Genomic DNA, 144,179 nt, shown 5'->3' with positions numbered 1-144,179 from the left:
CACGATGTCGTCCTTCATGCCGTCGCCGCAGGTGGACCAGGCGTCAGTAGCACGCTTAGCGAAAACCACGAACGCGCGGAACGAGCATCCGCTGCCGTTGAGAAATCCCGGGCACACCCACGATGTCGTCCCTCATGCCGTCGCCGCAGGTGGACCAAGCGTCAGTAGCACGTTTAGCGAAAACCACGAACGCGCGGAACGAACATCCGCCGCCATTGAGAAATCCCGGGCACACCCACGATGTCGTCCCTGATGCCGTCGCCGCGGGTGCAGCAGGCGTCAGTAGCACGCTTAGCGAAAACCACGAACGCGCGGAACGAGCATCCGCCGCCGTTGAGAAATCCCGGGCACACCCACGATGTCGTCCCTGATGCCGTCGCCGCAGGTGGACCAGGCGTCAGTAGCACGCTTAGCGAAAACCACGAACGCGCGGAACGAACATCCGCTGCCGTTGAGAAATCCCGGGCACACCCACGATGTCATCCCTGATGCCGTCGCCACGGGTGCACCAAGCGTCAGTAGCACGCTTAGCGAAAACCACGAACGCGCGGAACGAACATCCGCCGCCGTTGAGAAATCCCGGGCACACCCACGATGTCGTCCTTCATGCCGTCGCCGCAGGTGGACCAAGCGTCAGTAGCACGCTTAGCGAAAACCACGAACGCGCGGAACGAACATCCGCCGCCATTGAGAAATCCCGGGCACACCCACGATGTCGTCCTTCATGCCGTCGCCGCAGGTGGACCAAGCGTCAGTAGCACGCTTAGCGAAAACTACAAACGCGCGGAACGAACATCCGCCGCCGTTGAGAAATCCCGGGCACACCCACGATGTCGTCCTTCATGCCGTCGCCGCAGGTGGACCAAGCGTCAGTAGCACGCTTAGCGAAAACCACGAACGTAGGAACGAACATCCGCTGCCGTTGAGAAATCCCGGGCACACCCACGATGTCGTCCCTGATGCCGTCGCCACGGGTGCACCAAGCGTCAGTAGCACGCTTAGCGAAAACCACGAACGCGCGGAACGAACATCCGCTGCCGTTGAGAAATCCCGGGCACACCCACGATGTCATCCCTGATGCCGTCGCCACGGGTGCACCAAGCGTCAGTAGCACGCTTAGCGAAAACCACGAACGTGCGGAACGAACATCCGCTGCCGTTGAGAAATCCCGGGCACAGCCACGATGTCGTCCCTGATGCCGTCGCCACGGGTGCACCAAGCGTCAGTAGCACGCTTAGCGAAAACCACGAACGTGCGGAACGAACATCCGCTGCCGTTGAGAAATCCCGGGCACAGCCACGATGTCGTCCCTGATGCCGTCGCCACGGGTGCACCAAGCGTCAGTAGCACGCTTAGCGAAAACCACGAACGTGCGGAACGAACATCCGCTGCCGTTGAGAAATCCCGGGCACAGCCACGATGTCGTCCCTGATGCCGTCGCCACGGGTGCACCAAGCGTCAGTAGCACGCTTAGCGAAAACCACGAACGTGCGGAACGAACATCCGCTGCCGTTGAGAAATCCCGGGCACAGCCACGATGTCGTCCCTGATGCCGTCGCCACGGGTGCACCAAGCGTCAGTAGCACGCTTAGCGAAAACCACGAACGTGCGGAACGAACATCCGCTGCCGTTGAGAAATCCCGGGCACACCCACGATGTCGTCCCTGATGCCGTCGCCACGGGTGCACCAAGCGTCAGTAGCACGCTTAGCGAAAACCACGAACGTGCGGAACGAACATCCGCTGCCGTTGAGAAATCCCGGGCACACCCACGATGTCATCCCTGATGTCGTCGCCACGGGTGCACCAAGCGTCAGTAGCACGCTTAGCGAAAACCACGAACGCGCGGAACGAACATCCGCTGCCGTTGAGAAATCCCGGGCACACCCACGATGTCGTCCTTCATGCCGTCGCCGCAGGTGGACCAAGCGTCAGTAGCACGCTTAGCGAAAACCACGAACGTGCGGAACGAACATCCGCTGCCGTTGAGAAATCCCGGGCACACCCACGATGTCGTCCCTGATGCCGTCGCCACGGGTGCACCAAGCGTCAGTAGCACGCTTAGCGAAAACCACGAACGCGCGGAACGAACATCCGCTGCCGTTGAGAAATCCCGGGCACACCCACGATGTCATCCCTGATGCCGTCGCCACGGGTGCACCAAGCGTCAGTAGCACGCTTAGCGAAAACCACGAACGTGCGGAACGAACATCTGCTGCCGTTGAGAAATCCCGGGCACACCCACGATGTCGTCCTTCATGCCGTCGCCGCAGGTGGACCAAGCGTCAGTAGCACGCTTAGCGAAAACCACGAACGCGCGGAACGAACATCCGCCGCCATTGAGAAATCCCGGGCACACCCACGATGTCGTCCTTCATGCCGTCGCCGCAGGTGGACCAAGCGTCAGTAGCACGCTTAGCGAAAACTACAAACGCGCGGAACGAACATCCGCCGCCATTGAGAAATCCCGGGCACACCCACGATGTCGTCCTTCATGCCGTCGCCGCAGGTGGACCAAGCGTCAGTAGCACGCTTAGCGAAAACCACGAACGTGCGGAACGAACATCCGCTGCCGTTGAGAAATCCCGGGCACACCCACGATGTCGTCCCTGATGCCGTCGCCACGGGTGCACCAAGCGTCAGTAGCACGCTTAGCGAAAACCACGAACGCGCGGAACGAACATCCGCCGCCGTTGAGAAATCCCGGGCACACCCACGATGTCGTCCTTCATGCCGTCCCCGCAGGTGGACCAAGCGTCAGTAGCACGCTTAGCGAAAACCACGAACGTGCGGAACGAACATCCGCTGCCGTTGAGAAATCCCGGGCACACCCACGATGTCGTCCCTGATGCCGTCGCCACGGGTGCACCAAGCGTCAGTAGCACGCTTAGCGAAAACCACGAACGCGCGGAACGAACATCCGCCGCCGTTGAGAAATCCCGGGCACACCCACGATGTCGTCCTTCATGCCGTCCCCGCAGGTGGACCAAGCGTCAGTAGCACGCTTAGCGAAAACCACGAACGTGCGGAACGAACATCCGCTGCCATTGAGAAATCCCGGGCACACCCACGATGTCGTCCTTCATGCCGTCGCCACGGGTGCACCAAGCGTCAGTAGCACGCTTAGCGAAAACCACGAACGCGCGGAACGAACATCCGCTGCCGTTGAGAAATCCCGGGCACACCCACGATGTCGTCCTTCATGCCGTCGCCACGGGTGCACCAAGCGTCAGTAGCACGCTTAGCGAAAACCACGAACGCGCGGAACGAACATCCGCTGCCGTTGAGAAATCCCGGGCACACCCACGATGTCGTCCTTCATGCCGTCGCCACGGGTGCACCAAGCGTCAGTAGCACGCTTAGCGAAAACCACGAACGTGCGGAACGAACATCCGCTGCCGTTGAGAAATCCCGGGCACACCCACGATGTCGTCCTTCATGCCGTCGCCGCAGGTGGACCAAGCGTCAGTAGCACGCTTAGCGAAAACTACAAACGCGCGGAACGAACATCCGCCGCCGTTGAGAAATCCCGGGCACAGCCACGATGTCGTCCCTGATGCCGTCGCCACGGGTGCACCAAGCGTCAGTAGCACGCTTAGCGAAAACCACGAACGCGCGGAACGAACATCCGCTGCCGTTGAGAAATCCCGGGCACACCCACGATGTCGTCCCTGATGCCGTCGCCACGGGTGCACCAAGCGTCAGTAGCACGCTTAGCGAAAACTACAAACGCGCGGAACGAACATCCGCGGCCGTTGAGAAATCCCGGGCACAGCCACGATGTCGTCCCTGATGCCGTCGCCACGGGTGCACCAAGCGTCAGTAGCACGCTTAGCGAAAACCACGAACGCGCGGAACGAACATCCGCTGCCGTTGAGAAATCCCGGGCACACCCACGATGTCATCCCTGATGCCGTCGCCACGGGTGCACCAAGCGTCAGTAGCACGCTTAGCGAAAACCACGAACGCGCGGAACGAACATCCGCCGCCATTGAGAAATCCCGGGCACACCCACGATGTCGTCCTTCATGCCGTCGCCGCAGGTGGACCAGGCGTCAGTAGCACGCTTAGCGAAAACCACGAACGCGCGGAACGAGCATCCGCTGCCGTTGAGAAATCCCGGGCACACCCACGATGTCGTCCCTCATGCCGTCGCCGCAGGTGGACCAAGCGTCAGTTGCACGCTTAGCGAAAACCACGAACGTGCGGAACGAACATCCGCTGCCGTTGAGAAATCCCGGGCACACCCACGATGTCGTCCCTCATGCCGTCGCCGCAGGTGGACCAGGCGTCAGTAGCACGCTTAGCGAAAACCACGAACGCGCGGAACGAACATCCGCTGCCGTTGAGAAATCCCGGGCACACCCACGATGTCGTCCCTGATGCCGTCGCCACGGGTGCACCAAGCGTCAGTTGCACGCTTAGCGAAAACCACGAACGCGCGGAACGAACATCCGCCGCCATTGAGAAATCCCGGGCACACCCACGATGTCGTCCTTCATGCCGTCGCCGCAGGTGGACCAGGCGTCAGTAGCACGCTTAGCGAAAACCGCGAACGCGCGGAACGAACATCCGCTGCCGTTGAGAAATCCCGGGCACACCCACGATGTCGTCCCTGATGCCGTCGCCACGGGTGCACCAAGCGTCAGTTGCACGCTTAGCGAAAACCACGAACGTGCGGAACGAACATCCGCTGCCGTTGAGAAATCCCGGGCACACCCACGATGTCGTCCCTCATGCCGTCGCCGCAGGTGGACCAAGCGTCAGTAGCACGCTTAGCGAAAACCACGAACGCGCGGAACGAACATCCGCCGCCATTGAGAAATCCCGGGCACACCCACGATGTCGTCCCTCATGCCGTCGCCGCAGGTGGACCAGGCGTCAGTAGCACGCTTAGCGAAAACCACGAACGCGCGGAACGAGCATCCGCTGCCGTTGAGGAATCCCGGGCACACCCACGATGTCGTCCCTGATGCCGTCGCCGCGGGTGCAGCAGGCGTCAGTAGCACGCTTAGCGAAAACCACGAACGCGCGGAACGAGCATCCGCTGCCGTTGAGAAATCCCGGGCACACCCACGATGTCGTCCTTCATGCCGTCGCCACGGGTGCACCAAGCGTCAGTAGCACGCTTAGCGAAAACCACGAACGCGCGGAACGAACATCCGCTGCCGTTGAGAAATCCCGGGCACACCCACGATGTCGTCCTTCATGCCGTCGCCGCAGGTGGACCAAGCGTCAGTAGCACGCTTAGCGAAAACTACAAACGCGCGGAACGAACATCCGCCGCCGTTGAGAAATCCCGGGCACAGCCACGATGTCGTCCCTGATGCCGTCGCCACGGGTGCACCAAGCGTCAGTAGCACGCTTAGCGAAAACCACGAACGCGCGGAACGAACATCCGCTGCCGTTGAGAAATCCCGGGCACACCCACGATGTCGTCCTTCATGCCGTCGCCGCAGGTGGACCAAGCGTCAGTAGCACGCTTAGCGAAAACCACGAACGTAGGAACGAACATCCGCTGCCGTTGAGAAATCCCGGGCACACCCACGATGTCGTCCCTGATGCCGTCGCCACGGGTGCACCAAGCGTCAGTAGCACGCTTAGCGAAAACCACGAACGCGCGGAACGAACATCCGCTGCCGTTGAGAAATCCCGGGCACACCCACGATGTCATCCCTGATGCCGTCGCCACGGGTGCACCAAGCGTCAGTAGCACGCTTAGCGAAAACCACGAACGTGCGGAACGAACATCCGCTGCCGTTGAGAAATCCCGGGCACAGCCACGATGTCGTCCCTGATGCCGTCGCCACGGGTGCACCAAGCGTCAGTAGCACGCTTAGCGAAAACCACGAACGTGCGGAACGAACATCCGCTGCCGTTGAGAAATCCCGGGCACAGCCACGATGTCGTCCCTGATGCCGTCGCCACGGGTGCACCAAGCGTCAGTAGCACGCTTAGCGAAAACCACGAACGTGCGGAACGAACATCCGCTGCCGTTGAGAAATCCCGGGCACAGCCACGATGTCGTCCCTGATGCCGTCGCCACGGGTGCACCAAGCGTCAGTAGCACGCTTAGCGAAAACCACGAACGTGCGGAACGAACATCCGCTGCCGTTGAGAAATCCCGGGCACAGCCACGATGTCGTCCCTGATGCCGTCGCCACGGGTGCACCAAGCGTCAGTAGCACGCTTAGCGAAAACCACGAACGTGCGGAACGAACATCCGCTGCCGTTGAGAAATCCCGGGCACACCCACGATGTCGTCCCTGATGCCGTCGCCACGGGTGCACCAAGCGTCAGTAGCACGCTTAGCGAAAACCACGAACGTGCGGAACGAACATCCGCTGCCGTTGAGAAATCCCGGGCACACCCACGATGTCATCCCTGATGTCGTCGCCACGGGTGCACCAAGCGTCAGTAGCACGCTTAGCGAAAACCACGAACGCGCGGAACGAACATCCGCTGCCGTTGAGAAATCCCGGGCACACCCACGATGTCGTCCTTCATGCCGTCGCCGCAGGTGGACCAAGCGTCAGTAGCACGCTTAGCGAAAACCACGAACGTGCGGAACGAACATCCGCTGCCGTTGAGAAATCCCGGGCACACCCACGATGTCGTCCCTGATGCCGTCGCCACGGGTGCACCAAGCGTCAGTAGCACGCTTAGCGAAAACCACGAACGCGCGGAACGAACATCCGCTGCCGTTGAGAAATCCCGGGCACACCCACGATGTCATCCCTGATGCCGTCGCCACGGGTGCACCAAGCGTCAGTAGCACGCTTAGCGAAAACCACGAACGTGCGGAACGAACATCTGCTGCCGTTGAGAAATCCCGGGCACACCCACGATGTCGTCCTTCATGCCGTCGCCGCAGGTGGACCAAGCGTCAGTAGCACGCTTAGCGAAAACCACGAACGCGCGGAACGAACATCCGCCGCCATTGAGAAATCCCGGGCACACCCACGATGTCGTCCTTCATGCCGTCGCCGCAGGTGGACCAAGCGTCAGTAGCACGCTTAGCGAAAACTACAAACGCGCGGAACGAACATCCGCCGCCGTTGAGAAATCCCGGGCACACCCACGATGTCGTCCTTCATGCCGTCGCCGCAGGTGGACCAAGCGTCAGTAGCACGCTTAGCGAAAACCACGAACGTGCGGAACGAACATCCGCTGCCGTTGAGAAATCCCGGGCACACCCACGATGTCGTCCCTGATGCCGTCGCCACGGGTGCACCAAGCGTCAGTAGCACGCTTAGCGAAAACCACGAACGCGCGGAACGAACATCCGCCGCCGTTGAGAAATCCCGGGCACACCCACGATGTCGTCCTTCATGCCGTCCCCGCAGGTGGACCAAGCGTCAGTAGCACGCTTAGCGAAAACCACGAACGTGCGGAACGAACATCCGCTGCCGTTGAGAAATCCCGGGCACACCCACGATGTCGTCCTTCATGCCGTCGCCGCAGGTGGACCAAGCGTCAGTAGCACGCTTAGCGAAAACTACAAACGCGCGGAACGAACATCCGCCGCCGTTGAGAAATCCCGGGCACAGCCACGATGTCGTCCCTGATGCCGTCGCCACGGGTGCACCAAGCGTCAGTAGCACGCTTAGCGAAAACCACGAACGCGCGGAACGAACATCCGCTGCCGTTGAGAAATCCCGGGCACACCCACGATGTCGTCCTTCATGCCGTCGCCGCAGGTGGACCAAGCGTCAGTAGCACGCTTAGCGAAAACCACGAACGTAGGAACGAACATCCGCTGCCGTTGAGAAATCCCGGGCACACCCACGATGTCGTCCCTGATGCCGTCGCCACGGGTGCACCAAGCGTCAGTAGCACGCTTAGCGAAAACCACGAACGCGCGGAACGAACATCCGCTGCCGTTGAGAAATCCCGGGCACACCCACGATGTCATCCCTGATGCCGTCGCCACGGGTGCACCAAGCGTCAGTAGCACGCTTAGCGAAAACCACGAACGTGCGGAACGAACATCCGCTGCCGTTGAGAAATCCCGGGCACAGCCACGATGTCGTCCCTGATGCCGTCGCCACGGGTGCACCAAGCGTCAGTAGCACGCTTAGCGAAAACCACGAACGTGCGGAACGAACATCCGCTGCCGTTGAGAAATCCCGGGCACAGCCACGATGTCGTCCCTGATGCCGTCGCCACGGGTGCACCAAGCGTCAGTAGCACGCTTAGCGAAAACCACGAACGTGCGGAACGAACATCCGCTGCCGTTGAGAAATCCCGGGCACAGCCACGATGTCGTCCCTGATGCCGTCGCCACGGGTGCACCAAGCGTCAGTAGCACGCTTAGCGAAAACCACGAACGTGCGGAACGAACATCCGCTGCCGTTGAGAAATCCCGGGCACAGCCACGATGTCGTCCCTGATGCCGTCGCCACGGGTGCACCAAGCGTCAGTAGCACGCTTAGCGAAAACCACGAACGTGCGGAACGAACATCCGCTGCCGTTGAGAAATCCCGGGCACACCCACGATGTCGTCCCTGATGCCGTCGCCACGGGTGCACCAAGCGTCAGTAGCACGCTTAGCGAAAACCACGAACGTGCGGAACGAACATCCGCTGCCGTTGAGAAATCCCGGGCACACCCACGATGTCATCCCTGATGTCGTCGCCACGGGTGCACCAAGCGTCAGTAGCACGCTTAGCGAAAACCACGAACGCGCGGAACGAACATCCGCTGCCGTTGAGAAATCCCGGGCACACCCACGATGTCGTCCTTCATGCCGTCGCCGCAGGTGGACCAAGCGTCAGTAGCACGCTTAGCGAAAACCACGAACGTGCGGAACGAACATCCGCTGCCGTTGAGAAATCCCGGGCACACCCACGATGTCGTCCCTGATGCCGTCGCCACGGGTGCACCAAGCGTCAGTAGCACGCTTAGCGAAAACCACGAACGCGCGGAACGAACATCCGCTGCCGTTGAGAAATCCCGGGCACACCCACGATGTCATCCCTGATGCCGTCGCCACGGGTGCACCAAGCGTCAGTAGCACGCTTAGCGAAAACCACGAACGTGCGGAACGAACATCTGCTGCCGTTGAGAAATCCCGGGCACACCCACGATGTCGTCCTTCATGCCGTCGCCGCAGGTGGACCAAGCGTCAGTAGCACGCTTAGCGAAAACCACGAACGCGCGGAACGAACATCCGCCGCCATTGAGAAATCCCGGGCACACCCACGATGTCGTCCTTCATGCCGTCGCCGCAGGTGGACCAAGCGTCAGTAGCACGCTTAGCGAAAACTACAAACGCGCGGAACGAACATCCGCCGCCGTTGAGAAATCCCGGGCACACCCACGATGTCGTCCTTCATGCCGTCGCCGCAGGTGGACCAAGCGTCAGTAGCACGCTTAGCGAAAACCACGAACGTGCGGAACGAACATCCGCTGCCGTTGAGAAATCCCGGGCACACCCACGATGTCGTCCCTGATGCCGTCGCCACGGGTGCACCAAGCGTCAGTAGCACGCTTAGCGAAAACCACGAACGCGCGGAACGAACATCCGCCGCCGTTGAGAAATCCCGGGCACACCCACGATGTCGTCCTTCATGCCGTCCCCGCAGGTGGACCAAGCGTCAGTAGCACGCTTAGCGAAAACCACGAACGTGCGGAACGAACATCCGCTGCCGTTGAGAAATCCCGGGCACACCCACGATGTCGTCCCTGATGCCGTCGCCACGGGTGCACCAAGCGTCAGTAGCACGCTTAGCGAAAACCACGAACGCGCGGAACGAACATCCGCCGCCGTTGAGAAATCCCGGGCACACCCACGATGTCGTCCTTCATGCCGTCCCCGCAGGTGGACCAAGCGTCAGTAGCACGCTTAGCGAAAACCACGAACGTGCGGAACGAACATCCGCTGCCATTGAGAAATCCCGGGCACACCCACGATGTCGTCCTTCATGCCGTCGCCACGGGTGCACCAAGCGTCAGTAGCACGCTTAGCGAAAACCACGAACGCGCGGAACGAACATCCGCTGCCGTTGAGAAATCCCGGGCACACCCACGATGTCGTCCTTCATGCCGTCGCCACGGGTGCACCAAGCGTCAGTAGCACGCTTAGCGAAAACCACGAACGCGCGGAACGAACATCCGCTGCCGTTGAGAAATCCCGGGCACACCCACGATGTCGTCCTTCATGCCGTCGCCACGGGTGCACCAAGCGTCAGTAGCACGCTTAGCGAAAACCACGAACGTGCGGAACGAACATCCGCTGCCGTTGAGAAATCCCGGGCACACCCACGATGTCGTCCTTCATGCCGTCGCCGCAGGTGGACCAAGCGTCAGTAGCACGCTTAGCGAAAACTACAAACGCGCGGAACGAACATCCGCCGCCGTTGAGAAATCCCGGGCACAGCCACGATGTCGTCCCTGATGCCGTCGCCACGGGTGCACCAAGCGTCAGTAGCACGCTTAGCGAAAACCACGAACGCGCGGAACGAACATCCGCTGCCGTTGAGAAATCCCGGGCACACCCACGATGTCGTCCCTGATGCCGTCGCCACGGGTGCACCAAGCGTCAGTAGCACGCTTAGCGAAAACTACAAACGCGCGGAACGAACATCCGCGGCCGTTGAGAAATCCCGGGCACAGCCACGATGTCGTCCCTGATGCCGTCGCCACGGGTGCACCAAGCGTCAGTAGCACGCTTAGCGAAAACCACGAACGCGCGGAACGAACATCCGCTGCCGTTGAGAAATCCCGGGCACACCCACGATGTCATCCCTGATGCCGTCGCCACGGGTGCACCAAGCGTCAGTAGCACGCTTAGCGAAAACCACGAACGCGCGGAACGAACATCCGCCGCCATTGAGAAATCCCGGGCACACCCACGATGTCGTCCTTCATGCCGTCGCCGCAGGTGGACCAGGCGTCAGTAGCACGCTTAGCGAAAACCACGAACGCGCGGAACGAGCATCCGCTGCCGTTGAGAAATCCCGGGCACACCCACGATGTCGTCCCTCATGCCGTCGCCGCAGGTGGACCAAGCGTCAGTTGCACGCTTAGCGAAAACCACGAACGTGCGGAACGAACATCCGCTGCCGTTGAGAAATCCCGGGCACACCCACGATGTCGTCCCTCATGCCGTCGCCGCAGGTGGACCAGGCGTCAGTAGCACGCTTAGCGAAAACCACGAACGCGCGGAACGAACATCCGCTGCCGTTGAGAAATCCCGGGCACACCCACGATGTCGTCCCTGATGCCGTCGCCACGGGTGCACCAAGCGTCAGTTGCACGCTTAGCGAAAACCACGAACGCGCGGAACGAACATCCGCCGCCATTGAGAAATCCCGGGCACACCCACGATGTCGTCCTTCATGCCGTCGCCGCAGGTGGACCAGGCGTCAGTAGCACGCTTAGCGAAAACCGCGAACGCGCGGAACGAACATCCGCTGCCGTTGAGAAATCCCGGGCACACCCACGATGTCATCCCTGATGCCGTCGCCACGGGTGCACCAAGCGTCAGTTGCACGCTTAGCGAAAACCACGAACGTGCGGAACGAACATCCGCTGCCGTTGAGAAATCCCGGGCACACCCACGATGTCGTCCCTCATGCCGTCGCCGCAGGTGGACCAAGCGTCAGTAGCACGCTTAGCGAAAACCACGAACGCGCGGAACGAACATCCGCCGCCATTGAGAAATCCCGGGCACACCCACGATGTCGTCCCTCATGCCGTCGCCGCAGGTGGACCAGGCGTCAGTAGCACGCTTAGCGAAAACCACGAACGCGCGGAACGAGCATCCGCTGCCGTTGAGGAATCCCGGGCACACCCACGATGTCGTCCCTGATGCCGTCGCCGCGGGTGCAGCAGGCGTCAGTAGCACGCTTAGCGAAAACCACGAACGCGCGGAACGAGCATCCGCTGCCGTTGAGAAATCCCGGGCACACCCACGATGTCGTCCTTCATGCCGTCGCCACGGGTGCACCAAGCGTCAGTAGCACGCTTAGCGAAAACCACGAACGCGCGGAACGAACATCCGCTGCCGTTGAGAAATCCCGGGCACACCCACGATGTCGTCCTTCATGCCGTCGCCGCAGGTGGACCAAGCGTCAGTAGCACGCTTAGCGAAAACTACAAACGCGCGGAACGAACATCCGCCGCCGTTGAGAAATCCCGGGCACAGCCACGATGTCGTCCCTGATGCCGTCGCCACGGGTGCACCAAGCGTCAGTAGCACGCTTAGCGAAAACCACGAACGCGCGGAACGAACATCCGCTGCCGTTGAGAAATCCCGGGCACACCCACGATGTCGTCCCTGATGCCGTCGCCATGGGTGCACCAAGCGTCAGTAGCACGCTGAGCGAAAACTACAAACGCGCGGAACGAACATCCGCGGCCGTTGAGAAATCCCGGGCACAGCCACGATGTCGTCCCTGATGCCGTCGCCACGGGTGCACCAAGCGTCAGTAGCACGCTTAGCGAAAACCACGAACGCGCGGAACGAACATCCGCTGCCGTTGAGAAATCCCGGGCACACCCACGATGTCATCCCTGATGCCGTCGCCACGGGTGCACCAAGCGTCAGTAGCACGCTTAGCGAAAACCACGAACGCGCGGAACGAACATCCGCCGCCATTGAGAAATCCCGGGCACACCCACGATGTCGTCCTTCATGCCGTCGCCGCAGGTGGACCAGGCGTCAGTAGCACGCTTAGCGAAAACCACGAACGCGCGGAACGAGCATCCGCTGCCGTTGAGAAATCCCGGGCACACCCACGATGTCGTCCCTCATGCCGTCGCCGCAGGTGGACCAAGCGTCAGTTGCACGCTTAGCGAAAACCACGAACGTGCGGAACGAACATCCGCTGCCGTTGAGAAATCCCGGGCACACCCACGATGTCGTCCCTCATGCCGTCGCCGCAGGTGGACCAGGCGTCAGTAGCACGCTTAGCGAAAACCACGAACGCGCGGAACGAACATCCGCTGCCGTTGAGAAATCCCGGGCACACCCACGATGTCGTCCCTGATGCCGTCGCCACGGGTGCACCAAGCGTCAGTTGCACGCTTAGCGAAAACCACGAACGCGCGGAACGAACATCCGCCGCCATTGAGAAATCCCGGGCACACCCACGATGTCGTCCTTCATGCCGTCGCCGCAGGTGGACCAGGCGTCAGTAGCACGCTTAGCGAAAACCACGAACGCGCGGAACGAACATCCGCTGCCGTTGAGAAATCCCGGGCACACCCACGATGTCGTCCCTGATGCCGTCGCCACGGGTGCACCAAGCGTCAGTTGCACGCTTAGCGAAAACCACGAACGTGCGGAACGAACATCCGCTGCCGTTGAGAAATCCCGGGCACACCCACGATGTCGTCCCTCATGCCGTCGCCGCAGGTGGACCAAGCGTCAGTAGCACGCTTAGCGAAAACCACGAACGCGCGGAACGAACATCCGCCGCCATTGAGAAATCCCGGGCACACCCACGATGTCGTCCCTCATGCCGTCGCCGCAGGTGGACCAGGCGTCAGTAGCACGCTTAGCGAAAACCACGAACGCGCGGAACGAGCATCCGCTGCCGTTGAGAAATCCCGGGCACACCCACGATGTCGTCCCTGATGCCGTCGCCGCGGGTGCAGCAGGCGTCAGTAGCACGCTTAGCGAAAACCACGAACGCGCGGAACGAGCATCCGCCGCCGTTGAGAAATCCCGGGCACACCCACGATGTCGTCCCTGATGCCGTCGCCGCAGGTGGACCAGGCGTCAGTAGCACGCTTAGCGAAAACCACGAACGCGCGGAACGAACATCCGCCGCCATTGAGAAATCCCGGGCACACCCACGATGTCGTCCCTCATGCCGTCGCCGCGGGTGCAGCAGGCGTCAGTAGCACGCTTAGCGAAAACCACGAACGCGCGGAACGAGCATCCGCCGCCGTTGAGAAATCCCGGGCACACCCACGATGTCGTCCCTGATGCCGTCGCCGCAGGTGGACCAGGCGTCAGTAGCACGCTTAGCGAAAACCACGAACGCGCGGAACGAACATCCGCCGCCATTGAGAAATCCCGGGCACACCCACGATGTCGTCCCTGATGCCGTCGCCGCGGGTGCAGCAGGCGTCAGTAGCACGCTTAGCGAAAACCACGAACGCGCGGAACGAGCATCCGCCGCCGTTGAGAAATCCCGGGCACACCCACGATGTCGTCCCTGATGCCGTCGCCGCAGGTGGACCAGGCGTCAGTAGCACGCTTAGCGAAAACCACGAACGCGCGGAACGAACATCCGCCGCCATTGAGAAATCCCGGGCACACCCACGATGTCGTCCCTGATGCCGTCGCCGCGGGTGCAGCAGGCGTCAGTAGCACGCTTAGCGAAAACCACGAACGCGCGGAACGAGCATCCGCCGCCGTTGAGAAATCCCAGGCACACCCACGATGTCGTCCCTGATGCCGTCGCCGCAGGTGGACCAGGCGTCAGTAGCACGCTTAGCGAAAACCACGAACGCGCGGAACGAACATCCGCCGCCGTTGAGAAATCACGGGCACACCCACGATGTCGTCCCTGATGCCGTCGCCGCGGGTGCAGCAAGCGTCAGTAGCACGCTTAGCGAAAACCACGAACGCGCGGAACGAGCATCCGCTGCCGTTGAGAAATCCCGGGCACACCCACGATGTCGTCCCTGATGCCGTCGCCGCGGGTGCAGCAGGCGTCAGTAGCACGCTTAGCGAAAACCACGAACGCGCGGAACGAACATCCGCCGCCATTGAGAAATCCCGGGCACACCCACGATGTCGTCCCTCATGCCGTCGCTGCAGGTGGACCAGGCGTCAGTAGCACGCTTAGCGAAAACCACGAACGCGCGGAACGAACATCCGCCGCCGTTGAGAAATCCCGGGCACACCCACGATGTCGTCCCTCATGCCGTCGCCGCAGGTGGACCAGGCGTCAGTAGCACGCTTAGCGAAAACCACGAACGCGCGGAACGAGCATCCGCTGCCGTTGAGAAATCCCGGGCACACCACGATGTCGTCCCTGATGCCGTCGCCGCGGGTGCAGCAGGCGTCAGTAGCACGCTTAGCGAAAACCACGAACGCGCGGAACGAACATCCGCCGCCGTTGAGAAATCCCGGGCACACCCACGATGTCGTCCTTCATGCCGTCGCCGCAGGTGGACCAGGCGTCAGTAGCACGCTTAGCGAAAACCACGAACGCGCGGAACGAACATCCGCTGCCGTTGAGAAATCCCGGGCACACCCACGATGTCGTCCCTCATGCCGTCGCCGCAGGTGGACCAGGCGTCAGTAGCACGCTTAGCGAAAACCACGAACGCGCGGAACGAACATCCGCCGCCGTTGAGAAATCCCGGGCACACCCACGATGTCGTCCCTCATGCCGTCGCCGCAGGTGGACCAGGCGTCAGTAGCACGCTTAGCGAAAACCACGAACGCGCGGAACGAACATCCGCTGCCGTTGAGAAATCCCGGGCACACCCACGATGTCGTCCCTGATGCCGTCGCCGCGGGTGCACCAGGCGTCAGTAGCACGCTTAGCGAAAACCACGAACGCGCGGAACGAACATCCGCCGCCGTTGAGAAATCCCGGGCACACCCACGATGTCGTCCCTCATGCCGTCGCCGCAGGTGGACCAGGCGTCAGTAGCACGCTTAGCGAAAACCACGAACGCGCGGAACGAACATCCGCTGCCGTTGAGAAATCCCGGGCACACCCACGATGTCGTCCCTCATGCCGACGCCACAGGTGGACCAGGCGTCAGTAGCACGCTTAGCGAAAACCACGAACGCGCGGAATGAACATCCGCCGCCGTTGAGAAATCCCGGGCACACCCACGATGTCGTCCCTCATGCCGTCGCCGCAGGTGGACCAGGCGTCAGTAGCACGCTTAGCGAAAACCACGAACGCGCGGAACGAGCATCCGCTGCCGTTGAGAAATCCCGGGCACACCCACGATGTCGTCCCTGATGCCGTCGCCGCGGGTGCAGCAGGCGTCAGTAGCACGCTTAGCGAAAACCACGAACGCGCGGAACGAACATCCGCCGCCGTTGAGAAATCCCGGGCACACCCACGATGTCGTCCTTCATACCGTCGCCGCAGGTGGACCAGGCGTCAGTAGCACGCTTAGCGAAAACCACGAACGCGCGGAACGAACATCCGCTGCCGTTGAGAAATCCCGGGCACACCCACGATGTCGTCCTTCATGCCGTCGCCGCAGGTGGACCAGGCGTCAGTAGCACGCTTAGCGAAAACCACGAACGCGCGGAACGAGCATCCGCTGCCGTTGAGAAATCCCGGGCACACCCACGATGTCGTCCCTCATGCCGTCGCCGCAGGTGGACCAGGCGTCAGTAGCACGCTTAGCGAAAACCACGAACGCGCGGAACGAACATCCGCTGCCGTTGAGAAATCCCGGGCACACCCACGATGTCGTCCCTGATGCCGTCGCCGCGGGTGCACCAGGCGTCAGTAGCACGCTTAGCGAAAACCACGAACGCGCGGAACGAACATCCGCCGCCGTTGAGAAATCCCGGGCACACTCACGATGTCGTCCCTGATGCCGTCGCCGCGGGTGCACCAGGCGTCAGTACCATGCTTAGCGAAAACCACGAACGCGCGGAACGAACATTCGCCGCCGTTGAGAAATCTTGGGCACAGTCTTTTAGAGCGCAGCTCTTAGGTGCCTGTTTCCGGCTTGAGCGGCGCCGCCGTCGCCGTCGGCGTAACCAAGGTCACCCAAGGTCACGTGACCCGTCCTAAAGTCACCCAAGGTCACGTGACCCCCCAGGTCACGTGACCCCGAGGTCATGTGACCCCGAGGTCACGTGACCCCTCCCAATGTCACGTGACCCACCAGGTCACGTGACCCCCGAGGTCACGTGGCCCCCTCCCCGAGGTCACGTGACCCCATCCCCGAGGTCAGGTGGCCCCCCGGAGCATATTAAAGAATGAGTGGAGGAGGAGGAGAAGGAGGAGGAGGAGGAATGGTCTACCCTCCCTTCGGTACCGTTCCCTCTTCCTCCTCATGAGCTGCGCTTCAATTCGTCGTTACAGGGAGCTGTAAAAGGCTTTCACTTTTTTTTCGCTCGCTGGATGCTTCTGAAGACGGACGGACAAAGAGGCGTATGAAACAGGTCACTGGAAAATATTTTATTTTTATCTGCACACCCAGCTGCTTTGTAAGATACAGGTCGAACACATGGAACGAGAACCTAAAACTGAGTGTTCGTTCCTGGCCGGCTGTTGCTCGCTGACGGACAAAGAAACCGGTTTTCTTTAAAAAAAATAAGTCAGCAAAACAACAAAACAACGCATTTTCCCCACGAACCGAATGCGAGGGAAAGAGGGTGCGTGTGGACTCGTCCTTGGTGCGAGGCACCATAATTACACACCCAGTCCCCGGCTCGTCTTGGCTTCCCCCTCCCCTCGCGTCGGCTTCGAGTGAAGGTCTGTAAACAGGGAAGCGAGTCACCCGTTTCGGGTAAGATTTCTAGGAAAACCGGGTCGTCTGGTATACGAAAGGGGCTTCCGGTGACATTCCAGTGAAATCTGTTGGGCGGCAAATAATCTACCAAAGACATGGTAAGCTGGCTTCGGATGAAAACGGGTGAAAGTGCCCTCCTTTTTGGATCGTCAAAGCAGTTCACTGCACGCAGTTCTTGAGGATTGCAACGTTGTCCCGAGCTAAAACTCGCACCCACGAGAATGCCGCTTGAGTAGTCTCGTACCTGCTCTGGACCAGACTTTTGCCTGTCGCAAATATCAAGTTGCCGGTGATCGCTGCCCACCTTTTTGGATCGTCCAAACAGTTCGCTGCGCGCTTTTCTTGCAGAATTGCAACGTCATTTCGAGCTAAAACACGCACTCTCGAGAATGCCGCTGCATTGGCGGCCGCCATTACAAACACAGTCCCCCTGCTCGTCTTGGCTTCCTTGACTTTAGCCGTTCGCCTTCCGTCGGCTTCCAGTGATGTTCGGTGTCCGGCAAACGAGATTGGCTTCCGGTAGGATTCCAGCTGCGGGTAATCGAAAGTGGCTCTGGTATAAATTCCAGCGAAAGTGGCTACGCTGGTTTCTGGTGAAAATGAGTGGAAATTAACCCGTTTCCACCGAATCTAACTGGAAGTTTTTGCCGGATTTTAACCGTAAGTCCATGGCTCCGGTAAAAGGTCCAGCGAAATCTGGTTACTGGAAGTGGCGGCCGGTAACATTTCCACCAGAAACTTGTAAACTACGCTGGTTTCTGGTGTAAATAAGTGGAAATTAACCCGTTTCCACCAAATGTCACTGGAAGTTTTTGCCGGAGTTTTCAATAGGGGGATCGCCCGAACTTTTTGTAATTATGCCACATAGATCATGCCCATATGTCCCAACTGGCCCGCCTTGTTCTGTGGTGTATCACCACCACAGAGTCTGACTGTGTATCAAACTACGACCCCTGGTCCGACCTTGTCGCCGCTATTCAGCAAGAGTGCGTTCCAAGCACCTCAAGTTCAGCGCGACGAAAGCGGTGCCTATGGATGACCACTTATTTACTGAAGATGGCCCGTAGGAAGCGGACTCTGTTTAAAAAAGCTGCCCGCATGCACTGTCCTGTCTTATTCCAAGAAGCTAAGCAGCTCCAAAGGCATCTGAAAACCGTAATTCACGTTGCATTTAACAACTATTCACGCATCATCGCCGGAAAGATCAAGGACAATCCTCAGCTGTTTTGGGCATTGATCAGTCGACAGCGGTCCACCCCTCACAAACTGTGCCTCCTATCCGGTGATCGCCGTGTAACGGCTTCCCGAGATATTGCCCAACTCTTCGCCACACGGTTCTCGTCGGTCTACGGTAGCCACTCAGGTGACCTCGATGTAGACACCGCTTGTTGATGAAGTGGAAGCATGCACTATCTGCCCCACCACTGTACTCTCCACCATTCAGTTTTCTCCTGACGATCTACAAAGTGCCATCGAACGCCTCAAGTCATCACGCTCCATCGGACCTGACCACCTTGCTCCCACTTTCCTCAAGCTGCTTTACCCTTTCATCTCGCATCCCCTGCTGAACATGCTGCAATCATTTGCAGACAATGCTTTTGTTCCGGACACATGGAAGCGGGCTTTCATCTCCCCATTCACAAGGGCAGAGGAAAATCAACATACTCTGCATGCAACTACCGCCCAGTGTCCATCACGTCTATACTGTGTCGGACGTTTGAGCGCATGATCAACAGTAAGCTGCTTGAATTCTACGAGGAAAACAACGTCCTTTCTCCCACACAGCATGGCTTCAGGAAGAACAGGAGCTATGACACAGCACTGGCTACGATCATGCACTACATCAGTGACAACCTTGACCGTGGTATTTCGACTGATATGGTGCAACTAGATTTTAGCAATGCGTTTGACACGCTGAACCATGCTATACTCCTTCGGAAACTAGAAAGGGGAGGTGTCCGCGGTCCTCTGCTTCGTTGGTTAGCTCGGTTCCTTACTAGCCGCACACACCAGGTCCTCTTCCAAGGATCCCGTTCCAAAAGAGCTTCGCCGTCTCAGCAGGGGTACCTCAGGGATCCGTCCTTTGGCCTTACTCTGTTCTCCACGTACACCAACGATCTTTCCCAATCTATCGACACGCAGATAGTCCAATATGCTGACGACATCACTCTGCTTGCACGAACTACACCTCACGCAAGCTCTCCCAACCTTTAGCGGAACCTGTCTATAGTGCAGCAGTGGTCCGACTCAAACTGCCTTCTTCTTAACCCATCCAAGTGTGCAGTCAAGCGGGTCAGTCACAGCCGCAGCTCAGGAGCCCCTTTGTACACCGTGTCTGCAATACCTCTTACATCGGTCACATCATTACCAATTCTGGGTGTGACGTTCACCCCTAACTTAACATTCTCTCTGCACGTTGCCAATGCTGTTGCCAAAGCCCGACGTCTTTTGGGATTCGTGACACGAGTTCCCAAAGCGTGCGGTCCTACCACCTTCCGTGTTCTATACACCGCGCTCGTTCTTCCGCATCTCGAGTACTGTAGTGCGGTGTGGTGCCCACATCAAACTAATTTGGTTGACAGCCTGGAAACGTGCAGCGGCGTGCTACTCGGAGATACTTTACTTGCCAACACAATCCTGCGTTGCCCTACGACAGTCGGCTGAAGAATCTCCAATGGCATTCCCTGGCTCATCGGAGAAGAGTCGCCAGGGTGGGCCTTACCTGCCGACTCCTCGACGGCTCGCTCAAAGGGACGTACCTTGCGACCATCCCAAGGATTAACAAGGGATCGGGACAGCCTGAACTTATTCGAGCGCGTACCAAACACCACAGTTCCTCGCCGATATTAGCCGGCATCGAGGACTTCATCTTGGCCCCGCTCAGGATACGTTCGCCGCTTCCCCAGGACCGTACTGAATCTGTGTTGATGTGTCGCTTGTTTTCAAAGCACCTACAGCAGCAGGCGTCATTACAGTGGTGTAGTGTAGGGTAGTGTGTGTGCTCTTATAGGTATACGAGGGAGTCAACTTACACTCTACATTTCACCCTCATTTTTTTCTTTTAAAACATTTTGGGTTGCGGCCCTGTGTACAAATTTGGTATATGTGTGCGTGTACGTGTTTTAACCTTTCTGCACAGCCGTGCACGCCACCCAGGATCAGATTTTTGTATGCAAATAAATATTATTATTATTATTATTATTATTATTATTATTATTATTATTATTATTGTTGTTGTTATTGCTTCCCTGCAGACCCAATGAAGATCTTTCGGTTGAGCTTGATGATATAGCACAAAAACTCGGCATTTCCGACTTCCATCCTTCAGAGGTTGAGGCCGTTCATCGCCTGCCCTCTTCGCGTGATACCATTCCCATTACCTTGGTCAGGTTTCGCCCTGCGCGTGCTAGGGACCGCTGGTTGAGGTTGCGTAGCTCACTGGGTACTCTCGCCCGCGAACGAAAACTCCCGAAACTCTTTTTTAACGAGAACTTGACACAGACGAACAAGGAGCTCTTTTGGAAAGCCCGGGCGAAAGGCAAAGTAAAACAATATCGATATGTCTGGGTTAAAAACGCAAAGATCTACGCAAAAAAAGCAGAGGGAGCCCCACTCATTCACATTACTTGTGTCAATGACATAGAACTCATTGCCTAGCAACCATGACCTTCACATTTTTTGACTGCGATGATTTTAATTTAATCTTGTGTAATTTTGACTCCTCAACTAGCGGGTTCACCATTTTTCACACTAATATTCGTAGTGCTAGGAAGTATTGGGAGCAATTTGGTCTTATAGCCAGTTCCCTGTACGATCTTGTCGACGTGTGGGTCTTAACGGAGATAAATGTACCAGCTGCTTCTGTTGATCAATTCTCAATACCTGGTTATCAGCAATTCTTCCATACTCGCTCTGACAGGACAGGTGGAGGAATTGGTATTTTTGTCAAAGATTCATGGGGTACAGAACAGTTAAAAAATACTTTCGTTCATGCAGAGTCTGTCACTTTCAAAATTTTCAACTCAGTATACTCCATCGCATTAGTCGCCTGCTATCGCCGTCCATCAGAAAGCGCTTCGTCTTTTTTAGTTGAATTGAGAGCTTGCTTGACTGACCTTCAGGCCGAGGAACAACTTTGCGTAGTCGGCGACATGAACCTTGACACTTTGAAACCCACAAAGTCAACCGTATGTGACTACTTGAATCTTCTCTCAGAATTTGGTCTCAACTGTACAATTCAAGCACCTACCAGAGAGGAAAACATAACATGTGAAGCAATGAAGGGCACGCATCAGACACTGATTCTTTGTTTCGCTTCGTGTAACTGAATGAATGTTTTCTTTTTTTAAGGGAAGGCAATGTTTTGTTCTGATTTGTATAACTGCGTTGTGTTAGCAACATATGTACAAACCATCATCATCACCATATGATCTGTACTTCATTTTCTTCTTCGTCGATAAAAGTCAGTCTGATTTGGAACGTTGACTGGGCTGTCCTGTTCTTTTTCTCTGTGTCCCCTGGGGACACCACAAGAACCCAAACTCCGTTTGGGGCTTTGGGTTGGCGCTTGGGCCCCCAATTGCTTGGGGCCGGGTTGCGTCGGCAAACATGACGGCGCCCTTTCCGCTCGCTTCGGAGCAAATTCGTCATGGTCGCTGCAGTATTCGCCCATTTCAATGCCAATGAATAGTGCAACCGGCTTTCGCTTTGCTTTATCTCGCTCAAATCACAAAGAATGAGCGGTGTGCTCGTTCTACTGGGTGAAACAAGGAGATGCCAGGCTCTTTAAATCGACCGGAAAATTCGGTTTCTTAACCTATCGCGCTACGACTTTGTGCAGCGTTGCCCACAGATGGTGCATTTTTTTTTTTTTTGTAAAATTTGCGAAGAGCGAACTTACCTGAGGAAAAAGTAAAGAGAGAAAAAGGCTTAGCTCCTATGGAAACGCAGCGACGCCGCCGGTCTTTAAACAACACGGCGCCGTTTCGCACGGGAGACAAGAGATGGCGCAACGAACGCCGCCAACGAACGAGCTTACGGCGCCGAGAGCCAGCGTCTTTAGCAGACAATCTTTTCGACTCAAAAGCGGCGCGCGTTCCGCAGTCGCCGACAGTCGCAGAAACAAAAACAGGCGCGGTAACAACAAGGAACTGCAGTTCCTTGTCTGCTAATTACGCCGGCTCTCGGCGTCGTCTGCTCGTTCGTTGACGGCAGTTGGCGTCGCAACCGCTTGCGCCATCTCTTGTCTCCCGTGCAAAACAGCAGCCGTGTTGTTTGCAGACCGGTGGCGTCGCTGCGTTTCCATAGGAGCTAAAGCCCCTCGATATGTTTGCGTTTGTCGTGCAAGTAGCGTCAAATGCGCGAGTGCACGAGACCCGCATCTCGAGCGGCCCTTGGAAGCGAATGGCGGCGCAGCACTGAATTGAGCGGCTCTAGGAAGCGAATGGCGGCGGAGCACCCGCTCGTGGCACGTGTCTCGCGCGGTTCCACAACAATGGTTGGCGGTACTTGTAAAAAACGCCTTTATCAAGGGGCTTTAATAGGAGCTAAGCCTTTTTCTTTCTTTACTTTTTCCTCAGGTAAATTCGCTCTTTGCAAATTTTACAAAAAAAAAATGCACCATCTGGGGGCAACGCTGCACAAAGTCGTAACGCGATAGGTTAAGAAACCGAATTTTCCGGCTGGTTCGAAGAGCTTGGCGTCTCCTTGTTTCACCCTGTATTTCAAAGATCGTCCCCGATTCTGGCCGTTTCTAAGCCTAAACATACGCGGTAACCGTTGACATGGCAACGTATTGCTACTCCGTGGCTCCGAGTAGATTTCGTTCGTGGCACGATACCTGCATCTTGAAAACAAGTATTTCAAGGCTTCAAAGTCGCTCCAGCTCAGATCTCAATAGTGCAGCTGCTCGCAGAGTATGCGCGCTCGCGTTCGTCTCAGTCTCGGCATACTTCAAGGCCTAAATCCTCGGCTGCAGATGGTCAAAGCGCACACGAACGCCCAAAAATTCGAGAACGAGCCATACCTAAAACAGTGCGCAAGCACAGGAGGAAGAAAATAGAACACAGGAAAGAGCGCTGACTCCCAACTTATGTATTGTGAAAGAAAGAAAAAGAGGAAGCTTCAGACATGGAGCCCCACGCGCATCCACAAGGTAAAAAGAAGAAAGAATAAAAACAGATACATTACTAAGTTGCAGTAGAAAAGGAGAAAACTGACATTATAAGGTCACGACGAAAAAAAGATGAGAAAAAGGAAGAAAGAAAAAAGTGAAAGCCGTTTACAACTTCCTGTAACGCCGAATTGGAGCGCAGCTCTTGAGGAGGAGGAGTGGAGGGTATATTCCTCCTCCTCCCTCGTGATCATGCCTGCTAGTCCTCCTCGCCTCCCGCTCCCACTCCCTCTCCTTTACCACCTCCTCGTCCTTCAAGCTCCTCCCCCCCCTCGCCTCCGGCTCCTCGTCTCTCCTCCCCCCTCCTCCACCTTCGCACTGCTTTCCTCCTTGACACTCAAGCCGGACAATGAGGGGAGGAGGAGGAGAAGGAGGGGGAGGAGGGGGAGGAGGAAGAGGGGGAGGAGGAGGAGGGGAGGGGAGAAGGGGGAGGAGGAGGAGGGGAGGAGGAGGGGGAGAAGGAGAGGGAGGAGGAGGAGAGGGAGGGGCTTGGTTACGCCGACGCCGACGCCGACGCCGACGCCGACGCCGACGCCGACGGCGACGGCGACGGCGACGCCGACGGCGACGCCAACGGCGACGCCGCTCAGGCTGGAAACGGGCCCCTAAGAGCTGCGCTCTAAAACAACAACGTGGGCTTCACATCTGAAGCTTTCTCTTTGTTTCTTTCACAATACATAACTTGGGAGTCAGCTCCCCTTCCTGTGTTTTGTTATCTTCCTCCTGTGCTTGTGCGCTGTTTTAGGTATGTCTTCCAAGTATACAGCTAGCTCAATTCTCTATGTTACTACGAGGACAAGCGCTAAATTAGAGCGCTACGGATTGGATTGTTTCGGCTACACCTGAAGCGGGATGGCCGAACGAGTCGAGGCCGATCCAAGGTCAAAAAAAAATGGCGGAAGAGAAGGCTCCCGCGCGCGTTTGCTTCTCGATCGACGATGACATTTATGTGCTACGCAAAGTGTACGCCACTAACCCATTCCAGGATTCCAGGGTCTCCGAAGCAATCGGAAGAAATTTCTCCACGCGGGCCATCCTCGACCGGGTCGACCTGCGGCTGGCACAGTTTAATACTAAGCACAGATTTCCCGGTGACTTTTCGTAACGTAACGTAAAAAAAACGGGTCTGTGTGAACGAGCCTTTAGCCACGGAGTAGCAACACGTCACCATGTCAACAGTTACGACGTATGTTTAGGCTTAAGAACGACCAGAATTGTTATGTTCGTGTGTTTACATCCGCATGGCGGTGCCAGAGGCGAGCAGTCTGGCAACCGGGGATGCATGCGCCATCACGTTCTGCGCTGCTGCGCGTGTGGAACATCAAGTCGGACACAGACCGTTGTTGGAGCTAGTCTGGATCGCAATAAATGTTGACGCCACGGAGTGTTTCTTTCCGTGAACCCGACATAACAGTGGCGACGAAGACGGGATTCCTGCAGGACTGCGGCACTGCGGCCGCCAAGGAAAGCTAACTCCGTTGCCCGGCCGCTCAGCATGGCCACCGCTCCCACCGAGGCCTACATCGAGGCTTTCGACTTCTCCCGACCTGAGGACTGGGAGGATTATGCACAGCGGTTCGAATTCTTCCTGGATGCGCAAGGTATCACAGATGCCGGTAAGAAGCGGGCGACGTTCCTCAGCCGTTGCGGCTCCGCTACGTTCCAGTTGGCCAAAGCGCTCGTGGCGCCGGCCCCGCTCGGGGATACGCCCCTCGAAACAATCCTCACCGCGCTGAGGGAGCACCTGGCCCCGAAGCCTCCAGAGCTTGCGAGGCGACACGAGTTCCATCGCCGTGACCAGGCACAGGGACAGTCTGCGGCGGCCAACCTCGCTGCCCTTCGTACCACAGCGCAGCATTGCCAGTTCACCGCCCTCGACACTGCGCTCCGGGATCGTTTTGTGTTCGGGTTGCGGAGCGACAAAGTGAAGCAACGACTCTTGGCTAAAAAAGAAGTGACCCTCGCCAGTGCTGTCGAGGAAGCAATCGCTGCCGAGGTCATCGACCGGGAAGCCTGCCGCGACTCCCGCCCAAGCGTAAGCGCACCACGCATCGAGCCCGTGCACCAGGGACAAGCGCGGGTATCGACAACGAGCAAGACGCCGCCGAGGACGTCTTGCGCCTAAGGATAGACCAGCGGAGGGACCCGGAAGGAACGGGAGGCGCCTTCTGTGCTGGCTGCGGAGGCTCCCACGAACGGCGGCTGTGCCGTTTCCGGGATGCCCAGTGCAGGGGCTGCGGAAAAACGGGTCATATACTTCGAGTCTGCCGGTCCCGAAGGCCACGGGACTACCGCCAGAATTCTGAGACGGACTGCAAGACGCCCCGCGTCAGGGCCACGACTCGCACAAACATTGCCTACTGCGACGATCAAACCGTGACTGCTATCCACGATGTGACCGCACCGGCCCTGAGGAAGATACATGTGGAGGTCATGCTCGAGGGCAAGCCATGCCAAATGGAGGTGGATTCTGGGTCAACTTTTTCGCTCATTTCTGAGGCCACAGCCAGGCGGATCTTCCCAAATGGCTGCTTGCCAGCCCTGAAACCACTGGATATCACGATGAAGGACTATCAGGCCAACCGCATCGCAGTGCATGGCTATGGCATGTTCAGGGTGAAATTCAAGGACTTTGATGGCCTATTGCGTCTCGTCATCGTCAAGGGTGAGCGTCAGAGCCTCCTGGGGCTGGACTGGTTCCCAGCCCTGGGCATCAACATCATAGGAGTGCAGCACATCACCCAGCCATCTCATGCGATCAGTAACATCCTTAAGGAATTTGGGTCCGTGTTTGATGGAGCGTTGGGATGCTACAAAGGACCACCTGTGCAGTTTTCACTCAATCCTGAGGTCATGCCCGTGCGGTTGAAGGCAAGAAGAGTACCCTTTGCTCTTCGGCCGAAAATCGATACCGAGCTAGACAAGCTAATACAACAAGGGGTGCTGGAGCCTGTGGATCAAGCTAAATGGGAAACACCTATTGTCACGCCCTTGAAGGCAAATGGGGATGTGCGCATCTGTGCAGACTACAAGTGCACGATTAATAGGGCATTGCAGCAACATGCATACCCAGTGCCAGTCGTGAGCCATCTCCTGACAGCCCTTGAAGGTGCCACAATCTTTGCAAAGCTTGATTTGGCACAGGCATATCAGCAGCTGCCAGTGACCGAAGAAGCAGCAGAGGCCCAGACCATCGTAACTCATCGGGGAGCTTTCCGCGTCCGCAGGCTTCAGTTTGGGGTCTGTGTCGCACCCGGCATCTTCCAGAGTCTCATGGAAAACCTCCTGAGGGGACTACCGGGTGTCATCGCTTTTTTTGATGACGTGATTATTGCTGGAGCCTCACAGGAAGAACTGCTCGTTCGCCTGCGTGACGTTCTACGGCGGTTTCAAGCCGTAGGGCTCAAGGTCAAGAAAGAAAAATGCCAACTCGGTGTGACACAAGTAGACTTTTTAGGGTTTCGAGTTGACGCTGAGAGAATACATCCGACACCGGGAAAGACCGAGGCCATCATGAATGCCCCATGCCCTGTTAACAAGACTGAACTACAGGCATTCCTGGGACTCCTCAACTTCTACCATGCTTTCCTACCCCACAAAGCAACCATTGCAGAACCAGTGCACCGTCTATTGAACAAGAATGCTAAGTGGGCCTGGGGCCGAACACAACAGAGAGCCTTTGATACGATGAAAGAGCTCTTGGCATTCAACCAAGTCTTAACACACTTTGATGAAAAGAAACCCTTCATCCTGGCTTGTGATGCCTCCCCATACGGAATAGGAGCTGTGCTGAGTCACCACATGCCTGATGGGAAAGAAGCACCTATCGCATTCTATTCCAGGACACTGTCTACCACCGAGCGCAATTATGCTCAGATTGATAAGGAGGCGCTTGCAGTGGTCGCAGGTGTAAGAAAGTTTCATGACTACTTATGGGGCCGCCAATTTCAGATCCACACGGACCACAAGCCACTTCTGGGCTGTTCACCCCAGACCGTCAGACACCGCAGATGTTGTCACCACGGATGCTGCGCTGGTCGATATTTCTAAATGGGTACCAGTACTCTCTCCTCCATCGGCCTGGGAAGCGGCTGGGCCACGCAGACAGCCTCAGCAGAATTCCCTTAATGCAACAGCACCAGGACGACCCGGCCCCAGCAGAGACCATTATGCTCCTGGACATGCTCCCAGAACCTCCACTCCAAGCCGCTGACATCGCCACACAGTCTGCAAGGGACCGTACCATGTCTCGTGTACTCAACTGGGTGTGGAAGGGGTGGCCACCAAGGCACAGCATCACTTCTGAGTTCACACCATTCGTGTCAAGGCAACATGAGCTGTCTGCCCACAAAGGTTGTTTACTGTGGGGTGACCGTGTGGTGATACCGCTGAAGCTACGGTCCCGGATTCTCGAAGCCTTGCACGCCGGACATCCAGGAATTGTTCGGATGAAGGCACTTGCCCGCAGCTATGTATGGTGGCCAGGAATGGATGCGGCTATCGAGGAATGGGTGCGACGATGTTCTCCCTGCCAGGAAACACGGCCAGAGATTCCCCGAGCACAAGTCCATCTATGGGAGACGACCCGGGCGCCGTGGTGTCGCCTGCACATTGATTTCGCTGGGCCGTTCCAAGGAAAGACATTCCTGATCATAGTGGACTCCTATTCAAAGTGGCTGGAGGTCATCGCAGTGTCATCCATGACATCGCTCACCGTGATCAATGCCTTACGGAGGCTGTTCGCAACACACGGTCTTCCAGACACAGTAGTGTCGGACAATGGGCCTCAATTTACGTCCGCCGAGTTCCGGCAGTTTCTTGAGGCCAACCTGATCCGCCATGTGACATCTGCACCTTTTCATCCATCTACAAATGGCCAGGCTGAAAGGATGGTGCGAATCACCAAGGAGGCTCTGTCGCGCATTGTGCAGGGAGATTGGTCACGGCGACTGGCAAATTTCTTGCTACAGCAGCATGTAACTCCAGACTCAAGCACGGGGCGATCACCGGCCGAACTGTTAATGGGCCGCCGGGTATCGACCATGCTGGACCGGCTTCATCCCGACAGGGCTCCGGACAAGTCATCCCAGCAAACAGGACTGCTGCCAGTGCCACGCTCATTCCTGCCTGAGGACCCTGTATTTGCACGCAACTATGGCCGTGGCCCCCTATGGGTCCCCGCTGTGATTGGCCGAGCGACCGGGCCAATCTCCTACGAAGTCACCCTCCCAGATGGCAGGGTGTTGCGGCGGCACGTTGACCAGCTCCGGCGCGGGCAATGGCGCCTTGCACAAGCGAGGGACCGGCACCAACAGAACGACAGCCAGAGGTCTACCCCACACAAGGGCCATCACCAAGGGAAGTTTATCCTCGGCGAGGGATACCTCCAGGGCAAATGAGCAATGAGCCAGCCGAGAGTTCGTTGGAAGAGCAGCCAACGGCTGAACCCTCTGCAGGCGACACAACCATGTCCCAACCTGTGCCAACGACCGCACCACGGCCAGTGTCGCCAGAAGGACTAGAGGGGGATCCTGAACCAGCGACCCTGCGCCGTTCGCAGCGAGCTCGGAAAGCCCCATCCCGCCTGCGAGACTGTGCTGGCACTGGCCGAGTGTTGAGCCTGAACTTAGGGGGAAGGGGTGTTATGTTCGTGTGTTTAGTACATCCGCATGGCGGTGCCAGCGGCGAGCAGTCTGGCAACCGGGGATGCATGCGCCATCACGTTCTGCGCTGCTGCGCGTGTGGAACATCAAGTCGGACACAGACCGTTGTTGGAGCTAGTCTGGCCCGCAATAAATGTTGACGCCACGGAATGTTTGTTTCCGCGAACCCGACATAACAAGAATCATGTACGATCTTTAAAATGGGGCGAGCCCACCGCTCATTCTTTGCGACTTGAGCGAGATAAAGCAAAGCGAAAGCCGGTTGCACTATTCATTGGCAATGAAATTTGCTAATACTGCGGCGACCATGACGAATTTGTACCGAAGCGAGCGGAAAGGGCGCCGTCATGTTAGCCGACACAACCCGGCCCCAAGCAATTGGGGGCCCCACGTTATTTCTCGAATTTCACGTTGGGGGCGCGCGCCAACCCAAAACCCCAAACGGAGTTTGGGTTCTACGCATGCGCAGTGCTGAGCCCCTATTTTTTGGGGGCCCCAAAGCTTTGGGATAATTCGCAGTTAATTCCATTGGTTCGCAGATAATTCCATTGGCGCAGACGATAGCCTGGTATTTGAGGGCGTGCACTCTCTTGTGACCAGAGAAGTAAAATTTCTGATTCAGAGACGGTCGGCAGATGGGTCTTGCTGTGCCGTTCCAACTGGTGTTACCCTCCCTATTATTTGAACCGCAAGCCACAATCAAGTGTCGTTTCAGCGTAAATGTTTTTCGTTTTAATAATTTTTCATTGTTAAGAAGTTAGTTCGTTGTCCACAATGGCGCTGCATGCGAAAAAGGCGAGCGTGCCGCGTTGCGTCGTCACAAACCCTATTCTATTAGCACGCTGCGTGAGGTGTCGTTGCGTTCGGTACCCCGAAGCTTTGGGTTCCCCAAAGCGTTGGGGCCCCCTATTCTAAAACTCTCTAATAGCTCCACGCGAGCGGGCGTTTTTTTCCTAGGGGCGCTTGACATGTGGCTTGTGATAGAACTAGAGATGACGTTAGGGCGATGTCCATGCGGAGTGCACGGGGGAAGCCGTCTCAATTCAAGGGAACCGTTGTTATCATCGCCTGCCTGCGGATGAGCGTAGTTGGAATGAAAAGGAGAGATGATTCTGCAGAAGTCAAGATCGCCGACCAGGAATGAGATGGCTGCTTGGAAAGAGAGAAGGAAACATGTCGCCTTTTTCATTTCTGCAGAATCATCTACCCTTTTCATTCAAACTACGCTCACCCACCGCAGGCAGATGATAACAAGGGTTCCCTTGAATTGAGCGGCTTCCCCCGTCCACTCCGCACGCACTCGTCCTAACGTCATCTCTAGTTTTATCGCAAGCCACCAGTCAAGCGCCCCCCAGAAATAAACGTGCGCTCGCGTGGAGCTATTAACTCCCGCGGCAACTGTACATTCTACACCATCAAGATCGTCGTTCTCTGCAGACGTTACGCAGGAGCTTGATATGAGAATGCACAGACCTTTGCCAAGACAACCCCGCCCGCCCCTTTCCTCTCCCCCTTTTCATGCGCTGTGAACAACGCGCTCAAATATGGCACCCAGTGAATACCTTACATATATAGCTTGCAGGTGTTGTCATTGCTGGGCGTTGGCGGTTCTCTCTAGTTACTGGTTTCCTCGAGCTTCGGGGTGAAATTAAGGCGGTGAACCGAACGCTCGTCGCACATAAAACAGGACCGCGTATGACGCTACGGGCAAGCTATATATATAGGCCATAGAACGTACAGTCCTCAAATATTACTTCTAGGCAAGATTGTCACGCGTTGACGCCACCAAGCGGCAACACTTGCCACTACAGTATTGACGTCACGAGTGCTACACGCATTGCGCTTTTCGCTAGCCGATTTTGAAGCGAGTGGTAGACAGTCACTTTGTTCCCGTACCCTTTTAAAGGGATTATCCGGTGATATCCGGAAGTTTTTAAGTGTTTGCTCTGGGCACGTAGAGCGGGCCAAGTATAGTCATATGTGATATTTATTTCATTAGAAGACGCTCCAATAGTCGTTAAATTAATTATGAACATCAATAGAAAACTTCACGTAAAATTTCAAAGGTATGCATGGCTGGTTGTATCGTGACGTCACATCAGGCATGGTAACATCAGAGTCGCGGGCGTTGGCTTATTCCCGTATTTGGTCAACATGGTTGATGGCTCGTGCAAAGATCATCGTCGAAGAATCGAGCTTCCCTCAATACCCTAAATCTCGTCTTCGTTAGAACGATGATATTTTACTGGGACAGCAGTCAAAAACTGAGATGGTTCTCTTTGCTTGATGTGAGAAGCACGTCCGCCGGCTCCTCAAGCCCGCCACCTCCTGCCAAAAGAAAGCCACAACTCCCACCTCTACCGGTGAGCAATTAAGGAGTAGTTATTCGCCCGAGAGGGCTCAACTTTGCTGAAATTAGCCCCGACAGCTCTCTCTTGCCGTTCAATTCACCATTAAGGCTCCGATCGCGATATCCAAGGCGTGGAAAGTTCGCATCGACTCGGATCAAAACATCGCAATAATAACCACACCCAGCCAAGCAGCAGCCCGCAATTTAGCCACATTGACCGTGCTTCACCTTGGTGGCAGGGTGTACGAGCTCGGAGCTCATCAAACTACCCCCGCGACTCGGTGTGTAAAGTTACTCATGGCATCCCCCCCCCCCCCCCCCCAAGCCGATTCCGACTACCTAATGGAAATGACTTGCGCCCACGACGCCACACTCATGCAAGCCCGAAGAATGGGGAAATCATAATTTTCTCGCCGGAGAAAAGCTCCGCTGCTACCCTTTCATGAAATCTACACTTTAGTGCAGCAGATGCCGAAGCACCCAGCATAGGAGGATGTATGCCCCAATGTGCGGTCGATGTGGCCAACTTCACTCATCAGATCAATCTTGTGAACCGAGATGTGCTGTATGCGGGGAAGCGCATCTTACGCGAAGCAAGGAATGTCAGAACAGACATCGATCCTGGCCAACCAAACCCCAAGACCCGCTCCCTGGTGGGAGGGGCTAAAATCGACAAAGTGAAACCAGAGGAAGACAGAAACCTGCACCCAGGAACCATAGCAGGAGCCGCAGCCGCTCCACGCACAGACCGCAGGTCACCTGGGCCAGGATCGCCTCTGGATCCAACTCAAGACCAACTCCCTCAGCCATGGTGAAGCAACTTCTCAAAAAATAGTGAGCTCAAGTCTCAAATACAGACTCTCCAAGATACACTCCAGGAAGCCGCAGACACAATTACCAAACATGTGCACACAATGGGTCTCACATGTGCACCCCAGAAGGCAACACTACTCCTTATAAAGAGAGGAAACTCTCAAGACAGTTAAACAAGGCTAGCTCGCCATAGAAGGCCATAAGATATACCCGACAGACAAGCCAGTTTTACTCCTGGGCCTCCACATACAAACCAACAACAAATGAACTCATCAAATCCACCTGCTCAAGCAACAATTGGACCAACTAGGCCATATGATTCGGAGTTTACCACTAGACATAGGGGAATGAGGGAAGCAGATACCTTTCGCCTGGTGCAAGCCTTCACCATATCCCGCATAATCCACGTGGCTTCCTACATAAATCTCCTCGAAGTGGAGCAAGCCCGAGTGAAAACTACCATCTGAAAAGTTACCAAAACGGCCCTACATCTTCCAGCCCCGTTATTCACGCAGAGACTCATAAAGATGGGCGCCCACAACACGCTCACGGAATTGGTTGAGGCCCACTGCGTCAACCAACTATTCAGGCTCGGCAAAACACCTCCAGAAAGGGTCATCCTATCCCAACTCAATCTCACCCCCATCCTTGTCAAAAAAGAGTCCAGGAAAACACCACCCGCTTGGAGGTCCCTTATCGACGTCCGCCCACTTCCCAAGAACATGCACCCCACGAAGCACAAGGAAAGTCGAGAAGCACGTGCCAAAGCGCTTGACAATATGCTTCAGAACAAGACCGCTAACAGCGTAGCATACACAGACGCAGCCCTAGTTAGTGCCGGTGAAGTGGTAGTCGTGGCATGCAATGATCAAGATAGTACCTCACAAGTTGCAGCTCTACGCACTATATAGGCCTGTTCACACATACAGCGGAGCGCTAAGTTAGCGCTACGTGACCGCTCCAAGGAGCGCTCATGTGGCGCTTCCAGCGCGTGACTTCGTTCTAATATAGCGCGTGGTTAGCGCTCCAGTAGCGCCTTGTTAGCGCTCCAGTAGCGCCTTGTTAGCGCTCCAGTACCGCTTTGTTAGCGCTTCAGTAGCGCCGTGTTAGCGCGTCATTAGCGCTTGTTGTACCGCGGTGCTGCGGATTAGCAGGTGCACAGCGGTTTCGGTTTCTGTGGTTGGGTGTGCATCAGCAGCACCATGGCGGACATGTGGGATGCTGAAATAGAAATGCGACAAATGCTCTTACATGCGCGATCAGTGCATATCTGTGTGGACGGCTTAACTCCCAGAAGAGCCTTCTGGGTGCGCGAAATCCTTCGCTACCGAGATACCGACGGGTACCCAGCAAACCTTGTTCCTAGGCTGAGGGACGGAGACACAGAGCTCTTTCGAAGGCGATTATTTTTACCTGCGTGTCCTTGAAACCAGCGTCACACATATCGAATTGAAAGCTATGAGGTCGTACCCAATCAATTAGTCGCTCAGAGTCCATGACTCTGGATTGCCTGCCCGACCCTCTGCTTAGAGAGCAGCTCTTTTACTTCCTCCTCTTTCAATGCAAAAGGAAAAACAACAGCCAAGGAATCGCCGTGCACCTGCTATTCTGCAGCAGCAAGCACGGCACAAGGGACGTGAGAGCGCTAACAGAGCGCGTCTGTAGCGCTAACAGAGCGCAAACAAAGCGCTTCTGAAGCGCTAACAGAGCGCTACATCACGCGCCAGGAAGCGCCACATGAGCGCTCCTTGGAGCGCTCACGTAGCGCTCCGCTGTATGTGTGAACCGGCCTCATAGGAGACGAAATCACGATAGGGGAGCAGGTTGCTATTGCTCTGGTCATTACCCCGAGCTGTATGGTGAACGCTTGATTTCAAATGAGATATGCTGTTTTTCTTAAATTGTTCGCAAAGAGTTTTTTTCTTTTTTTTTCTTTTTTTTGCTTACAACGATGACACAAAAATTTCCTATGCTGTTAGAGGAATACAGCTTCGTTGTAAAATGTCGCGGACGATTTCAAGCTACTGTCGAGACAAAATACTATAGACATGAGTTGCGTAAATTATCTTTAATCAACTAAATAATTATAGTATAAAACACTCATCTTAAAGGCTCCAATGTTTTTCAGAAGTTTGAATACCGCATTCTCTCTTTCTTCATGAACTGTATATTAAACTTATCTTAAACAAAGCTCGTATTTTTTTATTGTCGAGTCCCCGTAGACCCAACCGCTTTACACAGCGAGCTGTGTTGTAGGCGGTCTTAATTATGCTCATTACTCTATATCCGGATTGACTCCCAATTACGAACGCCTCTGGGATGTTCCAATCTGGGCACCATCCCTCACACCGACCTCACTAAGGCTACCGCCACAAACTCGAACCCCACCAGCTCCTGGGTACCTAATAAGGAATCTGGTTCTGGTAGTACTGGATCATGTCGTATGTCTTGGTCCGGATGCTAAGGTACGAGTCGTTGATGATCTTCATCATAAAGGCCGCGGCCTCCTTCTCCGTGGCCGCTGGGGCGAACCTTTGCCTGAGCAACTTGATGGTCTGCCCCCTGAAGCAGGGCAGTCCCGTGTCAAGCATCAAGGACACCAGAGTGACCACGTCCTCCTGGTACGGTCGCACGGCCAGGAAGCATCGCACGCAGAGCTCGGTGAACCACTTGAACGGCTCAGCCTCCTGCTTGCCGCCCATGATCATGACCATCTCTTCGGTGATCTTGATGTCCGGCTCGAAGCCGATGTTCCCGCCCGGCGAGCTCTCAAAGAGGAAGCCGAAGTCGATGTGGATGATGTGGCCGTCTTCGTCGAGCAGGAGGTTACCGTTGTGGCGATCTTTCACCTACAAGCACAACGCCGTTGCACGGTCAAATGATATTCCAGCAATTAATTGCACTGTTTTTAGTAAAAGGGTTCGTAGTATAACATGTACAAAATGTTCAAAAATAAATTCTTGTTTTCTGTTTCTTTTTCTTTTTTAGACATAAAAATTAAATATGCATCGTCAAACGCTCATTTTCCGCCCATGTTTAGCACTAGAGGTCTGAACGAGATGCCGAAGTTTCAGCACGAACCGATATCTTATTTAACTGTTTAGTGATTTTCTAAAACTTTCAATGGGAAAATGGGGCCCATTTTCGCCCGTTTGCAGTTTCTGGCGCCATAGAGCTTCCTGTAATCGAGAGCTTCATCGCCGCCATTTTCCCATTGAAATTTTTAGAAAATCACTTATACTTTTTTTAAGTAAGATAACGGTTAGTGCTGAAACTTTGGCACCTGGTTCGGACCTCTAGCGCTACATTTGGGCGGATAGAGAGAGCTCGGCGATGCGTAGTTAATTTTTGCGTTAAAAAATCTCATTTTTCTTTTTTTTCTTTTTCTTTTTTTTTGTACGGGGAAAATTTTGTGTACTGTGCTTAGTAGTCATCCACTCTTTGAAAAGTAATCATCGGCGACCAGTTTTTTATTGACTATTTCGTGCAGACGAATGTGAGAATTCCCCGATAATTTTGTTTCAGTTCGCTTCTACACTCTGTAAAACCCTCTTTTGAAGTAACAACGGTTTACTAGCTTCGCTCAGTAAAGAGTTTAAAAATATTTTCCAAGGGCTAAACCTAGAAATAAAAAATAATTGTTTTCATGCTACATTTATTAATTTATTTCTTACAATACCCTCGGGGCCCATATAGGGCGTACAGTCGCCGGCCATATGAGCTCCCCCGGCAGAACCCCGACCGGATCAGCGAAAATCCCACACGCGGCGCGTCGAGCGTTGCCGCGTTTTGGGAGCCGGGCTATTGGGACCAAACCATTTCGTTATCAAAGGGGTGGACGCATAGCTTTTATCGGGATTCCAGTCTTTCGAAATGTGAATCACAAAAACATGGCCGATTAGAATTGCCGTCTTCGGGTGTTGTCCCCAAGTGTTCGGAGATGATGTTATAACTGCTTATAAACTGGAGCTTGTTTTAGGCGTAGGTAAAGCAGCAGTGTTCGATCGATGCTTACAAATGTAAAAACCCTATGTTTGATATGACATTAGGCATGACAACAATGATCCCTCGGCAAGCGTGAAGTGGCCGACCAGGAAGCGATTTGCAAAGTCATCGTGTAGAAAGTCACCCTTGGCGAAGCAACACGCTACTGAGCGCAGAGCAATACAGTCTCCTCGATAAAACGCGTTCATGAAAGGTGCCTGAATCTTTATTCTGCTTCGACACAAATCATTTTTTTTTGTTATCTCTAGCATATCCTTATAGATTAAATAAATTATTTCAAAATCGCTTGTCATTGTCTAGTCTAGGTTTAAGAAAGATTGTAAGAAAGGGGGGGGGGGGGGGGGCGGGGGGCTTGCGCGTAGGATTACTCTTCGGGTAGGAACTATTTAAAATTACAAACAGGTTTCTCAAATAAAAAAGTATCATATAACACGTCAGAGATATTATGCAGTGAAGAATTTTGATAAACCGCCTGTGTTTACCTATACAACCGGAAGCGGGATTGAAATCGGCCGTGCTTCGGATTCACATTCCAAAACGCGTAATGCTATTAAACTTCTTGCGTCCACCCCTTTGATAGCGGAATGGTTTGGTCCCAATAGCCCGGCTCCCAGAACGCGGCGACGCTCGACGCGCCGCATGCGGGATTTTCGCTGCTCCGGCCGGCGTTCGGCCGGGGGAGCTCATATGGCCGGCGACTGTACATAAACAATATTTTCACAACAAATACGCACAAAGAATGAACTTTAATAAATACTAATCCGAGGCAATATAACAAAGGTGATTAGCTAACACAGATCGTAACAAATATGTCTCATAAGAGCCATAGAATCCTTTTAAAACTTCATAGTGATCTTAAAATTTCTTCCATATTCTTAAAACTCGAAATGAAACCTCTTTACGTTTCAATGTGCTTTCTTTTGTCACTCCTTTTTGAGCAGTCAAGCGTGACCAGGAGGGAGTTTATAGGTCAGACTTGGGAAAGGGGAGGGGGGAAGGTCTGTTGCAGAAAAATGACCCCACGGGCAAAGCATCACCGAGGTGTTTTTGTTGACCTAATACTCGCTATGTCACAAAAACAAAGTAATAATTGCTTCCTAGCGAAGTCGAATGCATGTTGCTGTTTTCATTAAAAGAAAAACTTGACCCTTGGGCGGTTTAAGGTTTTCATTGTTGTGCCGTATTGGATACCTAAAATTCGTCCAGTACCAAGTATGTCTTCTGGCTCGTGGCCTCAACGACCGAACGTCGAAGACACAGATCGGGCTCGAGCTCAATGTCACCCGACGGATTGCGTATATGTCGCCAATTATTCGGAACTCTAACACAGTGGTTCTTAACCATCGATATTTCGCAGACCCCTTGCGGATCGGCGGAGATGATGGAGGACCCCGTCTGTGGTGAAGGGAGGTGAAAGGTATAGGTTAAATATAATAACGATTTAATAAATAGATATAAGTAAGGGTTAGTGGGAAGTAGACCTCTTTTTTGACTTAGCACTAGAAAACTCACCCGAAAACTGAAACATTTCTTCTCGATCCGGAAAACAGTCAACTTTTATTGCCGGGCTTGACTGATGAGGCAGTGGTTCGCGGACCCTTAGGAATGCCTTCGTGAACCCCGAAGGGTCCGCGGACCTCCATTTGAGAACCAATGCTCTAACATGTATGGTTTGAAAGTAACTGGATTGTGGGAATTCAGTAACGCCAAGCTTCCCGTATGGTCCAAATTTCGGCTCTTGAAATGAAAAATTTCTCCTTAATTTCTCCATTCTTGTGAGTTAATCCAAATTCGCTGGTGGCGAGTAGCTTTATAGCGACGTTTCTTCTTTACCGAGATTTCGCTATGCCCACACCGACGAAACAAGCGCACATCTTCGTACCACTACCCCATGCGGTGACGGAGCTTGGAGGCATTGAAGAATAATTTTCCTGTTTCGAAATACGCAAGAAGTACTATATAATTGTAAGAGGCGCGTGGAGATTAGCATGATTGATAAGTTGATTTCATACGCAGTGCCAGAGACACTTATTTTACTTCATCTATTAGTCCCCCTTAAGACCCACGAGGGAGTATTACAAAGGGGAAGGGGGGAGGGGGCACTGGCAGGAAACCCAATACAATAATGCCACAAGAGAAAAAGAAGAATCAATTCAATGATCGTATCACAGATGTAGGTAACCAATAACAGCATCGGCGAATTTTTGAGGGTCTGTTATCGTGACAACGGCTTCTGGTAACATGTTCAAGTTTTTAATGGCGAGCTACTTAAGGGTGAAAACTTGTAAATATTAATCCTGGGAGTGTCTAGCTGAAGTTTGCAGGAGTGGTCAAGTCGGCGAGAAATGAAAAAGGCAGGTATGCAATAAATAGACTTACGAGATGGAGAGTGATAGAAAAGTTTATGAAGTAGTTTTAGTTGGCATACAGCTCTACGTTCTCTTAGAGGAAGGAGGAGAATTGACTTCAAAAAGGTAACGCTTACAGAGTGGTTATATTGCCCTTAAAGCTGCACGTTCCATTCTTAGGTTGAAACGTGCAGCTTTGTTTTGGACGGATTCTAACTCTTTTTCAAAAAATACTTGGTGGGGGTTCCAAATGGCAGAAGCATACTCTAATATGGGGCGTATTAAGGCGTTATAAGCTACAAGTTTAGTTTCTTCAGATGCGAGATATGAAGTACAACGCTGAAAGCCAAAAGAATTGTTAGCTTTAGCGGCTATATGATTGATGTGACGTGGCCAAGAGAGGCTATTGGTTAGAAAAACTCCTAGGTATTTATAATTCATAGCTTTTTCTATGCAGGCGTTAAATAAACTGTGATTGAATGCAGAGGAAACTTGTTTAGTGCTGAATACCACGAACCCGCATCAGTCATATCTTATTGACAAGTTAGAAGTCATTCAAAACCGTTCCATCCGCTTCGTTCTCCGCGATTATACCCGTACAAGTATAACAACACTAAACAACAAACTAATATACCCCTTCTTGCTGACCGACGTAAAATAACACGACTTACTGCCCTTCATCACATGTACTATCATTCACCCTCAAAGCAAGAAAAATATTGCCCAGCTGCCCACCATGTATCGGCACGCACAGACAACTCACAGAAACTTCAGCTTGCCACTCCTAGAACTAACACTTTCAAATTTTCTCCCTTGCAGTTATCTATATCAGACTGGAATTATCTCCCCGACGACATCGTGACAGTAAAAGAGCCCATTAGATTTCGTTCCGCAATTGCCACTCTTCACAATATGTAAAAAAAAAAAGCGGAAGGAGGAAAAAAATTCCTAACTCTTGTTGACTTGTATCTCTATTGTTGTTTTTGCCCCCGCCCCCTTTATGTAAAGCTCCTACCCGGCGCTATAAGGGTATAATAAATTAAATGAAATGAAATTAAATGAAACTTATTTCTGTCAACGTTAATCTCTATCTGCCATTTCCGACACCAAGACTCAATGCTGAAAGGAAATATAACAGATTGCAAGGAAATGCAATCTGTTATATTAGTTATTCTAGCATACACAACACAGTCATCAGCAAACAATCTTAAAGTTGAGTTAATACAATCAGGCAAATAATTAATATAAAGCAGAAATAACAATGGTCCCAGCACGGTTTCCTGTGGTAGACCTGAGCGTACTTCCATTGATGAAGAGGCCTGATTTTGAAGAGAAACATACTGCGCTCTAGATGACTTTACTTACCGTAAAATCTCGAGAGATGCCCCACCCCTATTTTCGGCTTCGTTTTTTTTTTACATTGTTTTAAACACCGAGAGACAGCCCACTCCTAGTAGTAGTAGTGTTGAGTTCAACGATGAGCCTAGGCGTAAATGCGGCTAGTTAGCTATGGTGGGATACAAACAAGCGTTGGCGACAGGGAACTACAGTCATCTTTGCTTCGTTGCCCCTCGCCACGATACTAAGCTTGGAAGGGATACCAGACCTAAAACTAAAATGTTTTTACATCTTCTTAATTGTACACTGAACGTTAGTCCGCTCTGTATTTGCACTCTCAATTTGCTCTTGATTTTAGGTGGGCTATCTCTCGGGATATTACATCTACCAGTTGGCAAGGTCCACGAAAGAGCGACATTCGAAAATTTTTTTGCTCTTTCCATCACGCGTCCAGCTTCAGGCGAATATGAAGCCCCTTTACGTCTTTGCATTTGTCTTGCATGTAGCGTCAAATGCGCCAGTGCACGAGGCCCGTGTCTCGAGCGGTCCTTGGAAGCAAATGCCGGCGCAGCAATGAAATGAGTGGCCCTTGGAAGCGAATGGCAGCCGAGCACCCGATCACGTGTCTTGCGCGTTTCCACAACAATCGTTTGGCGGTACTTGTTAAAAAAAAAAAATGAAAGCCGCTTACAACTCCCTGTAACGCCGAATTAGAGCGCAGCTCTTGAGGAGGAGGAGGGAAGGGCACGGGGGGGGGGGTAAACTAACCAGGGGGGGGGGGGGTCACGTGACCCTGGGGGTCACGTGACCCCCAATGCCGATGATGTCATCACTGACGTCACTGATGACGTCATCCGTGACGATGACGATGCGGGTACCGATGACGTCATTAGTGACGTCACTGATGGCTTCACCAGTGATGATGACGATGACGATGCGAATGTAGGTGACGTCATCAGTGACGTCGCTGATGACGTCATCAGTGATGATGACGATGACGATGCGGATGCCGGTGACGACATCAGCGACATCACTGATGACGTCATCAGTGATGATGACGATGACGATGCGGATGCCGGTGACGTCGTCAGTGATGATGACGATGACGATGTGGATGCCGGTGACGTCATCAGTGATGATGACGATGACAATGTGGATGCCGGTGACGTCATCAGTGATGGTGACGATGACGATGTGGATGCCGGTGACATCAGTGATGATGACGATGACGATGGGGATGCCGGTGACATCAGTGATGATGACGATGACGATGCGGATGCCGGTGACGTCATCAGTGATGATGACGATGACGATGTGGATGCCGGTGACGTCATCAGTGATGATGACGATGACGATGTGGATGCCGGTGACGTCATCAGTGATGATGACGATGACGATGGGGATGCCGGTGACGTCATCAGTGATGATGACGATGACGATGTGGATGCCGGTGGCGTCATCAGTAATGATGACGATGACGATGCGGATGCCGGTGACGTCATCAGTGATGATGACGATGACGATGTGGATGCCGGTGACGTCATCAGTGATGATGACGATGACGATGTGGATGCTGGTGACGTCATCAGTGATGATGACGATGACGATGTGGATGCCGGTGACGTCATCAGTGACGATGACGTCATCGGGGGGTCACGCGACATCGGCGGGGGTCACGTGACCTCGGGGGGTCACGTGACCTCGAGGAGGGGGTCACGTGACCTTGAGGAGGGGGTCACGTGACCTCAGGGGAGTCACGTGACCTCGGGGGGGTCACGTGACCCCCCACGAGGTCACGTGACCCCGGGGGGGGGGCTCGCGCGGTGCATTATGGGACATTTCCCATGATGCACCGCGCGGTTACGCCGACGGCGACGGCGACGGCGACGGCGACGGCGACGCCGCTCAAGCCGGAAACGGGCCCCTAAGAGCTGCGCTCTAAAACACCTTCATCAAGGGATCTTTAGGCGGATAGCGTTCCTAGCGTTCAACCAGCGTCAAGGCCTTCACGGGCATCGAATAAATACCCTTTTTGGAAGGACGCCCTTTTTGCGTCGACATTTGCGCAAACATTATATTAGCCAGGAAACCCTCTCCAACGCAGGTAAAGTGCACCAAACGTTCCACCGGTTCCGCCACTACGGTTCATAGGGCGAGCTGATGATCGTGAGCGCCACCGAGCGCACGCGCCACGAAAAAGACTCAGCAGACTTCGATCTAATAACGTAGTGGCCACGTTACTAGATTACCTCAGCTGTGGAACTCCCGCCGAAGGGGGTACCCCCCTCACTCACTTCAGTCCGCCTCCCGTCGTTCGAAGCGCCATCTAGGTTTTCGTTTACGAATTGAGCTTTCCAGAGTACGGTACAACGCCATCTAGACGTTGCGTTTTATCGAGATTGCTGTCCCCACACCCCGGTGTTTACTAATACAGCATAAGAAAGAAATCGAACCTCGCCAAGCACGGTCTGGGCAGAAGCGCTTTAAGTCGCACAAGGAGCGGGCTTTCAATCGTCATCTTCGATCAAAAACAAATAAGAAAATTCGGTTTCTTGTCCCGACAGCTGAAGCGTACCGTTAGGAGCGTGTCTGTTTGATTTCCTCCACAATCCTCCGTTTACCCATAAGCTGAGACTGCAGCCAATGGCACAAGCACGAAAGCTCGAGGTCGCTGATTTGAAGCGTTTTTCCGCAGTACGAGCGCTCGCGCTAAAAATGTATGTCTCAAAGCCAGAAGCACGGGCTAGCTCGCGCTTGTAACTCTGGCTGCAGTCTAGCTTAAAGGGTGAACGGAGTATACATGTGTGACTGTGATGAATGTAGGTACCACGAGCCGGAGCAGAACACCGGAAAGCTCAGAAAGCGTTCCAATGTATACACCATAAATTTATTAACAATAAACGCTAGAGGTTCAGGTGGCGGTATGGTGTGCTGCGCTAAAATAGCCCAAAACTCATGTATAATACGTTTTGACGTTGCAAACTGCTATTATAGGGCACGTATTTACGCATTTAGTCAATGGAATAAAGCACACAATGTGATTCAGCTTGACAAAACACCAAAAGGATACCAATATATGCCAAATCAAACAGTCCCAACAGACGACAAGAACGAAGAATGGAGTTATGAAACGAAGGACACGCACTGGATTAGTAAGAAACTGCGCATGAGTAATCAAAATAAAGCTGTAACTGAGTGTTGTTGCTCTGAAATAAATACGATTGCTGTTCTTTTTGCTTCAACTTTTAGCTTGCATTGACATATTATGCAGTACAAGTTAGACCTGGGAAAAAAAGGCATTAAATAATTAAGTTTCACTTTTATAATGTGAAAAAGCTACATAGAACCCGTTACGAATAAAGAAACTACAGGGTGATTTCAGATAAGATCGACCAAAGGATGGCTAGTCGACATTTTCAAATGAACTGATGTTTTTATATGTTATTGTCTAGTGTCTGGTATGAACGAATCCAAACTTAGTTTTGACTAGAAAAAATACTTGGGGACAGGAAAAATCGTAAGGCATGAGGTGGTGGACAGTTGCATTAACGCGCACTGATGGAGGGGGCCCGTTTGAGAGTGAATAACTAAAGCGATAACATTAGGAGAACTCTAATACGTTTTAGGCGCAAACTATGGGTATAGCTTGCTTGTAATATATGTAATCATATTTATTTAAAATTTATTTATTTTTTCTAAAAATTGACAAACATGCCTGCTCGAACGACAAATGGCAAACTTTGGAGGTCTGCATCTCATGAAATAATTTAATCATTATGATATAATTTGCAGATATTATTCTACTAATATATAGCTAATATTTAAAAAAATAACTAAGGTATCTGTGTGATACAATAGTTAGGATATATTTAGTCAAACATGTAAAAAAAATCAAACAAAGAAAAATTCCGATGCGAATAAAAAAAAAACACCACCCTCGATTTTTTTTAAATTTAGGTAACCTGTTATACTCTATTTCGGCATTCATTTCCATTAAAAACATGTTGCATCATTTTATTGAGAAAGAAGATACAACTCCCCAAAGTAGGGTCTTTTTTCAAAGCCTACACTTAGCAGTGTTTTATACAAGAACTGACTCTGAGTTCCAGTTTCATGAAACCAACACACATCTTTTATATATTTTTATTCAGATGAGGCCATTGATAACTAAAGAAATCGTTCACACACTTAAATTAAGGAGAAACTACTATGTACAAAGAGGTATCATATTATGGACTAGTGAATCAAAGTGGCAATGCAGGCGAGTTGGTTCATCGTTACAAAATGGAATCAGCGCGCAAACAACGAAGACACAAGGAAGAGAAATTGACAGGACAAGCGCTGGACTTCAACTGAACGTTTATTGAAAAGGAACTAGCGAGGAAAACAAACAAACCACCAAATCATCGCCCCATCAAAACGTGCTCAAAAAAGCTACCTCTCTCTTAAGTAAAAAAAACCGATGTTTGGCTGACGCATTGGTCACCTTCCTTTCCTATCTCAAATGCTTCGAGCAGCTCGCGTGCTGTCTTATCGGCCCCTCTTCCCAAAATCGAGATGCGATCAAATATCGGCTCGCACGAGCAAGTGCTGCAGTGTAAAGGCAAGTGACCGCCCGAGGTTGATCGCAGCGAAAGCGCGTGTTCACGTGCTCGGTCATTAACACATCGGCCAGTCTGGCCGATGTATACTCGACCACAGCTTAACGGGATCCTGTAAACTACCCCCATCGCGCACTCGACGTACTTGTTTCTGTGCTTTACGGAACATCTATTCCTTCCCGTTCCCCTGTCCGCCACTCTGGGGCATAGCTGCAGCATCTTGCAGGGCGCCGAAAAGACAACCGGTACATCATAGCGCCCCGCAATCTTTTTTAGATTGTGGGATACCTTGTGTAAATATGGGATTACTTGCGGTCTCCTATTTGGCCGGTCTCTTGGTTGTTGGGGTCCCGTCTTTACCTTTCTTAGTAGCTTTTCTGCTACCGCCAACAGAACTGTCGCTGGGAAGCCCGCGGAGCTAAGCCGATCAATCTGCTTTTCAAAACTCTCCTGCAACGTGTGGGGGCAAGATTTTGCTAAGGCCGCCTGCAAACAAGATGACGCGATGCTCCTCTTAACCAACTTGGAGTGTGCGGAATCAAAGGGCAGGAGCCCTTTCTTTGTGCGTGGATGATAAAGCCAACACACGTGCCGCTCGGTGAACTTCATTTTCAAATCAAGATACTGCAGAAACAAGCCGTTTTGGCGCTCATGCGTAAACTTCAATCCCCCAGAATGACGCGTGAAAACGTCCAACACTGAATTGACAACGATGTCACCCGAGTTCCCTTCAGGCCTGTTGATCATCACCAGGTAGTCGTCTACGTATCTAAATACCTTGGTGACCAAGCTCGAATCTAAATTCTCGCTAATGGTTTTGTCTATCTTCGCCAAAAAAATATCACACAACACTGGAGCTACGCATGCGCCTATGCAAATGCCCCGTCTCTGCAAGTAGTACACGCCGTCAAAGAGAATGAAGGTCGACTGTAGATAAAATCTGAGAAGTTCCAAGAAGCTATCAACTCCCACACCGCTAGCATTCTGGAAACCAACCACCCCCCTATTTTCAATACAATCGCGTACCGACGTGAAAAGGCCCCCATGGGGAATAGAGTAAAACAAATCCACTACGTCTATAGAAAACGCAGTCGTATTCGTAAGGGTACCGGTTCTTAGGTAATCCACCACCTCCTGGGAGTTTCGCACCAGAAACGGGTCACTTAACCGCAACGAAGCCAACTGCCCCAGTAGGTACTGGCTCACTGACCGTTGCCAAGTCCCCCTCTCAGTGACAATGGTCCTAAAAGGTGAACCCTCCTTATGAGTCTTGACCGTGAAAAAGGCCTCCAAGTGCCCACCTTGCTTTTCTTAATTTCCCTTTCTAGGCTGTGCAGCTCCAGGCCAGCGCACAACCTCAAAGCAGCACTCTTAACCTTCTTCGGGTCGGGCGACATCGCAAGGAAGTTCTTAGAAATGGCAGCGCGAGACTTAGTCCCAAACATGCCCTCCGGCAAAACCACAAACCCCCCCTCCTTATCTGCCTGAAGTAGATTAAGCCTATTTTCCTGAAGAAACGACACAACTCTGCCTAGGCTTCTCCCCCCACACGTTCCAGGGGTTCTTATTCGCGTGGGGGGAGAAGCCTAGGCAGAGTTGTGTCGTTTCTTCAGGAAAATAGGCTTAATCTACTTCAGGCAGATAAGGAGGGGGGGTTTGTGGTTTTGCCGGAGGGCATGTTTGGGACTAAGTCTCGCGCTGCCATTTCTAAGAACTTCCTTGCGATGTCGCCCGACCCGAAGAAGGTTAAGAGTGCTGCTTTGAGGTTGTGCGCTGGCCTGGAGCTGCACAGCCTAGAAAGGGAAATTAAGAAAAGCAAGGTGGGGCACTTGGAGGCCTTTTTCACGGTCAAGACTCATAAGGAGGGTTCACCTTTTAGGACCATTGTCACTGAGAGGGGGACTTGGCAACGGTCAGTGAGCCAGTACCTACTGGGGCAGTTGGCTTCGTTGCGGTTAAGTGACCCGTTTCTGGTGCGAAACTCCCAGGAGGTGGTGGATTACCTAAGAACCGGTACCCTTACGAATACGACTGCGTTTTCTTTAGACGTAGTGGATTTGTTTTACTCTATTCCCCATGGGGGCCTTTTCACGTCGGTACGCGATTGTATTGAAAATAGGGGGGTGGTTGGTTTCCAGAATGCTAGCGGTGTGGGAGTTGATAGCTTCTTGGAACTTCTCAGATTTTATCTACAGTCGACCTTCATTCTCTTTGACGGCGTGTACTACTTGCAGAGACGGGGCATTTGCATAGGCGCATGCGTAGCTCCAGTGTTGTGTGATATTTTTTTGGCGAAGATAGACAAAACCATTAGCGAGAATTTAGATTCGAGCTTGGTCACCAAGGTATTTAGATACGTAGACGACTACCTGGTGATGATCAACAGGCCTGAAGGGAACTCGGGTGACATCGTTGTCAATTCAGTGTTGGACGTTTTCACGCGTCATTCTGGGGGATTGAAGTTTACGCATGAGCGCCAAAACGGCTTGTTTCTGCAGTATCTTGATTTGAAAATGAAGTTCACCGAGCGGCACGTGTGTTGGCTTTATCATCCACGCACAAAGAAAGGGCTCCTGCCCTTTGATTCCGCACACTCCAAGTTGGTTAAGAGGAGCATCGCGTCATCTTGTTTGCAGGCGGCCTTAGCAAAATCTTGCCCCCACACGTTGCAGGAGAGTTTTGAAAAGCAGATTGATCGGCTTAGCTCCGCGGGCTTCCCAGCGACAGTTCTGTTGGCGGTAGCAGAAAAGCTACTAAGAAAGGTAAAGACGGGACCCCAACAACCAAGAGACCGGCCAAATAGGAGACCGCAAGTAATCCCATATTTACACAAGGTATCCCACAATCTAAAAAAGATTGCGGGGCGCTATGATGTACCGGTTGTCTTTTCGGCGCCCTGCAAGATGCTGCAGCTATGCCCCAGAGTGGCGGACAGGGGAACGGGAAGGAATAGATGTTCCGTAAAGCACAGAAACAAGTACGTCGAGTGCGCGATGGGGGTAGTTTACAGGATCCCGTTAAGCTGTGGTCGAGTATACATCGGCCAGACTGGCCGATGTGTTAATGACCGAGCACGTGAACACGCGCTTTCGCTGCGATCAACCTCGGGCGGTCACTTGCCTTTACACTGCAGCACTTGCTCGTGCGAGCCGATATTTGATCGCATCTCGATTTTGGGAAGAGGGGCCGATAAGACAGCACGCGAGCTGCTCGAAGCATTTGAGATAGGAAAGGAAGGTGACCAATGCGTCAGCCAAACATCGGTTTTTTTTACTTAAGAGAGAGGTAGCTTTTTTGAGCACGTTTTGATGGGGCGATGATTTGGTGGTTTGTTTGTTTTCCTCGCTAGTTCCTTTTCAATAAACGTTCAGTTGAAGTCCAGCGCTTGTCCTGTCAATTTCTCTTCCTTGTGTCTTCGTTGTTTGCGCGCTGATTCCATTTTGTATGGACTAGTGATCCGAGAAAAGATCATGCAGCCATCGGCCACTAGGAACTTTGTTTACTTTATTCTCCTGCGACACTATATGCTATTTCCTCTTCCGCTCTACCTTCATTTCTCTCTCTCTCTCTCTCTCTCTCTCTCTCATATATATCCCTGATATATATCCTGAACAAAAACATGTTCAAGCATTCCCTTTCTGCGTGGTAGTGTTCTGTGGCTAGCAAAAATAATTTCCTCGCTAAGCTCACAATTATGGCAAAATAGTTGCCGGAAACCGCAGACGACACTCGTCGCTAGTTCTGGCAAAACGGCCGATACAATCTTTTTTTCGCATTTCCCCGCTCGCTGTCAAAGACAGGGGGGTTCGCTTCAACCAGCAAAACATGGCCGCCGACGCCTGTTTACTGAGATGCCTGTCGCCATCTCACTCGCTGGCGTCACGGGCGATAATATCAGGCACAAAGGGGCACACCAACCGGCAGCATTATCCCCAAATACTCGAGCCTCGCGTAAATACATAGAGTGTAAACGCTGTCGCCATGTTATCGTAGTAAGACCGCCCCCCCCCCCCTCCCCCAACGGGGGACTGCAGTACGCGACGGCGTACTAACACAACGGCGACGATATCGACATCGCGGGCTCCGAATTTTCCCATAGTTCTACTCCACGGGCATTTCTCGAAACGCTTGATATTGTGTACGCCCGCCTGGAAGGATTTCAGGCGCGTAGTTAAGATAAGGCGGTTCTCCGCGGCAAAAGAAAGCAATTTCACAAAAGCTTAAAAGCGGCGGCGACGCGTGTGCGGTGAACGCTTGTAATTTTGGTGTAGACAGGGTGTGTGTGTTCTCGTTGTTGACACCAGCCGGCGATAAGGCACTGCAGGCGGTAGCTCAGTACAGCAAGGGCTAATCCGAGTGACCATCAACGTAACCCCACCGCCAACCCCTCGCGAACCGGTCGCCGACATGGCTCAGGCTGTGTCATGAACCACGTGGTAGAAGCTCGGGTGCTTTCATATCAGCGCGTGGAGGGACGACAGTGCGATTCCGGAAAGTCTTTTTCGAAGGCCGCTGACCACAATTTTTTGTCTGGAGACTTTCCCTCTTTCTTCCTTTGACGTGGATCAAGCTTTGCCGACAACCTGAGTTGTGACCTCTCTTTTCAAATGTACGTTTGCAGTGAGTGAGCTCCTCAGCCTCGGACTTGTCACTTGTGCACCCAGTAGTTCTTTCACTTGGCAATTATATGCCATCAGTTGGGGTTTAATTTCTATTATTTATGTATACATTATGAAGACGTCCTGGAGCTCCGAACGAGTGTTTTGTGCAGATTACTTTTGCAAACACAAAAAGACTATACCAAAGCAGCGGAATTTTCGAAGTGTTGGCGAGTTGGACCTAAACTCGTTGAAGCAAATTCTTCCGCCTGACTGTTCCACCAAAGTGAGTGCGACGGACTACCTGTGCTACCATTGCTTCATGCACATCACTAAGGAGATCTCGATGCGAAGCTCAGAGCAGTGCCCTGACATATTTGTGCCAGCTGAAGAAGCAATTGAAGATCTAAATCGCAGCATACTACCTACAGATGTGTCGCCGCTGAGACAACCAAGCGTGGTAAGAAGTCGGGACAGGACTGCCTATGTCAAGAGAAAGCAGACAGAACTGGAGCAGGTTGCTGTCAAGAATATACGCTCAAGGCTACGTATTGCGTACGACAGGGACGCACCATCGGGGTCGTCCGAACCAACATGCTCCACATGCACTGAGTGGGTGGACAACTTTCGGAAGGCCTTTGAAACCGCCACCTCTCTCCGGGAACGTTGTCAACTGCTTACACTCCTGCCGTCAACACTGACGAAGAATGAGGTTCAAAAGGTGATTCCACAGGCCTCAATGTACCTCATCAGTAAATCCCGAAAACTCAAGGAAAAGCATGGCGTGTGGTATGAGCCGGATCCTTACACGAGGTGCAAGGTGAGCCCTGAGAACCTGTCTGCTGCCCTAGAGTACTTCACGAAAGACGAGCTACAATGTTCGCGCCAAAGTCCCAACCAGAAGGACGTTATCTCTGTCATGCTCAACGGAGAGAAAACGTTCATGCCAAAGCGCTTCATGACACGCTCAATACGAGAGGCCTTCCGTATATACAAAGACAAGCATCCCGATTCCGGCGTTGGGCTAACGAAATTTTATTCGTTGCGCCCTAGATGGGTCCAATGTATTCCACACCAGGAAGTGTGCGTTTGTGTGCGCTGCGCCAATTATTATCTTTGTATTGCCGCTCTAGAGAACGTTACAGGCTCAACATTCAACACTGGTGAAATGAACTCGGCATTTCTGTGCGACCCAGCAACAGAACTGTGCCTTCAAGGAGACTGTGATCACTGCCCAAAAGGCCAGTTTCATACACTCCAGGAACTTGATATCCCGGAGGATGAAGAGATTGTGCTTGCAACATGGGAGTCCGGCGACCTTGTGAAAAAAACTTTGGAACCTGAGACTTTCCTAAAAGTCATCCAAGTGACGGTTGGAAGTTGGGTACTTCACAACCATATCCGGCAAACGCAAGGTAAAGCGATCTACGATGAAAAACAGTGCATGCAACGCGGGAGCATTGTCTTTCATTTTGACTTTGCTGAAAACTGGACCATCGTGCTTCCTGACGAAGTGCAAGCATATCACTGGAAAAAAAAAAAAACAAGTTTCGGTATTTACATGTGTAGTGACGACAAGAAAATCTACAAACAGCTTTGCCATCATCAGTGAGGACCTGTGTCACGACGCCGCTCACGCTTGCTTGGCTCTAGAAAAAGTGAAGGAGTGGGTTGAAGACAACGTTGCGGTATACTCGTACGTGACGTACGTAAGTGACGGCGCCGCCAGTCATTTCAAGAATCGCTACCAGCTTCACCAATTTGCAAAGGACGATTGCCCACAAGCCCAGTGGTTATTTTCTGCATCTGGACATGGGAAAAATGCATGTGACGGAGTTGGCGGACTCGTGAAGCACCAGGCCACGCTGAACAACCTGAGAGAACGTTCAGTAAGCGCAATTCAGACGGCCAGGACAATGGTGAGCGTTCTATCAAAGAAACTGAAAGGCGTGCATCTTGTATATCTGGACGAAAATGAGGTTGTTCGGTATCGTGAACAAAAAAAAAAGAAGAGTGGCTGACGGTGCGCGCCTTCCCTGGCATTCAGTCTTGGCACGCGTGGCGGCTCAGCGAGTCATCAACAGAAGGGACCTGTGACGTATATGTAGCACGGACAGTCGGATCTTCTTGGAAGCAACTTTATTAAATGGGTACAGCGAGGAAAACCTTAGCGTAAAGTGCCGAATTTGATTTCCCAAGGACTGCTCATTTTGAATGCAGGGACATCTTATTTATCACATTTTTCTTCACGGGGTATTTAACCTACTGTTTTTGTTGGTGGTTACTAATAATTTTTATCTGATCACTATAAAAAAATCTCAAAATGTTATCCTCGAGCAGGATAAAATATATCGGCTTGCCACGATTCATTCATACACCGAGAGCATCGAAGCTGCTCCAGTTAGGCACTATGGCATCCGTCACCTGAAATTGTTTGTAATCGTAAATACACAGCCAACCTAAATATCTTACTATTATATCTTTGTTTTTGTGTGTGGAAGTAAAGTTATTTATTTTACTCTAGATGTAAAATATACCGGAAGGTACAACTTCACACTGCATCATCTTTTCTCAAATCATTAGTCTCTAATATGATACCACTTTGTACGCTTATGTAAAATGCTGTATATAGTTTCTCCTCCCTTTTACTGTGTGACCGATCGCTCTTTTTATCAATGACCTCATCTGAATAAATGTATATAAAAGATTTGTGCAAGTTTCATGAAACTGGAACTTGTATAGGACACTGCTAAGTGTAGGCTTTGAAAAAGGACCCTACTTTGGGGAGTTGTTTCTTCTTTCACAGTGCAATGATGCAACATGTTTTTAATAGAAATGAATGCCGAAATAGAGTATAACAGGGTACCCAAATTTTAAAAAAATCGAAGGTGGTGTTTTTTTTTTATTCGCATTGGAATTTTTCTTTGTTTGATTTTTTTCCCATGTTTGCCTAAATATATCGTAACTATTGTGTCACTCAGATACCTTATTTATTTTTTCAATAATAGCCATATATTAGTAAAATAATGTCTGCAAGTTATGTAATAATGATTAAATTATTTCATGAGATACAGATTTCCAAAGTTTGCCATTTGTCGTTCGAGCAGGCATGTTTGGCAATTTTTAGAAAACTAAATAAATTTTTAATAAATATTATTACTTTATATTACAAGCAAGTTGTACCCATAGCTTGTTTGTAAAAAGTTTTAAAATTCTCCTAATTTTATTGTTTTAATTATTCACTTTCAAACTTGCCCCCTCCATCAGTGCGCGTTATTGCAACTGTCCACCTCTCCCTGCCTTACGATTTTTCTTGTCTCCAAATTTTTTTTCTGGTCAAAATTAAGTGTGGATTCGTTTATACCAGACACTAGACAATGTCATATAAAAACATCAGTTGATTTAAAAATGTCGACCAGCCACCCTTTGGTCGATCTTATCTGAAATCACCCTACACTGATTTCTATTATTCTCTGGCGAAGAGAAAAATATCGCGTACGTTTCCCATAGTAATACAGTCAAACCCTTTTATAACGAACAGCAGGAAACGCTACGATCAGTTCGATATAGGAAATAGTTCGACATAGCAAAAACCATTTACAGCGAACTTCCACGATGCGTTCGTTGTAGGCGAGAGTTTCTCTCTCTTTTTCATCTCTTCGCTTCGGCCTTGTAACAACGCGCTGGAATTTTTTTTTTTCTTTTATTGCATGCGTGCAGTTATTTCTTTTTGCTTATCTCCCCTTCTGGGCCCGTTTGCTCTAAGCACTAACTGCGGCTAAAGTTAGCTGCAGTACCTAGGAGGAGGATTTTGAGATCACGTGACTGGCTCGGTAGGGATGCGGGGAAACATGGCGGTGCCCCAGTGAGTGAGCGCCGCTCGCTTTCGAACTAATATGTCGTTGTGGTTGCAATATCGGGCCCGTTAGTCAGCAACGAATGGTGCTAGAGGCTTTCGCTTTGCTTTACCTCACTTAAGCCGCAAAGCATGGGCAATGAAATCGTGGCATTTTTTAGATAGTGTTTCGATTCTGGGCACTCCTAAGCCTAAGTGAACGCGATTATTGTCGGCATAGCAACGTCTTTGGAAAGCGGATTGTTGATAGCACACAAAAGCAGACGGCGTCCCAACAGACCGTTTCTCTAAATTATCCTAGCACCGAGGTGCATGCGACGACTTTAGTTGCACGCGTCGCACGTGCTGGCGTCTGTAGTAGTAACCATTCTAACAAAAAGTATAAAACAAATTTCGCCTTGCACGCGCGTTCGTTAAAGCCTTATTATGATTTTTTTACTTCAAATCTTTTATAAGAGGAATGCCAGCGCGCGTGAACCGTAGAATTACACTTCCAGCGTTCTCCTCGCGATGCTTGGATAATTTAGAAAAAAGTCTGTCGGGACGCTGTCTGCTTTTGTGCGCTATCAACAATCCGCTTTCCAAAGACGTTGCCATGCCGACAATTATCGCGTTCATTTAGGCTTAGGAATGCCCAGAATCGAAACATTATCTAAAAAATGCGGCGATGTCATTGCCCATGCTTTGCGGTTTTAATGAGGTAAGGCAAAGCGAAAGCCTCCTGCACCATTCGTTGCTTACTAACCCGCCCGATATTGCAACCACAACGACATATTAGTTCCAAAGCGAGCGGCGCTCACTCACTTTGGCACCGCCATGTCTCCCCGCATCCCTACCGAGCCAGTCACGTGATCTCGAAATCCCCCTCCTAGGTAGTGCGGCTAACTTTAGCCGCGGTTAGTGCTTCGAGCAAACGGGCCCTGGATTGCTTCTCTTCGTGGGCGACGGCTTTGGAATGAAAAGTTTTTTTTGTTGTTGTTTTTTTTTTTGCGTGCGTGCACGGCGGTTTTTTTTTTTTTTTTTTTTTTTTTTAGCTTTCTTTCTTTTTGAATCGCTTCTCTTCGCTCAACTTTGTTTGCGGGATGAGCTTTTGTTTTGTAATTTTCTTTCTTTCCTACCTTTTTTTGGAGGGAAGGGACAGGCTAGAAGACGAATGTTTGCACGTTTTTGAAAGCCTTCCCGGGGTAAAACGTTCGATGTAGCCAATGTGTTGTTCGTTATAAAAAGTACCTTTTGCATGCATTTTTATTTAAAGTTTCCGTGAGTTCAATATCGACAAAAATTCGCTGTAAGTGGGTTCGTTCTAAACTGGTTTCCCTGCAGAGGAACACTGGAAAAGTAGACTAATTGCTGTCTGCTTCAATTGGCAACCAGAAGTTCCGAGGACACAAGCGCCAGCTGAGCCTCTAGCATTTGTTGTAATAACTCTATAGTATACACCATTCCCGTGCCACGGCCTGCGAATGAACTTAGGCTTGACGAGAAGGCTGAAGGCTGAACTCCATGGAGCGAATTATGTGACGAATAACTGACGAACGTCGCCCGACGGTGCGCTCGCTTTGCGCGCGACGTCGCAGACGCTGCGCTGATGCCACGCCTAGAGCAAAAGCCGCAGTGCCAAATTCGTCCCTTTTTCGCAGCGAATTCGTCTCATGAAGTCCAGCGTTAAAAGCGGCAGACTCGCTCGTCGTGGCGCCGCCGAGCGCTACCTTCTCACAAGCGCTACGGTTGTAAGCGGCCCAGCCACGACTGACGCGCTTGCGCTTGCCGACTACTCCCGTCAAGCTTCAGCCTGTTTGCCACCAGGGGCGGGTCGGGGATCCGATGACGGTATGCAAAAGTCTTATCCTCTAGGTAGTATTGCCTGCACACTCTGCTGCACACGGGTTACTTTCGTACATTCGTATATATCCCGCTAAATCTAGAGGGAAAACGAACGAAGCATTTTGCCGCGAAATGTATCGGGAAAAATTTTTCCCGCTAAATTTGGTGAAAAATCTCTCCCGATAAACTTGGCAGGAAAATATCCGCTAAATTTCAGGGCGAAATTTTGCTCGCTAAGTTTAGCAGAGAGCCACAACCCTACACAAGTGACAGGTGGGGATTCACTGGCAAACTTCGCCACATTCGGCTGTCGCCAAAAAACAATTACTCCGCCCTTGATTTTCTAGATTCCAAGCGATATCCACCTTTTGTTGCTCCCTATACCTTTATGCGCCAAACAAAATAATCTGCAAATAGTAAAATTTAAGCCCACTATCGATTCATGGTCCCTTTAGGCAGAACGCAAGCTCACCTGTAGCAGAAACATGGCCACGCTGTACGCAGCCATGCTCTTGACGAAGTTGTTGCGCGCCTCCTGAAAGTTCCGCATGGACTCGTCGCCGTACTTCTGGATGAAGTACTCATACAGACCGATGTCCGTCTGGCGTCCCATCTGGTCTCTGGACGTGGTGTCCGGGACACACTCAATGACCCCGCACCCGGGAGATGTAGCTACCACCCGATACGGGAACAAGTAGACATCGATGCCGGCGATGCAGAAAATGTGCTTGAAGAGCGCAATCACCTGCAAGGCCAGCATGTCCTGGCGCACATCGTCGCCAACTTTAAAGATGGCCGCTTGCCAGTGCTCCTTCCTCATGTCGGCCACGCTGAACATTCCCGCGTCTCGCAGGTCCTTGTATCCGGACGTGGCAATCTCCTGGACTTTCTCGATGCCCACTTTCCTCACCTTGAACTTGGCTCGGAACGGAGCTTTGGCGGCGCTTTGCATCGGTGCTCCCGAGGCGTAGTCGATGTCCACGATGATGGCCTCCGGACTCGACGGTAGGTAGCTGCCTTGCTCTACCTTTATCTTGGACAGCTCAGAGAGACAGGCCCTCTTGCGCTCCGGTCCCTTGGGGAAATGCCGAAGCACGCCCGAAATGGCCGTAATCTTGGTGAAGAAGTCGAACTCGGACTCGTAAAAGAGCTTCTCCTTGCCAGACAGATTGCTAACCATGGCACTGATCATGGTGTTGAAGGTCTCAAAGAGGTCGGGGTCCTTTTCCTGGCCGTCCTCGTCCCTGAACATGTTTGTTCTCATGTTCCAGATGAACTGGTGGGTGAGTAGCTGGCTGATGTTGGCGGACGAGATGATGAAGTCCCGAATGTAGCCCATGGTATCGTAGCGGACCGCCTGGGACAGCTGAGGAATGTAGAACATCAGCACGTCCGGAGAACAGGAGGAAAGGACTCGGACGGCGTACTGCGCCGTGATCGGGTGCGGTGAGTAAAGTCTCGAGAAGTAGGCGAGGACCTTGATGGGAGACACCGAAGCCCACGCCTGCATATAGGACAGGCTAGGGGAGTCCTCCATCACGCTATCCGCAGTAACCATGTACTGCAGAGCTTCGCCGATGTGGCACACCATGTCCGGATTTGTTTGGACCAGTCGAATTACCTCCGAGCGCAAAGTATCCGAGGACCTAGAAAACACGTTTAAGTAAACAGTTGCGCGGTAAATAATTGAACGGGAGTGACAACTTCTCTCAGCCTGCAATGCATCTGGCATGTGCCTTTGGTATTCGCATTTATTTGGATAAGCTTGCTCGCAAAAGTGGCAAGATAAAAAAAGTGGCAATCAACTTTCAACTCTTTTTAAGGGAAAGACTGACAATGTGACCAGGAGAATGTCAAGACAGTCTAACGACTATAAACCATCTTTTAAAGGGGCGATGCAATGATGTTCGTACTTTGCGCAGATACCGCTTAGAACGGATCCCTGACGTTAATGACCTGTGAAACAGCCGTTCGCTTTTCACCCCACGGAATCAAAGTCGCAGAAAACAATAAAGAAAAACGAAAAGCGTTCACTCCCTAAAATCACAGCCAGAACAAGTGGCCACGTGGTCTGGAGCCGATTATATAACGCCAATGTTGATCATAGCCACGCGCTGGGGTTTGCAAAGCACAGGACACTCGCTGAGTTCAAGACATTGCTATGGTTCAGCTATTGTCGTCATTGAAGCGATTGAACACGGGCCACTACCCGAATGCTTCCCGACCTAACGATTATCACGAGCCCCACTCGAGCGTCCACGCAATGCTCGGGTCCACTCTAAGAATCGCATTCAAATATCTTCACTGGGGGATACTGCGATCCCCCCGTTATGTCAAGTTTCGGGAAGGAGAGATTAAATGAAAACGCTGGCTTGTTTCCTTGAAATTATATCGCAACAAAGGAGTTTCTTGGTCAGAGGCACTGGGTGCGAATATACTTGGGTCCAACTAGTGCCTGTAAGCTCGTATAAAGTGAAAAACATACCAATTGAATATCGATGCGCAGTTAATTGAAACACAAAAATATCGTACGGACCGCTAGCTGACGACGCCGCTGGCGGTACCGAAACATATACATTTATGTTTATATTTTGTCAATTCTTCCTTGCGGTGATCGAAACCAATTTGTTAGTGCCATTCATTTTAAGATATTCTTAGAGGAGATACCGCGATACTTCATGAAAGCCTATAAGGAAGTCCATTGAATATTTATTACGGGGTCTAACGCCTAATTGGGACATGTTTGGCTGATTTGCGCAGTAACCTGCTCAGGGTAAGGTTATATATTTTAGTTTAACCAGATAGGGGGCGTTAAGGAGCTCGTGTCGCTGAAAATCCGGCGTCGGCGGGACCGGAAAATCCTGATTGGTCAAAAGAGTCATGACGTCAAAGCCACGTGGGACGTCATGCGTGACGTCACACGTGGCTGTGACGACATGACACTATCGACCCGCTAACTTTGGCGGAAAACTTTTCACGCCAAACTTAGCTAGAAACTTTGGCGAAAACAATTTTAGATATATTTATCGGAAATTGTTCTCACCATTCTTAGCGAGTCGATAGGGTCATGACGTCAAACCTGACGTCACGCCACATAACCTCGCGCGGTAATTTCAAACAACCCACATCGCTCAAGAGTGACGCCACGTGAAAAGTGACGTCACACGTGAGCGATGTGGGTTGTGAGATGTGGCGTCGCATGCCTGTGGGACGTCACGTGACACGTGACGCTACCGACTATACTCCGTTCTCCCTTAATCTGAGACGAGAAGCTCCGCCTGAAGGCCGAGCTTCTAGCCACGGTTTAAGGGTGAACGAAGTATAGTCCACGCACTCACGCTTGCACGGCCTGGGAATGGGCGCAGGTTTATATGAGAAGGCTTTGCGGACGATGCCCGGTAACGCTATCGTGTTCCACTCTTAAAGGCTAAGCTTAAGCATCCTTCGAGTTTTTTGTTGTTTTTTTAGACATGCGAACAAAGAGGCTGCATCCTTTTATTGTCAATAAAATTTTATGAAACGAAAGATTCGGTACCGCTATCTACTCCACGCCAGAGAAACTATACCTCCACAATCTGAGTAAACGTAGTCTAAGACGGCATATCTATCACCCCCCCCCCCCCTTCTCCATTCCCCTCCCCGCATCCCCTCGCTATCTTGATAGCAAGGGAACGAAGGGAACGGGGCGCATATATAACGGTCGTAAGGGATCTCGCTTGAGCCCCGAAGCTCACTAGAGGATCTAATAAGATAGGTAAAATAGACTATTCGTTCGTAAAATACCTGCATCACCATGCACGTGACTAAAATAAGTGCTGCTAAAAGCTCAGAAATATAGTGCACTGCATACTGCTTGGTTTAAAAAAAAAATAATAAGGTACACAAGCAAAAATAGTTTTCTCCTGTGAATTTCATGAGGGACAGACAACAATTCAGAGCATTATTACACCTAAGTCGGAAACTATATCTCCACGTTCCTAACAATGTAGAATATGAAAGGTCACGGACCCGCCCATCCAAACTTACCTAAATCGGCTGGGCAGGTACACAGCAAGTGAAGGTGACAAGCTCCAGGCAACCCTGGCCATCTCCATCCAGCCACGCTCGGTGATATGCTGGCACCTCCAGGCGCTTATGATCTCCTCGCCGGGAATCGCTTTGTCCAACGTGGCCATTGGATTGTACCACGTGATCAGAAACTCGACTTCTACGGATAACAAGGCCAGTATGAGGGATCGCTTGCGAAGGTACTCTTTCGTGTACGCCGTGTCTGGAATCACCGGGCTGTCTCTGAAGTCTTTCGACGCTGTAGTCGAAGTCAACTTGGACACTGAAGATGTCTCGCTGGAACCCTTGTTGAACGCCAATTGCTGCCACCCCAATGGGGTATACGGCATCGAGGCGTTTTCGGTTGTGGTCGGGGTGGCCTCGTTTTCGGGTCCGGACCCCGAGGCTTTCGCGGAACTGATGATCTGATTGCCAACCATATCCTTCAAGAAATTGCAGTGCCGCAGATACTTCTTGTCGTTGTGCATCGCCATCCAGAACTTGACCATCATTAGGATGTTCTCCCGAAGCTTGCCGCCTCGCTCGGTGGGGTACAGCTGTGGCCCACAGAAGTAGTCCAGGGCAGCAGCGTACACGCGTTCTCTAAGAATGCTCCGTATCATGTTGCTGTTCAAGGCGTCGCTCTGCAACAGCGAGATGGCGCTGCTGAGCAGATTGAACCTCGTGCCAACCACAGAGATGTGCCGGCAGCAGAACTGGTTCTCTCCTATGATCGGCGAGAAGGTCCTATATATGAGGTTGGTGAAGATTTCAATCTCGGCCTGGCTGCTAAACTTGGCAGACTCAATCTTCTCGACGAGGAAGTTTACCCATACCTCATGCGGTATGATGTAAGGAGGCTTGGGGTTCAAGTCACTCTTCTCGCCGACGGCGCAAGGGTCAGTTTGGACAGGGTCTTTCGAGAAGAGCCCCAGTTTCCGCTCCAACGTGGCGAGCCAAGCCGCGCCCATTTCATGGAGAAATCTGAGCTCTTCTTCAGGTTTAGCCGCCAGAAACCATTGCCAACAGTAGATTGCGTTCCGAGTAGGCTCCTCGGAGAAGAACTCAACCGGAGACCAGCAGAGCGACTTGAGGAGCTTACGGTCAAGTCCCTTTGTGCTCACAAGCAGGGCGCAGATGCGGAAGATGCACCGCTTGTGCAACTTTTTCTGCTTGGTCTTCCAGCTGGAGTGCAATTGATTCAGTAACTTCGCCGCAAGCTCCTTGCGCGTGTATTCCGTGTTTCTCGAGGTCATCAACAAACCAGCTACTTCACCGGAATATCTGCAGCGGATTTCCATGGAGCATACAAATTCTGAGTAGTCCTTTTTCACGCAAGCAGGCCACCTTTCAAGAAGAGTCAAGGACTGAGGAGATGACACAGTGTTTAGACCTGCAAACAGCATGATACTCTCGATTGCCAAGCCCACGCCTGTATGCTGCGTAAGGGCCTCAACCATTTCTGAGTGTGTCACCATGTACTCCTGGAGGTGCGATCTTGTGGCTATTGGAGCCCACTTTACTGCCTCCTGCACGATTCCCTGGCAATGAGCCGCGAGGTCTCTCACAACCGTTTCTCGCCCTTCCATCGTGTCTGTGAGTGTGATGCTGTAAGGTGTGTCGGGAACGACCACTTCTTGTCCCGTCTCGTTTGGGTCAAGCTCAAGGGAGTGTGCTAGGGCCTGTAGGATATCGAGCATAGACCAGAGCACTTTTCGACTCCACAACAAGTGGGGAAACCTGTCTATAAAGCCCGAAATGAACCTGTCAGAAACCCGACGTATAGACTTTTCGGGGTCGACAAATTTCACGAGGAGATAGACAAAATACTCTTCAAGCTCAGCTTCCCGCTCTTCTTCCTTCGGTTTGCCCATCATGACATCTAAAAAAATCTCGAACACTTTGTCGGCCACAGCACACATGCAGGTAAACATCCCCCCCTTGTCTTTCTGGATAAGTGGGAACTCGAGGTACTGAAGAATAATATGGTACGGAGATTTCGTTGTCACCGAATTTTGAATTCGTAACGTCTCAAGGTCGATCACCGAGAGAAGGTAGGTGGCCTGCTGGAAGTTCATCTTGTAAAGGATGGTACTGATTGCAGTACCTCCCTTCAGTTCCTTCAGCAGCTGAAACTTGACATCCCCAAGATCCACGATGGCAGCCGTCTCACTGTGGGTATTGCTGTTGAACTGCAGAACGGGTCTCAAGTGTTCTTTGCAGACTAGCATGGGCGACTTCAGCGCTATGTCGCCCGTGGCGTAATACCATTCGTCCGGCCACACACCAGACATAACGGTAAATCCCATTAGGGAGGCGTACAACCAAAAGTCCCAGAACAACTTGTGTAGTCTCGACTTGGCGCCTACAATAGGATCCATCCTTCGAATCAGAGCGGATATGACCGGTATAAGAATGCCCATGTTGCTCGCAACGCCGGACTCCTTGAAGGCCAACTGGTTCTCGCAGCTGCGGCAGCCGTCGATGCCGATTTGAACAAAGAGCTCCAGAAGCGTGCTCAGCAGTTCTACCTGTTCGTCAGCGCCATCCATTCCAGACGCAACCTTGATTAAAACCTTGACAACAGGTAGGGCGACGTGCTTGTAACCGTGGTACCTGCAGATAAAAACAACCACCAGACAAATGCAGAGTTCGGAAACCATCAAAAAGACCCTTCGCTCTGCTCGCGAAGCCACGCTACGGTACGTAATTTTGACGTGACAGTCATTGCCATATTGACGATGTCAGACGAACTTATATAGGTCATTAAAGGGCCTTAGTCCCTCAAGTTCAAGTATTTTTCACGCACATCTGGCATTCATATTCAAAAATGCTTAGAACCCGACGTGCACATTTCTGAATTACCAAATCACAGGTGGCGAATATTTTTTGGTGGGGGATCAGCACTCTCAAATGACACCTATTTAGTCTGACTCTCACGCTGTAGTACCTTGCTTGTTTTAAGCGCAGAGCTTTTACGTGCATGTTATACTGTTTTATAGGAGCTTTTGTGTACCTAACCGTGACCGACACCTACTTTCACAATTCCGAAAAAAGATAATGTAAAGCAAAGCTATACATCATTTCATTCCAGAGGCAGCCAACGCTACCAGGCAATGGGGCCAATCAAGTAGCGTCAGAAGTTCGAGTCACTGGGCCTTTTCTGTCAATCAATGGTTCAGAGAATGGTAGAACAGCTACAAAAACGTGAACGATGGTGCGATTTCAACGCAGTTTGATTGTCCCCATCAGCTCGTAGCGTCGGCTGCGAAGTGTCTCAAATAGTGGCCAAGCTCTTTCAATCGACCGCTAAAATCGGTTTCTTAACCTATCGCTCTACGATTTTTTGCAGCGTTGCCCACAAGTGGTGGCTTTTTGCTACATAATTTGCCAAGAGCGAACTTACCTGAGGAAAAAGTAAAAAAAGAAAAGGCTTAACTCGTATGGTAACGCAGCGAAGCCACCGGTCTTCAAACAATAGGGCGCCCTATGGTTTGGAGACCGGTGACTTTGCTGCATAGTCATACAGTCCGAACACAGCCGGATTGTTGTTTGTTTTTTTTTTGGAGGGGGGGGGGGAGGGGGGAATGAGAAGCGTTTAATTTTTGTTTTGTAAAAACAAAAAAAAAAATTGGGTTTCTTTTATTTAGGTTTTTTTTTTTTTTTCAAATGAGTTGCTGGGCTTTTCGAGATAGGAAAACGCGGGATTGTAGTAGATAGCGGGCAGATCCCTGACTTACCAATATGTTTAGGCGGATCTCGGCGAACTAAGGCGGAGAGCATCCCTCAAACCTCGGAAACCAAGCCCCATTAGAAAGCGAGGAAAAACCTTACTCATGCACGCCAAGTTAACTGACGCTTAAAAACTTTTCGTGACCAAAATAACATTGTGTACTTGAAAGCCGCCTTTCCGCCCATCCACGCCAAACAACCACTTAAAAAGATACAATTTCTTCGACGAAAAAAGAAAACAATGATCAGGACATACAAACATGAAGAAAAACTGAGTTTGAGCTCAGACGCTAAGGACGAGTTTTTACTAGCTCGATGTCACGACGCCGGTGGCTTTTCATTTTTTTTTAACGACGTGTTTGTATTTTATCATTTGAGCAACATGTTCCTGAAATTTTATGCATTTCACACTTTTTTTTTCTTTTATTCTAAAGGATATGTGGGCCTATAAATAAATGCTTTGGTGGGAAAATCTGCAATAAATGCTGAGATAACGTTTTGTCATGCTCAGTGATCTACCGCAAATATAATTTGAGCGGTAGACATGACCTTCGTCCTTCTCTGGATTGTAACTACTTCATCTCAACATAAGTCAAAACTTGCCGCCTTAGGAAAACACAGATCAGCCCATTTTTCAGCACGGCATGCCCGTACCAAGCAAGGATACCCAGTCATTTTCCTTTGCAGAGTGTAGCCAGTAAATGATAATCCACCAATACTGTTGGGACTTAATTCACACTGCATCATTCCTATTTATCACGGAGAGGCAGTGACGCAAATACCGGGGAAAGGGGAGGGGGCGGGTTCAGGCACCCTCCAACCCTTGTTGGGGGTGAGGGGGGAGGTGCACCCATCGTGTTGCAGGGAGTGTATAGTGTTATCGACAGTTGACTGAGAATTTCCTACAGTTGCAGAACTTTCTGACTGGCTACATCAGAACTCTTTTTGCTTAATATTTTTCTGTGCTTATCCCCACAGTTTCCCCCATCAGTCAGACGATTATTTCATTCCTGCACATGTTTACACAAAATTCGGAGATATGTTCTTGACCGTCCTCATGTGCTAAAGAAGTCTGTCATATCGGCACCTTTTCGTCTGTCCCACGTACGAAAACCGACAGGTCATTTGGGATATCATACACTACTCCAACCTAGCAATCAGCGGTAGCTCCCCTGTGCCGTATCTGAAAACCCTGCGCTCCACCCACAAGCGGTGTAAGCCTGTTCAATTTAAAGTTGGAAGAGAAAACCACCCCAACACGGAACCTCCCGGCCACCGCCAACAGGTTGTGCGAGAAATGATAGAAAAAAGGGAATGCTCACAACCCTATCCCGTTTCTTTCTTTCTTCCTCACCACGCCTCCTATTCTTTCCAAGCACTTTGCGACGCGAGAGAGAGAGAGAGAGAGAAGTCTTGCAAAAGAGGAAAAAACATCGTTGGAGTTACAGCCATAGGCCGAACGGTCATCGTTGGATTGGGGGGAGGGGAAGGGGATAACAGCTGATAGAAGAAAAAATTGTGAAAAGAGAGAGGGAGGTTGTTTCGCCAAAGCCGACAAGCGGGGCGCGAGGAGCCACAGAACGTGGCTGGCAGAAAAGAGGGCGGAGCCGAGGAAGGAAGGAGATCCTCCCCAATTTTACTCTTATACCCCACTTCCTATACACGTGCCAACTTTCTCCTAACAGCTTTCTGTACTCTGTGCCGGCAATAATTTTTTAGGGCATTGTCCAGCAAAGACCTTGTTTGGCCAATTTCGAATGACAACGTCTCTACGGCAACAAGGGTCTTGCCGCGAGCATGATATATTCCCAGCACAACAAGTCTAGCGTATTCAACCTCAAATCCGAATACGGCAGCACACTTTCATCAGGCTCCTCACTGCAAAAGGTCAACTCCGCCGTCACCTGTAGTATGACCTCTTTGATCTTCTGTGTAGCCTCTGACACAATTGAACACATCGAAATGTCTTCAACGTATCTTCACAATAAACGGGTTGTGCTGGGAATGTGGCAAGTTCGCGGCAAACTTCTTTTGCCATACAAACGTTCTCATTCGAAATTGGCCAAACGAGGTGTAGTGGTGTGCATGCTGGACAAGGCTCTAAAAAATGTCTTACCGGGACAAAGTACAGAAGGTTGTTAGGGGGCAATGGGTGTGCGTATAGGAGGCGAGGTATAAGTGCTTTGAAAGAATCGGAGGCGTGTTGAGGAAAAAAAGAAAAAACCGTACAGGATCGTGTGCATCCCATTTTTTTAATCTTTTTTCGCACAACCTGTTGGCAGCGGCCGGGAGGTTCCGCTTTGGAGAGGTTTTCTCTTCCGACTTCTAAGTTGAACAGGCTTACCCCGTTTGCGGACGGAGCAAAGGGTTGTCAAAAACGACATAGGGAAGCCACCGTTGATTGCCAGGTTGGAGCAGTATATGATATCCAAATGGCGTTTTCGTACGTGGGGCAGACGAAAAGGTGCCTATATGGCAGTCTTCTCGAGCACGTAAGGGCGGTCAAGAACAAATCTCCGAACTCTGAAATAGCTAAACATGCGCAGGAATTCAATAATTGATTGCCTGATTATTGAAAAAATCTGGTGTTAAGAAAAACGAAAAAGATTATGCAACAAGTCTTGAAGCAAACAGTCAGAACTGCTTTCACAGGAAATTGTATCAGTCAACCGTCAATAACACTAGATAGAACAACTCAAAGTTTTTGTTCTTGTATTTTTTTTTTAGGTGTTGAAGATGGGTTTGTGGTTTGCGTTATCAGGTGGCCAGTGTTGCACACGTTCCTCAAAAAAAGGAACGAAAGCTCGTTCCTCGTTTCTTCTGCTTTTTGGAACGCGTTCCCGTTACAAGTTCCATACGTGAAAAAGGAACCCGTTTCCGTTACAGTAAAAAAATGGAACGTATCGTTACATATACGTTACTTTTGTATTGTGCTAATTACCATATTTAGTTAAATCAAGCGAAGTTTTTTTTTTGTTTTTTTAATCTATCACATTAAATGGCAACATACGAATTTGAACGCCCTGACGGAAGGGCACCAGGAGAAAAAAACTAGCTGAAGCAGTTTCATTTGTTGGTATGTTTCACGTTTGTGGTGGGCGATTCAGACAAGCCAAATCTAGTGCTACCCCAAATTGCACGAGCGTTATACAACATCCTCACACATCTCAATCTAACAAAGTCCATTGTTCGAACCTAACAATAGTTGCTTCTTGATGTTCCTGTCCGCAAGGCGAGCAAGTGAAGGAGAGGTTAGGGCTTTTGGAAACTCAGTCTTGAAAACTACTAGTCCTTCTTCATGAAGGTCGGATTCATTGTCCAGTTTGAAGGCGGGGGGGGGGGGGGGGGGGGGGGGATAATAAAGGTTAATTTTTGCGTATCTCTTGAGTGACCGATGTTCGGGATACAAGCGGGCTGGATTAACGAAAAGTAAAACAGCACCAAGCCAACGGAGGACAAGAATACGAAGTGTACAAACCGAGCGCTGACTCTCAACTGATTAATTGTACGAAAACACAAATAGACAAGGATCACGGATCGTAAAACCACATCAAATCAGCGCCCCCCCCCCCCCCCCCCCCCCCCCCCCTCACCCGCACGTGTCAAATTTGCTCAATAATGCCAGCTCTTTGTCAAATAATACGATGGAAGGCGAACTAACGCACCTATCTTTTTGCTTCGAAATATAAAATGCCTCTAAAATTTCTCTAGTCATCTGTTGACTGTGTCGTCCTAAGATACTCATTTTAACAAGAACGGGTTTGCAACCGCACCTATCACAGTGTACTGCCAAGTTGCCTGCTGGCGATGATCTAACCGATAAAGCATACAAGGACCTGTTCTTTTGTCTTGGCTGTAGGTCTCTTCGTGAAAATTCAGTGATGGCTGTAGTCGGCCTTAAATTTTTGAGTGTATGAGGTTTCGTGGAAGCAAAGGAAGTAGCTGAGGGGGGACGAACTATTGGGGGACCGGTTGGCCGCGTGACGAGTCATCCTATGACGAATGTTCCTGTGTGACGAATCGTCCTGTGACCAATCGTCCTGTGACGAGTGTGCATGTGACGAATGGACCGTATCCCCTGTCACAGCACGAGGTTATGAACATTGCCTGTGTCTCGTTAAGAAAAAGCAACTAGACTCCCCACCGTCCTTGTGAATGTCGGAGCCGAGAAGCCAGGGCCTTCCTCGTGTTAATACCCCTTCTATGCAAAATATTGCGTTTAGTATACAGGCAAAATTAACATTGTGCTAATTTCCAAATATGCGCACTGACGAACTGATATTATTTATTTTAATACGTACAGATATTTTCTATGAAGGAAAAATAATTGTCAAATCCCATTGCAAACTTTCTGTTTAAGTTATCTCACTATGGTATTTATAAAATTATAACTACATCCCCGACTGAGGTACGTGAAACCCCATCTAAACTTCATTACTGTTGAATATAAACCGGTGGCATGTGTTTTTTTTTTAATATTTATACATTACGTTTATTTTTTTTTATTTACTTCCAGGGCGAAAACACACATTTCATATAAAATTTTAAAACTTAAAAAAGCTACCATAACAGTCTGCGTGCCCCTCCCCCATCTTTTCCCAGAATTCGAATGGATTTACGCCACTGCACACAAGGAACAACTCACTTTGATTCTGCCACGGAGCTCCTGGAGTAAAGTGAGTTGGCCACCAGAGTGATCATGGTAAGCATCTTCATTATCTCGTCCCGGACCTGCCTATCCACTTTGGCAACAATCATCCTCCCCATTTGGTCCACGATGACCGTGTCCAAGGTAGAAGGTGGCTTACAAAACCGTTGCTGGAAGAACTGGAGCACCGACTTTTCGGTCTTGGGAGTTCTCTTCAGGTACACCGCAATCTTTCCAAGAGCCAGCACTGTGTTGACCGCAATGAGACCCCCTTCACCTCCACTGATTTCGGCCTGGTACAGCTTATTGGACGCGGAAGCCAAGTAGGCCTGAACGCACTCGGGGTCTTGTTCAATGCCCACCCTGAGGACGCCACAGAGGCTCTCGATAGCCGTGTCCCGGACCTGCCTCAAGGCGGTTTGGCAGATTATCCTGACGCCTGCATGGTCACCACTGGTAATCTCTTCCATAGACTGGTGGAGCTTCAGCAGCACGGGAGCAGGATTTCCTAGAAACTCCCGCAAGGGCAGTAAGCAGGTGTCGACGATCAAGGGGAACGTCTCAGCAAGGGTCCTTAGCCCTTCCAAGCAGACGATGATGATCGGCAAGTGTCCCAGCGCAAGCTTTAGGCCGTGAGGACTGGAAATCTTCTCAGTCAGTTTGCCGCAGAGAAGGTCTCCGCCGTTCTCGTCCACTTCGGCCCAGACGAGAATTTCGACGCAGACTGCGATAGTCTGCACGTTCAACTTGAAGCGGTTGATGCAAATGAATTTGTTCTCCCTCTGTTCTTGATCGCTCAAGTCGTACGACTTGACCTGTATTTCCTTCTGACCGGCGATGAACAGATGCTTCGCGAATTTTTGTATGTCCCTGGTGAGACTGTAGAACAGGGGTGCCGAGGTTTTCCAGTTTTCCCTATCGGCCATAGTGTAGCTGCAGAGGAGCTCTTGGAGCAGCGTGATCCAGACAAGCTTCAAGATTTCGCCGAACGAGATGTATGGGTTAATCATCGACAGATTTCCGTCATGTACCAAGGTCGCGCAACGGTCCAGGTACTCGATCATCTCGTCGGACAACATTCGGTCAGCGAGGGTGAGGAACACCTGTACCTTCATGGCGCTGAACTTCATGTGCGATTTGCGAATTAGGTCCTCCCGTTCGGCGATCACGCGCATCTGGCTAAAACTGGATCCGAAATGACGAAATAAAAAAGTCGACGGCTTGAAGGGAATGGGAGTCGTGATGTTCTCGTAGGGGAGAAGGGCTTCCCTGCGCTCCCTGGACGCTCCTTTGTGGCACGAGGACATCCAGTAGTTCACCATGGCTCTTCGGGGTACCAAGATCGGATTGTAGGCATCGACCTGCTTCTTTTTCTTGCTATAGCTTTCGCTTCTTTCGTTCTGTATAATAGACACTTTTTCAGGAACTGGAAAAATTTGGCAGATGAGGTAAGGCAGCTCAAAGCTCGCTCGAGCCATGGCTCGGCACGTACCGATGATGAGAGGAACCACGGTCTGGGACACCTGGAGTTGCAGAAAGCAAGTGCTGATGAGCATGGGATAACGTTCCTGAAAAGCGTATGCGACAATAGGGACTTTTAGCATACCGTTAACATGTTCCGTGTACCGCACTACTGGAGCCTTTGAAGCATCCTTCTATAGCCTACGCCAGAGTAACCATGACCGCGGGACACGCGCTTAAAAGCATGCTTCAAAAGCTTCAGCATTGAGGTACGCGGAACACGGTAACTGTTTTCTGGAACTCCCCAATATAAGCTAGAAGACAAGGTCTGCGTTTTACGTCATCGTTAGCGAATTCCTGCCAGCCTACCCCAGTTGGCGGAAACACTAAAAAGGGTTATGCCTATTGAATCTCCCCCGAGTTCTCCCTAATAGCTATAGAGTACATCGATACAAACGCGCTTGTGTAGAGTGATGACTAGAGCCCGGATCTTCGGCAAAATGCTTGTTTTATTCCATTCCTTCGTATTTCGCTTCTTTATTATTTAAGGCCCCGAATTAGCAGTCCAGTGTTTCATTACTGTTTTTTTTTTATAGTGCGTATAACTGCCTATTCTTTGGTATGTGCCTAAATATGCTTTCCTTGCCAAGAATGCCTATTTCGTTGATAGTTTCTTTTTTTAATAAAATTAGTTTCTGCTTTTTTTTCTTTTTTTTTTTTTTTTTGCTATGGTACTTGGCAACATTTGTCGCTGACCGATATTCAGATCCAAGACCATTTCTTGACGCTACTAACCTGTGGTTACCGTTGTTTCATCTATGGCTGCGAATTGCTTTGATGCTCAAAAAATTCTCCGAACGAGCGGTCCTGCCGCCGGTAAGAAGTGCGGCGGTGGGGGCCTTGTCGCACAGCTCGCTCGGGCGACCTCCGGAGAGGCTGTACGGCCGAGCTCAGTGCGGCGATTCCACTTCACGAGAGCGCGCGCTCGGCCGTCCACGCCACTACGCCGCAGACGAACTAAGGGAACGGAAGAACGACGTTCATGCTTTCGCATTCACATCTCATAGGAAGTGCTTAGATGTCTTTATTAATAATGAGCGATAAACTATCAATGCAGATAATAAAATACAGTCGGTGATAGATTAAGTCGATCTCTTCCATTGTATTGAAGTCCTACGCAATATGGCCCTGTGTTTAGTTTGGCGTCTCCTCGGTCACGAGGTCGCTGAGCGCGGGATTTTCTAAACCGAGAATCACGGACAAAAGCTCACCGATTTTCATACTGACCCGGATAAATGCTCACCGATTTTCTCATGGACCCGGACAAAAGCTCGCCGTTTTATTAATGTACCGTGACTAAATTTTACCAAGCTAAAAGTTGTTCCTTTTCGTCAGTCTTGACTGAACTCCGTTTTTATATTTGTTGGAACTCAAAAAGTGAACGAGAAGAGTCCGTAAAGTTACACTTTCCGTCTGATAGCCCTATGGAACGTAATTGTGGCACGGCAACAGTCACTGATACAAGAGTGCTTCGCTGGTGGCCACATTGACAGCTCCATGGGGACGTCGTATACAGTAAACATCTTATCAGCGAATGTCGCTCCTACACATATAAGACATCTAGAACGGCATGGCAGTGCATGGTACACCAAAACCCCAAGACTGAGGAAAACAAAGGGCGTTTCATATTTTATGCGAGCGAAGCCCAAACTAGACGCACGAGACCACCGCTTTTTGCGTTCCGGCCCCGCTAGCGCGCTCGAGCAAAGCAGGAACGTACAGAGCTTTTGAGCTATAGCGTTGTTAGCTTTTGAGCTTTGCCGTTATTTGCCCGTAAGATGAAAAGGAGTATAGTCATTCTACGGTGCCCGATAGTTCCAAGTTGGGGGGTTGACGGCAACAGTTGTGGCTTGGTATGCTATGGGGAATAACTTGGACATTATTCATTGGTAAAAGAAAATCACGGTCGAGTGCTATCGACCACTCAATCGTCAAGTTGTTAGTCACTGCCGTCCTGTGGCTTCGGACTGAATGGATTCAGTCTTTTATTAGCACTGTGCGTCATGTTATTACGCAAATCCCGGATATCTGCGGAATGACACATCGATGAAGTCAAAGCTCACGTAGAGAGTCAAGTTTGACTACGTTCAAGGACACAAGTTGAAGCAAGACCGGTCAGAATTTGACTTTATATATCCGTTAGCAATTGCCGGTACCACACTGTTTCAGCGCGGGCTAACTGATCGAAAAAATCGCCGACAAATGAAAAGTGCGTACAATATTTATAAAGCGGGAATGCCTATAAGCCTGCCACAATAATTCGTCCGGTGAGCTTCTGTCCGGGTCTGTGCAAAAACCAGTGAGCTTTTGTCCGGGTCCGTCAAAAAAACGGGTGAGATTTTGTCCGGTGAGTTTTCGTTTGGTTACCTTTCAAAACGAGGGCTAATGACACGGACCTTTCGCGATAGGATTCTTCCCGCGGGGCCGATCGTGCTACACCTGAAATAATCCTCAATAAAGATAAAACCGGAAAACAAAGCATCCTACGGTATACGTAATAAAAACATTAATTTTACATTCAGAGTGGGTATATGTGTCCGGTACTTGCATTTGTTTCGTGCGAGCTAAAATAAAATCTAGCCGGCCTCTGTTGTGAGATGTAATCGCCAAAATGTACACCACAGCACCTTCGAAAAAATTTTCACTTAACTCAACTTTTGTGCGTTTTACCCACTAAGGCCATTCGTCGAATACCAGCAAAAAGCACACCGCAGATGAGCTCTCCAGAAAACCCCTCATTCATGTTTTAGCGGACTCGGAGCAAAGGAACGCTCACTACACTTTAGACAGACCCGGAGAAAAGGTCAGCATAAATTTAGCTTCCTTTTATATATCCGTGCGGAGAAGACGAACGTTTCGAAACCCTGGTTTAGAAAGTTTGGTCGGTATCATCTTAGAGCGGGAGTGAAACCAGGGCAACAGGCATCTCCCACGCGTGCGGGAAATAAGCAATGCGCTCTGCTGTTATCCTCGTTCCGCTAATGTGACTACCCTGGCAGGGCAGCGGCCTTGTTTAGTTATGGCGAGGCCGAAATGGGGAAAACTTTATTTGTACGCCGATCGCAAAGCGCTGGCGTTCAAGGCGTTATTTCCTGAATAAATGGTAAGCTATGAAGATTTCGGCATAGCCTAGACAGCTTCCACTACAGCACAACAACGTACATGTTTTTTTTTTTTGTGTGTGTGTACTTTTGCCACAAGTCTAAAATAGCTTATCTTAAAGCGGCCATGTGTTTTTAGAAATGGTCTACTTTTTACTGTTGATTGCTTTTAGCATCTTTGCAGTTATGCTTTCCAAAGAATAAGTCAGCGAATATTTGGTAATATACGTCCCTGGTTAAAATACTAGGCAATAACAATGTATAGTATAACATCAATTTTATTTTGCTTTCTTCAGACTAATATTTTTTTATGCGCACTGGCAGCATCAAATTATTTGTTATTCAAATTGGCCTTGTGCACATTGCCAAATGCAACTAATTGTTCTTTCACTGTTATTGCACATCGACGAATAGACTTTTGGCAAATTCTCATGTCTAATTCATAAATTTGCAGGGTATGCTTCTCCCATACCGATCAAAAGGCTCGTAAGCTTTCCTCCGCATCCGATGCAATCGCGCTTGGGCCTTTACCTGGAGTCGCCGGTATTTTCGCGACTTTACAAACCATCCATTGACCCTGGTAGCTCAACCGGTCAAGCGCTCTCGTGACGTGCGCTCAATTGGTCATGCGCTCTCGTGACGTGCGCTTAATTGGTCATGCGCTTTCGTGACGTGCGCTGTAATCGAAAGCGCGATCCTGTCGCAGCGCTCTCATGTCGCGCGCTCCAACATCGGCGCTCTAGTGTCGTGCGCTCAGAAGGGCCTCTCTTGTTCCAACTACGCAAAGCCTGTACCAATAAGGGACATCGGATATTTTTTTCAGAGCGAGACGTATTCCCCTGTAGTCTGTTGCAAGCTAAAAATAGCAGGAAAGGGTCCTCCCATGTAGTCACCATTGCAACTTTAGCAAAGCGAACGCTTGGGAGGAGGCGAGTGGAGAGAAGGAACTCACCAATCATGGCGCGCACAAAAATGTGTGGGAGGTGCTTCCCGCTGCTCTAAACCTGCAGCAGACTATGGTAAATTATTTGGTTACGTGACCTCCTTCGGCGAAGGTAACGGCTGTGTCTTCCCACTCACCCTTATGTTGAGTGTGGAAGCGCTGACGGCGGAGTCCGTGGCTTTGCAGGCCGCCGCCTGGGCGCTGGCGCAGATGCGCACCAGCGCCGATAAGAATTCCAGCTGGCAGTTGGCGATCTCCTCGCTCAGGTGCTCGCAGTGGTACGCTGTGTCCGACAGGACCGTCTGCAGCAGGAAGCAGAAGCGCTCCCGCACGGGGATGCGCTCGTCCGGTTCGTACCGGATCTCCTCCTACAAGGGCAATCGTGTGACGTAGACGTATGAACGGATGCATGCATAACTCTTGTAACCGAGGGTCACCAGTACAAATTGTCTTTTATGTCTAATGCCGTCAATGAAAGCAGAAATAATCCTACCAAAAACAACATAGCTAGCTTAGTTACTTCCGGAAGGCCGACCACAGAGACGCTTTGGTGGCGCACGTCAACGGTTAGTTATAAGTTTGGAGTGCACCAGTAGCTCTGCGGATCACAAGTTCCTCTGCTTGTTTGCTGAGGTTGTGGTGACGTCAGAACACCGAGCTCTGGTTGTTTCTGATTGAAGGAGAGTGGGTAGACCTCAAGGCAGCTTGCTTTGAGGTCTACTCACTATCCTTCAATCAGAGCCAACCAGAGCTCGGCGTTCTGACGTCACCACAGCCCCAGCAAAAGATGCAGACGAACTTGCTTTCCGCATTCCCTACTCCCTCAGCGTCGTCAGGCACTGCTCCTCCACAAGGTGCAAAGGAGCCGCTACAGAGGCCCTCGTCGCGCTGATGTCTGCCGGTCATCCGGCCGAAAGCCACGGAAGAAAAAAAGCTCACGCCCAGCACCTGGCGCGAAAGGGATGCGCGCAAGCCACGCTCGGGCTCGGGAGCCGGCGTTTGCTGGCCGGCTTCTGAAGAGTAGGGAGTATTCACTGGCGGCCATAGCTGTGTGTGCGACTGCTGAGAGCGTGCTGACGGCGAGCTCCCACAGTTCTTTTGCAACGTTCATTTCACACCGCTAAGGTTGCCGGTCTTAGCAGTTTATTAATGTGAGCTAGTTCTGAACATGCGCTCTAAACAGCGCCCTCAAATATGGAGTCAGTGAATACCCCCTATACAGGTGTATGTTTTTAGAGCGCAGCTCTTAGGGGCCCGTTTCCGGCTTGAGCGGCGTCGCCGTAACCGCGGGGTCACGTGACCCCCCCCAAGGTCACGTGACCTCCCGAGGTCATGTGACCCTTCTGAGGTCACGTGACCGCCTGAGGTCACGTGACCCCCCCCCCCCCCCCCCGAGGTCATGTGAGCCCCTGAGGTCACGTGACCACCTGAGGTCACGCGACCCCCCCCCCCCCCCCCGAGGTCATGTGAGCCCCCTGAGGTCACGTGACCTCAAGGAGTCACCTATCCCTCAGTACACTTCCATCCTCCACCTCAAAAACTGCGCTCTAACCGGCGTTACAGGGAATTGTAAACGGCTTTCATTTTTTGTATCTGCCTCGTTGGTTCTTCTTGCGGGTGAGCCATACGCAAAGAGCCCTACAGAATTTAGCTCCCTACGTTGGTCCGTTTTATGCATCTAACTCTTTTTTGGCGTTGTTTTTTCTGCCTTTGCTAATACCCGATAGGCCTACGTGGCCATTCGACTCGGCTTCAGTCACCGACCGCCATCTTTATCATTTTCCTTCACTGCTTGGCTCTTGTGCATATCCATCTCGTGACCGGCCCCTGAGGCCACAGCTACAGGTACAGGTCCAGTCATACAAGGGCTACGACGACCAGAAGTGTGTGGCCAATTTCCTGGCCAAACTCTGGAGAGGCTGCACGGCCGAGCTCAGGACGGCGTGGTCACTTCAGCGCGCGCTCGGTTGTCGGCCGCTACGTGGAAGCAGCGAAACGTGGCCGTCCACGCCAGTACGCCGCAGACGAAGAAAGGGAGCGAAAGAACAGCATTCATACTTTCGCATTCACAACTCACAGGAAGTGCTCGGGTGTCCTCGAAATTTTTTATCATGTTTTTCTTGTGTGCCGATAACTCTGAATTTCCCATTTTTCCCTGGCAAAGAGGTGAAACGGTCCGTATTGAGTTCTAGAGAAAGCACCACACCTCACGTACATGCTCGTCCATTGTGAGTTTGGACGACTCGCTGAACCCGGCCATGTCACCAGCCTCAAACAGTGTTACGACTTGGATGACTAATTTCTCTCCCAGGTAAAGAGCGATGTCGATTCGAGTGATGCTTAAAAACAACATAATTCTGCAAAAACTCAGGCTGACGTTGGTGGGGAAGACGAAGACTTAGAAGAAGATTGGTTGGTTGGTTGGGGTTTTATGGCGCAAAAGCATCTTAGGCTATGATGCGCCATGTACATACACTATTGCAGATAGGGTTTCGAAGACTTTAGTAGTTGATGATAGGTTAAAATTATGTGTATGACTTGTAAGTAGTTATGGACATGAAGTTGGGTGTAAAATCATAGTCGGTGTAAAAGGCCGATAGCTTTCAAGAAGCTAAAAACGCTGTAATGCGGAACTAATGGTTCGTTGCCAAGCAAAATAGGAAGGTTTAAAGGCGTATGTTCTTTATATAGCTGAGAAAAATGTTTCCGTCGGCCTAGGTCATAAGCAGGGCATTCTAATAATATGTGTGCGACAGTTAAAGGATTATTGCAGTGCTCGCACTCTGGGGCTTCCTCCCTGCGCAGAAGGTGGCCATGGGTGAGGTGCGTATGCCCTATCCTTAGCCGACACAGGACAACCTCATAAAAGCGTTCACGGTGTCTTGCACTCTCCCACTCACTAAGCAGTGGCTTTACAGTATGCAGCTTGTTATTTACTTCTTCATCTTATTCTTGCTGCCACTTCTCTCTTATACGATGCCTTAAAAGTCTGTGATAGTCTTTATATGGAATGTCATGCAGTTCGACCTCTTTGTCACCAGCAGAACTGGCTGCAAGGTCTGCTTCCTCATTACCCGGTATACCAACATGGCTAGGGACCCAGCAAAAGACTATTTTAATGTTCCTTTTGGAAGCATCAATGATTTTATTCTGCAACTCTATGATTATTGGGTGTTTAGAGGTATTTAGTGATGAGAGCGCTCTCAATGAACTGAGTGAATCAGTATACACAACTGACTTCATGCTCTTCGTTTCTATAATATGATTAACTGCCAGGCGGATACCACATAGTTCAGCTGTTAAAATAGTAGCTGTATATGCAATTCGTTGAACATAGCGAACAGAGGGGCCAACCATAGCACATCCAACGAACGTTTCTGTCTTGGTGCCATCTGTGTAATACGAGCTGTGACCAGCGTATCTACTTTGGATTTCATAAAATTCCTGTTTGATACATTCTGGTGGGGTGTCTCTCTTTCTGAACTTAGTCAGTGAAAAGTCACACAAAATGAGGCTATATTCCCACGGAGCTATTGCTTGAGGTACGGGGGTCACGGGCATTGTAGTGCTCAGTCCAACCGAATCAGCTGCAGCTGCATTTCTCATACTAAAAGGCGGGATTATAGAGGGCTTGTTGTCAAAGGTGCGCTTATATCTTGTTTCTTCTACAGCCTCGCGTGTAGGATGCAGGGTGAGCGAACGTATTCGAAGGGAATACATAAATCCCAAAGCAAACCTTCGCTTTTCCAGAGACCATTCATTTGTCTCTGCATAAAGACTGGGGATAGGCGACGTGCGAAATGCACCTGTAGACAGTCGCAATCCCTGGTGATGAATGGGGTCAAGCATTCGAAGAGCTGAGGGCCTTGCCGATCCATATACACAACTACCCTAGTCGAGGCGTGAGCGAACCACCGAACTGTAAATTCGGAGAAGACAGAGACGATCAGAGCCCCATGAGGTATGAGAAAGGACTTTAAGAATGTTTAGTGCTTTCTGGCATTTTACCTTAAGATACCTAATATGAGAAAGAAAGGACAGTTTACTAACAAAAATAAGCCCTAGGAACCTCTGCTCCGGTTTTGTTGGAATTGGAGTGGAGTGCATGGTCACCGATGGATCTATTGTAGCTCCTCGTAAGCGAGAAAAGCAAACAGAAAACTGTTTTTTCTGGTGAAAACCTAAAGCCATTTTGATCAGCCCACTTGAGTAGATTGTTTACTGCTAATTGGACCCTACGTTCACAGAGAGCAATGTTACAGGATGAGACGGATATCTGAAGATCATCAACATAAAGTGAATACTCTACGGATGATGGGATGGCCCGGGCTATCGAGTTTATTTTTATTATAAAAAGGGTGACACTCAATACGCCTCCTTGGGGAACACCGTTTTCCTGGCAGAATTCTCGAGAGTAGGTAGTGCCTAATTTGACACGAAAGGTACGTATCGCCAAATAGCTCTTTACGAATGCTAGCATCCTGCCTCGAATGCCATAGCTATACATATCTTGTAGGATGCCATGCCGCCAGGCAGTGTCGTAAGCCTTTTCTAAATCGAAAAAGACAGAGAGGCAGTACTGTTTATTTACGAAGGCCTCACGGATGGTAGACTCCAAGCGGACAAGATGATCCAATGTAGATCGTGACGAACGGAAGCCACACTGATATTTATCAAGAATATTTTCTTTTTCTAAAAAGTACACGAGTCGCTTGTTAAGCATTCTCTCCAGAGTTTTGCTAAGACAGCTTGTTAGCGCTATTGGGCGGTAACTGGATGCACACGATGCATCCTTTCCAGGCCTAAGAAAAGGAATGACGGTTGCTACTCTCCAAGACGATGGAAATGTACTCTCCTGCCAAATGCGATTAAACAAAAACAAAATTATGTCGAGTGTGGAAGGGTGAAGGTGAGTAAGCATATGGTAGTGAATTCCATCTGGTCCAGCAGATGTAGGTTTAGTTTCATGAAGTATCTGTTCTAGTTCATTCAGTGTGAGAGGTAAGTTGTATGCTTCTCGAGCTCCGCCGGATGTCCGCACGGATTGGAGTTCTGCTTGTCTCTTGTGTTTCAGAAATGCAGATGAACAATTCTGAGAGCTAGAAACACGTTCAAAGTGTTTCCCAAGGAGATTTGCCTGTTCTTCTAGGCTCTCAGGGCACAGGCCATTTTCGGAAAGAAGCGGTACTGAGTAAGCCCGGTAATGCCCATTGACTTTATGCACTCTATCCCAAACTTCCTTGGTGGTGGCAGTGCTGTTAATAGAGGAAGCATAACCTTGGAAACTTTGACGCTGTGAGACGCGGCGGATGTGTCTCGCATGAGCCTTTATCCGCTTGAAACTGATGAGATTAGTCACTGTTGGGTAACGTCTAAATATGCCCCATGCTCTGTTCTGCTTTTTTCTTGATTTTTCACAGTCGGCATTCCACCATGGTTTAGGGCGGCGGGGTAAGCGAGATAAAGTCATAGGGATAGCTAGAATTGCAGCATTGAGGATGTGGGCGCTAAGCAAATTGGTGAGTTCATCGATAGACAGTTTGTTAAGCGATGTACAAGCGAGCTGGGTTGCTTGGCTGAAGACAGACCAGTTTGCTTCCTCAAACTTCCAACGGGGAGTTCGTGTAGGCACTGTAACAGGTGGATGTAGTCGGTTCAGAATGATAGGAAAGTGATCGCTCCCATAGGGGTTAGGATCGACAGCCCAGGAAAACAAAGGAAATAATGTCGGATCGCAAAGAGACAGATCAATAGATGTAAAAGAATGAGTTGGGGCACTGAAATACGTAGATTCTGCTTTGTTCAATAAGCATATAGGTGTTGAGGAAAGAAAACGCTCTATCATCGAGCCACGTGTATCTCGTCTTCTACTACCCCAAAGAGGATTATGAGCATTGAAGTCACCGAGAATTAGGGCAGGTTGGGGTAATTGGTCGTGAAGTGATTCAAGCTCTTCGCGGGATACAGGATAGCTTGGGGGAATGTAAAGTGAACAGACGGTTATTAAACGGTCCAACAGAACACGAACTGCCACGGCTTCCAGAGTGGTATTCAAAGGAACCTCAATACATGGGGTAGACGGCTGGACAACTATAGCTACTCCACCAGAACTGTGCGACAAAAGAGGTCTGTCCTTGCGAAAAACCTGAAAGCGCCTTAGGATATTAGAGTGACTATTGTTTAAGTGTGTTTCCTGAAGACAAAATGCTATAGGGTGATGCTGGTCTAGCAGAGAGTGCACGTCATCGTAGTTTCGAAGCAACCCTCGACAGTTCCACTGCAGGAATGCTGCCATTATGCATGAATTAGAAGAAAGACCATTCATCAAGACCTAAAAATCAATTTTGATGCGGGGTGCATTTTTCTTTTTAGATGTGTTCTTCGGCCTATCTGTGTTACCGCAGGGAGTCGAAGGTAAGGACTCCGAGCTTGAGAATGGCCTGTCGTCCTTGGACTTGGGCCCGCTCTCGTCCATCGGCTCATCAAGGGCCGCCTCTGGCTGATTCCTAAGGGCCTGCGACCCCGACGGCTCACCAGGTTTTCGGGCGCCTTCAGAGGGACGAGAAGGAAGTCCCCGACCTCGAGGCATCTGCATTTTGGATGGCGCAGGGATTGAAGATCCCTGCGCTTGAATGGACCCCGAAGCGATAGGATCTACCTTTCGCTTTGGGGTTGAAGTGGTTTGTGCCACTCCAGATGAGGTTGAGGGGGACTCAGGGGGGGGGACGCAGGTCGTCCGTTGACGTCTGCGTTCCCGTTGACGCCGTCGACCGCGCCGGTCCCCTGCGCGCGGCCTCGGCATAAGAGCCTTGAGAAATAAAAGAATGTCTTTTCCGTGCTTCTGAGTAAGAAATATTTTCTTTGGCCTTTAGTGAGAGAATTTCCTTCTCTCTCTTCCACAGGGGACAGCTGCGAGAATACGCTGGGTGTGTTCCTCGGCAGTTGACGCAAAGATGGGTATTGTTGCCACAGTTGTCGGAAGGGTGGTCAGTGCTTGCACATTTTGCACAGGTGGCTTTTCCTCTGCAGGTTAGTGACCCATGTCCAAAGCGCTGGCAGCGGAAGCAACGCCTTGGATTGGGGACGTAGGGGCGGACTTTGCAGTTGAGATACCCGGCTTTAACAGTGGAGGGTAGCGTTGTCGAGTTGAACGTCAGCACAATGTGCTTTGTGTCCCGTTCTTCACCGTCGCGACGGATAGTGATACGTCGCACAGCGACTACCTCTTGGTCTTGAAGTCCCTCGAGTATCTCGTCGGTAGATATTCCAAGGAGATCATCTTCAGAGATGACACCCTGCGTGCTGTTCAGTGAGCGATGTGGAGTCACTGACACTTTGTAATCTCTTACTTGGTTGAGTGCAAGAAGTGCTTTGCTTTGCTCGGCATTTGTGACCTCCACAAGCAGGTCGCCAGATGGAAGTTTTTTGGCTTTAAAGGATTTTCCTATCACAGTTTCTAGGGTCTTTGCGACCAAGAAGGGGGAAAGCTTTGCAAGTGGTTGATCTTTGTTCTCCGAGTGCATCACTATAAATTTGGGAAAATTCATGACTGGCAAGGTAAGGCTTGTTGATGTTGTCTCTTCGGTCCGGACCCTTTTCGGGGCCCGATCAAGGAAAGATTTAGCTTTAGTACCCATATGAATGGGAAAAGGACTTCGGCACCTGCGGTGTGCCGCCCACCATCGAGCCCAACTTAGGGAGTAGTCAGCAGCCCATAACAAAATGGGCTTTGCTGGAACCGCTGATCTACTAGCACTTGCCCAGGTGCTATACCCAAGTGTGGTTAGGATAAGGGTATCTGCCACCACACAAGGTTGGCCCTTGCCGCCAAAGAAGGTGAAACAAAGGGAGAGGGAAGGGGAGAAAAGAGAAAGAGGGGATAGTAGAAGAAAAGGCGACTATACTTCGTTTCAGCTTCGGTCCGAGCGCGGCCGATGTTATAAGCCAAAGGGCCAATCAAACAGCGAAAGAGGCACAACGTCATGGCGTGCTCTCTGCAGTTGATTGGACCAGCCTGTATTCGCCGTCTCTCTGTGCGTGCTCCTCCGCCGGCTAGTCCTATCAAGCGCAGAGAGCACGCCATGACGTTGTGCCTCTTTCGCTGTTTGATTGGCCCTTTGGCTTATAACATCGGCCGCGCTCGGACCGAAGCTAAAACGAAGTATAGACTGAATCATCCTGGCCGGGCCTTACCAGGACTCCCGTCTACGAGAAGCGGGGGCCGAAGTGGTGTATTGCCTCACCCGGGGGGCCCCGAAGGGTCCAAACCTACCCCGGGCTCGGCTCAACCACCAGGATGCCCTTTTCCCCGGACACGGGCTCGCCACGCACAGCCAGACGTGGGTGGGTTTTAGCCACTTTTTACTCAGGGTCTGTGTGTCGCTAATGTGGCTGGGGTCCGTGGTGACGCTACTCACCAAGCACCTAGCACGTAAGGTGCAGGCGCCCCCTGCGGGGCTCGGGGTCCGTGGAGACGCCACTCTCCAAACACCTGCTTTCACAGGTGCCCACTGCGGGGTTAGAAGAAGATGCGCGTTTCAATACGTTTTGGCAATAACTAGTAATTTTCCTCACACCACTGAATTTGCGCGTGGTTTTGTGCGGTAAATACCGATAGTGTACTGGCAAATTCAGTCTATTGCCGCGCCCTCATAGAAGACGCATTCTCGTAGAAGAAGCCCATTTTAAAGACAACTTATTGTCCTCGTTTTGGTTTTTGGCTCTTCAAGTTGCCCCGCTGCCAACGGCACCGCCGCCGTTCGCCGACTCTACCACCAACCTGGTACCTTCGGGAGCACTACCACCTGGCGCCCAGGTCGGCTCGCCCCCACCACCGCCGCCGGAGGTTCTCCCGGCCACGCCGGCGCTCCACGATAAAGTGGGTGGGGGAAGGGGGGGCCTTGGATGGCCAGGTCTACTTCTTCGCCTGGTCCTTCAGCCAGGCGTGGCTACAACCGCCCCTGACCTTATTGGTCGCCACCCCTCCGACCCAGGTCCCGGTGCGGGGTGTCCGAAATGTACAGGGTCATTCACCGTGCAGGGTAGCTACACCGCTCTCCAGAGTCGGCTGCGGCGGCCAGGGCCGTTCTGCTACAGCTTCGGGCCAACGAGAAGCAGAACCTTGCTCAAGCCCTGGAGATCATCAGACGCCTCCGACCGGCTCTCCTCCGGCCCCCGTCCCCTCCTGAAGTTTGTTGCGTCTACAAGCAGATCCTGGCTGCTAGTAGACGAGGACGAAGGGGGATACGAACGAAGCACGAGATGGAGCAGCTGGCTTAGGAGCTCGTATAAAATATACAGCCATAGGCGCAGTCGACAAAGCCTCAACTCCAGCATGAAGGCCGACCCACCACCGCCTTTTCTACCGTCCCCAGGCAAGCCTTCAGTTCCATGGAACGAATGGTACGACATTTTCGAGACACACATGGTCGCTTCCGGCGGGTCGACGATGACAGACGCCAGAAGAACGGCCATCCTACTCAGCTCGCTTGGAGTTGAGGGTCAACGGATCTATCGCAAGCTACCTGACCTTCCAGACATGTCCGCAACGAACCTCGGTATATCACCAAGTACCTCAACTGCCCCTTCAGAATCGGGCACTCCTGCAACGCCCGCTACCACAGCCTACGAAGCAGCGGTCAGGAAGCTGCGAAAATTCTTCCTGCCGGTCATCAACAAAACGGCCGAGAGATTGTTGTTTCGGTCCCGTGCTCAGATGCCCGGTGAGACAGTGCAAGAGTACGTTACGGCCCTCCGTGGCCTTGCCACCAATTGCCAATTCGGAGTAATGACAGATGAAATTAGCTGTGATCAGCTCATTGAAAAAACGGTCCATTCCGAAGTTAAGAACCGCCTCCTCCTAAAGTCTGAGCTTTCCCTGGAATCTGCTATTGCCATCACCTCTCAAGTTGAGCAAGCGATGAAGCAGGCCAAGCTCTTCACAGAAGAGGGATCCAGTTCACAAGTGGCAAAAATAAAAGCCAAGAATCCGAGTGAAAGTCCCAGCAAGTCGTCCGGCACTTGTTACATATGAGGGTCACCGCACCACATGGCGGACCATCCTAAGTGCCCGGCAAAGAACGAAGCTTGGAGAAGATTCAACAAGAAGGGACACTTCGCCCCCGTTTGCAAGCAGGGAGTTTCGCAAGCAAAATTCTATGTACGAAGCGTAGAACCAGCGCAGGACCAGGTCCAGATGCTAACTACCAGCTTTACCAAACAATCGGTTACGTGCGAGGTACATCTGGCACATGTTTCCACCAAACTTTTAGTTGACACAGGTTCATCCGTTTCAGTCCTCCCGGAAGACGTCTATCGAAGACACTTCCACTTTTACAAGTTGGGATGTTCGAGTACAACACTTCTGGATTACTCCGCAAAAGACATTCTCGTTGTGGGGAAATTCGACGCACCCGGGCAGTTCGCGCAAAGACGTGGCACCTGCACATTCACCGTCGCACAAACAGGCGCGGCTGTTATGGGCCTAAACGCCTTACGTGCGTTGGACATCCAACTAAACTTTGCTCCTGCCGACGGTGAACAGGCGGCAACGGTCTCCGCGAGAAACCTTACAGAGATCCCACAAGACTTCACCCATCTGTTCTCCGATGAATTAGGTCATACGAAAGGATTCGTACATAAGGTAAAGACGAGAGATTCCGTCGCTCCTTTCCAACAAAAGCTACGAAGACTACCTTTCGCAGTGCGCGAGAAAGTTTCTGGGAACTGGTGAAGCTGGAACGCTCCGGGGTTATCGAGCGCCTCGATGCTTCGGAGTGGGTGTCTCCCATCGTGGTGGCCCCCAAGAAGAATGGGGAGATCCGGCTTTGTGCAGACGCAAGTCGAACACTGCAATAGTTTTGGATTCCCACCCTCTACCATGCCTCGACTAACGTTTTCCATCAGCTTTCCGGTGCCCGCGTCTTTAGCAAGCTAGATCTTTCGTCGGCGTATCATCAGTTGGACCTGGCAGATGAAAGCAGAGACCTAACGGCATTCGTGACGCGTGAAGGTCTCTTCAGATTCACCAGAGTATGTTTCGCGCTGGCATCCGCCGCCCGTGCCTTTAAAAAGATGATGGACTGCAAACTCCGAGGTACTCCAGGTACCATCGTCTACCTGGACGATGTACTTATTTTCGGACGCACAAGAGAAGAGCATGATGCCCGCCTGAGGAAAGCTCTTTCACGCCTTCAAGATGCAGGCTTAAAACTAAACCAGCAGAAATGTTTTTTTTTTTTTTTGCAGTTCACCAGTTTCGATGTTAGGACATGAGCTGACACCGCAGGGAATCAAGCCATGCCAAGGTAATATTGAGGCTATCATGCAGGCTTGACCCCCCACAGACGTAACATCACTTCGATCGCTACTCGGCCTGCTCACATATTACCTCAAGATTGTACCGAACTTCGCGACCATCGTGGAGCCTCTGCACGCGCTCGTGCGGAAGGATGTCCCCTTCTGATGGAAAAAGGCACAAAAAGAGGCATTCACTGCTGTCAAGGATCTGATACGGAACAGCGTTCCACTGACTGTTTTCGACGTGGCGCTGCTTACCGTCATCACAACGGATGCATCTAATTACGGATTAGGCGCAGTTCTACAGCAAGAACATCCGGAAGGAATTCGAACGGTGACGTTCGCATCGCAAACACTTTGAAGCGCCGAACGCAACTACTCTGCATTGTAGAAAGAGGCATTGGCATGCCTTTGGGCCTGCGAAAAATGGCACGTTTTTCACTTCGGGCGCCATTTCTCATTAGAATCTTCAGCCGGGAAGGGTATCCGGAGGTGATTGTTTCTGATCATGGCCCACAGTTTCAATCCCGCATATTCCAGGAGTTCCTGAAGTCCAGAGGGATTTTTCATCATCGGCCTGTGATATACCATTCACAAGCCAATGGTCAGGTTGAGCGCTTCAACTGAGTTCTTAAGCAGTACGTCCAAACTATCCTACAGGAACAAGGCAACATTCGTACAGGCCTTGGGAAATTTCTGGGTGTCTACCGAAGCACACCACATGCAGCGACGAAGCTCACCCTCGCTGAGCCCATCCACGGACGTAAAATACGGACGCGTATGGACATTGTGGGCTTCCCACGTTTTGAAAAGCCCTTCACATCGAGATGCAGCAACTCCGCCAACGGATTGCTCATTACCAGAAGCACAGCAAGCAATACACAGATGATAGGCGGAGAGCCTAACCATTTACATTGGGTGTAGGGGAGTATGTACGGGTAAAGATCCCTACACACCGACCAAAGGGAACACCATCGTTTGGTCCCCCTGAAAGGATTCATGAAGCGGTGGGACCAAGCACCTTCGTCACGTCAGGAGGAGGATGCTGGAATTCGTCGAGGTTGTCTCGAACACACATTCCAGTAAGATACGAAGTACAGGTGGACTACGCCAATCCAGAAGCTGGAGCAGATACACAGCTGCCGCTTCCAGCTCCACGAAAGTCCACAAGGAATAAGAAACCTCCAGACAGGTTCTCCCCATGTTGAACTCTGCTTCGAAGGGGGGATTGTGTTGTGTCTACAAGCAGATCCTGGCTGTAGTAGACGAAGACGAAGGGGGATACGAACGAAGCACGAGATGGAGCAACTGGTTTTTCCGTCCTGTCTTACATAGGTGCTCGTATTAAAAACACAACAAAGTTACAATCAACATTGATGACGAGAAAGAGCACCTCGATATTGCCACGCACGTCTCCCAGCAAACACGCCCGTGGCCGAATCGTTATCGTGCTGGGCTCCCACGCAAAGTGGCCAAGTTCAATGCCTGGTAGTGGACGCACCTTTTAAAGGCAGCTCTTTGGAGTCCGTCTCTGCGTGGAGCGGCGTCGGCGTTGCATTATATAACGTCACAGTTTCCCCGCTAAATTTAGCGGGGAAACTGAATTGGTGTTGAGGTCATGTGACGACAGGTTTACCGCTAAATTTAGCGGGGAACTGAATGCGCAGTGTTGCAGTATGGAACGTCACACACCTTCACACCAATTCATTTTTCCCGCTAAATTTATCGAGGAACGGAATTGGTGTTGAGGTCATGTGACGTCAATTTTCCAGCTAAATTTAGCGGGGAAGCTGTGGGAGGAGAGGGTTTTGTGAAGGAGGAGGTAGGGAGGGTACAGAGTAGGAGTGGGTACGCAGGAGGAGAGGAGAGGGTACGAAGAAAGAGGTAAGGGTATGGAGGGTACGGAGGAGGGGAGGGTACGGAAGAGGAGGAGGGGAGGATACGGAGGAGAAGGTACGAAGGAGCGAGAGGATACGGATCCAGAGGAGGATTGTGCAGGACCAATATGTGAGGAAAGTGATCAACATTTGGACCTACATATATATTTCTTTCTCAAATTGTTTAGCACTGTATATCGCAAAATCAAAATACATCAAGAGCTGCGCTCTAATTTCGCATTACAGAAATTTCTAAACGCCTTTCATTTTTTTTTTTTTTTTTTTTTTTTTTAGTTCTGTAAATGTCGCGTTTTGGTAACTTCGAGAACCCTGTTGGCTCGTTCGAGGCTCGAATGTTCGACGTGCCGAACCTCCTACGCGAATTGTTCCAGATGCCCACGCATGTGCAAAAGGCAAGCCGAAGTCAGTCTCGCCCCAGCGCTCAATCCTGCTGTTTCACCGATATCGACGCCTGCGACGCTATCCCCCTTCTATTTTGTATTGGGTACAAGGCTGCCCATTTAAACGTTTAGTTTCTCCCGTTATTCGCCGCCTCATCATTTGTCATTCGTGACAATATTCAATTAAGTTCCATAGGCCAGGGGGGAGGAAGAGGAAGACATTATCGGCCATGTGACCCATAGCCACGGGGAAATAGAAAAGCTCACCCTCGGCGTTTGACGCGCAAGGGATGCGGGCGCGCCACGCTCGAGTTCAGGAGCCGGAATTCGGTGGTCGGCTTCTGAAGTATAAAGGTGTGCTTTTCTTTTTTCTTTTCTGCCTACCTGGTCCTTCTTGCGGGTGAGCAGTACGCATCGAACACTACACGTCATATGAGACGCCATGGCTACTGCCTTTCCTGGTTGGTCCTCGGAGCGATCCGATGCCGTGACTGGTAACGTGGTAGTGTGTATATGGCGCATCCTTAACTTGTATCCGACTTAGAGGAACACCTCTAAAGTTCCCTGCATGCCACCACCAGTACTAGGAAGGCCGAGGCACGCGAATTTTAAAGTAATCACACTGCGATCGAGTGAGGCCGCAGTATGATTACTCAAGTATTCGAGTGCCGCGTCAGTGGCCGGCTGCGGGTCTTGTTCAATCGGGGCTTTAGCAGGCGCTCGGCACCCAATCACTGAGTCGTTGATGTCGTAGTGTGATGCCGTTTTATGGAGGACGAGGACGAAGTGAAAAACCAAGGATCTGCAGTAGAAGCCCTGCCTCCACCGCGAGCTTTATAGTGGAGATAACACTTCGCTGAAAAGCCTTCGAATTGAAAGACCGGATCCGTCCGGAAACGTCGTATCCGTGGCCGCCATATTTACCGTGCACGCTCAGCCTGTCTCAGTTTGCACGTCTGCGCGAAGAGCACTTTAGCCTATGTTGTTCTCGTCACATAAAAGTCCCCCGCTGTTTTTAAAAGAAACAGCTCTGTACAAAAACCGTCAATGGACCTTGCTTGCTCATGTTGGTCACACAGTTGAAAGTCCACGGGAGAAAGCGTCAGCAACGGTGCGAAGCTGCAGGTCTCCCGTGCTGTCATGTCACGTGACGGAATGGTTGACGTTATCTAAAGTAACGTCGAGAGTTGGGCTAATTGATATTTGCTTATCATAACGCAGAAACAGCGCAAAAAAACACGGACGCAGCCGAGGAATCACGCAAAGAGGTTATGGACGCGGTTCGAACTAAGCGTTCGTCCTGTACTCGTGTTTCTTCTGCTCCGTCTGTGTTTTTCGCGCTGTTCCTGCATTATGGTTGACATTAAGATGTTATGTCATAGTTCACATGGTGTCACAACCTCCCATGATATCATCGTCACGTGATGTCATATATACTCTCACGTAAAGGTAAGTTACGTCATAGCGTCAATTGACGTGATGTCATAATGGACCCGATAAATTTAGCGGAAAATTCTTTCTGCTATACGCCGAAAAAAATTAGGCCCGTTAAAAACCCCAAGTGCTATTGTACCTTCGTGGCTTTTGACAAATGTCCAAGAGAGGCGATGTTGTTTTTTTTGTTTTTTTTTTGCCTCTTCCGCTTAACGGACATTGCTTGAACCACCTCAATGCAAGCTGAAGTGCATTGCACAGGTACTCACAACAAAGTTGGCCTTGAGCAGGCCGCGGAGCAGCATCAGGAAGTAGGGCACGATACGCTCCTTGTGCTGAAAGCCCGACTCCATGAAGTAGATGCCGAGCGCGATGACGGCATCCTGGCCACGCTGGTCTATTCTGAACACTCCAAGTGACACCTCGGTCGGACACGGGGTCATCAGCTTGGCCACCTGTTCGAAAGACCACGGCGGTCACCAAAGCGAGCATTTGGAGCTCATCATCTGCGCCCTTATAAACATCCTTGGTGGGTTTTGAGCAATTCTACAGCATCCCATGCTCGTGCCTTCAGTGCGGTAAATGCGAGCGCGGGCTTGCACGCGCAAGATACCTGCAAAAAAGCGCTCCAAAACCTCTTCAGGGCTACAGAAGTAATTTCCCAACTGGATGCTCCTCGAGGAGAAATACGCTTTCATCGTGATATTGCTTTGTACATCTAATTAACGGCATATGCAATTTTCTTTACCTTGCGCACTGTAATTTCCCATAGCTACTATGAATTCTGGGCAAATATTAACACCACAAAGTAATAGTTTGCTAGACCTTGTGCGAACCTCCCCCCCCCCCTTCCCCCCCCCCCCCCCCCCTAAATAACGCTAAATAACGAGCGTTACTTTTTATCAGTAGCGTTAATGTGTTCTTTTTATTTTGAGGTAACGTAGGTTGGTAAGGCGTTCCTTTAATTTGCAAGTAACGAGTAACGTATTTCGTTACTTTTTTTTTCGGTAACGCCTTCAACGCCGATTGAGTCGCGGGACCTTCGAATCCAGAAGAAATTTAAGGGGGGGGGGGGGGGGGGGAGGGGGGGGGTTAGGACACGAAAATCGAGCAGGCAGGTTACTCTTGATACAAAAGGCTCACATTTTACGTAATCTATGGCACGCGTGTTGAAATACAGACATCGTTGGGGTTCGGCTGTTTTCGTTAGTGCAGCTATTTGACGCGTGTCACTACCCGAACGCTTGTAGAGGCATTGATTGCCACGAGCCCAAGCCGAACGTTCACGCAGTGCTTGTGTACAATCTGTGAGAAGTATTTGGATATCCTTATCACGGGATATTCTCCATGACTACAACAACAATGCAATTCCGGTAACTACGTCAAGTTCTGTGAAGGAAAGGCTGAAAGGAAAAGTGCGCTTTTATCCATGAAACTACACTGCGACAAAGAAGCTTCTCGCACTCTAAAAAAGAAAGAGTGTAGTGGGGTGCATCCATTGGGGCTGTAGGTGCTTGTCACATATACTACACCCTTTGGGGGAATATTCGTACACCCCAAAGATGGTAGTACGTGAACACCCGTTGGTGTGGTGCACAAGTACACTTTTTCTACACCACTCTCACTTAAAGGGAACACAGGTGCACCCCATTCAATGGTGTACGGTTACACATCTCTTTACAACCAATGAAATGAAAGGGGACACAGATGCACCCCATTCGAAGGTGTGCCATTGCACCGCTTCATAAACCCGCCTCACTCAAAGGGAACACAGATGTACCCCGCCTCAATAGTGTACCATAACTCTCCTTTCAATACCTACTGCCCTCAAAGAGAACACAGGAGCACCCCATTCAATGATGCACTGCCACACCTATCTCTACATCCACTGAACTCGAAGGGAACACAGATGCACCCCATTCAAAGGGGCACCGTTACAGGAAATCCTTAGAAGATTTACTCGCTCAGGTGATTGCAAAAAGACAGGTAAATAGACACAATGGATTGTTTTCAAATCTCCTAGAAGTTTATTAGACAGTCCATTCCATAAACAAGTTCAAACTTGCAAGCAATTCGTGATATACGAAGAGGTACAACGAAGTTGTTACACAACTGAGAATATCACTAAGCAAACAAGAACCGGGGCATTCCTTAGGTAGTGTCTATTCTCCCAGCAGCCGGCAGAATTATTTCCCCGAACTTCTACCAGCAGTCGCCACCCATTGGAGGTACAATCACTTCATCGAACGACGTTTCATCGACACGCGATGTTTCATAGACAGCTCAGATTAGCTTTCCTATATTAGCTTCCTACTTTTCTTCTTGTAATGAGCCGCCCCGCACAATCCGCGAAAACACAAAAACGAGGAGGAGGGGTCCGTGAAGATTCAACACGATGTGGCAGAAGCAGCCGTTTGCCGAACAGAACACTACACGTATCACAAGAATGTCTTGGGCTTTTTTGAAGAAATCTTTTCAAACACTGGTAGCATTGGTACACTTCGAATATTTTGTCATGGTCAAAATCTACGCAAGCTTCGCAGGTCGCAGCACAGCAAGCAAGAAACCAGGCCAGGAACGAGGCATTCCGGGATTAGAAAAGCTACTACGTCATCCGTGAAACCTTTACCACGTAATAACGCCCCTACCTTTATCCGCGCCGAGAGAGCAGAGTCAAGTGATGTAGTAAGCTGGGTGCACTGATACACCTAGACGTTTTACTGCAAAGCTGTATAGTTCTACCAACCAAGGAAATTTTTGTGTCGTCGTCTTAAGCAAAAAAACTCCCGGCGAACAATTAAAGGCAAAACAACATATCTCCTTTAATATCAGTATCCGTTTCAATAAAGGAAACCACAAAACAAGCATCAAAATCACATGATGAATGATAAGGCGCGTGGGACCAATAGGAACACCCTCCCACGCGTTCCGGTAAAGATTAGGTTTGCAGCTGCTTCGAAAGGGGTTGACATCATTCGAAGTCCTCGTGTGAAGTGCAAAAAGCTGCCGCGGCGACGGCAGCTTGCGACGTGGGGAGTGACGTCGCTAGCCTTCCATATATAAAAGAACCCGCCTATACCCCGTTTCACCTTACATCCGGACGCAGCGGATGCTATGAGCTATCTGAGACAATCCCGTTCTGTGGACGTGGTCGGTGATACGCTTTCCGCGCGTCGCTGTGCCCCCTCTCTAAGGTCACGTGACACTCACACGGCCTCCGATTGGCTCCGATGGCTCGTAACATCCGCTGCGCTTAAAAGTAAGATGTAACGGAGTATAGCAACTGATTTCATTGTTGCTGCAGCGCCGCGATGAATAGGACACGCATAGTTAGGACTCCCAAGGAGCAGCGTGAATACTAGGAGCGGTAACGGGAAAAGGAACGGCAATACGACCAGCGGCGGCGTGCTACGACCGGCGGCGGCATTTCGTATAGTGCAGTAGGCAATCGCTGCGGGTGATACCACAGCTTCGCTTACCTATCACCTTCACAGCCTGGATTGGAGCACCAATTTTTTTAAGAGAGGAGGATGCTTATGGTCGATGTACAAGTACATTGGCTGAGTAACTGGGGGGTGCATCTTCCAGGAAAGGGGTGCATGTCCGCCATATGCACCCGACCACACCATTTATTTGTTAGAGTGCGGTCAGTGGCGTAGCGCACATGTGAGTATACTTGGCTCCCAACCTGTAAACTTGTGTAAAGTGAGACACATTACAACTCAAAATTGTCACAAATGACGATTTATGAGGCGACGAATGACTGAGGCAAACTTAAGCGTTTAATGGACCGAACTTGCACCCAAAACAAAATAGAAAAGACTAGCGTCAACGGCGGCGTAACAGCAGGATCGAGCGCTGGGCGAGACTGACTACGCACGGTGCGGTGCGGCTTTTTTTCAGCCTTCCCTGGGAGCCTAGAATATTCTACATCGTTCGTTCTGGAATTATACATTCTGAATATGAACAAGCCTAGTCGGTTCTCCAACCCTCTCGAATCTTCTATTTACACAAATAAAGGTAAAAGAACACGCAGTGCTGGGAATCGAACCCGAGCCACCTGCGAGTAAAGCGCGAAACACATGTACGACGAAACCGTCCGATCCGACGTCCGACCGCGCAATACGACGGTCGGAGGCGAGGGTTTTCAACGCTCTCCGATGCTACGAACACCCTCTCCCCCCAAGGTCATTCCGGCAGTCCGCACGTCGGATCGGACGGTTTCGTCAAACATGTGTTTCGCGCCTAAGCCCAGCGCTCTGCGTACTCGGCCACGTAAGCGAGCGACATCGTTGGTACACGTCCAGTTTAATGCCGCACCGGTAGCACTTTTAGTTGTTCGGGATCACGAGGCATGTTTTTCCCAAATTTCACCAGATTTCGTCTTGTCCCTCTAACGAAGACACCAAATGCTCAACCAAAAAGAACACCTCCCTCCCGAAAAAAAAAAAAAAAAAGAATAAAGAGCTATCGGTCTTGACCATATTCAGAACATCCAGAGCTTGTCGTTATCTGCATCCTGTTGGTAATAATATCCACCATAGCAAAGTTGTACGTCCCCTTCTATGTGATTCCTTACTTATGGTGAATTTAGTTCAAAAGTCTTAATCGCTTTTATAAAATTTTTGAAGAGAAAATGTCGGAGGACCATCGAATAGGGAGTATTCCCTGGCTGCTATTGTTGTGTGCGTGAATGCTGAGCGTGTGCTGACGGCGGGATTGCCCAGTTCTTTTGCAACGTGCATGACAGAAAATCAAGAAAAGCCTTGTTTTGTTTGAAAGAGGTCATTCCAAGTTGGTAAAAAGAGGGATAGCCTTAACATGTCTTAATGTGGCTCTGGAAAAATGTTGCAAACATGAGATGCCAATCAGTTTTGAACGGCAAGTAAGAAGGTTAAGAGACGTAGGGTACCCCCTAAGCTACTCTCTTGCTGTTGTGAGAGCCTTCTCCTGTAGCTAAAAAGAAGTAAATGATGCAGCGATGCAAGAAAAGAAAGGAAAAGCGTTCGAGTCATTCCGTATACATGTATGCTGCCTCCCATAATCTAAAAAGGTAGCCGGCACACGACATCCACGTGCTCTTTTCTGCCCCGTGTAAACTTGCTAGGATCTGTCTGATGTTGATAAGGCAGAAAAAAAAACACCCTTGTTCCAAGAAGCACGCGGTGCAATATGCTGATTGTGTAGCCGACGTGTTGTACGAGATTCCGGTTAGTTGTGGCAAGGTATACATTGGGCAGACTGGGCGCTGCTCCAATCATAGAGCACGTGAGCATAATCTGTGTGTGCCAACGAAATAGCCGGGCTTAGAGCGATAAACTGGTATCCCGTTCACCAGGCAAAAGTGATCCCCACTTGGCTGCCGCCATGTTGTACACTTTTGACCAGTAGACACGTGACCGTACCAAATCCTAAGGCTTTTACGCTAAACTGAGCCGAGATTTGTATTGCGATCGCTGTAAAAACACGATAAACTATTTTTTTCAATACTGTTAGCCCCAAGGATCAGTGTCTAGCGCCGATAGTAACCCAAAATACAGCACCGCGGCTTGCGGCATCTAGCGGAGGCACTGCGAAGCTGCCCTACTTTTTCTCGTAAAAGCACATTTTGGACTTGAAACAAACAAAACATAATTTATCTCGTCGTTATTAAAGATAAATAAGCAATTATTTGTGCGCGGAACTTCGTTAACATCGAAACGTAAAACTACTGGGTGATTCAAGGAGCGGCTAGGCTCTTTAAATCGACCGCAAAATTCGGTTTCTTAACCTATCGCGCTACGATTTTGTGCAGCATTGCCCACAGATGGTGCTTTTTTTTTCGTAAAATTTGCAAAGAGCGAACTTACCTGTGGAAAAAGTAAAGAAAGAAAAAGACTTAGCTCCTATTGAAACGCAGCGAAGCCACCGGTCTTCAAACAACACGGCGCCGCTTCACTCGGGAGACAAGAGATGGCGCAAGCGGTCGCGATGCCAACTGCGCCAACGAACGAGCACACGACGCCGAAAGCCAGCGTCTTTAGCAGACGATCGTTTCGACTCAAAAGCGGCGCGCGTTCCGCAGGCGGCGACAGTCGCAGAAACAAAAACAGGCGCGGTAACAACAAGGAACTGCAAAGCAGACGACATGAGTACCCCAAAAAAAACAGTCAGAATATCGCGACAAACCATTTTTTAAATCGATTATTTCTCCATTCAATATGATTTATTAGTAAGGATGTTAAAATAATGCATTGGCAACTGATGTCAGAATAGCTCGCGCCACTTTTGAGTCGAAACGATCGTCTCCTAAAGACGCCGGCTCTCGGCGCCGTATGCTCGTTCGTTGGCGGCAGTTGGCATCACGACCGCTTGCGCCATCTCTTGTCTCCCGTGCGAAGCGGCGCCGTGTTGTTTGAAGACCGGTGGCTTCGCTGCGTTTCCATAGGAGCTAAGCTTTTTTCTTTCTTTACTTTTTCCTCGGGTAAGTTCGCTCCTTGCCAATTTTACGAAAAAAGTGCACCATTTGTGGGCAACGCTGCACAAAATCGTAGCGCGATAGCTTAAGAAACCGAATATCGTGGTCGATTTAAAGAGCCTGGCCGCTCCTTGAATCAACCAGTATAAGGTCGTTACTTATCTAGTCAAAAATGTGCAACGTGGCGGCGGCCTATTGGCTTTTTTACTTTTAGCCGCCAGTTTTAGCTCTCAGGTCCTCTACCTTGTTGGTATGTGCGCAACAACGCGGGTGGGCATCTTCCTGACCATTGTAGGCGATGTGGGTGCAAACCGGGCCTGAATTCCGCGAAGTTTGTAAGGCAAAAGATACGGCGGAAAGAGAGCTGCATAAAAAAAGAGAGAAGGCAATATACGATATGCGAAACTGCTTAGTTGTCTGGCAGCACTGTGCACGCGGCCACCTTGGTAGCGTCAGGTATCTTGAGTTTCGGTTTGTCAGCATTTCCACGGCATGGACGATCTGCCACAATTTGGCAAATTTATGGTTTTCTGGCTTTCGATCACCCAACGTGGACAAAGGCCCTGGGCCGTGATGTCTTTCATCTCTGAGGGCATTTTTAATTATGTTTTGATACGAATACGCGTGAAGTCGTACTGTTCAGCGGTAAACTGCTCCACGCCAATACATGCAACTCAAAGTTGTTGTTGTTTTTTTTTTTTTTTTTTTTTTTTATTGCTGCCAAGGAAAGAAGTTTTGTTTTGTTTTTTGTGGAAAGCTTTGTGTTTTTCTAAAAAAAAACTGTGCCCTGAGAAATATTTTCCAGGCGTTGAAAGAACCCAAACTGGTTTCAGATAGCATTAACCTCAAACACAGTTGACGGATTTAATGGTTCAACCCTGGCAGAATAACTGTATTGACTTTCTCAAAACTACTCCACGAGCTTCTTTGAATTAAACAAAATTTTCACCTCGGCTGCGACAAAAAAAAAAAAAAAAAAAGTAAAATGAAGTTGGCACCGCCCGTGTTGCTTCCTTCGACGCCCGCAACGTATAAGTTTTCGCCGCCGCTGATATCGAAGTTTTAGCCACCACTGCGATAAAGCAAGTCGAACGCCACGTTCGATATAATCGAACGTGGCGTTCGACAAAAAGACAGCAGGATCCCGTCTCTGTGAGTGTTGAGCACACAGACATGTCGTGTGTGTCTGTTAAGTTTTCTATTCTTCATGACCCCGCTTTATATATTCAAGAATATTATATCAACAAACTCTTCTGTTTAGTTTTAGAGTTTTTTTTACAAATCTTGGTTACTGACGCCAGATCAAGTGTATAGAAATCGCTGCAGAGCAATGAGATTGTTTTCTGGCTTCCCAAAGCAATTTTTTTAATACATGACATTAAAACGAGGGTTCCGTGGTGCTTTCAGCTTTTGTTGCACTGTTAATCATGCGCATCTTCAATTATGGTTGGTGGCGTAGATTATTAAAACTGTCATATTTTTGCCTCGCTTAACAGCCTCGGTCTCGTCCGCATGCATCGAGCTGCTTGCTCATCAAAAAAACCAAAGTCGACACTACAACGTTCAAAAAAGGAAAAAACAAATTTTTGCAATTTCGTGAAAGTATTATGGCTCAGTTCAATAATTATAATGCAATTAAATGCAAAGTTGCAAGCGAGCTGGAAAAGAATGACGAAAATAATCCCTGGAGAAGGGGAACCAAGAGGGACAAAGGACAAACACACATCTCCAAACACAGCTAGGTGACTGGTGCGCGACCGAAAAAATCCGCCTGGTTCGGGTATCGAACCCGGGACTTCTCTATTACAGGTGGAGCGCTCTACCAACTGAGCTAACCGGGGGTTAGACGCTTGCTCTACTGACGTCTAACCCCCGGTTAGCTCAGTTGGTAGAGCGCTCCACTGGAAATTGAGAGGTCCCGGGTTCGATACCCGGACCAGGCGGATTTTTTTGGTCGCGCACTAGTCACCTCGCTGTGTTTGGAGATTTCTGTTTGTCCTTTGTCCCCTTTGTTCCCCTTCTCCAGGGATTATTTTAATTAAAATAAGTACACCGACTTGACATAACAGAAAAAACAACTTCATTAGACGTTTCGCCTCCCATGCGGGAGGCATCATCAGTAGTTACACAGCAAATGCAGGGTTCAACCTAAACACAACGCTATTTATCACGTCATTTTCGCCAGTTCAATAGTTGTGAATGGCTTCACGCCGCGCGATGACGTCCTCATATTTCTTCTCGTTGTCACCGATTGTATTTGTCAAAAGCTGCGTTTCAAGTAACAAGTAAAAATAAGAAAATATTGTGAACCCTATATTCACGTTTGCGTTAACGTCACGCACGAATCCAAGGTTTCTCGCTGCATCCGCAGCGGAACGCAGCAACGCGTTGGCATCGCATCTCTCGCACGAAGCGCGGTCGCTTGTTTACATGGGGTCTTTGCCGGCTGCGTCACTGGTTTCCTTTTCTCGCCGTTACCAAGATGGCCGACGTAGTTCTCGGCGCGCTACTAGAAGGCGCTCTACATTTCCCATGTGGTCTATTGCGTCAGCGCTCCGTCCGTCTATCTGCTTCAAAGTGAAATAGCGTTTTTGAATGGCCATTTTTGAGTGCGCGACTGGGTGTGATGCTGGTTGGTCAGTAATGTGTGTATATATAGGTGCAGATGGCTGCATGGTATTAAAAAGCGCTTTTCCTTTCGTCTCTATATCTTGCTTGTCACCATTTTGTTCGCGCTCTTAAAATTTTATTCAGTATGGACCAACTATCCCAAGCTCAAGTTTTAATGCAGACCGATTGCCGGTCTTAGCAACCTAATAATACGAGCTCGTTCTGAGGGTGCTCTCGAAACAGCGCATTCAAATATGGCGTCCAGTGAATGCCCCCTATACGAGGGGCGTTCTTAAAGTTCGTATTATCAGCACCAACATTTATAGAAACCGGAACAAAACAGGCACCAACACGAGCGCTCGTTCTATAGTGCCACGGAACGCTGCTAGGGTGTCGAAACAAAAATGACACCGCCCGTCGGGAAAGTCAAAGCACGTACAGTGCTCTATTTTCTCCGTTTAAAAAGAAAATAATTTCGAGCTGGTGGCGGTGTTCAGGGACAACGTCCCAGTTTACGACAGTGTGGATAGATGGCTCACATGCTTTCGGTGTGGCCAAACAAGCGTATCAGCATTTCGAGTAGGGGTGTCGCCAACTTTTGTCGAACCAGATCTTTCTGTCGAACTTTCGGGGTTCCACTGGGTCGAACCGGTTCAACGAACCTTCGAACTTTTCATCAGATTCGACCGGTTCGACTCTGTGGACAGTGTGGCCAGACCTTAATACAAGTATGTCTAGGTTTGGAAAAAAAAACTTTTATGCAATGGGTTATTTTATATTGTGAACAGCTGCAATTAAAATAAACTAACTGTAAGCAATGAAGAAGTTAATAACTTAAATTTTATTACTGTAATAACTGAAATAGCCAATCAGCGCTGCACTTCATTCATCTCTTAGCCATTATCACCCAATCCGAAGCCAACTGGCCAGCCTGTCGCGCATGCGCACACGAGTCGAACCTCAATAGAAGGTTCGTCGAACTTTTCACTAAAAGTTCGAAAAAGTCGAACCTGGTCGAACTCGAACCGTGGCCGGTTCGCGACAAACCTAATTTCGAGCACGAGGGCCAAGTGTGATGGCTGGAGTAGACCGATTTCTGGACACTGAAAACGAAGAGCCCTGGCAATGGCCCCTGGCATGTTGTTCATCGCTGGCAAAAGTACGTGACTTTGACTGGCGAATGCGGTAAAAAAGACTAAACTATTATCCGAGTTTCGTTGCTGAATCTCTATGAACGCCCCTCATACATGGAGATTAATGGTGTCAGCTACCCGGGGACGGGCCCATTTCCTCACTGAAATTTACAGAAAATTACTAAAATTTTAATAAGATAACGATTAGTTCTGAAACTTTGGCCTCTGGTTCGGATTGATAGCGCTACATTTGGGTGGGGACTGAGCGCGGTCGGTAATCCAAAATTTGGTGGTGAATTTTACCACCGGGCAACACGCTAGGGTCGCAGCCGTCGTTGCAGCTTTACTGCTCTTACAACGTCGTTTGTGTCCACCATAGGTAATGCAAACTTTCGAAAGGGGTCGCTGCCAAATAACGATAGTGAGGAATCCCCGGATCCCAGAGAGAACAGCGCGAGCGCCTTCGTCTGCGCTTCGAAGGAGGGGACGACGAGCCCAGCCTCACCTTGTTCCAGGGCGTGGGGTGCAGGCGTGCCAGGCAGCGGGACAGCTGGAACAGATTCGTCCGGAAGAAGGTCCGGTCTCGGTCCTGGGCCAACATCCTGACAACCAGTGGACGACTGACCTCGCTGTGGCAACCCACCAGACCGCGAGCATCCGGCGTGCTCCTCTTCTTCGTCAGGGTTCAGCGCTGGCACCGCGCGGAAGACGACGACGATATATTTTCGGCCGCCGAAGTAGGGCGGGCAGTAGTCTAAGTCAAAATTGTCCCTCGAACATCTATGAACCCTCAAGGGGTCTTTGTCCGAAATAGATGAAGTGGGCACTGTATAGAAGCAGGCGTATCTTCTTGGCGTGAAGATGTGGGATTGGTCAGCGTCCTCACTATATCCTCGATATATCAAGCGGATATCAACGATATCCGCTTGGGCATTCTTTTTTTTTTTTTTTACTTTACACGAGCTTATTGGCAGTAGTGGAACCCAAGTACAGTTGCACGCAACGCCACTGACCAGGAAATCTCCTTTGTTGCGGTGTCATTTCAAGGGAAAAAAATTGTTGTGTGTACAGCCAGGGTGTCACAAAAGAAAATTTACACGGTCTTTTTTACCGCAAAAATAAACTAGGCATCGCCGAACGCTCGTTCTCCGCCCAAAGGTAGAACTAGAGGTCACAACCAGATGCCAAAGTTTCAGCCCGATCAGTAAATTGCCCTTCAATGACTTTTTGACTGGTTTTTAATTTGCACTGAACCTGAGCTTACTGAACGTAGTAACTTAATCCAACTTTTCTTTTCTCAAATTTCGCTTTATTTTAAAAGTTATAGGCAAATTAGAATTACAAAAACAAGCAAAAAATAACCTCCTTCATGACGTCGTAGGTCCTGCCTTGAGTGGCCTTGAACTAGAGGAGGAGTAGTGAGCTCATCGAGCGCACACGGCTGCCGCACTCCGTGTCGACGGCTCGACAGGGCGCCACTAAAGCACGTGTTGCAGAGCCGTGTATTGCAAGGACGTTGCGTGTATTGGGAGAGTTTGTCCAATAGGCGGAGCAAAGGCCGCCGCCAGCGCCGAATATTCCCCCCGCGCTTGGAGCGTAAACTAAATTTGTGACACAGCGTCGACCAATCAGGAGACCGCGACGTCACAATATTGCAAACGGCATTTAAAGCGTGCAATAGAAGCGTTCAATCTCGGCCTCTCTACTCCATCTCACAAATGTCTGCAGTAAAGACAAAGGCACAGGCGCGCGAGCCTAGCTCAGCAAAACGCTTTTGTTTGTACTAGAACTCGTGCATAGGAGGCACTTTCCAAAGCCACGCGCTGGTACCCATGCCTTTGTCTGCATTGCTGATGCTTGTGCAGATGGAATATAGGTGACAGCTCGCTCTGGGCCGGCTTGCTATACTTCGTTTCAGCTTCGGTCCAGACGCAGCCGATGCTACAAGCGCGAACATGTGGCCCAGAACAGTGCTTGCACTGCACGAGCGCGCGTGCTCGTGCAGTGCCGCGTGCTCGTGCAGTCCCGCTCGGCTCGTGCGCTGGCTTTGGCAGCGCTTTCTTTCCCCGCCTCGGCTGAGACGCTGTTTCTAGCAAGTCGGCCCTGGTTTGGAACGTCCGTTCGTTTATTCTACACTTGAATATTGGCGTGACTAAACCCTCACATGCCCAAAGTTTTCAGTCACCGAGAGCTAAACCTTTTCACTCTAGCGACGCTAAAACGGCTCAAATTAGTCGTGTCACAAACTTAGAGCACACGACCACCGCTAGGGGCTGTTTCGCGGCCTGTGGTTGGCCCCGAGATGCCCGCCTATTGAAACCAATGTATGGCCAAACTCTCTCAATAAATGTCTCTGACGTGTTGGATAGGCTGTATGAAGCGGGCGGCCAGGGCAGCTCGTATTGCATTTGCAGCGCGACTAAACACTAATTCGGCATAACATTTCATTGGCCACAAACGACAGCAAACACGGGGTAAAGGTCAGTTCAGAACGGGAGCCACTTCGCGCTGACGCACCGCCAAATGGCCAAATCGCCAACAGGGCCTGCGCCGAAGGCCTTCGGAACGCTCGGAACCGGTCGGATTCTTGAGCCGGTATACGAACACAGCGCTGCCGCGTACATCCGGGATCTTTCTACGCTCCTCATTTGTCATAGCCTCATCCACTGATCTCTATGACAATTGCTGGATCGCGCTTCCCCGCTTGTTCGCTGCAGCGCAAGTGAAGCCACCGGACTTCACTCGCTTGGGATACGATTTGCCGTTTTTGCTAGCCTTTGCTGCGGTTTTCCAGCGTGCTGTAGACAGGTTTTCTACTCGTTCGTCGTCATTCGCCGAGGAAGTTTTTTGAAGACTCTGTGTATTGTTGAGACTTGCCGTTGTGAACACGTGGAAAATTTTACGAAAGTGCAGTGTAGCAGGAAAAAGGCACAACGCGTCGAAAGGAAGGGCTGGCGGCGTGTTCAAAGCTTCCTTGGCACGCCGAAGTGCCGTGTCTCTGTGCCAGGGCCGTAACCAGGGGGGGGTTAGGGGGTTCTGACCCCCCCCCCCCCCCGAAATTTTTTTCTGGGTACGGCCCTGGTCGGTGCACTTGCAGCCAGCCGATTTTAATCTCCACCTCTGCGCACGCGAAGTGGCGCCGGTCGGCTACCCGGTACCAAACCGGGACCTGTTCTCCGGTTTGCTGCAACTCTCCATTATATGCCACCGATGCACATGATTCATAGGCGAAAATAAGACAATAAACACTTTCAAAATGGCCGCCGCTGTCCCCTCCCCCCCCCCCTCCCCCCCCCCCCCCCCCCCCCGAAATTTTTTTCTGGGTACGGCCCTGAGTCTGTGCCTTCGCACGCTTGGATACCGACCAAGAACCGACGCCGTGTGTATGTGTTTAGCGAGTGCAATATGCGTGAAGCTGTTCGAGCCTCTGGATCAGCGTCTTTTCCCCTCGCGGTTTAGGAACGAGCTTAAAGGCGGGCGCTCAAAATTTTCTTCAGCGTGGCAGAAGATTCCCCCTCTTTTCTTTTTTTCCTCCTCCCCTTTCCTCCTCCATTTTCCTCCTCGCTTTTTCTGGCCTTCTCGCACGAGTGCTAACGGGCTTACCGGCCCCCCGGCGAAATCTCTGTAACCCTTCAAGGTTCTCTGCTTCAATCCCAAACAGGGATTAGTTAGGCAGGCTGGATATGAGCTCGGAAGGGTTCGGGCTGGCTCGCTTTTCTCCTTTTTTTTTACTTTTTTACTCGTTTTCTGCAGCTCTAAAACACACTCAGATAGTCAACACCAACTAGCCCAACAACAAGCTCTTTTACATTCAGATACTACACCGCATATTTATCTCGAGTGAGCGGAACTTGAACATCACAGCAGAAGGAAAAACGATGGGTATTTTTATCTGAAATTTGAACTCTACCCAGAGAGTTGAAAATTGGTCGTTCTAACAACGGCACAGTGAAGAGTGATTGTGTCACTATTGTGTTCTGTTTTTTGTACAAAGTAATAATCATGAGTAATTACAAGTCAAAGATATTGCAGTCAGAGGGACACAGTCTGGCCGTTTCTGGGGCATAATATATAGGTTCTTAATACAGGTGTTTTCTGGAGTGACGGCCGCCTCGGTGAAGCTACTAAGAAGATTAAAAACAAACTTCCATAAAAAGTGAAACGGTTTATGGTATATTTCATCTATCTTCAGCCCCTGGAAAAAAATTCTACGGGGCCAAACGTGCATTTAGTTTCTGTCAACAAATGTAACTGAAAACTCGACAGCTGACAAATATCTCGCGTATCAGCAGAGAAAACGGGAAACACGAAGATTGAACCGCGAAATCACAATTTTCTTTGCATAAAATGGTGCAACTGGCACTAGTAGCACATTATGCCATTTATTAAAAGAGAGCAGTTATTACGAAGTTTTCATTCTCTTCTGTTCCCATTTGTTCGCAGATTAAGAAATAGGATGCCCAGATAGCCTCCGCAGCCCTTGCATAATTGTTCGGGGCTCTGTCAGGTTGGGCGAAGGCCAGCGACCATCTCCAATAAACCCAGGAGTTCGGAAGGTGTACTAACGCAAGTTTTGGGGCTGCTTGGATAATTTAGGCGCCTGGCGTTCCCCGCCCACTTAGGAAAGAAGCGGAACAGCGGCCAGCTCAACGTCGTCACCAAGCGGGAAATCATGCCGAAATGTGTCCTTGAACACGTGCGAGATCTTTGCCCGAACCCAGCCGGGATTCGCCACAATTCCTAATTATTCTACGGAAAAAAAAAACTATAAAAAGGGGTAGGCTTAAACGATTTGTGAATTTTTTTTAATATAGTCATGCGGACTAACTGTCCACAAGTACAGAAAGAAATGCAGTAGAAATGCAGAGCTCTATTGTGTTCTTTATGTCCATACTTGTCTTTCGCGCTGTACGCCAATTAAAATAAATTCTGCAATATCTGTAGATTATGCCTGGTTATTATGTCTTTAAAAGAAAAGTAATCAAGCAAGTTCGGTATCGTGCCACCCAATTTGTGCAAATACAATTTTATGTGGAATTCAACGTCAAAACAGTACTTCCGCGGGAAATAATGCATCCGTCGTTCTTCGCCTTCCTGAAGCTATGAACTACCGATCTCGGCTACAGGACTTTTGGGTCCACAAAATATCACGCTCAGTAGAAAATTCGCCTTTTCTACCAAAAGTACTGGAAATAATTTATTTTTCAAACAGGTCGGGTGGTGATGCGTGTTTGAGTGTAGGACCGTTGACTGGGCACTGGTTTGCGCAAAAAGTGCAGTGCTTCCTTTCATGCTGCCTGCGACGAGTGTTGAAATTTGAATATAGTAGAAATAAAATCAACTGACACTTTTAGAATTATTTTAAACTTGCGCTTTCTTCAGGTATTAAGATTTTGATCGTACCTATTATTCATTGTCGTCTTCGATGAGGGAACAACTTGCCAAGGAGGCCGCGCTGTCCGCGTACGCGGCTTGACAAGTAAGGTCGCGAATGCTTTTCACAAATCTTTAAAGACCAAACATAAAAATGAAAGACGCTTACAAATCTCTGTAACGCGCAATTAGAGCGTAGCCTTTTTAAGCAAATGAAACCAACTTTATGTTTTGGGCAGACGTCTTCCGAGAGTTGCAGTATTTTTAATTATGCCAAATAAATTAAATGTTTAGGACTAAGTACCAAACTTTTTTATATGTATTAAGAACCGAAATGGTCAATTGGAAAGTTCTAGAGTTCCTTGAGAAACACCAGAATTAGCTGTTTGCAAAGTGATACGGCTCGCGTGGCTTCCTTCTGACTAGTAATAAAGCTTATGAAACATGACAAAATACCCCGTGATAAAGCCCCGTGATAATATCCCGTAATAAATACCCCATCGTAAACTCAATTTCGAATGTCCCGAAATTTGTTTTTATAGGCCGGAAAAAAAAAAAAAAAAGAGATGCATGCAAGACGCGTGCCCCACGCTTTATTTATATCAGAAAAGAACTGCCCTCTGTTTTATATACAACGTTGGTTGTTTCTTTTTTTCTTTTTTCACCTACTAGATATTAGAAAAAAATGTGCAAATTAACGTTTTGTGGATGTTAGCTATACGGCAAGGCGAAGATTGTGTTCAAGAAAGAACGCAACAAAAACCGACTGATTACCTAACATTTGTTAATTAAGTTTTTGATTATAAAAGAAAACGGGATAGTTGATTTATAAAATTGTTGGGCATAATCGAAAGCCACCAAACTGTCCAGTGAAAATTAGCGCCATTGTGGTTTGTGTAGGTGAGCTATACGGCCAGGCGAGGATTAGAATCAAGAAAGAACGCAACTAAAACCAACCGATTGCCTAAAATTCGCTAATTAACCTTTTAATTAGAAAAGAAAACGGCATCGTGTATTTAGAAAGTTGTTGGCCATAATCGCAAGCCACCAAACCGTCCATTCTTAAAAAGATGTAACGCGCGTACACTATTATACGGCGTCCTGATATGGCGTCCTTTTAATTTGGGCGCGAAAATATAGTTCTGATTTTATGTGGCCTCCATCTCCGCGTGGCACAGCCTAACGCCATGAAGCCAAAGCGACAAATCACGCGTATCGCTGTGACAACGCCACTGTAGAAGGCGCGAGGAGTGCGGCGGCCGACAAGATTGCGGTAACACGATTCGCGTCCAAATTAGGCTTTTTAGGACGCCGTGAACCACTTCACGTGCACATACATCTCTTTAAAAATGAATGATTTGGTGTTTTTGATGACTACAGATAAGGCACAAACCGCAATTGCGTAACTCTGACGTCTTTTTTAGAAAAATGTCTAGTCGTTAAAAACAAAATCGCCCTGTGTAAGCACGATTGTAAGGCAGTTCTTTACGACCGGCGACATCATTACGACATGGAAGGAGACGTTGACCACAGATCATACGCTGTGTATGATCTGTGGTCACTGTTTTTTTTTCGTACGAGAATGAGCAAACATTTGATACCCAATAAAATAGATTTAGCATTCACCACATTCGGCTTGTTTGCTTGATTCAAATCGATATTTGATTTGATTACACTTATTTTGTACCCGCACACACTTCTTTATTTCTTAATGAGTTACAAGTGATAATTCCATTGTTGTTGTTTTTTTGTCGTGCGAGGTCATCACAATTTATTATTAACAATCGGAGCTGTGAGATTACGCGGAGGAGGCGCATTTGAAGATATTCAAAATTGTTCTGAATACACAAACAACTTCAAACGTCTTGCTGTTTGGGTCCTTTCCTACACGCAGGACCAATAATAAAGCCAAAACCTTATAGAGGAGACTATCTCTATCAACTCAACGCGCAAACACGATGTGAAGCGTGTCTGCGTACGTTGGAAAAGAGATACCGGCGAGCAAACCATAGCGTCGAATGTCCATGCATCAAAATGTCCGTGCACTGAAATATCCGCGCACCGAAAAGTCCCACACCGAAAAGTCTTTGCAGCAAAAAGTCCGTACACTGAAATGTCTGTGCACCAAAAAGTCCGCACCGAAATGCCCTACAGCAAAACGCTCTTCACCGAAAAGTGCTAGACCCACTACGGATAGGATCCTCCGTCACCTATGCCGGTTTACGAACATAAATGACTCAGAACCAGTGGTCTATGGAGCGCCAACCCCGATATACAGAAAACGCCGCTCGTACTTCCCGTTGTCGCCATGAATCCGCCTAAACAACGAAAGATGCCAAATCAGATATTTATATTAAAATTGATACTTCAATGACTACCTCTTTTAGCAGAACAAGGTGTTTGTGCTCTCACAACAGCAAGAATCGTCCTCCAAACCAATGCTAAAAAAGAGCCAATGCAACTCGTTGGGAAGAGCAAGTGCCAAGCTCACTCAAAACAGCTACTCGGTTGGTTCAGCTCCTTGTCGCAGGTGTGCCGGCTGGCTTCTGGATAATCTTCAAATCCTTGAAGCTTTCATTTCCTCCACCCCAAACATGTAAAAAAAACTAAAAAAAAAAAAAAACAACAACAATTAAACAGCCAGCAAAAAAAAAAAAACGGCAAATGTCGAGGAGGAAATGAGAGGCGATTTCCTCCTTTCACAGGGGCGAGAAGGAAAGTGAGGGTCGGGTTCCTTCTCTCTGCTTGCGGGCCGGCCTTTAAGGCTGCGGTCCCACGGCAGCCATCTTGAACAAGGCGTTAGTTCAACCAATAGATGGCGACACGCACCCGTGGGGTGGCCGAAACATTGGTTCACAGTGGGATGGCTCGAGCACCATCACGTTCCCCTCGTGGCCTTGCTCGCGCCGCTGCCAGCTATGCTCAGCTAGCTCAAGTAGCGTGGCCCATCAAACGGATGTATGCGATAATGTCAGGCTGGGTATAAATTGTTCTCTGATATAGGAACATACGGTTCGGCGGTTGTAACGGGCTTTGGCAATTAATCTTACCAAGAAGGAATCAAATGTTGATTGACGTGTCAATATTCTATCAATGAAAATTTCCTCTGCAGGAATGCACGCTCAGTAGACTCAACCAGTGGAAGCGGACGTCAAGCAAACTGCTTCGCGATTTACGGTACTTACCTCACCATTTTAATGACGACCAAAAAAACGTCACGAAATATTGTGTTTCACGGGGTCCGGAAGATGTTGTAAAGGTTGTTACATTATAGTTCCCGGAAAACAAACGCCGTTGCAATATTTTCGGAAGTACCGACACACATAATGTTGTAAGTACAGCTTAGGAGGACTATGATGAAAACCATCAGAAGAAATAGGAAGACGTTTATTTGCAATGATGACGCTATGAATGAACGGCGTTTAGCGACGGCACGTTATGAGCGTTCGGGAATTTATAAGTTGACGTGATTGCTAACTATGGACATGCGAACAATGAAGACCAGTTTTTTCGGGAGATGGTGTTGCGGTGATGACCTGATATCGGACGACTTATGGCAGACGAACAAGCAAGTTTCTTCTCAGCGAAGGGTAAGTGTCCAGTGTCAAGCACAACACGTGGCTACCGACGTTGTCGATGTTTCGGACACTTACCGCTTTCGACAAAAGTCCTGGCACCTGGGCTAACTTTGTGGAAAGACTCGAGGTCTTTCTTGAGTCCAACGCCATCATGAACAGTAACTGAAAACGATCCCCCATTCAGTCGGTGTGTGGCGAAACGTATCCGCATCTACGGAGTCATGGGCGATGCGTGCTCTATGTGGCTGGAAGTTTACATACACGATGCCTGCCACGACGTCCAAACACGTCATTGACGTTCTACGGTCTCTTTTACCTACTTTTGCCCTACCGAATTTTGCTTCAAATAAAATAAACAAGTTTTTGAAGAAAAAGAACCGGCATGAGGCATCACATTAGTGCACCATACCATCCTGCAACTAACGGGCAAGCAGAACAGATGATGTGCGAAACGAAAAAAAAGCCATTTTGAAGCTTACGGAAGAAGCAGTTCAGTGAAGAATCGCCAGGTTGTTGTTCCAGCAGCACCCGACGGTCTCATCTTACACAGTAAAAACACCCGCCGAAGCAATATTCGGCGGACGAAGAGCCACACCCCTCGATGTCATAATACTGTGGCCTACGAACAAAGATCGAAAGATTCCCAGATAGAGAGTAATGGCAGTTTAATCGGTCGGACAACTCGTCTACGTGAGGAATTTTAGCGGAAGTGGGATCTTCCATGTAAAACTTGAGTAGAAAAGGCTCTATGTTGGTTGACCAGGAGGTGTCATCTCAATGAATACGTTGGATATCAATGCCCTTCAGTGTAAATATAACTAAATCACAAAACTCTCTTTGTGTATTGTGTAACTGCCCTTGTGTTTGATAGTAGAAGCTATGGTGGTGTTTTGGACCTTTCACACCAGGCTCCTTTTTCTTATTTTTCGCCTCATACTCCTTTGCGGTTTAAGCATGCTTCAAGAATCTTTTGGAACGGGGACACTTTACGTCAACGAGGCCATTTGTTCCAAGTAGTCAATCAGGGAATGCTGCTAGAAATCCGTCCCTCATATTAACGAATAAGCCGCACTTCTGCACAGTGCAGTTTTCCTGTGCAACGTACAGTTGTAAAGCAGCATCCTCATTGATTCTACCTTATACTGTTGCGGGTGAAGAAAGTTTTTGGGTACACGATACTTAAAACAAGTCTGGCACTGTACGTTGTGGTTCGACACCCACTAATGTCGTCGTCCTTATGGAGCCTCATCAATTAATAATTACCTCGTCACCTCATATTGCTCCTCATTAACAGTACGTACAATAGGCTACCGGCATATTACAATCCAAGAATTGAAAAATTTAGTCGTTCCGTCCTTCAACAAGTTTATTATTTATACATTGTTATTACGTTACATTACCTCGAAACGATCGACGTCCATCGTCGATCTTCAAATACTTATTAGCGGCGAGATGTTTTGGTGGCGCCCTCCTATGGTTCCCCCTTGTGACGTCATTACCTTGCGAACAACAAGTTCGATGGTGTTTGTAAATAGCATGGTGGAAGCCTGAAATCATTGCGCTCTCAAAGGAACACTGCCAACACCGTCGAAATTAAAGTTCCTTCATTCTTCTTATTTCCGTCGATGGTATACCCTTTCCTTTCCGACGTCATAGTCAGCTTTTGGGCCAATCGTGAAAGGCCGACCACAGCGACGCTTTCGGTTGCGCACGTCGCCAATACCTGTATAAAAATTAGACGCACGAGGGGGGGGGGGGGGGGGGGGGGTCGGTGGCCGAGTGCATGGTCTAGCGCACTCTCGGAGCACTTGGAGCGAAAGCTCGCGCTGCAGAACCCACCCCGCCCCTGCCCGTTTCGACCTGGAAGTGCATCGCACCGGCGTGCGGTCGTGTATCACTACTGCATGGTGCACGTTAAAGACCCCAGGCTTGCGGCTGTACCGCATTGGCTAAATTGTTCATCTACAGCTGAGACACCAGACGCCCACTAAGGCAGACTAACTTCCGGCTGTATAAACATACACACAACAATTTGCAATTAGACGCATAATAACAAAGAACACAGCGTGCCGCATCTTTTCTTTTGATGCCTTTTTTTTTTTTTTTTTTTTTTTTTTAAACCAGCGCGAGCTCGTGCGTTTTTTCTTTTGAGACGGTTAGAACGGTCGCACATAAAACCCGCGTTTCTCCTACCCGCCCGCTTCCTCCTCTCATTATGTGTATTTTGTTATAACTAAATAAGCTATAATGATGGTGTATTATTCATATTTACTTTCAGTTTCAGTCAGGGAAAAGGAGTTTCGCGGGAACTGCACTCTCAAGAAAAAAGGGTGTCAAAAGGTGTATTCTTACACCCTTTGTCCCATATAATACACACCAGAATTTCAATTCGGCGTACAGTGCCCTACAGTCAAACAGAGGGCCCAAAATTTTAGGAGGGGCTTGATAGCCGTGTGGTAAAACATTTTAAATAGCTGAAGTACGTATGGAAGACCACATAGAGAAAGCACCGAGTTTTTACAGTAGGGCCAAGAAAACCCGAATTATTTTTTTCGTGTTCAGTAAAACGTACATTATCTATTTTAATAAGTTGTACCACACGGCTATCAAGCCCCTCCATAAATGTCGGGCCGTCTGTTCGACTGTAGGGCGCTGTATGTCGAATTGAAGTTTGGGGGTGTATGATATGGGACCAAGGGTGTAAGAATACACCTTTTGACACCCTTTTTTCTTGAGAGTGTAGAGCCAATAAATGAGCTGCGCTTAGAGTATCGGCACTCTCTTCCCCGACAGTATTGTGAACGCCGCCATTTTGTTGCTTGTGCAGAGCAGGTGCAACTGCCGATCGTCATGATTCAAAAGTGCGACATCCTCAGCATTAGATTCGGTGTTAGGAAGCTCATGTAATGTTGCTTTGCTTTTTCGAAAACTGTTTAAAGTGGAGGACGGAAAAGCGTTTCTTGTGATTTCAGATAAAGCTTCAAATAACTGGCAACCATGATTTTAAGCCACAATAAGGCCAAGTGTCGCTACTCTGAAGCGTAGCTTATTTAATGACACTATTCATGCTCTTGTTCAAGAGGCTTGTAATACCTGGACGGGCCATGACGTAAACCCCGTGAATTCCACAAGCCACTACCTTTTGACACCTGCCTCTTCTTCATTGTGAAAATTTAATACATCGCAATGTATATCTATTTCAAACAATAAATGTTATTAGATGCCAATAAATCTGTTTGATGTCCAAAACAGATATGCGTCAAAAACGGGTAAGTTTGAAGGGCTCCTGGAGCGTTATGACTTTGAAAATGAAAAAAAGCCATCGTCCACCTCTTGGGCAACCATTGTAGCTCTAAATGTTATTAAAGATTTTATCATAGTTTAATTATTTCTTCAGCGGCATTTGAACTACCATGACTCGAAGCACAAAAAAGTGCTACGTTTGATATAAAATATCTAAACAAAAAAAGTTTACACAACAGTAATTTTTTTTTGCATATTACCAATTATAAGCACAACATCTGTAGCTAATTTCATTTCCCTAGCGCTTGTCATTAAAAACATATTTGTGCTGAAAAATGACAATTTTAGAGCAATATTTGGAGGGATGAAAAAAACAAAGTGGTGCAAATACCAAAAAAGTGTATCGTTAGATTCTGCTCCGACATCATCTTAACAAAACTGCTATATTGGAACCGTGCTATCTTTAATGGATCGTTCATAAAACATGAACTAGCGGAGCAAGTGAAGGTCCGCGCCATCATATTCGCAGCGCTACAAATGCGCATGAACAGTAAAAACCAACACATACATAATATCAAATGAAAGAGGATTGCATTGCCTTTCGAATGACATCAATCCCACAAAACAGTATTTAAAAGGAGATGAGTAATCGCCTGCCAAAAAGTACCTAAACTGCCACATTCAGTGGGACCGTGGCCTCAATCCAGCGTCCACTAGCGACGGAAGATGGGGGGAAGGTACGTCTTTTTTTTCGTCCTTAGACGATTTACACAATATCGTGCACAACAGCTCCTCATCACTGATCAGTGCTGGCTTATTATCAACCTACTTAATTGCACTTGACGTTTGAGCGCGGCTCGCCTAATTGTAATTGGTCAACAGATTGCACACGACCATATCGGCCGCGCTTCAAAGATTTTCATTCTCGCCGTCTTGTACTTTTGCTTTCGAAAACCCCCCTGGCTCCACAACGTTGCCCTATTCGTGCTCCCACGGAATCTATTAGAGTAGATTTGGGACATAGCCATGGTTAATATAGTACATAAGAACACGTACAGATCTCCCCCTTTTATTGATAGCAACTCACCGGAACAGCTGGACGATCCAGAACTCCGTGGCCGATATATATAAATGATCTAAAGGCATCTACGCGCGACACAGGTTCAGAACTTTGGCGCGGCGTCAATTCTTGACCGGTATCCAAGCGTGCAAAGGCACAAAGATGCATCACTCGGCGTGCCAAGGAAGCTTTGATCACGCCGCGATACCGGCGACACGTTTTCGACGAGTTGTACCTTTTGATACGGCTTCACGCACATTGCACTCGCTAAACACATTCACACGGCGTCGGTTCTTGGTCGGTATCCAAGCGCGCGAAGGCACAGAGACACGGCACTTCGGCGTGCCAAGGAAGCTTTGAACACGCCGCCAGCCCTTCCTTTCGACGCGTTGTGCCTTTTTCCTGCGACACTGCACTTTCGTAAAATTTTCCACGTGTTCACAACGGCAAGTCTCAACAATGCACAGAGTCTCAAAAAACTTCCTCGGCAAATGACGACGAACGAGTAGAAAACGTGTCTACAGCACGCTGGAAAACCGCAGCAAAAGGCTAGCAAAACGGGAAATCGTATCCCAGCGGGGTACGATTTCCGGTGGCTTCACTTGCGGGAGCGGCAAGCGCGATCCAGCAATTGTTATTGAGATCAGTGGCCTCATCCCATGGAGAATAGAAGGGTAGGAGAGGGCATGACGTCGGCCGCGTAGCCTCCGCAAGCCATGCTCCCTTGACGCCTCGCCTCTTTCTCATTTTCCTCCTTACTCTCCTCACTTACCTTGCCAACGTGACCACATCACGTGACCGTAGCTCGCCTTCGTCTTGCTATGGGGTACTAGATTACACCACAGTCTAGCCTTCGATCTGATAAAACCTACCGGACGGAGCGCGCGCAAGCCTGCGAGGAGTCCTTCTACAATCAACCATTCATCTCACACGTGACATGTCACGCGCACCAATCGCCAGAGAGATCTGCGGTCACGCTGGGCACAAAATCGTTTAAACTTTTTATGACTAGGCTTCACCAATATTGCAACGTGCCCCCTCCTAGTACTTCTAACCTCCTTGCCTCATCCCACTAGCCTTTTCTAGTATGCGCCGTTTTTTTTTCCGCCGCTTGGTAGCGGGTATGTCGACGGGTCATTTCCCCTTTCCGTACTTTCTAAACTGCATTTGTTTCTTTTCTGATCTAAAATAGTGAACAAAAACTACTTTAATACATAATTGAAACGGTTCGCGACACTTATATTTTGTATCTCGACTAAAAAAAACTCTTAGCGGCTTTGACCAGTGACAAGCCCAGGACCAAAGACGTCACATTTTGCGCGCTTTCGGTACAGCGGGTCGCCCTCGTCGGTGGAGGAGGTTTCCGCGTCGTCCGGTTGAAATATGACGCACTGATATTTAGTTGCTCTCTCCGTGCCCGCTGGCTTGCCCCAACCCCAAGAGACGTGGAAACCGCAAAAAAGGTAGACGCTTAAATATGATTGCAGGGCCCCTTTAATCAAAAATTATAAGTGATTTTCTGAAAATTTCAATGGGAAAAAGGAGCCCATTTTTGCTCGTTTTCGGTTCCTGGTGCCATAGAGCCCCATGTGTTTGAAAACTCCGTCGGCCGCCATTTTCCCATTGACATTTTCAGAAAATCACTTATAACTTTTAATGCGTTCATTTCTGTTTTTGGGGAAGTGCTCTTGTGACCGGGAGGGAGGCGGGGAGTGTAAAGTGGCTGACGTCATGCCCTCTCCTACCCTTCTATCCTCCTTGGACTTGACGCAGTGAATCACGTGACTAGTCAGATGACGTCATGGGGTTACGTGACGTGACATTACCTGACAGCATGCCTTGCCACCCGTCACGTGAACACGTGACACATTATTAATCAGAGTGCCAATTTGCAAAAGCGCCACGATAACCGACAGTTTCTCACACGATTTGATCAATACATAGAAATACAGCTGCGAATTGTTTACACAAAAGAAAAAAAAAAATACCGTGAACCGTTTTGAACCGGTTAGCATTATATTTTTGTTCCGGTTCTGTTCCTGTTCAGTTCCAAGAAGGCGTAAATATATCGGTTAGTTTCAGTTCTGCTTCGGCTAAAATAAACGGATCGGTTCCGGTTTTCGGTTCGGTTTGATTCCGGTTCGACCCTCTGGGTCCAGGCTTTTCGGGCATTTCTGCTTTTTGTACTTTCTGCTTTTTGCACTCAGCAGCGTTTCTAAACTCTCCAGGAGATGGCGCGAGTTATTACACAACTCCTACGAAACAACGACGACGTATCCGTCCAGTCACTCGATGAAGTCGCCTTCTCGCGAAGTGTAAATAGCATGTACGAATTTTGAGCCCATTAGTCTTTAGCGTGTGGATTTGCCCTTTTATTTTTCCAAGAGCGGGGTTATGTTTGCACTAACCTTAGTGAGGCAGTGAGTATGAGCCACCGTTTTCCTCATTTCGCAGTATTCGCAAGCAAAGCGCGGCCACATCGACACTTGTGCCTCTCTCGGTGCGGACGGGACGGCTCCGGGAAAAGCAAAATGGATGAAACGAAATATCCGCGGACCTGAATATCGTTCATTTCGCTCGCTAACGCTGCTGCGTTGTTCACAACCGCCTCCGAAAAGAAGCGAAAGCTCCCTTCTTTCGACTACACACATTTATTCCTCCGTCACGGGCTTGGGCGGTCTGTAAACACTATGTAAATGAACCAGAGATGTTGATATCTCCCGAGTTGTCGGCGGCAGGATTTTGTTTTGCCCTGGCGAAACCTTAATTGATATGCCTGTTGTTTTTGTTTTTCTCTCCGTCTATTACGTTTCTTCTAAGCCCCCACTCGAGGTGGTTTTGAAACCCAGAACCGTGTCGTGGAAAGAAATAACGATTCAATCGACTGGGTGTCTTCTTTTCTTTTATCGTCTGGGTTTCGTCGCTTTAGCCTTGGCTCTGTCTGCCCGCTTTCCCAAAGCCCCTTCTAGACGAGATAGTTTATCGCGGAAAAACCGCTAATACCCGCGTGCTGGAGAGCCGTCGCTTGTTTTTTGTAAACTTGTAGCAAATAATGCCGCGGCGTCGGTTCCTCCTGTGTGCCGGAAACGTCTGTTGTGACCACACGCACTGCAGACTCGAAAACGTTATACTCGATTTTCATTTCTTTTTATTTGCAGTGGGGAAACGCTGCACAACAAGGACAACGTTATTCAAGGTGATTTTTATTTTATTTTATATACATTGTAATTTGTGTTTTATGCGTGCGTGTGTGTCTTCATTCATGTTGATGTTGCACTAAGACCGTGTTAATGGCTCTAGCTTTTTTATTATTATTATTTCTGTGTGTGGGCTCGTATTTTAGCACAAAATATAGTGATCTTTGAAGCATGCCATACCCCCATTTCACAGCAAGCTCTGCATTCTGTGACCAATGTGTCATATGCAATAGGTTATTTTGCCCATGCGATCATTACATGCCGTAGCGCTCTCCTGCGAGATTGTAGCAAAAATAGGTCTTAGCAGCATTCCAGTTTTGCGACTTTCTTTCTGAACTCACGTCCTGCTGCCCCGATATGCAGTTGCCTAGCCAAAGGAGTATGCTACTCTTCACGTATACGTGGGCTTTAGTTTGTCTTGCTCGTTGGTAGAAAGATTTAAAAGGCTGCTTCGACTTGGAACGGTTCGCCTCCCAACAAATTTTCGGCCATTGCTGGACACGGGTATGCAAATCGTCAACCGTATGGCGAATTATTCCTTCTATTTCTGATGCTGGAACTGTTCAAACAGGCATAGTTCAGAGTAATCGCTAGACGAGGAATGCGATAGCAAGCCTTACGATTTGCCTTGCAGGAATACTCTACTTCGTTTAAAAGGTCAATGCACCTCATTTGCAGACGGGCATCGAGTTGGCGTCGCCCGCTTTTACGAGTCGCGCCAACACGATGCAATCGTTGAACAGACTCGATGAGAACGGAAGGGTGGAGCATGGGTTGTCCCTCCTTGAGCGTGGGACTCTTTCGCTAATACTTCGGCTTGAGCCTTGAGAGCGTGCACGCGCAGCCAAAGCATGTTATAAAGCAGCAAGCGCATGCTGGAGGCCAAGCGTTCAAAAGAGACTGCCTGTCATTGGCATGCTCTCAATGACTATGGTCTGTGCTTAGACGAAGCATTACGGGAATGATTGTTCACCTTTGGGAGGGTAGAAGACAGGTTGCCGTCCTCCGCGGTTTTCCAGAACAATAAAAAACAAAAGCGTTCATGAAAAAATGGTTAGGGGGGCTATGTTCTCCAAATGTTTCGTTTCTCCTAAAAAGAAACGGAAGTGATGGAAGTGACGATATTGCTTCTGATTGGTTAGAGGCTGAAATGACGAAAGTTCCCTCCTTCGTCATTTGAGCCTCTAGCGAATCAGACGCAATATCATCACTTCCGTTTCTTTTTAGGAGAAACGAAACATTTGTTGAACATAGCCCCCAGATATCTATTTCGTTTCAAACACTTTTGTTCACCCACGGCGTGTGAACGCGAAGCCGATGCCTATCGACATCGCCGTAACGTTTCACAGCTATCGCTGTGATCATACTGGGGATCAACGCGGGACTATCCTTTTTTTTATATGGCTTTGTGGGTCATCGCTTACTTGCCGCATAGGCGCCGGTCTTGCGATTCACCGTAATGCATCAAACCACACACGTGGTATTCCAGGGTGGTTCGGCCGAACTTAGGAAGGTTTTGGGGCCATTTTTTTTAAAAAACTTCAAAAACCCCATAAGTTTGCTTTTTCTTTTTTCGTCGCTCTGTGAAAGGCTCCAAACTATGTAAGCTAGTATATAAGCATAGTGATTTTTTAAACGGGCCTTTATCTGTTGCAACAAACTGATCAGTGGAGCTAGTTGGTTGATTACATATATTTAAGCTCCAAAAAACAAGGACAGAGCGAAGAATGTTGCCAATACTAGCTGCGTGTGCCTTGTATTGTCGTTGTTCTTCACTCAGTCCTTGTTCTTTTGGTGCTCATATGTGTGCACTTCATCTGTTTTTCACACAATGCCGTGTGCAGTAGGTAGCCTGTGCTAAAGTCCCTAAGCTACGCATAGGGCGTCTGCACTCCAGGTTCCCCATTTTGAGGCTCGACGCAGAGCGTATGCAATTGGTGATTGTCCCTCTTTAAAAGGACGGCTTTCCGAGCTTTAGACACAAGGTCGGGAGGCTCGGGCGACGTCGCATTGCTCCGCCACGGACCATTTTAACATCTCCGGAGGACAGGAAAGCCGTTTCTTGCAGTTTCAGATAAAGCCTCGGACATCGGCAAATGACGGTTTCGAGCACCAAGATGGTTGATGCATAGTTGCTCCAAAGTGTAGCGTGTTCAATGGCTCTGCCCCGCGTAACAATTGCCACGTGGCGGAACGCTAACCAAAAAATGTGGCTCTGTGCTGAACTGTCTTCTCAAAAGAAGGTTTCGTTTGAGTGCGTGACAATGCTCTGCCTCCTGGACACAGGCCAGCTGGACGTGCCACTGTCCAGCATCGGCTTGGAGCAGGCGGAACTCCTGGGCAAGCATTTGCAGCAGCACAAGTTCACCCATGTCTACAGCAGTGACCTGTCCAGAGCCAAGCAGGTGGGTCCAGTGACTGTAATTGTGTTCTGGGTTTGTTTAGGCAGCGTTAAGTTAGTCAGTTCCAATGGACGTCTGGTGTCTCCGCTGTGGATAAGAAATTTAGCGAGCGCAGTACGACTGCTAGGCTGGGGTCTTTCACGTGGAACACACAGTAGTGTTAGACGGCCGCACGCCGGTACGATGCTAATTCGCATCGAAACGGTCGGGGGTGGGGATTGAACCTAGGAACCCCTGGTCCTGCAGCATGAGCTTGCGTTACACACAATCTGACTGAAATGCGTTAGCATGCTTGGCTAACCGCAACCCTTCTGGTGGGTTCAGCCGTCAGGCCGTTGCCAAACGTCTCTGCCCTGAGGATCCTAGTAGCAAAGGGATGGCAAGACTTGGCCGGTATCTTGACACTGACCAGGAATAGCGTTGACATTCCTAGAGTGCAGACATTTCCAGGTGTGAGAAGCTTTAAAGGTTTCATTTACATTGCAGTGGCAATGACATGTCCTCAGGGCCATTGGCCATGGTGTCCCTGAACTGAGCCTCTCATTTTACTGTCGAGGCACTACCGTAAATCCAGAAAACTGACCCACGCCCGAAAAATAACTCTACCCCTATTTTCAACGTGATTTGCTTTTTTTTTTTTCTTTTCAAAAGCAGCAGAAGATAGCTTATTTTTAGTAAATGCAGAGTATGGCTGGCCAATGGTGGCCCTGCCAGAAATGACGTTCAATAGCTGCGGCGGGGGATAAGCGAACATTGCTGACTTGGGAGAATGGCCATCGCTATTTCATTGCCCCCACCCCCAACGTGATAACAAGTTTAGCAGATCACAAAATACAAAAATAGCAATTCTTTTATATTTTCCTCAATCGCACACTGGAAATTAGCCTACTGTTCATTTTCACCCGATTTGCTCTAGATTTTAGGTGGGATATTTTGATAGGTGTTGTACTCCATGCACAACTTAGCTGACAACGCCATAGATGCATGCAGTTAAGTATATAGAAATCATGATTATTAATTAAGGTGTTTTCTTTTGTTAGAAAAGTTTATATTTCCAAAGTTGCGTCAGCATTTTTTTTTTTTTTTTTAGCTTTCTATGTTTGTGCCGGCGGGCAAAAAGCAGCCGCAATGCGGGAGCGGTTCCCCCGCGGTCGTTAAGAGACGTCTCGGGTTTCGGGAGTCTGCTCGGACCGAGACCGGGAGAGCCTGCGCTTGGAGATGCTTGTGGCTTTTAACCGAATGTGCCTGTATATTTAACCGAATGTGCCTGTTTTGCCGCTTAGTGTAAAATTGTTGCTTTTTGCCCGATACAATAATTTAGCGGTTGGCGCCACCCAGACAGGGAAAATTGCAGAGAACAACTCTACAAGGAATTTGGGTTTGGCGGTTGGAGCGCCAGGCTGACAGCTCGCCGACCATTGGAGAACAGCGTACCACGTGTGAGTGGTGGAATTTGAAGAGATTGGTCGGTTCCTGAGGGGAAAGGAGGTCCCGACGGGCTTACAAAAGCAGTGGGAGATTCGGATTCGGACTTTGGATTTGATTGAGAGAAATTGGGGAAGAGGGTCGAGACTTTAGACGAGGCAGGATGGTCTCCCAAGTTGGGACTTGTGACTAGAGTGTAAATAAATGCACATAATTCTCTACAAGCAGTGAGTCGACCCGTCACTCAGCGACGTTCGTGCCACCACGCTCCGGACCATCGGAGTGGAACCTGCCTCCCACACCACCGGGAGGACTAACAACTTTAACTCGTGCCTTTTCATGCATCGATCTTCGTCCACATGATCACACTCTTTTCCGTAACGGAGAGCAGAGTCGGGTGATAAAAGGGGGGCCGTTGATTGCTCTGGTGAACGTGTAGCTCCCACCGCCCTGTCAGCTTAGGGGTGAACGGAGCGTTTGGCTGAGCTGCCAGCTTGTGTTTCAATGTTGTAGCTATTAAGTGTTAGCGTACGGAATGCCGTGGTGCAGATTCCGTCAAGTACACACAAGCCAGCGTGGTGGATTACGGCAGGCAGCCATTCTAGCCGCATGTGCCATGATTTCATCAGAATAAAGAGGTTTGCGTGGCTTAAAAGGTGTTATCGTCTTGCCAGAAAGAAATGGCCCTGAATATATATAATATTTTACCCTCACAAAACTGGGAATTGTGCTCATCACGCTTCCGTTTTACACTGTGAGAGGGATATTTCCCCCTCTTGAAAGTGTACAATAATGTTTTCTTGTGGTAAAGAGCACCTCTGAGGCTGGTAGAAAAAAATTGGTCCTTTTCAAATTGCATTTTTTGCTTTATTCTGGAGCTAGACATTTTGACTCTTGAATAAAACAGCAAATGTTTAGTTTTGATAGGGCTAGTGCTTCAGCACGAAGTTGCCATTACCTCAACGACCAGAGATGTTTAAACCTGAGAGCAAGTTCAAGGTCAAAGGGACAATGTCTGCGTGTCTCTTTTAGCTCTGTTCCTCGGTCCTTGAGACTTACGAAAGCAAATGAAACCTTTCAGCCATACCGATTGGCTCACATTCCAAAATGGCTTTAGTCGCACGAGATTGGTTGGCCAATATTTTCACATACACATAAGGCGCAATAGGAGGAGCGGACGTTAGAGGCACCACAAAGGACGAGGACTACTTGAAGGAGGAGACTGAAGAAGTGTCGGCGTTTCTCCTGTCCCCTCCTTCTACTCATCACCGTCCTTTCTTTTTTCTGTGTGCATGACGTTTACCCATTAGACCATCGACCTATTTTGGACATCTATCGAGACGTATAGTGTCGGTTAGGTTGAATGTGGCCCCACTCTCCCCCCAGACGGCGATGAGCATCCTGCAGATGAACCAGGTGACCGTCAGCCCCATTGCAGAGGACCAGCGCCTAAGGGAGAGGGTGAGTTTACTGTGCTACGTTCCCGCAGCTTATTAATATTATTATTATTATTATTATTATTACATATTATATTAATATTATCATTATTATTATATGGAAGAACCCTTGGATTAGGAATCCAGAAAAGGGGGATTAGTGACCTGCAAGTATTTGGTGTCCTTTCTGTCTCTTCTTGCACAGGTCCACAGGAGAGGGAAAGCGTCTTTGTGTGAGCCAATGTAATCCAAAATGCGCGCAAAAGCCGCCTTTGGGGAGCCCAATCTAGGCCAGAGCATAGGCAGTGCTGCGGACAAGTATAAGTGCAAACAGGGCGGGCGATAACTGGCAACTGACGTTGGAACACGAAAAAGACGAAAAATGCAAATAATAGTGCTAAAAAGTAAAAAAAAATGTCCTTGTCCCTTGCCACCATTTCGAAGCATTCAGTGCCGTTCCTAGACGTGCGACGCCATCTAAGGTATTACGGAGAAACTCTACTTTAGATTTTTCAATTCTGGTTTCTGTTTTTTCACGAGGGTACCATTTTTCACGTTTCCTTAAAGTTCCAGGGTCATGAGCGATCGCATCAAGCGTGGTGTCTCTTCGTAGCTTGCCAACGTTCCTCAGAAACGTTATCTGAATCGCGATTCTGGTGCATATGCAATCAATTTTGTGGACTGCCCTCACACACTCACGATCCTCACAGCCCTCACGGGCCTCATGGCCCTCACTCATGCTCACACTCATGAATTTTCCTGGTTCAGAAACTCACTCACCCTCACCTCACCTGTGAAGATGAGGGTAAGTGAGGGTGAGTGAGGGCCCTCATGAGTGAGGTTTGCCGAAGTAAGGATACAACACATACAGAAACACGACAATTACACAACGGCGCACTATTGATGCTGTCCGATTGGTCTCGTCGGCTCGTAACGTCAGCTGCGTCTGTACTCGAGGTGAAACAAAGTGTAGCCTTGAGCATGAATCAGTTGCCCTCAAAGACGCCCGAACGTCTTGAGCATGTCCATCTAAGTGTGGCGCGCGCGTCCCCTTGCAGAAGTTTGGGTCAGTGGAAGGCCGCAGCTTCTGCTACCTGCGGGAGGCCTCCAACAAGGCGAACCAGTCGGTGGGCTCCTACACGCCCCCGGGAGCCGAGACCCTGGCGCAGGTGAGGCCTCTGTCTGGGAGCCGAGAGAGGGGTATCGGGGCGGCACTACGGTGCCTGCCACGTGTCTGTGACCGGCGCGTTCGCCGCAGTGTCGACTGCAGTCCCTCGATTTCTGCCGGACGACGTCGAAAGAGTGTCGCGCTGTTGCCGGCCGTGGAGATGGACGTAGCAGGTGCCCGTCTTGTCTTGAAGTTTCTGCGGCAACAAGTGGGGACGCCTCAACGAAGGCGATGATCGCGTACGCTCCTCCTCTCTTCCCGTAACTTTTACGACCGACCTACAACGGCGTTCATTGCCGCTTCGGCACCACTTTCGACGCACAGGCAATATGGGATGCCAAGCACACCGATCGAAGACGTGCTGCAGTGCGAGATACGGTCAAACGCCTTTACAGCGAATGCCTCTACTGCAAGAATGCCCGTTTAACAAAGTTAGATAAAGTCCTGGCTAGTCCCCTGTGAGTTCAGTGTGTTTCTCCAACTACTAAGTCGAATTCCGGGTTAACAAATATTTCCGTTTGACGAAGCAATATTGCATGGGCCCCCCGCAAAGCAAAGGTGACCGGTATTACGAATTTTCTCATCAAAAAGTAATGAATTTTACGTAAATTGTTGCTTTCAATGCTGCGGCAGCGGTTGACACCACTGCCACACCACCTTTGGCGTGCCCCTCCGCCGTCGCCGTGCTGCGCGTTTTCGGTTTTGAGTTTAAATAATTTGTTAGTGTGCAACCTTGTGAGTAGATTGCACCATGCAACTACGTTGCTGGCTGTGTTGAAAACCTGTGCAAAGCAACATAGTCGCATGTGTTATCTAGACACAAGGTTGTGTACTAACAAATTATGTAAATCCAAAACCAAGAATGCGTGGCGCAACAGCGACGGAGGCAAAAGTGGCGCAGCGGATGCAGCGCTGCATCTGCTGCATGCTCGTGTGTACTTTCCTTTGCTTTCGTTTTCACTTGCGCCATTGATCGAGTATGCGCTACTGCACCCCAGGACGAGTATTTTTGTGAACGCTTTGTTATGGCATTCATACACTCGTTTTCTTATTTTGCGCATACGTCGGCGCATTTGGAAGGACCTGCGCGAACGACAGTGTATATAAAAAAAGTATTTTCATGGGCAGTGGCAACTTCTTCTATGCTGTTTCGGCATTTGTTTGATTGATGGGCCGGTCTTCGTCGGGCTCCAAGATTCCTAATCTCGCTCGATCCAAGCCCCGTATTGTTCCGCCTCAGAGCAATCCTATGCAGTCGAGGAAACGTGACCTGTGCGACTCTACCTGCGATGCCAAAAACCAAGCGAAAACGGTAGAGCTGCATCAAAAAACATGCCTCCCTCCTTGTGCCAGACAAATGAGAAAAAGGGCTTGTTGTGCGTCTCTCCTCATTCTCGCTACGCCGTGCGCTCCAGCTGTCGCATGTTGAAAGCATAGCCGATTCTCCCATGCTGCTACGGTAGTGCTGCCATGCCTACTCCTACGAGAGAAACGCAGCCGCTTTGAGAGCTTCCTCCCAGTGACTCGTTGCCCGATTTAGAGCAGGCCAAATTTACACAGTCGGCGAACGCCTCTCATTCGTCGCACGATCGGGGCTCAATATCGGCGGTTTTGTTTCCAATTGCGATTCATATTTTCATAAGTCGGTTAAGTTTGTTGCATGGAGGTTTGGACAGTGGGAAATTAGTCTGCAGCAAGGAGCGCCCGGTCTCTTGGTTGTAGACGACGAACTTTGCCAGTGGTGGTACTGGCGGTGCAACTGCCGGCCTGGTGTCCTTCAATTGCGTCTTATGGTGGCAAGTACATGGACGCGTGTCGATACAATTTTCACTTGGAAAAAAAAAATGCTAATCGAGGCTAAGATGCCTGGATTCCGCGATACAAGCTCTCACCTCACATGGCCCGAGCTGCGATGTGCCGGCAGATGAGACCACCATTCCCCCTTTCGACGAGTCCGTTGTCGACGTATGAGACGTTTTTGGCGTTACCCCAACTATATTTGGCGCCATACTTTTTCTTAAAACGCCTCGAATGCTGCGCAGGCACTTCAATGTGCGGTAACATGAATTGAGTTTCGTGCGATAAATTTTTTTCACACTCGACTACTACAACGAAGTTCCCGGTACTACAAAAAAGTTTGCTGGTCCCGCGGACTTTGTTATAAAGGCGTTTGACCGTAAGCAAAATGTGGCGAGTGAACCTGACCAGCTTAAGATGGGGCTCGAGTGCGGTGCCTTGGAACGCTTCTTTGACCTGTATGTTTGCTGTCTCGTTCCGGCCATGCGTCGAAAGTGGTAACAATTGATGTCACATTGTGTCGTGTTGTCCAATGTCGTGCATCTGGCGGTTTGTTTCCACTCAAAACATAGCTCTGCTCTCGTGACGTGTTTGTGTGGTTTATTACTGCTCTCTTTTCATTTGCCTCATGATTCGTTTGAATTTTGGCTTTCCCAACTTTTTGTTGTGTTAATCGCCCTTTTGACGATTCCACTATTTTTGGCTGCGGGCACAAGCTCTTTGCTCGAGGACGCACGTCGGCTGTACAGATTCTCGCTCGTCGGGAGCGACTGCCTAACATAAGGCTACGAGCTCTAAATTTTCGCGTCGGGAAAATGTTGCCATTAGGATAGCAGTATTTTCTCAGAATGTTGCCATAAAAATTGTCAGGAAAGCAAGAATTGTCGAATGAAGACAATTTTTTAGACACGTCGAGCTCCATTAATTTGGCAGCGAATCGAGCAGCAGGAACGACAGTGCGTTTGCCCTCTTGTGCCATTAAAAAATGCCAGCACGTCGGCAGCATGGTGCCATTTTAGTGTTCTTGTTATCACGTCAAGACCAGGTAAAGGGCCCAAAGTAGTTTTATAAAGAAATCGCAGCTAAAGTAGTCACTGGTAAAACTGCAAATTCATAAAAAGTGAGGAGCACGAGGTCTCCTCCTTGCCTTGCTTTGGCCCTCGGCCTTTCGAGGGTGATCTCTTTAGCCCCACACTGAAACGAGCTCGAAACCTTTCGCGTAACCGAACAGACACCGCTCCTTTCAGGTGCGGCAGCGGGCGGTGGCCTTCTTCAACGACCTCTGCCAGCTCCTGCACGGCTCGTCCCCGGCCGATGACCGCGAGAACCTCAGCCCCAGCAAGCGCAAGCGAGGCGACGACCCACCCTCCCCGCCCCTCTCCCCACCTCCTCCCCCGTCGGCCTCGCCACCCCCGGCCCCGCCTACCTTTGCGGACGACCTCATCCGCGCCTCCCTCAACCCCGGCGGCAACGCCCCCCCGCCAAGCCACGCCGCCCCCAACGTGTCCCTGTCGCCGCTCGCGGAGCAGTCGCCACGCAAGCTCTCGGCGTGCAGCTCGGACGACGCGGGCGACGGCGGAGCGCTGCTCGCGAGCGTGCTCGTGGTGAGCCACGGCGCCCTGCTCCGCGAGATGGTGCGCCACTTGGTGGAAGACCTCGGCTGCTGCGTGCCGGGGGGACGGGGCCAGGCGCTGCGCATCAGCCCCAACGCGGGACTGTCCAAGTTCACAGTGTCGGGCAGCGGGGAGCGGCCCCGCGTCGTCTGCCACCTCATCCACGACAAGCAGCACCTGTTCGGCGGCGGCTACGGCTACGGCTTTGGCCAGGGCGCGGCGGCGGGGCAGGACTCACGCGGCCGGCTTCAGGCGGTGGAGGCGGCCGGCCTCTCGGTGGACGCTACTGCGCTCTAGTGGGGGGTTTTCTCGGGAGGCAGGCGAGTGCATCGTCGCAGCGACGGGAGTCTGGTGTTTGCGGTGGTCTCTCTCAGTAAGCCGTGGGACGGTCGCCAAAAGGTGAGGTGCGACGGGGCATCTTTTCTTTTACACTAGATTTTATTGCACGAGTTTGCTGCTTCGAATTGTCCCCGGCAATCGGACGTCGCGCGTTCGAAAGAGCGGCGGCCTCGTGCTAAAGCCTGAATGATAAAAAAAAATACAAAAGAACTTGTTGTCGCTCCAACCCCGCTGGCGACCCTGGCGTTAATTTGCGTTCCTCGTCTTTCTTTTCGTAGCCGTCTTGCTGTTGTGTCCTGTTCCTCGCCTTCGGCGAGGCAGTGGAAGAATTACTCGACGATATGGATACGCAGAAGCCGTCTGGTGATCGCAAATGTTGTCAGATTTCTTTTTTTTTTTTTTTTACTGGTGTACGAAAACGGGTAGCGTTTGAAGTGCAGACAAGAAACTGGTCTTAAAGGAAATGGGAACAGCTCGGCTGTCACCCTCGCTCGCTTATCAATTCTTTCGCGTTCAGCTGCCGTGTCGTCGTCTTGCAGGAGTTTTGTTGCCGTACTGCTGTTTGCGCTAGAGCTTTGTGTGATTCGAAACTGGCAACGCGAGGATAATGGCACCATTTTTTCACCTCGTGGTGCAACTGTCCAAGAGTTCCGATTACTCTGTGACGTGCGCTTTGGTCGCGCCACTGCCCGCGATGGCGTTGGCGACTTGTTTCCTTGCTCCCTTTACCGTTGACACGACTGCGCAGCCCTCAACGATAGCGGTTACGTTGTTCGGCCGAAGCCCTGGAGCGGGGAAGCTGCGTTCGGAGCTTGGCACTTGTGTTGTTGGTGAGTCGGTGTAAAGACTGTTCCTCATTAATGGTTGTTATTGGTCATTGGAGACGCCGAGCTGGTACGCATTCGGTTCGGTTACATCCTTCGTGCGCTTCCTTCGAAATGTCCACATAAGCCAAAATTTGAAGAGGAGAGGCTTGAGCCAGCATTTTGCTGAAACTCTCGGCTTCTACTGCCTTGTGCATTTTGCTTTGACGCGGGAAGAAACGTTCGCGCCTGGGTCGCAGACTGCGTTCGGTACCATTTCAGAGATATGTTGTAAACTTTGTCTCTGAAGCAGTTAGTTGAGCTTAGAATTAAGAAAGGGACTTTCATTTTCACTTTTCTCGGCATTTCCGTGTAGTCGCTTTCTGCCGATAAATTCAATGAGCCCAGTGAACGAACCAGGAGCTACACTTTTTCCTTCTGGGACAAAAGGATTGGCGACTACTGTTACACAAGCTTTCGCGTTTGGGTCGGTGGATCACTGTGCAACTGCGTTTGAGGGATGTTTTGCAAATGCACAAGCTTCCTTGACAAAGTACTTAAGATTCTCAATATTTTTTTCCTGGTTATGCAAACTGCTCATTTGACTGATTTCTTATCTCGTTTACGCTGTGTATCAGCGTGCGACATTGCATCCCAATTTTAAAGCCTCGTAGGGTTTATGTGTTGCATTGTCAGTTTGTTACGAGAGGTGTTCCCCACTCTGCCATGCTCAAGTATTCATGTCAAGCCTAACAACCTCCAGCATTGTAAAACACACTCACTGTGTGCAACACAGTGCCCCAGATGAGACTTCCAAGTTTTTGGGAACTGTACCACACGGTTTGCAAACGGTTGTTTGGTCACCCCATGGCAACATTGCGAGACATGGACGTAAATCGAGCTCTCACTGTTACGGCACCCAAGACCTGGGCAAGCTGACATCTTGGAACCTGAGGCTCGTGTAAAGCGACGAAAAAAAAAATGAATGGAGGATGCGTTTCTGCTCCCTGGCTCGTGTCTCCGAATTAATGGCGTTGGATTGAGAGACACTAGAGGAAGCCGATCCAGGCCAAGCTAAGCCCAATGAACCAGGCTTCGCTTACCCCTGTTTGAGGCAGAGCAAACTTGGCCGTCTGCTTTTCCGTTTTCTTTTTCAGTCATGTTCAGGGAAGCGGAGGTAGGCTAGGCACTTAGATTTTCTAAAGCTATGCGGCGAACGCTAGAATCGGCGCACTTTTGGAGGCGTCGCTTGCAAGACTGTTCGCCGTCGTGACATTTTCCTGCATCTCTAAAGACATCCGTCAGGCTTGCGAATTATTTTTAAATCTTGCCGCAGATTTTGGGCAAATCTTCATTCGCTCTCGTACGAGACGGCTTCGGACATGCCCCCCGCGCGTTTGGCTTTCCTTCCGAACTTGGAATGTAGTCCACAAATGACTTCCAATTGCAATTTCCAAGTTTCCTTTTCCGGTTTTCACGTCAAGTGTTTAAAACGAGTCCTTGATTGTCCATTTAGCGATGACATATGCCGTGTGTAAATTGCCACGCAACGGTTGCTTCGCGACACCTGCTGCAACCGCGCTCCCTTTCAAACTGTCCTTGTAAGAAGAGGGACAAAGGTCGAAATTATTTTGAGCGCCACCACTGCCGTCGCGCAAGGCTCGACGCCTCAAATTCGCTTGTCCTTCAATTGGCTTCTCTGGCAGAGGCTCCAATTGGTCGTCGCCCAAGCCACTTGGTGACTGATGCATGAAGTGTATGCATCCTTTTCGAAGATCGTTCCCACAGCTGCCATGTGGTTGGTCCGTGAACCGACGGAGTGCAGTTTAACGTTTTATAATGTGTCGAACACTTTCTCCAGTCGCGAATCTGGTTGGTGCCATGCGAGCCGCATGTTTGCTGTTTGTGCGTGGCAAGGCTCGAGAACACCGGGGATCCGTCTTCCAAAGGATGTCTCCAATGCCTTTCCCTCCTGCGACGCGGCGCAGTTGTCGTGGTTGTGTAGTTCTGCACGTGTTTGTTCCATCTTCCGGCCCACCCAACTTCGCTGTTTGCCCGACATGCGCCTCGTAACGCCAGGGGAAAAGCTTTTTGCTTGAAAGTAAAACTCACAATAACGCTTCGTTCCCATGAGGCTCGTTTTATGCTGCGTTCGGACGGGTTGCACTTTACTGAGACGAAAGACTCCTGCCATGCAGAGGTGGCCCGCCCTCCCTGTAAAATTGGGTCCACCCAGTCGCGTGCCAGACGCTCCAAGAAGGTATTTTGAAATGTGCCGAAATTCCGTCATCGGTCAAACGGCGCAGCCTTCGCTCGACGCAGTGCACTTGCCCGTTGCGAAATTCGGGCCGCAACGTCATTGGCATTTACCGCCACGTGCGACTGAAAACCAGGAACTGGAAAAATTGTAGGTGCAGTCTTAAAAACTATGCAAGTGACCTCTCTTAGCGTATGTAATGTGCAGGGATGTTCGTGGGGGAACGTTGGCGTACGGAGAACCACGGGAATGCGCTCTCACTGCCAGTCAAAAAAGTTTGTAGCGTGTCCACTTTTTTTGTAATTTTTAAGCTGTGTGCAGCGATGTGTGCAAACGATTCCCTCGGCGTTATTCCGACGTCATGTGGAGTGCGATATTGTAAAATGGGGGGCACTGGCTAGCTGACTTTGGTGTCGCGCCGGTATGCCCCCCTTCCCCTTAATTCGGCGAAGTGGACAGGGTAGAGTATCCATGGGCAAGTTGTGGGAATGTGAAGATTTGCTGGTGTATGTTCAAGTGTGCGGGAACTCTCGATGTTGACAACTGCTCGTGACAAGAGCTGTCCCGCTCTTTATTTCTACACAAGTAAAAAAGAATGGCAATCCTTTGTATCGCAAGATGTTTCCCTGAGCATTTTTAATTTTTTTCTTTAAAAGATTGCATTAATGTTTGAATGCTAATATTACTGTAGTTCGTTGCAACTCAAGAAGGTAGGGCGAGGGTAAGACGGGCCGGGGAGGAGGAAGGAGACGGAACGCTGGAGAAGAGGGGGAAACCTCCTTCTCTCTTTAGCGTTCCGTCTGCCTCCTCCCCGGTTCGTCTTACCCTGACCCTACCTTCTTCAGTTGCAAGAAACTATAGCGGAAGTGCTTTTTTTTTTTTAACTACTGTAACATACCGGGAGAGCACCCACCCCCGCTTCCACTAAAAAACTGGCTTAATCTAGACATAAGCTTTTGTCCGGTCAAATTGGGCACTTAACGTATTGCTTGCAGAATTCCCAAGTTTAGGAAACATAATGGCGGGCGCTTGATTGAAATGGATGCTTCTGCAGTGTCTTGCAGTTCTGCGCAGAGCCCTTCTCATTTGTCTGCCTCTTTTTATTATTCAAACGAATGACTGCTGCAGTGACCTGAGAATCTATGAAGTGTATGTGTTTAAAGAAATGAATGGACCTGGTGAACTTGGTGAAACTAGGAACGCACTTAACTAATTGTACTTTATACGAAACTGTCGGCAAAGACCCGTGGCTCGAGAACGACCACTTGGATCGAGGGCGGGGCACGGAGTTGAGTGTTTACCGTGCGTCGAGCGGTTCAAAAGGTTTAGAAGCACGGGCTCTGTTCGTTTCTGCGTGCTATGTTAGAAGAAAAACAAATTGTTTCCGATTGCACACTTTTTTTTTAAATTTGTACTATTCCAACGCGGAGAGAGAGTCGTCTGCTTCTTGCACAGGGGTTGTGGTGACGTCGGAACGACACCGAGTTCCAATTGGCTTTGATCGGAAGGACAGTGGGCAGACCTCGATGCTAGATGCCTTGAGGTCAACCCACTATTTTTTTTCGAACAGTCAATAAGAGCTCGGCATTCTGACACCATCGCAACCCCCGAGCACGAAGCAGACAAACTCTTGCTCTGCACAGTGTAGGCAACGTGTGGCTGGTGTGTTGCAATGTGCCTCAACGGTTTAGCACTGCACCACAAACGTTTGCGTGCCATGTGTAGGAATTCTTTCACAATGCTTACAGACCAAATAAAGAAAACTGCACTTGTGGTTGTTTTTTTCGAGTTTTGGAGTTGCACCATTGCCATAATGTTTACACACACAGTGCGTGACACCGCTGGCCGAAACGAGCCATCGCCAGATTTTTTAACTTGACACATGTTCTAGGGCTGGCTTTCGAGCATGGACGACTCTACAAGATGTGGGGAAAATCGCAAGACCGGTTGTGTTTACATAAGGCCCGTCCCGCGGTGGGAATCGAACCACCGACCTCTTGCTTTACAATTCTATATCCTATCCGTTCAGCTCTCGTGACACGGGCACAACGATGGTTGTTGGTACTTGTAAGGAATGCGGAGCGTGAATTTTGCAGAAGGGCTTCAATTAGAGTGGCTTCGGGTAGCGTGGCAAGAGTTTGTATATATGTCAACCCGTTACCCTAAAACCTATGTGGCTCCAGTGTTAGGAGCATTGCAAAACACATTGCCCATTGTCTCTTCCAACTTTGCCTGTAAAATTAAGATACATTTTTTTTTTTTTTTTTTTAACATTGAAAGGTTACCAAGTGTGGAGGAAAGCGCCTGTTTCGGGCACTGATCTGATCAGTACAGTGTGGGGCCTACCAACATCTTGAAGTAAACTGCAAGAAAGTGCCAATGTTGTGCTCGCACTAACAGCGTCGCCCAGTGTACTAGTTGATCCACTGCATGCTGCTGCATTTAGCAGAGCGTGCTTTAGATATCTAGGAAGGAAGAATAAAGTGGGGTGCATGCGTTTCCGAGGTTGCACCATGCATGATGCTGGAATTTTAGGAATACGCAGTCGGTACTAGGTTGTTATAAAATGAAAATTGTGTTCCTGTGGACTTGCGTCGGTTGCCGACACCAACCGTGGCATTTGTTTCGGAAAATCGATTGTACTGGAAAGATGCCAGGATGACTCGACATTTGGCACCCACGTTGGGAAAAGTGTTTGGTGTTTAAATCTGGATATCGGTTCAAGTTCCTGAGGTATTCATGCAGTCGAAGAGCAGACCTGAATATTCTGATCCAAATCAATCGGTTTAAGTTTCTTCTAAAAAAGAAACTGCAGAGTACTACTAGCACCAACTTCCAAGATAGTTTGAAAAAAATACAGGAGCCAGTGCTCATCTTTTCAAAACTTTACCTGGCACCCATATGTCAATTCTGACAAGGTTTCTGTATCCCAGGTCAAGGAACTTCTTGCATACCATTGGCACGAGTTAGTTTAAAAAGCAACTCCGCTCACTTCCGAAGATTTCAGGATAATGAGTGACTTCACATTAAAAAACCCTAGTAGAAGACACTACATCGTTTGCTTCGCGAAAAATGGGATATATATTTTTAAATCTAATTTTAAACACGAGCGGAAATCGAAACCGAAACTTCGGCTCCGTCCGTCAACATTGGCCTCGGGCCGCCAAGAACATGGCCATCACATGGTACGAGATGTCACGTGATCCTCTACTCAACGACGGGCGGGGCTGGGGCAGGCGTGTGCCAGGCGCAAGTGTTGTCTGCACCGCACTCTTCGTCAAGTTTTAGAGTCTACGACATTCGACAACGTCAGCACAATTGCAGCATAAGTCTGTGCATGTGGTGTCCGTAGTGTGGATGAAACTCCGAGAGGCGATAGTCACAATGAGACGGCGGCGGTTGCGACGCGGGAGACGGCGGTAACGGCGAGAACACGGCGGGGCGGCCGGACGGCCGGACGGCTTTCAAGAAGCACGCTGTGCAGGTGCGTTACGCCAATCACGGGGACATCACCGAGTGCCGAGAGGAAACGCTGCTGACGTCATCCGCTACGTTCACCCGGAGGGGTAAAGACAAGCAAAAGGGGGAATGGTGATGAAGTTTAGCTCAATGTTGACTGCGCTGTTGGTTTCGCATAATCGGCAACTTGGCGAGTTGCAAAATTTGCCAGACCGTTTAACTGCGTCGTAATATTTGATGTGTGGTCTTCCTAGGCGATACTGAAGACTGCATTGTTTTTTTCAAAATCAAAAATGAAGCAGAGTTGCCCTTAAAGGTAGGTGCTGGGGCGGTAGCTTACAGGAAGGGGGGCTGGGTGCTAGGCTAGATCTGAACGGCTTTATCGGTGTCTGGAAATTGGTTGCCCTTTGCTGCGTCCTTCAGCCATTGTTTTTGTTGCCACAGACGGCACAAAGCGGAAGACTGCAAAGTGGAGGAAACAAAAAGAAAGTGCCCACAAAAGGTCTGGAATGTTTGGTGTAACTGACAAAAAGTGATGTGGGAGCAATGAACCTTGTAACAAATCCCCGGTGCCTTGCTCCGACGAGCATTCGGCAAAAAGCTGGGTACGTTTTTCAATATTTGTATTTTGCTAAACAAAATGGATCTTTTGTGCATCAGACAGAAGGCTGCGACTATCATAAATTAATAGATGCGTAGCAGTGAAATGGCATTTGAGAAAAGGCCAGAGGGGATCCAGACGAAATGGTTTCAGGTAGAAACCTGAACAAAGTAGTTCCACGTTAGTTATCTTGCACCTTGCACTCGTTAATTTTTCTAGATTGCTCCTCCAACTTTTTTTTACGACTACCGTAATATCCGGAGAGGAGCCGCACCCCTGAAAGATAACCATCCCTATTTTTGGCTTAATTTTGCTAAATATTCAGAACATTGAAAAGTAGCCCACTTCTAGTATAAGTGCAGGGCCTTGGCCATTGGTGACCTCAGCAGAAATGGTGTTACCAAGGCGGGAGATAAGTGAACATTGCCGACTGGGAAAGAGTAGTCTTTGGTTCATCGCCCCTTTCTGCGATCACAAGTTTCGCATGACACAAAATCTGAAAACCAACACTGTTTCAACTTATTCTTATTGCACACTGAAAGTTAGCCCACTCCTTTTACCTGATTTGCTTTAGATTTTAGGTGGGCTACTCTGGATATTATGGTATTCAAAGCACTTTTAAATATAACATTTATAATTGACTTGCACAACTAAAGGGGCTTATGAGCATAGGCGTAGACTTCGGGGGGGAGGCATCAGAGCTCGTGCCATGCAACGAGCTTCTAGTAGTGGCATGTAAACAAAATAACGCCCACATTGCCTTTATTGACAAAATACATGGGAAATAGAATCCCAGCATGCTTTCGTTAACTTCAATGTCCAGTTCTGGTGAAAAGGTAACGCTCAGCACCCCCTCCCCTTCCAGGAAAATGGAAAGTCTACGCCGCTGCTTATGAGAGTGTACTATGTAGGCACCCATTGTCAGACTATTGCAGGTAAGCTTTAGCATGAGCTCCACATCATAAAGGCACTTATTACTACTCACTCGAATGCCTGCTCTCCAATCTCCTGCTGATTGGATTTGCAAGCCTTTATTTCATATGCAGCTTTGGTGAAAAGTAGTGTCTTTTATAAATATTTTCTCTTATTGACCAGGGTCACTAAGGGGTGCAGAAAGGCAAGGTGAACATTTCTGCCTGGTAAAAAGTCTCTGCGAGTGAAGTCAAGGCTAGAAGAACCAGCATGTTATCCTGAACGAATGCACGGCACAGGGACGGGTGCGCACAACAGAGCCACTCACTCGAGTGTGGCTGCCTCTATAGTTTCCAGGAGTACAAACTTTTAAAGAGCAAGCAGAGAAAGCATACAATGAGCATGGAAATTTATTTCCACGACGAAACTTGGAATGTGAAATCACTCGGAACACACGGCCATCGTTTTCGGCACACACTGCATGACGTTACCAAAGAAAATGAGTATGAGGCGACGCATCAAAGATGAAAAAATGACTACATTTGGTAAGCACCGGTCTTGCAGAATTGCATTTTCCAACCTGGAGGTCCAGTGTTGTAAGTCTTCAACCCTTCGCTGCTCAGGCAGGATGGGACAACATCACTTAAAAATTGCAATAAGACTAGAAACTTCGCTTCGCACTGCTCACAATCAATCCCCGACAGGCACGCAACACATCGCGTACGCATAAAATTCGTCCGACCGCCGTAACCTATACCCTGCAACTCGAGCTAGCTATACAATGTCGTCAAAACAGCACACACACAGTAGTATAACTTGCAGATCCAACATCTCCCTGACAAACACCGGCACCGTACAAAATATCACAAGGTAGCACAGCGGTTGTCACATAGCCACCAGGCTTCCCTTCACAATGGATGAGGGCGCACCGACGTCTGCTAACCTAACCTCTCCAAGGAAGGCACATGGGCACACAGTTTGACAAAAAGCCCGACAGTTGACGGGGGCAAGCCGCACTCTTCGCCGACGAGTTGTGAAAATACTGGTTGTGACAAGAGGCCACGTGCAAGTGTCATCAGATGGCACTTTGTGTAGGCGGCCCCAAAACTGCAATTCCCGCATGGGACGAGACACAGAAACGGGCACTGTAACGTCCTGGCGAGTGTTTCGTAGCTGAAATGCGGCACCGTGTGCAACCAATTTCGGGTGGACTCAAGCACAGCTTCAGTGAGCACAGTCATTGTCCCGTTGACAGGCTCGGGGCTTATGCGCCACTCCACCGCATCTTGCCATAGCTGAGAAATACAGAGGCAGATTAACTCTGCTAGCCACCAAAAAAGAAAACAAATGCAGGCACTTCCGACATGCATAGAGGTAGCGGCATCGACAACAGTCCCTCACGTCGTTTACGCACCCCTTTAAGCAGTGAAGGAGTAGGTTTGTCAGTCCTTAAGCCACACTCTTTGGCAGTATACTGACTGCCACAAGAAACCAGTATGCGAGTCACCAACAAAGGAGGGCCGCCTCGCTCCTGATAACCCTCTGCAGTACTTGGGAACAGAAACAAGCAAATGGCCCATTCACTCATTTACGACAGCAGTCTCCACTAAAACCCTCAAGTGGTCCAGCCACCTAAAGTCACTAAATGTGGAGGTAATGAAATAGTGAGTTACATACTAGTAGCCGAGCCTATGGATGACAGTCCTTGTTCACCAGTGAGGAAGTAAAATGTGACGGCCACTCCAGCTCAAATTAAAATGACAACTACACACATTAGTGACCATCGATTGGACCAACCAGCTCATTGGCACCATGTGAAGCACATGTAATTACGGTAAATTGATGAGCCCACCTAGACATAGGTTGAAGAGCAGACGACACTGCCGCAGGAGGGCTACCTTCTGCTTCTGAAGGCACTGCTGCTATGTATCACACTGTCAAGCCAGATCAAAACTCTCGCACCCGAGAGTGTAAAAAAGCACAACCATGGCTGGGACACGAACGAAACAGCGCGCAGAGCTGCGGCCTTCTCATGCACTAGCCTATACAAAGCTCTCTTTCATACTGTCTTTGGTGAGTTCTGCACAGTTTGTTTTGAGGAAGCCAATGAAGCCTACCCAACTAAGCAAGTTCATCACTAGGCTACACCACCTGTAAACCAGGAGTAGGCAATGCTTTCTCGATGAACTGGTTTTCCTTCCCCACAAGTGTCGCCGCCACAGCACCCTAATGAGCCGGTTCGCGAGGGTGGTCAGCACGAGTAAACCAGTAAACAGTGAGTTAACAATGGAGCAGTCAAAGAACTTCAATCGGTGCTTTCCCCATGAGCAAGCTTGCCGTCCCCTCAAACGAAACGGCAACCGAGCACAGCTGCCTCTTTCGAATAGCCAACTCGAGAGCTGAGCTGCCGTACCCCAGTTGACCAGTGACGCAACGGACTAGGAGTGAGCAACGCCTCCAGCTGTACAGCTGCTTTCCTTTCGTGCAAATGGCACCGTCCCCCTACCCCAGTGAACGAATAAGTTGACAGGCGGACCAGCACCCCAATAAACTTGTTGAATAACTAGGCTACTTGATAAACCAGTAGAAAGGTTGCTTATGACCAGCAACCTTTCTCGTCTGCTAGCAGCAGACGAGAAAGGCTACAGAGCTAGTTGACGAGCAGACCGACCTGTCCTCTGCACTGAAGCCGATAGACCACTAAAACGAACGGCACTGGTGCCAGTAAACTGTTGTAATGGACAGCATCAGTGCAAGTAAACCATTCAAACAGGCAGCCTCAGTGCCACTAAGCCATTAGAATGGGCGGTACCAGAGCAAGCAAAAACTGTTAGAAAGAATGGCACAGGTGCCAGTAATCAATTACAACTGGTGTCAGTAAACCAGTAGAAGGGATGACACAGTTCTAATGGGTGGAACAGGTGCCAGGAAACCATTAGAACATGTCAGTGAACCAAGAGTGGATGGCACCAGCACCAGTAGAACAGGTGGCAATGGCACCAATAGATCATTAATATGGGCAGCACTGGTACCAGTAATCCATTAGAACGGGCCGCGCTAAGCACTAGAGCGGGCAGCGGGCTAGGAGCGGGTGACTCCCTCGAAGCACAGCTGCCTGCCCTCCCTACGGAAGCGCAGCGTGGTGGGGCGTGGTCCCCCGTGGACCAGGTGAAAGCGGGCGCTGCCCTGTGCCTCGGGGTCACACCTCCAAGGGAAGGCGAAGAAGGGCAGTGTCACGTACGTCGGGCACAGCGACAGCCCTGCACGGGCTGGCCCGTCGTGGCAGGACACGAACAGCCGGCACTGCTGGCCCCTGCAACACACAGAGAGGGAACTATCAAACTTCTCGAGGAACGCTTACCCGTCTTGGCACCGATGCAGTGAAGCAGTGCAGAAGGGGCCTTGCAAACAATACCAGGGAGTGCCACACACTGTTTCTGTGTTTGGCTACTTTTTTTTTGCTTCGGTTATACATACTTGGTCTATTTCTGCCAGCCGTTTGGCGGCTCGCTTGCCGTACCATCTAGCGACACTGAGAGGCAGGACAACATCAGGATGAGGCGACAAAGCAGGATGAGGTGGTTGTACAAAGATAAGGGCAACAGGGACAACATAAAATCCTACTGCGCCATGATGGTAACATCTGTCCTATACAGACTAGCAATGCCGGTAGTGAACGGTAGAGTAGAAAAATGGGCAGAAACAGAATAAATGTTGGGAGAACTGCAGAATGGTTTTCGCAAGGATACAAAAACGGCAGATAATTCGTATGCGGTCACGCAATGCATAGAAATAGCGCAGACATGCCAACAAACCCTTATGGATAGCATTTTTAGACATACAGGGAGCATACAATAATGCCAATCAGGAAATTTTGTGGGCAGAGTTGAAGGAATCAGGTTTAAATATGAAATTGGTGAGGTTCTTGCAAGGAAGTGTACATGGACAGTAGATTAGCTATAACATGGGAGGCTGAAACCAGAGCCAGCAGCGATAAGGTGGGGGCTTAGGCATGGATGCCCCCTGTCGCCTCTACTTTTCAGGATATACTAAGAAAAATGGAGAAAAGACTAGAGCAAAGTGAATTAGGATTTAGAGTATCGTACATGGAGGGAGGGAAAACGGAGGCAGAAATTCCCAGGCCTAATTTATGCAGATGACGTTGTGCTCTTAGCAGATGACCGAGAAGAGTTGCAGAAATTGATTGGAACCTGTGGTGCGAAAGGGGTGCTCGGATTTAAATTCAACAAAACAAAATCTGGAATCACGGTATCTGTTTTTCTTTAATAGACATCAAGGGATAGCCTTCAAAGATACAGAACATGGAGAAAGATATGTACGACAAGTACAAATATCTGGGAGTGTGGATCAACGAAGGAAAGAAATACCTCAAGGAATATGAGAGATATATAATTGGCAAGGGAAAAAGGAATTCGGCCATTATGAAACACAGGGCCATTATGGAACTTCAATAAATACGAAAGGGTGCGGGGAGTAATGAAAGGAGTAATGGTACCAGGATTGACCTTTGGTAAAGCAGTCTTGTGCATGTTCTGAAGTTCAGCCAAAATTGGAGACGAGACAAAAAAGCGTTGGCAGGATAGCTCTAGGGGCACATGGGAACACTGCAAACGAGGGAGTTCAGGGGGATGTTGGCTGGTCATTGTTTGAGAGCACAAAGGCAGTAAATATAATACATTTTGACCAAAGACTAACAGGCATGGAGGACGTGCAGTGGGCGCATTAAATCTAAAAACGAACTCAACTCTGTCATGTCGCGCCGCAGTGGTGGCGTGAAAGAAAAGCAGCTGCTGATGGACGCTGGGCACTAAAGATTCAATTTTATGGCGCAAACGTAATCTGTCTACCCTAAGCGTCACAAAAAACCCAAAGTTACAGCCATGCGTTAGCCTTTTTTTTCGTTAAAACTATGACCTAACACCACGACATGTCTTTCTTATTATTTTTCATATCTCAGAAAAGGGGCATTTTGCGATTTCGGAAGGGCACCCGGGATTTGATTTTATATAAATAAACAGATAGCTGTTAAATCAGAGTAAACAGGCTTAAACAATAAAACCTGAAGTAAGAAAAAAAAAACATGTGGTTAGGTGGCGCAAGTCACCGTGCAACTGCCGCTATGCATCTATTCCTCGTCCATCTATCCTGTTTTAGAGAGCCTACATTCAAAAGAGGAAGCAAGCGAAACTGAAACCACGGAGACGGCTCCTGCGCAGATTGGCCATAAGTGCGCCTGTGTTGTGTTGTCACGTGGAAAGAAGGCGAGTAAGCAGAAAAACGAAGACACCTGTCCGATCGACGCTTTCGTCTTTTTCTCACCTTCTCGCAGTTCGTAATTCAAACGCGGCTATCGAACGGTTGGAAACACTCTCAAATCTAGGCACGCTATTTTTCCATTCCGTTTCACTCCGATTCAAAATTTGCGGCTTGCGGTTCCAAAAGAATGACGACGACAACTTGGCTGGTTTCGTGAACGTGGTTAACGTAGTCCTCTTTTTATCTTGCAGTCGCTGATTTCTCTGAGTGTGGCGAGAGCCACACTACATAGGCGCATCAATTTGAAATGAGGGGCTTTACTCGTGAAAAGAATTAGGCATGGCGCGGAATTCCGGCCTCCCAACAATTCTTTTCTGGAAGCGGTGCAAATGGGATGTTTCGGTTGTGATTCAAGGTTAGATTGCGTCACGATCGTGAGTAAATCTGCGTGCTATAAAGATTGTGGCATTCGTTACTTTTCTTTTTTCTAACCTGTGCATTAGATTTTTGTGGAATGGTAATGGATTTGCATGCGAGACAGACCACGCGAGAAACACCAAGAGGTGTTTCTCGCATGGTCTGTCTAACATCACAGCGCTAACATTGGGAGGCAAAACTAATCGTTTGTCCGCTCCGCGCCGACCGCGCGTCTTTGGCCAAATATATTGAATGTTCGAGTGCCCGAATACTAGGAATTCGATTTGCGAATCGAATTACTCGGGAACTTCCTGTTCGATTCGAATTTGTATATTCGTGCAGGGTTAAAGTTGAAGACAGATACAATGTGAGCATTGTGCAAAGAGGAGACAGACGCAATTGCGCATGTCATTCTAAATCGTAAGGAGCTTAGTCCTGAAAGATGCCCCACCCGTTTTTGGCATGATATGCTATTTTGTTTTGTTTTTTTCAAGAACACAAAAGAGTTTATTTTTAATAAATATGATGCCCTGGCCAATGGCAACATCCCTTAAAATGGGGTTAGCTAGCTACGGCAGGAGATAAGAGGACACTGATGACAGGGAAGGACAATCATGTTTGCTTCATTTCCCCTTCCTGAGATAACAAGTTTGACAAATCCCAATCTAAAAGCTACAATATTTTTTTTTTGTCAACTTTTTTGATCGCACATTGGAAGGTAGTAAGTAGCCCAGTCTTTATTTTTACTCGACTTGCTCTCAATTTATAGTCGGTGGGCTACCTCAAGATATTACGGTAGTTTTTTTGTTTTTTTTTGCTTTACTTGGCAGAAAAGCATTGGCACCGCACAGTGTATAAAAAGGATTAAGCTGACAAGCACTTGAAAAACTTTGAACTCGTCGCAAGGTGGTCAGTTGGGTGGGTTTTTATAGACTAAACATGGCTAAAGTTGCACACAAAGAAACAGGGACAGAGGAGGGACAAACGTAGATGACAGACAAGTGAACACTCACAACTCTCATGTATTTCTTACTTTCTTCCAATACATGTGAGTTGAGTGTGCACTTGTCTGTCGTCTACGTGATTCCCCTCCAGTGTCTCTGCCTTTTTGTGCGCAACTTTAACCACAATCAACCCGTCGCGGCAGAACGATCGCGCCTAACCAATCGTCTGCCTTCTCTCTTCGTCCTTCCCTTCTTTCTCATTCTTTCTCTCGAAAACACCGAATTCAGCTCGACATGCCGCATCCTGGTCCCGTCTTTACCCCTCCGCCAAGCGTGGCAGGAGATGCAACTTCTCGACTCCATTTATGCCATCGGGTGAAAATCCTATATTTAAACAAAAACAAGACCTGTAAGAGTCTAGCTACCAAGAAAAAATATTTACAGAAAAAAACCTAGACCTTAATGATGCAGAGGAAGTCTCCAACAAAAAGAATAAACTGACCACCACAGAGACAGTATATGATTTGCTACTTCCAGTCAACTGGTATCCCAGTGAAATATTCCACACAGAGAATGAGACATTAGTCTCCTAGAGGGTGTTATATAATTTGCTTCACTTTGTTTGCGAGCGAATTCGAAGTTACAAGCACAAGCCTGCTGCTCCGAACAGTGCTCGCACTGCACAAGTGCACATGCTTGGCAGAGGTGCTGAAAGCCCGAAGCTCACTCCTTGTGCTATGCTCGCCCTTGAAGGGAAACAGAGGATGGTCGTGCTTCATCTAAGCTGGAAATCAATTACTCCTCAAAAAAATATCTCAACATTTTTCACAAAAAAGTCTTTCACATAACTATTGAAAACCAGCGGCAGAGGGCTTTTTTGACCCTTCCCCAGTCGTATGTAATGATAACATGGAACTCAAAATATGTGAGAGCTATTAAAAAAACACTAAACCTAGAGGAAAAAAAAAAATTCTATTTAATTAGGACAGGAATGCCTCAAAATTAATGTTCGTCAAAAATAAAAAAAGTTTTGACAAAAATCTGTTTAATTAGGACCAGGTGAATTTTTTTTTCGGCGCGCACTAGTCGCATAGTTGTGTTTGGAGATTTCTGTTTGTCTTTTGTCACTCTTGCTCCCCTCCTCCAGGGATTATTATAATTTATTCTGTCCAACTTCCCTTCACCTTGGCATTAATAGCATTAAACATAACTTTATAATGCAGGCCGTTCAACCTTGTTGGTGTTGGACTGGTAATAGCTGATAAAACCCGTTTGCTCTAGTGATGTCTAACTCCTGGTTAGCGCAGTTGGTAGAGCTCTCCACTGGAAACAGAGGTCCCTGGTTCCAGAAACAAGCGGATGTTTTCTGTGTGCAAGAGTCACCTAGCTGTGTTTGGAGTTGTGTTTGTCCTTAGTTCCCCTTCTTCAGGGATAATTATAGTTTGTTTTGTCCAGGCCACCTGCACCTTTGCATTAATTGCATTACCATCATAACCTGACCTCTCTTTGTTTCAGCGCTTAACTTGTTATGAATAAAACGACTGGCATTTCTGTTTCACAAGTATATCTATGTCTCGATTTACCAGAATAGAAATTGCTGAGCACAAATACTAAGCGAACTAGTGTACCTCTATCAGAAATATTCCATCCCCAATTGTAAAGACAAAGGACTAAGTGTGGGTAAGAAAAACAAGTTTCTTCCTCAAAAACAGCAGGAATAGGTGTGGGAAGGAGAAGAAAGAAGGAAACAAAGATACTACAGCATCTTTTCACTGGCACAGCAAGTTTAAGGCACTGTAATAGAAAAATCAATAATTATTTTGAGGAAATGGCGCACCACAGTGCACACTTAGAACTTACGTCTTGGCAGTGGCAAAGTTGGCGAAGTCCTTGAGCATGGCAAAAAGGCTCGCAATCGTCTGGTCTCCATTTGGATCCTGCAAATTCAGGAAAGCAGAAGATTCAACAGGCGACGAAAGAGTCACGACAGGCGACGAAAGAGTCACCAAAGAGCCTCTGTTGCCGAGCGAGCAACCATAGATTGTCGACCCTTAAAGAAGCTGTGCAACGATTTTATTGTTGAAAGAATTGGCATCTTCTGCTTTTGATTTTGTTCACCTTGTCACAAATGACAGAAAACACACCTCCTTTTATTGAAATGTTGCAATTCCACCGCGTAATAGCGAGGCAAAACTTGGAATTTTCCCCGACCTGCAGCCGCGAGTGGCGGCCATGAGAAACACGCGGCGTGACGTCAACGGGGAATTTTGTAGAAAGATAGCAAGTTGTGCGAATACCTGCTCGATAAAAGGTAACTTTTCTATAAATCTTGTCATTCGAACATATATATATAAATGCATCAAAAGCCTGGTATCATCGACAAAACTTTTATTATACGGAGTTTTAGTGGCGCCATCTATCCTAGGTCCACAAAACCGTCAGCTCTCCCTGCTACCGCAAACAGCCGCCAGAAGCCGGAGGGGGAGGGGGACAGGGCCAAACAAGTATGGCCGGACCCAGATGAGACATTCCTCCTTTCGCCATATTGTTCGCGCGGCGCCCGCCAGCATGTGGTCACGCGGTCGCGAACGGATGAGTTCTCGCTGCTCACTGATGGCTCTAAAGAGAGAACCTTTCCGGAACCTCGCGCCTACCCCATCAACGTCACTGTGCAGGTGACCCGGAAGACGGCGTACGAGTTGAGAGGTGGCAAAAACCTGGATCTTTTTCATTTTTTAAAATAAAAACTAGAGTATCCAGGCAAAATCTGTTTTCTGTAGTTCACTTCAGAAAAGTCAGGCATCAACTTCCACAATAATTTATGCAAATGCCTCAAATTGTTGCACAGCTCCTTTAAAAGAGAGAGAGGTACATATAGTACTACTACAAGCTTGCAAGATCAAAGAGGGCATAAATGCAAAGCTAATGTTTCATTGATAGAAACCTAGCCCATTAATGCTCAAGACCATGCACATCCGTTTAGCACAAATAAATTTCTAAGTTCCAAGTCTATTTCCAGCTTCCTCAGACTTTTTTTAAAAGTGAAGTTCTAAAGGGATACTACAACGAAATTTCGGCGCTCATTTTTTGGTCTATATGTGTTCAAAGGAGCAGTATCACATCGAACATACCAATATATTGTTAAAAAAAATCTCGAAAAGGAATTTTAAAACTAATTAAACGATTAGCAAAGAGCACCTGGTGGATGTCGCTAACGCCTCGTTTGTAATGCTCGTCTAGGAACCTTGACAGCTAGTGACAGAAATTGTCTCGTCTCCGGCCACGACGAAAGAAGAGGGGAAGGAGGAACTCCCCTCTTCCCGAGAATGCCTTTTGTGTGTCGCAGAAGTCGCTATTGTCCCCCTACAAGATTATAGAAGATTAACCCGTCACTCAAAATTCGTACAAAAGCAGCCGCTTCGGTGGCTGGAACGACTAAACCATCCTCTCGACGTCAGCCTCGCCGTAGCTTTGCTCGTCCCGAGACGACCTGCATCACGATTGCGTTGGATGTCACATGGTCTCCGCTGGGCCTTCTCCGAGCGCTTGCCAGAGTGGGCCGTTTATAACAAAAAATACAGCCACCAAACTCAAAATACAAACGTGTGATTGCCATTTACGGATATTGTGGATCATATTCAACCTATTTTTGAAACACGACGGGAATATTTCAGATTTCGTCGAAGTATCCCTTTAAGACTCGCAGGGAATAACAGCCACTGTAGAGCGTGAGCTCCTGCAAGTTTATAAAGGACAATACCACGCTGTGGAACCGCCCGAAATTCTCCCCACACTACTGGTCAGACACCCCATTGTGCTTGGCTTGAGAGATGTTGCAAACCTCTCAAGATTTGATTCTTCAAAAAGAAATAGAGAAACTTTTGGATCTTGCCAAGGTCCGAAGTAGTAGCGAAGATAGAGACCTCCAAGGTTTTTCAAAGATTCCAGTTGGACAACCTCGAGTTTTCAAGTTTTCAAAACTAGACAATTTTGTATCTATACTCTCTATTCAAGTATGCAAAGTTCAAACTCTTCAAATTTCAGGTATGCTCAAGTTTGACAGTCTCAAATAAATTTTGAAGTTTTTACAGACGTCGTGGAAAACTGCCAACCGAGCCGAGTGGGACCGTAAAGCACCGGGACATGCGGCCACAGCTCTGCATCTTGTCTTTCCCGAAGTGGGTCAGCGGCAAGAACCTTCCGCATTATCCACCAACTACAATGCTGGTACGTGTCTCCGACTGGTGCGGTTGGCCCCATCCCACCCTCTTTTCATTTCATTTCATATCATTTATTAAAACTGTCAGCCCGTGAGGGCAACTACAGAGGTGGAAATCACAACGTAAAAAAGAAAACCAGGAATAATCAAAGCATGAAAGAAAAGGCAAAAAATACCAAACAAAAAGAAAAATGAAGTAACACAGAATCATTTTTATAGACACAAAAAGAAAATGTCACCACCAAATCACAATGTGCAGTGGCCATCGAACAAGATTTTCGATGCATTTTAAAAATTCACCGGGAGATGTATACATGACACAGCTGTATCGGGCAAAGCATTCCACACCCCATTTGCTTTTGGGGAAGAAACTAAATTTAAACCGGTCATTACGAACGGATGGGTTTGGAATAAGCGCGCTAGGACGGCG

General features: G+C 49.5%; 4 protein-coding genes across 4 annotated transcripts in view; 2 read left to right on the top strand and 2 right to left on the bottom strand.

The window, feature by feature from the left end:
• Positions 1-27,689: 27,689 nt before the first annotated feature.
• Positions 27,690-29,030, top strand: LOC121837754 (uncharacterized protein K02A2.6-like). Its single transcript, XM_042293557.1, has one exon. The coding sequence runs from the start codon at positions 27,759-27,761 to the stop codon at positions 29,028-29,030; it is 1,272 nt and encodes a 423-aa protein (XP_042149491.1). The 5' UTR covers positions 27,690-27,758.
• Positions 29,031-34,611: 5,581 nt separating this feature from the next.
• On the bottom strand, positions 34,612-98,965 carry LOC120840654 (phosphatidylinositol 4-kinase alpha-like). Its single transcript, XM_040211263.2, has 7 exons — positions 98,735-98,965; positions 88,299-88,484; positions 73,178-73,387; positions 67,452-68,977; positions 59,054-61,690; positions 55,500-56,673; positions 34,612-35,306 (listed from the first exon to the last, which is right to left on the bottom strand). Exons 1-7 carry the CDS (start codon positions 98,828-98,830, stop codon positions 34,860-34,862), a joined length of 6,276 nt encoding a protein of 2,091 aa, XP_040067197.1. The 5' UTR covers positions 98,831-98,965; the 3' UTR covers positions 34,612-34,859.
• A 14,797-nt stretch (positions 98,966-113,762) lies between these two features.
• LOC8032769 (fructose-2,6-bisphosphatase TIGAR) lies at positions 113,763-129,694 on the top strand. Its single transcript, XM_002400317.5, has 6 exons — positions 113,763-113,903; positions 114,642-114,679; positions 116,967-117,085; positions 119,894-119,968; positions 121,002-121,112; positions 124,156-129,694. Exons 1-6 carry the CDS (start codon positions 113,878-113,880, stop codon positions 124,816-124,818), a joined length of 1,032 nt encoding a protein of 343 aa, XP_002400361.3. The 5' UTR covers positions 113,763-113,877; the 3' UTR covers positions 124,819-129,694.
• Positions 129,695-133,284: 3,590 nt separating this feature from the next.
• Positions 133,285-144,179, bottom strand: part of LOC8032766 — a 14,615-nt gene continuing 3,720 nt past the window's right edge. Inside the window, exons 4-5 of the mRNA XM_042293556.1 lie at positions 141,391-141,467; positions 133,285-136,205 (exon numbers count right to left, since the gene is read on the bottom strand). Coding sequence (XP_042149490.1) covers positions 135,974-136,205; positions 141,391-141,467 — 309 coding nt within the window. The 3' untranslated portion in view covers positions 133,285-135,973. The remainder of the gene's footprint in view (positions 136,206-141,390; positions 141,468-144,179) is intronic.

The sequence above is a fragment of the Ixodes scapularis genome, unplaced genomic scaffold (genome assembly GCF_016920785.2).
Source record: "Ixodes scapularis isolate PalLabHiFi unplaced genomic scaffold, ASM1692078v2 PGA_scaffold4__175_contigs__length_147842914, whole genome shotgun sequence".
Lineage (NCBI taxonomy): Eukaryota > Metazoa > Arthropoda > Arachnida > Ixodida > Ixodidae > Ixodes > Ixodes scapularis.
Note: the sequence above shows the minus strand (reverse complement) of the source record. Positions and strands in the feature narration are given on the sequence as shown.

Coding starts and splice junctions, on each gene's coding strand:
- LOC121837754 (XM_042293557.1), top strand. CDS start 27,759: ATGCAACAGCACCAGGACGACCCGGCCCCAGCAGAGACCATTATGCTC.
- LOC8032769 (XM_002400317.5), top strand. CDS start 113,878: ATGTTTGCACTAACCTTAGTGAGGCA. Junction 113,904..114,641: donor GCACTAACCTTAGTGAGGCA/GTGAGTATGAGC, acceptor TTTTATTTGCAG/TGGGGAAACGCTGCACAACA. Junction 114,680..116,966: donor CAAGGACAACGTTATTCAAG/GTGATTTTTATT, acceptor TCCTGGACACAG/GCCAGCTGGACGTGCCACTG.
- LOC120840654 (XM_040211263.2), bottom strand. CDS start 98,830: ATGTTGGCCCAGGACCGAGACCGGACCTTCTTCCGGACGAATCTGTTC. Junction 73,388..88,298: donor TGCTCAAGGCCAACTTTGTT/GTGAGTACCTGT, acceptor TTGCCCTTGTAG/GAGGAGATCCGGTACGAACC. Junction 68,978..73,177: donor CCACGGACTCCGCCGTCAGC/GCTTCCACACTC, acceptor CTGCAACTCCAG/GTGTCCCAGACCGTGGTTCC.